The sequence below is a fragment of the Eulemur rufifrons genome, chromosome 6, assembly GCF_041146395.1.
Source record: "Eulemur rufifrons isolate Redbay chromosome 6, OSU_ERuf_1, whole genome shotgun sequence".
Classification (NCBI taxonomy): Eukaryota; Metazoa; Chordata; class Mammalia; order Primates; family Lemuridae; genus Eulemur; species Eulemur rufifrons.
Window position 1 is genome coordinate 9,397,862 of NC_090988.1, and position 128,591 is coordinate 9,526,452.

The following is a 128,591-nucleotide window of genomic DNA, read 5'->3' on the forward strand; positions in this document are numbered from 1 at the left end:
CTGCAGCGGCAGTGGAGGAGCAACCCCTGGATGGTGCGGTACCAGAGGAGTCGCATCTCGCGGAGGAGGGGCGACACCGCACATGTGGGGACAGTGAGCTGGAGGAGGCTGCCAGCGGGGCTGCAGGAGGGTGGGAAGGAAGAGAGGTGTCAGGGTCTCAGAACCACTCTCTTTCATGAGGGCCAGAAAGTGAGAGGGTGGCACTGGGTGGGACCCAGATATTTCATAGTGAGAGCAGAGTCAAGGGATGTAACCTTCGATCTTACACAGTCACTGAGGATGTGGGAGATGGGGCTGGACTGTCCTTCCCCAGAGCATGATTCAGTCTGTTCTGAGGAAGCCCCCCCTTTCCTGATCCCTCGCTGTCCCCCGCATTCCCACCCCCCACATTTAGAAAATCACTCCACTTGGCGTTCCAGTGTTCTGTTTTACATTTGGCTTTGTTCAGCAGTAGCCTCTGCTTAGCCAATTTCTGCTTAGGAGCCAGAGCGCCAAGAAACTACACAAGAAGAGCAGGGCCTGGGCAGGATCAGAAAATGCCAGAGATTTTGCCACCAAGCCTGCTCCACTGAGACTGCCAGGAGAGCTTTGCAAATGGAATCAATCTGCACGTAGCTTGATGAGAAACATCTGAACGAGGGAGGCCAGGACAAACAGAAACCGTTGTTTCCCACTGCAGGAGGCTGGAGCGGCTTCCCCCAAGTTTCTGCTTGTGTGCGCTGGCCTTCCTATCTATCACAAGGAGGACACGAGCTCCTTCTCCGAAACTTGTGCTGATGGACTCTGACCTCACGAACTCCACTCTCCCTCCAGGCTCCTCCGCGCTCCTGTGCCCCCTCTGCCCAGTGCTTATGTTTGGTAGGTTTCCATATGAGACAGGTGGGAGGTGGGTTTTGCTCACAGGATGGTCCCTCCTTCTCCCTGGAATTTAAAAAGGTCAGAAAGCTTCACTCACTGACCAGGCGTGTCCTTACGACCCCTGTAAAAGACCAAGATGCATCTCAAGTGTAGTCAAGGAATTCGGGGTGTTCTCCTGTACTGTTCTCAGAGATGCACACCTGATGTCAAGGAAGCAGTGGCATCGTTCACTGTAACACGTCTCAGATGATGTTGTAATAAAGGAACAAGATTATCTTTCTAGAGCTGAGAAAAAAAGAGTTAGATCCTAAAACCTGGACACTGGCTATCTAGCAAATTTGAAAGGAAAAAGCCCGATTCTGACTGATATCTGGCAACGGATCCTGGATTGCTGTGTCTTCAGCGTGGAGAATCAGAATGCCCTCAAGAGGTATTCGCTGTAGATAGGTATTGTTTGGGCAATGTCCAGTTTCCTATTCCTGACTGTATTTTCACCACCCGGTCTTCTCAATTTTAATTTAGAGCAGTTGGCCAGCTGCAATGGCCCGAGCAGACAGTGGGCATTAGACACACTGACGTGGTGCTTTGTCAGTCAGGCACTATGCGTTTAGCCAGCATGAATCTGGGCCAGTGCCAAAGAGAAATCTGTCATCGCAAAGCTCTGGTTGAGACCTGAGACCAGTGGTGACCGATGGTTCTGTGACTCGATAGTTAGGAACTAACAAGAAACAATTCAAGGGTTGGTCAGGGAGTTGCCCTGCTTCTGGGGATCTTTGAGGAATAACTTAGCTATGTGTTACTCTGAGCATAAACATTGTGCTGACCTTGATCCAGGAATTTAAACAGTGTCATTTAATGTAAACGCTCACAAATACCTTCTTGCTGAAGCGGTCTGTTTTCAGGACGGGTCAGGGTTTCTTCGCTACATAAGTACTTAGGGCATCGGATTTTAAATTCGGAGTCAGAGCTGCATTTCTCCCTCCGTGCGCATTGCTCGGCTTTCCAAGCATTCCCTCCAGCTTCCGCGGTTGAGGGCGCCCTCTGCTGGTGGCGTGGTTGTAACTTCACAGCTCCCGGCAAGGACAACCGGAGGAAGTAGTAGAACTCCCCAATCAGAAGAACTTGCCTGCAGACCTAGCGCAGACTTTTGCTAGGAAGAGCAGGCTCTAGGAATGTCCTTGACTTCCTCAAACTATTCACATTATTTCAGGTTTTATTCTTTCAGGCAGTAGAAGAAAAAACGGTCTGGAAGGAGATTCATGTCCTAGGCATTGAAAGGCTACACACTTCTGTATGCACATACACATGAATTCTCCTGTATTCTCACACACACACACAGATGCACACACTTCTGTTTTTACAAATACACACACACACACACACACACACTCTGCAATTGCGGCGTCATGGCCCACTGTAGGAAGACTCTGCGCTGTGTGTATGTGTCCTAGAGTCAAGGAGTGGGAGGTATGGAAGTATATATATAGAATGCCAGCATCATGGGCCTGGACAAAAGTCCCAGAGGCCTCCAGATGAAGGACTCCGACCAGGCCACAGAATGACAGAGGAATTCTCCCGCAGCGGCTGTGGCCTTGATGCTGGAGGTTAACAGCTTAACACCAGGGTGTGGTGCCTGATTCTGAACTCTGGAAATTAATGGTGATAAGGGTGGGCTGCCTGCCAAGGCCTGTGGTGTGAATCCCAAGAGAAGCACCTTCTATTTTGAGGTCTCTCTCAATCCGTAGTGTACTGTCCTGTGCTTTGTATGCCTCTTTCTCCAACTCTCTTACTCCTAAACTTTCTTGGGTTTTCAACCCATGGACTCTGATAACAAATTACTCCCGGACCCATCTGATTCACTGAAAATAATCATCACAGGCCAGGCACAGTGGCTCACGACTGTAGTCCCAACTACTTGGGAGGCCGAGACAGGAGGATTACTTCAGCCCAGGAGTTTGAGACCAGCCTAAGCAATATAGCAAGACCTTGTCTCTACAAAAAAATTAAAAATTAGCCAGGTGTGGTGGTGCACCTGTAGTCCCAGCTACTCTGGAGGCTGAGGCAGGAGGATCGCCTGAGCCCAGGAGTTTGGGGCTGAAGTGAGCTATGATTGCACCACTGCACTCCAGCCTGGGCAATAGAATGAGATGAGGAAAGAAGAAAGGGAAAGGAATGGAAGGGGAGGGGAGAGGAGGGGAAGGGGAGGGGAGGGAAAAGGAAAGGAAGGGAAGAGAAGGCAAATGGAAAGGAAGGGAAGAGAAGGAAAAAGGAAAGGAAAGGAAAGGAAGAAAGAAAAGAAAGAAAGGAAGGAAAGAAAGGAGAAAGAGAAAGAAAGAGAGGGAGGAAGGAAGGAAGGAAGAAAAAAAGAAAAGAAAGAAGAGAGGGAGAGAGGGGAGAGGGAGGAAAGAAAGAAAGGAAAGGGGAGGGGAGGGGAGGGGAGGAGGAGGGGAGGGGAGGGGAGGGGGAGGGGAGGGGGAAGGGAAGGGAGGAGATGGCAGGGGAGGGAAGGGAATCATGTGGTAATATGATCAAATCCCTGACCCAGATGTCAGTAGGAAGATGCCAGTGGTATAACTCTTCCCTTGGCAAAAGCATCAAAGGAGAGAGAGGGCAAATGGCAAACAGTATCAAACTAAGCCTGAACAAAAGAGGATAAAAGCACAATAAGGTCCTTTTCCTTGAGAGGGCTCCTCTGACAAGGAAAAATAAAAATGCAATCTCATACCATATAATACAACCAATACTCCCAAATAATCGTATATGCAAAAGGAGCAATCTCTGGAAAATTGAAAGATCACAAGATGCTATTCCCCTGCTGAAAAACCTTCAGTGATTCCCCATTGCCCATATAAAATCTCAGATCTTTCCGAGGACAGCCAAGGTTCTTTACCTCTCCTGCCACAATCCCCCCTGCGTCCCTACCCGCCACGACCTGTGCCGCTCACTCTCACTTCAGCCACTACACCACTTTCACCTCATGCTCTCCCTTCTCCATCTGTCAGGGGCCTGCCCATCCTTCAAGAGTTAGTTCAAATGTCACCTCCTCCATGAAGCCTTCTCCAGCTCTGCCAGACAGAACTCATCTTCTCTGTGTACCCAAAGGAGCTTGTTTATACCCCCACCCCCACCATTATAGCACTTATGTAGCTAGGTCTCCTACCCCCGTTTATAAACTGAGGGTGAGGTCACGACTTACTCATTTCTGCCTCCTCACTTGAAGGCCCACGTCACCCCCTGCCCCCCCATCCATCACCCGTCATTCCCCGTCCTCATGCCTCCTCCCATGAGGGGCCCATCATAGCATCTCCCATGTAATAGATTTTTAATGCATTTTTGTCCCATCAAACTGAATTAATACCTAAGAAGATCAGGAGAGAATACAGTTCACGCCAGAGATGGACGACAGGCAGTGCCGTAACAAGCAAGTGAGATGTCATTGTCGGATCCTAAGCATTAGGAACTCTTATTTGTCAGCTCCAACACAGCTCATCTAGAACCTTCTCAGATTTTGAATTCTTCCAGTTTAGGGACCCTGCCTTATACATGTGACCATAGAGCAATGAGACCAACTTTTGAGCAACTGTGAATTAAGAAAAGACCTCCTTCTTTGAGATACTTTACTGCCATCTACTAGAAATTTGTCATTAAAACTACCCAAATATGCTACAAGCGGGAGGTGAGTGACAACTTCTGGGGTTGTGCAATGAATGGCCATAAGTGGCCTTAACTTAGTAGCTCATCAATTGAGCTATATCCAATCAGTGTTTGTCCTTCGAGGTGGCCATCAGAATGGTGCACAGACCTCGCCGTCTGACAGACCTGAGTTCAAATCCTGGTTAGCCACTCTAGCCTTTAGGCCTCCATGTCTCTGAAACAGAGCTCATAAAAATACATCTCCACAGGGTTGCTTTTAGGATTAAATGAGATTTTAAACACCAAGTACTGGCCAGGCGTGGTGTCTCACGCCTGTAATCCTAGCACTCTGGGAGGCCAAGGCGGGAGGATCGTTTGAGCTCAGGAGTTGAAGACCAGCCTGAGCAAGAGCGAGTCCCTGTCTCTACTAAAAATAGAAAGAAATTATATGGACAACTAAAAATATATATAGAAAAAATTAGCCGGGCATGGTGGCGTATCCCTGTAGTCCCAGCTACTGGGGAGGCTGAGGCAGAAGGATTGCTTGAGCCCAGGAATTTGAGGTTGCTGTGAGCTAGGCTGATGCCACGGCACTCTAGCCAGGGCAACAAAGTGAGACTCTGTCTCTAAATAAATAAATAATATAATATAAACATCATGTACTTAACAACTCACAACAAATGTTCAGTAAGTAAAAGCTATTGCTATTACAGTAATGCTTCTAAAATTTAATACATTCTGAAAGTTCTCTTTTGGAATTATCTTCAAAGCCCTTTTACAAGCCATGTGCAAAAATCATGGATTTTTCTATTTCTTTGTGTTCCTTGTTTGGTAAAATGATATTACCACATTTGAATCTCTATGTTATTAATCAGATACAGCTAAAAATGATATTTAGACTTTTACAAAAGTCAAACCATTGTTAAAAAAAGATTTGCAACCACTGACTGTGTGTTTCAGGTACTTAGGGAATTCCAAAGGCATTGTTCAAAAACTAAATTTTGTATAAAAAGCATTTACATCTTTTACAAATATCCCAGACATTCTCCACAATATATAGCAAAAAGTTAGACACGTAATTCCTTGCTTAATTCAAACCATTAAGTACTTATTGAATATGAAGGCGACTGAGGGATGGCAGTTGTAAAAATCAGGTCTCAGGAGCCCACAGCACAGAACCCGAAGAAACCCAAGACTTTGGAAGCAACCCAAGCTGGAAGCTCAGTTAGGCTGACATTCTGGATAGCTCCAGGGGACTTCAGGGCAGTAATAGTCTCTGGGCTCCCTTCAGGACCTGAGGATAACTTTAATTACTACTTCATATTCCAATTTTCCAGTACTTAGCCAGAGAACGTCCTTCAGAGGTCACTGGATTCACTAATAAATACTGCCAACTCCGCTTTCTCAAGAGATTATTATTCATTCAATCAACAAGCACTTTCATGCCCTTCTCACGTGTAGAACACTTGACGCTGTAGGAGTTACAAAGAATCGAACACAATGACCCCTGACCTCATAGGGTTTCCATTCTAGGGGAGACTAGAATCTAGAATTCCAATCTAAAGTGTATCGATTGTAATCAGTACATAAGACAATAAAGACTAGACCATAATATGATGACTCATTGAGTAAACAGAAGAAACAAGGCACACTAGGGAGGGAGATGCCTGTGGATGGGAGCAGTCACGGGAGGAGCCGTGGGGCCCTGGAACCTAACTCAGCCTTCAGGGATAGAAAGGCTTTCACCAGGCAGAGAGAAGGGGGACTGTCCCAGGGGAGGAGACCACCACAATATTGACATATGACACAAGTGGCTTGGAAAACAGAAAGTACGCCAATCCGTCACACAGAAGCTAAAGTGAGGGTGCAGTGGTTGTAAGATCAGAAAGGTAGTTTGGGACCAGATTGTGAAGACTGCAAGTGGCAGAAGCAGGAACTCGTACTTATCCTATGTAGACTAGCAAGTGACGCTCTCGCATGTACACATAAGAAGTTGGGCAAGAGATAAACTCCAAACGCTCTGTAGCCAAAGGGAGTCACAGGGCAGTGAGTCTAAATCTGCTTTTAAAAAGAAAGAAAGAACAAAACACAATAAAATAAATTTAAAAAATAAAATAAAAAGAAGAAGATGACGGCGACGACGACTACGACTTGGGGACTAGCTGTCCGTTTCAGGTTTCCACATTCCCCCGGCCTCCCTGACCCGGGGCGGTAAGTAATGGGCAGCTGAAGCAGAAGCAGAAGAAACTCAGAGCTGCTGCTGGTGGCTGGAAAGAAATTGTTCCTGGCAGTGAAATCTGCCCCATCTATGCCTGGGATAAAGCAGTGGGATTAGGTGGTTTGCTGGGCCCCACGGCGTGGTCTGTGGTGCTGTCAGCAGTCTTTAATCAAAACATGACGGTGTAGTGGGCAGTGGTGGCTGGTTTATGTTCTGGATATTAAATGCAGGCTTACGTGTCCCTCTATTTATACATGCACCCAGCCCTGCTGGATGACTGCCATTCCATTCAAGGGAGGGAAAATAAAACCCTCTGTGTAGCACGCTGAGACGCACACCACACATTCCTGGAAGCAGCAGGCGAGGAAGGGTTTGACCTCCAACCACAAAGAGGAATCCCATAGCATAGGGGAAACCACACGGTGGACTGACAGACCACAAGGAGAAATCCTTTCTCAGAGTGTGGAAAGCTGGTCTTGATACAGCAGTAGGTGGGATTTTGAAGAAGCCACACCAATTTTAAAGCACAGAAAGGCAGCATGAAGCGCACTGGGGCCCCACCTGTCTGCATTCGCATCAGCTTCACTGTCAAATTCAGTCTCATCAAAATCCTGCCCTTGGGAGACCACTTAGTTTATACTAGCTTCACTCTCTAACTCACTGGGCACATCCAGCAAAAGTCCTTCCCCAGAGACGAAGACAGTTTCAACCCAAGGGAAAGCACAGTGCTTCTCCAACACGGTTGGTTGTGTGGGAACTTCCTACACTTAGTTAGAAGGCCCCTGGAAGACAGCTGATTGCAACGTACACTGACAAAATTCGCTGCTACACAGAACTTTAGTTCCAAACCACCTGCTTCCCATTGCCCTGAGTCCCCACCCTTGAGCATTTATAGACAGACCCATATTTTATTTTCTTGGCCACCTCCTTCCTAATGGTTTCCCAGGTTACTGGAACTGAATGCTTCCTCTTCTGAACACGTCCACATCCCAATCTCACGGCACTTTTCACATATCCCGTTTATCTAGTTATTCACAGACACGGCTTTCCCCCCACTCGTTAGACCCCCTCCCCTGACATTGCTTCAAACATCAGAGATTCAATAACTTCTTGTTGAAAATACATACCAATTTTAAAACCTCAGTGGGTTTTTTTAATAAATGTTGCTGACTCATTCAATGACTTTTAGAGCAAGGTGGCACCCTTCAGGAAAACACAAATATTCCGCAGGCACAGGAAGGGCCTGAGCAGAGACCCAAAAGTGGGAATGTGTGGAATACGTTTGGAAAACTAAATCATATGGACAAAAGTGGAATATTTTCCCACATATCTGCCTATCCAAATTTTATTTAGTTCTCTAAAACTCAGTTCAACCACTTCATCCTCCATGGGGTCTTCTCTGAATCTCCCTCCTGGAAGCAATTTCTCTCTTTTCTGCACTCTTGTAGCACTAGGTACCTTTCCTACTGTAGTTAGCACACTCTGTATTACAGCTTTCAGTGTGAATGCCTTCTCTCCCCAATTAAAATGGAAACTCCTGGGGCAGCAGCTTTTATCTTGACCCTCAGTGTCATGCATTGTTAATTTCACGTAATATATCCTCAGTGAATCAGAAGAATCAACATTGTTAAAATGTCTATACTACCCAAAGTGATCTACAGATTCAATGCAATCCCTATAAAATTATCAACATCATTTTTCACAGATATAGAAAAAATAATTTTACACTTTGTATGGAACCAGAAAAGACCCCGTTTAGTAAAAGCAATTTTAGGCAATAAGAACAAAATGGTAGGTCTTAATTTGCCAGACTTCAAACTATACTACAAGGCTGTGGTTATTAAAACAGCTTGGTATTGGCACAAGAACAGGGACACGGACCAGTGGGACAGAACTGAGAATCCAGATATAAAAGCATCCTCATATAGCCATCTAGTCTTTGACAAAGCAGACAAAAACATACTCTGAGGAAAAGAATCCCTAATCAATAAATGGTGCTGGGGAAACTGGATAGCCACACGTAGAAGACTGAAACAGGACCCACACCTTTCACCTCTCACAAAAATCAAACCACGGTGCATAACAGACGTAACCCTAAGGTGTGAAACTATTAGAAATCTAGAAGAAAATGTGGGAAAAACTCTTATAGACATTGGCCTAGGCAAAGAATTTATGAAGAAGACACCAAAGGCAATCACAGCAACCACAAAAATAAATAATTGGGACCTGATGAAATTAAAAAGCTTCTGCAGAGCCAAAGAAACTGTCACAAGACCAGACAACCTACAGAATGGGAAAAAATGGTCGCATGCTACACATCTGATAAAGGACTGATAACTAGAATCTACTTAGAACTCAGGAAAATCAGCAAGAAAAAAATCAAACCACCCTATCAAAAAGTGGGCAAAGGACATGAATAGAAATTTTTCAAAAGAAGACAGAAGAATGGCCAACAAACATATGCTCAGCATCTCTAATCATCAGGGAAATGCAAATCATAACCACAATGAGATATCACTTAACTCCAGTAAGAATGGCCTTTATCAAAAAGTCCCATAACAATAAATGTTGGCGAGGATGCGGAGAGACAGGAACCCTCATACACTGCTGGTGGGACTGCCAACTAGTGCAACCTCTGTGGAAAGCAATATGGAGATACCTTAAACAGATACAAGTAGACCCACCATTTGATCCAGCAATCCCATTATTGGTAATCTACTCAAAACAACAAAAGACATTCTATAACAAAGACACCTGCATCCAAATGTTTATAGCAGCACAATTCACAATTGCAAAGATGTGGAAACAACCCAAGTGCCCATCAATACATGAGTGGATTAATAAAATGTGGTATATGTATCCCATGGAGTACTATTCACCTATAAGAAATAATGGTGATATATACCTCTTGTATTTTCCTGGATAGAACTGGAACCCATTCTACTAAGTGAAGTATCCCAAGAATGGAAAAATAAGCACCACATGTACTCACCATCAAATTGGTTTCACTGATCATCACCTAACAGCACATTTAGGAATAACACTAATCGGGTGTTGGGCAGATGTGGGATGGGGAGGGGATGGGTGTATACATACATAATGAGTGCGATGCGCACCATCTAGGGGATGGACACGCTTGAAGCTCTGACTGGGGGGGAGGGGAAGGGCAATATATGTAACCTAAACTTTTGTACCTCCATAATATGCTGAAATAAAAAATATATACATATCCTCAGTATCTGTTGAGTGAAAGAATGCACAAATGAATGAGTACGTAGAACAATAGCAAATGACTGAATGGGTGGTTGGATTGTCAGTATTGCCCAGACTTAAAGAAAAGGAAAGTCACTGCAGATATTTATCAGGTTGAAGCTCTTGCCTTTACTTGGGTTAGCCATTAGCCTCACTTTACAGATGAGCCAACTGAGGCCAAAGTAGACCTTGTAAAAGTCACACTGCCTGTCTCCAAATGTAGAGCTCTTTATTTTATACCATTCTGCTCAATACTAGTATCTGGTTTTGCTTCCCTACCCACCCCCCGCCCCCAGTATCTGTTACACATATCAGGGGATTACCTTTAAGAAGACCAGAAAAAATACTCTACTTCTTTTCATCCTCTTCTCATTAACCCTTTCTTAGTTTCAAGCCTTCACAGAGGGCACAGATGAAAATTTGCTTATAATAGGAAGATGTCCTACTCATTATAAACAAGGCAGACATAGTCTAAATACATCCAAAAAGCAAGTCTTTCAAGATCAAAAGCAATTCCTAGATTAGAGTCTATGGACATATGGACATGGCAAGGAGAGACTTTTATCAAAAGAAACAGCCAAATTGTGGGGAATGTGAGAAATCAGTCCATCATAGGTGCCGCCGTCAGCAGACAGGGCCAGGAAAATAGCTGCCTCAAGTGTACCCGTCTCCTCCAGCCACAACACCAGGATCTCTTTGGTAGATGGCTCACTGGACTCGGTTCAGGGCCCACCAACAGAAATTCTCAGGGCAAGCTTAGGCTTCTTGCTGCTGGCAAACTGCCAGAGAAACATCGCAAACCCCAGGGCTCCACTGCAGAAGCAGGTATGTAATCAAAAGAACAGAGCAGTTCAGTCAGTTGCAGATCGAACTTGTTCTACTCTTTCTCCCATTCTTACTACTGCACTTCACTAGTCTCGGGGGAAAAAAAAAGAGCAGAGCACCAGCATTTAGGGACAGAAGGGACCCAGGCTTGGTAATGGCCATAGTACTCAAGCAGTTCAATGACTGCTGGCTAAACATGCTTGTTCTGATACTGCAGGAAGAGTTAAGCCTGCGCCAGGGACATCCTCTGACAAATGTTCTGATAGTTGGATTTGTGAGAATAGCAGTTCCTGATAAAAGCTCAGAAAGAAGATAGTACCTTTTAACGCCTCTTGAGCTGAGCCCTGCAACTCTTTTGACCACCTTTCTGCGTGTTAGACAAAGGTGTGCAGAAAATCAGAAAGATTTACAGGATGGAGGTGGTTGGAGAGCAGCCTGGAATCAGGAAGTCATTCTTGCCCAGCTTTTTTAAGAGGTAAAAAGCTAAATGGTTTTCTGTCTTTTCCCTAACTGCAAAATGTGGGTGCACCAGGGTTAGCACTGTTGTGCTTATACACAAAATACCCAATCTACACTCTGAACATAGGCCGGAAGTCCTCAAGCCACGTCAGCCCGGAGTGGGGACCCTGACAGGCCAGTCCTTCCTCAGACCCTATCTTTCTGGTTCCGGAAGCCCCTGGGCACTCCATAGGTGCTCTGGAAGGCAGCTGCAAGCCCTCCCTAAATGCCCCCAGGACACTGTGCCCTTCTCCTGGCTGTACCCGATGGTGCCCCTCCTCTCCAGTGGAGCACAAAGTGCATATTTCCTTGATTTTCTCAAATATGTCATTTTATTGCTGATTTGTTCAAATTAGTGTCCAAACAAGGGTCTCACATCGCATTCTCTCTTTTCAGTCTATTATATCCTATAATAATTCACCCTCCCTTTTTCCCTAGTACCATCTTGGTTGGAGAATAATGCATGTTTTTTGGAGAAACTGGATCATTTTTCCAATGGAATGTCCCATCTTTTGGATTTAGCTGATTGTATCCCTGTAATTTAAGTCATTCTTCCATCCCTCATTTCCTATAAACGAGTAGCAAGTTCCAAAGACTTGACACAATCAGGTTCAATGTTTTAGACAAGAAAACATAAGTGATGCTTCCTGTTGCATCACACCATGAGGCACACAGTGTTTGGGCTGTCCTACTTGCAGACAGGCCAAGATTTATCATGGGATGCAGGTGCGGTCAGCCTGACCCTTCCATCATAATGTTCCCAATGACATCCCAACTAATAGTTTCAGCCTCATTAATTGGTGTTGCCTAGATCAATTACTTCATTGGAGGTGAATTTTTTAAAATTCTATCATTTCTTCTGCATTGATTAGTTGGAATTCTATATAGGCAGGACCCACTTTTATCAACTATTTAGTTTTTCTAAATTATAGTTGGCATGGGAAAGGGAAAATAAATGCTTTCTCGTTATTTATTCATTTTCAGAATAAAGTATTAACCTAGCAACCTCCAATGACAAATCATTAGGTTGGTTGGATTTGGGGTTTTTTTTAGGTATCATTATGAACTCATGATTTTTACACAATTGATAGGTTTTAATCCATTGTATTACTACTATTCTTTTTTATACACAGATTGTCCCACTTTGGCCAGTGGGAGCCCCTTCAAAGTGGTTCCTGTATTGTTTTGACATGACCCCAAGTAGTCTCAGAGAGCTTCTTTGCTTCTTTGCTTCCTGGCAAAATAAGTTGTCCAAAGCTCATCATGTGCACTTCTTGCCCCAAACCCACTATCAGCCATTTCACCAAGGGAAATGGCTTTAGAGATCTGCTTCAGAATTTTTTTTTTTCAAATTAAGCATTACAGCTAAGTATGGTGGCTCATGCCTGTAATCCTAGCACTCTGAAAGGCTGAGGAGGGAGGATCACTTGAGTTCAGGAGTTCAAGACCAGCCTGGGCAACATAATGAGACCCCCATCTTTACAAAAAATAAATTTTTTTAACTTAGCCTGGCCTGGTGGTGCCCACCTGTAGTCCTAGCTACTTTGGAGGCTAAGGTTGGAGGATTACTTGAGTCCAGGAGTTTGAGGTTACAGTGAGCTATGATCATGCCACTGCACTCCAGCCTGGGCCACAAAGTGAGATCCTGTCTCGAAAAAAAGCACTGTAAACATAATTGAGACCTCTTGTGTAGACATCTCCCAGATCTCACTGCCCCTCATTTTTCTGATGAAGGTAAACACTAAAATGAATATATATATTTCAAATCTTGTTCTTGTTCAGGTCTTCATTCTTTTACTACATATTTTGTATATATACACATGAAATTGTATTGTTTTGCACATATTTAAGTGTTATAAAATTGGCATTATACTATATGTATTTTATTACCACCAATTTTTTCCACACTACATATTTAATATTTACTTATATTGATAGATATATTGCTGCCTCATTTTGACTGCCACATATTATTCCATGGTATGATGTACAAGAATCATTTTTTTCTGGTTGATAAATCCCTAAATTTTCCAATTTTGTTATTACATACAATACTGGAATAGATATTCTTTGTTTTGTTGTGGTTTTTGGTTTGTTTTTTGAGACACAGTCTCACTCTGTTACCCAGGCTAGAGTGCAGTAGCCCTTTCAGAGCTCACTGCAGCCTCGAACTCCTGGACTCAAGTGAGCTTCCTACCTCAGCCTCCCAAGTAGCTGGGACTATAGGTGCCTGCCATTACACCCAGCTAATTTTTTAATTCTTTTTTTGTAGAGATGAGGTTTCACCATATTGCCCAGGCTGGTCCCAAAATCCTGGCCTCAAGCAATCCTCCCTCAGCCTCCCAAAGTACTGGAAATACGGGCATGAATCACTGTGCCCAGCCCCAGGAATAGATATTCTTGAATACATCTCTCTGTGCACAGTATAGGGTTCTCTAGGATATACGAAGTCTGTCCAGAAAGTATCCAGCCATTGTTAATATAACAAGAACAGTTTGCACAATATCCATGTAAACTGGCAGCCAAAGAGAGTGGACCAGAATGCGCATGCATGAACAATGGCACCTTCACTGTACTAGTGCCTTCACTGGAGCACTAGACGCCATTAAGTGAACATGTGTACTGTGTGGCTGTCACATTCAAAATGACTGGGCAAGTAAAGCAATGCATCTGCATCAAATTTTGCATTAAGCTTGAACATTCTTCTGAGGAAACTATTCAGATGATTCAGAAGGCTTTTGGGGACCACACAATGAGTGCAGTGCAAATAAAAGTGTGGCACAAATGCTTCAAAAATGGTCAAGAATCTGTCGAAAGTGATCCACGTTCTGGAAGGCCTGCAACTAGCAGAACACCTGAGAATGTTGAACATGTACAGGTTAGGTTAAGAGACACTGGGAGAACTGTGTGAGGTCCCGAGGTGCCTACTTTGAAGGGGACTGAGGTGTCATTGTCCTATGTACAATGTTTCCTGTATCTTGTATCTTCTTCAATAAATGTCTCTATTTTTCATACTACATGGCTGGATAATTTTCTGGACAGATCTCATATTCCTAGATATGAAATTATTGGTTCATAAGGTATGAGCACCTTAAATGTTCTGGATATTGCCAAATTGCTCTCCAAAATGATTGTGCAAATGTGTGCTTCCACCAGGAATGTATAAGTTCCCATATTCCTATATCCTCACTCAAATTTAGTATTATCAGACTTTTAAATTCTTTGTCCAATTCATGGGTGTAGGTGATTTCTCTCTGAGATTTTAAGTTGCACTTCCCTGATTGCTACTGAGGTTGCAACTCTTCTACACGTGTTGGATTCTTGGGTTAATTTTTTTATTGAATTTTAGAACAACCATAGTGATTAAGACCACAGGAGCTGGAGCCATACTCCTAGGTTCAAACTCAGCTCCACCACTTACTAGCTGTGTGACCTTAAACAAGTATCTAACCCTTTCTATGCCTGTTCCTTCACCTGTAAAATGGGGATAATAAACACCTATTTCATAGGACCATAGCAAAAATTAAATGATTTAATATACATCTCTAGTGCCCACGACAATGCCTGGCTATCATCATCATCATCATTATTGGTCTGTACGAGTTCTTTATATGTTCTGGATACTATTTCTTTGTTAGATTTTGCATTTTAGCCAGGTGTGTTGGCACGTACCTATAGTCCCAGCTACTCAGGAGGCTGAGGAGAGAAGATAACTTGAGATCAGGAGTTTGATACCAGCATGGGCAATATAGCAACACCATCTCTCTCAAAAAATATATATATAAAGAAAAGATTTTGTATTTTAAACACCTTTTCCCAAATGTCTGTAATTTGTCTTTTTATTTGTTTATGGCATCTTTTCTTAGTGAAGAAAATTTAATATTAATGTAATAAAAATGTATACTTATTTTTTCCTTTATAGTTGAGTTTTTTGGTGTATGGTCTAAGAATTCTTTCTATGTCCCAAGATCATAAAGACATTCATTATCATATATTTTCTTCTAAAATTTCAAAGTTTTACTTTCTTCACTTGTAGGAGTTTAACTCACCTGTGATATAAGATAGAGATCCAATCTTGTGTTTTTCCATATGGATAACCAATTTTCCAAGCACCAATTATTAAACAGTTTTTTATTTTTCCCCTGATCTGTAATTTTATCTTTATCATATAGCAAGTTTCCAGATATGTCTGAGTGTGTTCTGGCCTTCTTATCATGTTCTGTTGATTTATTTTCCAATCGTTACACCATCCCACTATGTCCTTATTTCTATAGCTTTAAAATAAGTCTTAATATTTCATAGAACAAGGCCCATCATCTTCTTTTTAAAAATGGAATCTGATATTCTTGGCCCCTTGCTCTTCCATAGAGTGTTCTGGAACTTGAAGGACAGAGGAGACAGTACCTAACATCTAAGAAATCTAAAGGCTGAGAGATTGGTGGTTGCTACCAGGGCAGGGCAAAGGGAGGCATTGGGAATATCCTACATTCCCAGAATTTATCTGAGCAAAATATGGAGATATTTCCCATGGGCCAGTTGTGGGCCATAAGAGATATGTGCCATTATGGGTTGTCTTAGATTCAGCTTCTAGAAAGAACTGGAGATATGCAGGCAAATACTGAGTTGCTAAGGGAAGACTAAATAACTGGGCAAAAGAGATGCATTCTTCTGCAAGAATGAAATTACAGGGGAGAGATTCCTAGAAATTGGGGGAGAGGGGGATGTGGGGGAGGGAGGTCCTATCTCAAACAACAAAAAAGAAAAAGAAAAACAAAACAAAACAAAAAGAGTTGACTTTAAACTTCTGCCCAGCTCAGGGAGTTCTGATACCAGGTCACGTCAGTGCTGGACAAGTAGCATCTTCCCTATTTTCCCTCTCCCTTCCCTGCTTCAACCCTAGAGGAGTCAGAGGCCATCTCATGAGCACATGGGGAGGAGAAGAAAAACCTAGCAGAGGAAACAGATGAGACACATACCATTCCTCCATTCCCCTGCAGGCTCTCTACCTGCTGCAGGCTCTCTACCTGCTACAGGCTCAGGCCAGGGCCAGGAAAAACTTTCACTTTGTGATGGTGGAAGTTTTGACTATTGCGTAGGACTAGAACTTTTTTTCTTTTTCTTTCTTTTTTTTTTTTTTTTTTTGAGACAGAGTCTTGCTCTGTCGTCTGGGCTAGAGTGCCATGGTGTCAGCCTAGTTCACAGCAACCTCAAACCTTATTTATCCAGTCTCTTGCCCCTGAAGTCACCAGTCTCAGAAAGTTTTAGAGATAAGTTTTACAAAATCATCAACATATAGTCCTTAGATTATACAAACTGTTTCAGGTGACAGAAAAGGGGAAAAGCTACCCAGATCTTTTTATGAAGTCAGTATAACTTTGATTCTAAAGCTGAGAAGAACAAAACAAAAAAGAAAATTATCTGTCAATCACACTTAAGAATGTAGATGCAAAAATCCTAATAAAATATTAGCAAATTTAATTAAGCAGTGTATTAAAAATAATAGGTAGCCAGTACTTCAAATAAATAGGATTCATGGGATGTAATCATGGAGTAGCACGATTTTTCTCCTGTCCTTGTAAGCTGAATGTGGGAGAGTTCTTTCTTGCCCCTGAATGAAATCTCTGGCAGATATTAGTGACTTTTCTGGCCACTCCAGAGAAAAAGTCCTTTGACCATGAAAAACAGTCTCAGTTTTTGAATTAAGTTGTCTAGTCCCTCGGGCCCGGCACAGTGGTTCACTCCTGTAATCCTCACACTCTGGGAGGCTGAGGTGGGAGGATTGCTTGAGGTCAGGAGTTTGAGACCAGCCTGAGCAAGAGCGAGACCCCGTCTCTACTAAAAATAAAAAAAATTAGCCAGGCAACTAAAAATAGAAACAAAAAATTAGCTGGGCATTGTGGCTCATGCCTGTAGTCCCAGCTACTCAGGAGGCTGAGGCAGGAGGATCACTTGAGCCCAGGAGTTTGAGGCTGCAATGAGTTATGATTAGGCCATTACACTCCAGCCTGGGCCACAGAGTGAGGACCTTATCTCTAAAAAAATGAAAAATAAAATAAAATGAAATATATTTAATGTAAGGCTGGTGGCAGGCACCCCTCCTTTCCCTAATGAAAAAGAAGCAGCCCCTCCTATTCCTCAATACCAGCCCTAAAACTGTAACAAAGAAATTCCTCACTCTTTCCGTGGAAACCTTCCCTCCGGAGAAACTCCCATCCCCCAGCCCTAAAAACGTATATAAGCCCACCCAGACTTCTGGGCTGGGCGACTTCTCTGGTACCACTCCGTGGGTCCGGTAAAGCTTGCCTGGGTCCCTCTCTTGGGACTCATTACCCCCACCCGGGAGCGCCCCAATAAAGCCTCTTTACTTATCCCTTTCAACTCTGCTCGTCTTTCTTTCTCTGGCGCCGGCCACTCCAAAAAGCTTACATTTAAAAAATTTAGTAAAGCTGAATTTCTTTTTTTTTTTTTAGGATAAAAATTAAATAGAAGGAAAAAAGAAATCTTGCCTGCCTTGCACCAGTTGAGCCTCTTATGCTTCCCATCTTTAAAGACCACTGCCCTAGAGAGTGGACTGAGCAGGAGCAGCAGCTAAAGCCATTCCCTCAGACCCTCTGCGGGGAAAGGAAGTGGAAAGAAAGAGGGACTAGGTTTGGGCAGTGGCCATTTTCAGGTATTTTTTAACCTGTGGGAGGCAGCATGCTATTGTGCGTTTTCAACCTTGCCTAATCATAAGGTTTACAGAGCCCACTTGTTAATGAAAGAGATTCCCAGACTTACTGAATCAGAATCTCCCAGGAGGGCCTGAGAACCTGTATTTTTAATAAACACCCCCAGAGAGTCTTCTCAATGGGCAAGTTTGGTAGATACACAAAAGGAGAATAAGCATGGGCTTTGGAGTCAGGCCCAGTCACGTAACAACTCACCCTTTAGCAATTATGTGGCTTCGAGCAAGTCATTTAATCTCCCTGTATCTCCTTCCCTTATTTAGAAAAGAGGGCGAGGACTCCAGTGGCGCAATCGGTTAGCGTGCAATACTTACACAGGAAAGGGGGCGAATCACACCTCCCTGAAGGGTAGCGTACGGATTAAATGAGAGGGTGTGCAAGCCTGGGCACAAAGCCGAGCACGCAATGAGTGGTCATCTTTATTATAGGCAGGGTTCCAGGAGAAGACATGAAGCTTAAATTACCAACCCACAAAGACATTCCTTCCTGAAGTTGAGATGAAGGTACAGTACCTCAGTTCTCTTGTTTGTTCAGCATCTGTTCCTCATTTTTCTGGGAACGGCACCTGGATTTTCTTGGAGAATCACCATCACCTCCCATTCCTCATTGATGTGGTTTGGGTGGATGGGTTTAAGTCTGCCTTCCGTGTCCAGGGGCAGAGTGACCCAGGCTTAGCCAATCAACAGGCTCCATTCTTGGAGGCCATCATGATTGGTTCAGAATGAGGACCGGGACCTAAATTGATCCAATGAGATTCAATCTTGGGACTGTCCCTAGAGCTGGGCGCCGGCAGCCGAGCCGTTGGCTGCCATCTTGCCACAAGGCGGGCTGGGAGAATAAGCTCCCATGACGAGAGGTTTATGCTGCAACAGGGGAAAGAAAAGCAAAAATGTGAAAAGGGTGGGACCAAGTCTTAAAGATATTTTTGAGCCCTGGAATCTAGACGTGCTGCAGCAGTACTATCTCCGAACTTCTCAGTTATACGAGCTAATAAAAATTTTTGCCTAAGACAGTTTTGAGTTAGATTTTTCTGTTACTTGCGTTGAAATGAGCCTTGACAATGATTCTTAAGTCATTTCTTCTATTTTCGTCTCCAGCTTACTGTGAGGTCATGCAAACCCCTTTTCTTGTCTGATACATTTCCTAACTTTATTAGGAAGAAGCAATCCCATGGCCTAGCATTTAGACTTGCTGGATACTGGGCATTGCTGAGGCATCATCCCTCTCTGGGAATGAGAAAACGCAAACCCTCTCCATATAAATGGATTCTTTTTCTCTCAGAGTGGGAAGGAGCTGATATTTAGGTAGGTCTCTGTTTTTGTTCTCTGAACTCTGAGAAAGGTTGTCATTAAAGGGCAACACAACAATTAAAAGCTGTTGGATATGAAAATGACAAGTTTGGCTGGTATGCAATACTGTGCAGCTGAGATGAGTATTCTCAATTAATGGGCAAACATTACACAATTGTGTCTTTCAAGTCCAGAGCGTTAATATATAATACACAATCAGAGGGCATTGTACGTTGAAATATAACTCATTAGCCAGTGCCAGTTCTTTACCCCTACAAATAAAATAGTCTGTTGTCTATGAAAACTGTAATTTGAGTCTTTTAAATTTGCAGCTATAGAACAGGTGAGGGATTTCAATTTGGGAAGAATCCAAATGGAATCAGGAATGGGAATTCCTGTTGGAATTCATCATTAAGGTAAAACCAGTGGTTAGTGGAATGAGGAGTTTGGTGGGAGGGTGAGGTGGAAGGTGGAGTTTGACCTCCCCTGCCTCCCTCCAGGAATACCAGTCAAGGACCTTAGGCAAATCTGGCTGAGGCAGCATCTGGCCTAGTGAGGGACATCCCAGAATGGACATGTCCCTGTGTGACTGCCCAGTGAATACCAAATGGATTGGGTCATTTTATTCAAACCTGGAGGACTTGGCCGCCCAAGCACATGCTCTGTGGATGAACTCACTTTTGCTTTAGTCCCACACGGCTGCTGAAGTCTGAGCAGCTCAGACAGCAAGGGACAGAGGAGAGGAGAACACAGGGCGGATGATCAGAGAAATCTAAGGAAGGGGATTGAATTACTGTCAGATCAGAGAGTGTGGGAGACTCTGGGACAGATTGATGGGAGAGTCTAACCAGCTGGCAGGGAGCTGTGAACTGTCACAGTCTGCTGTGGTGAGCCAGCGGCCTTGTGTGTGCACGCGGAAAACAGGCTAACTAGGCAGGAGGAAATCTTAACATTTACCAAAATACTCAGCAGCACACCAGGCCACACAGCTGGAAAACAAAGCATGCTTTTTGGACTCCACTTGGCCTAAACCAAAGAAATATCTACAATGTTCCCCAGCTTCTTGTTTCACAGGGCATGTCTCAACCGGTCTTTCCACAAACACTTATTAAGAGCTTTCTAAATGTCAGGCGCTGTGTTAGGTGCTGGAGATAGGGAGGAAATGTATACAGTACTTCCCTCTAAGGAGCTCACCATCTAGTAAGCAATTACAAAAAAGGAAAAAACGCAGTAGGAGCTGGGATGAAAAAGAGCACAAGAGTGCACAAAATAGACAAAAGTCCCAGTGAGTTTACATTCTAGTGGTGATCAGGGAAAGGCTTTCTGAGATATTTCAGCACAGACATGAATGCTGTAAAGGAGTGTACCTGTTCAGTATCTGGGATTATGCTTGTAGGTTTAGCGTAATCATTGTTTCTGCTGCCCTCAAAGAGATTGCAAAACATTACACAAGCACATACATGTGCGCAAACACACACAGAGACCTATACTTGCCCTTATTTATAAATATAAAACCTCTGTCACACTACCTAAAGGTCATGTCCTACTGGTGACATTTCAGGTAATGATAATTTTGAACAGACCAAACCATCTATGGTCTCCTGCTCTGACCTCCCGTGACCAAGGACACAGCAGACATTTGCTAAGCCTCTGGCTCAGATTGGTGGATAAATCTCTGGTCATGGGAGCTTTATTCTTATTCCAAATGAAGCTAAATGGTCCATAAAATTAAAGTCCTGACTTTTTAATATCATATTCTCCAACCAGATTAATCAACACACTAAAAAAGAAAGACAACCATAATGTAAAAATATATACAGAGAACATACACAGAGAAGACAAACATTAAATTATTACTAGGTCTGAATGGCCATGGGGGACATTATTATCATGGCGAGGTCATGAATCTCTGAGTGGCTGGGATTAGAGGAAATCATCGGGTGGGCGTAATGGAAGATGCCGCATGTGAAGGGTGGTTTTTGTGATTGAAGACAAACTCTTGAGCTGTAGATCATGACTCACATGATCTGGTGCCTACCTTCTAGGCACAGTTCCTAGAACAGGGCCTGCTGCACACTAGATGCTCAATAGCTTTTTTTCTTTTCTTTTTTTTTTTTCTTTCAGACAGAATCTCACTCTGTTGCCCGGGCTAGAGTGCCGTGGCATCAGCCTAGCTCACAGCAACCTCAAACTCCTGGGCTCAAGAGATCTTCCTGCCTCAGCCTCTGGAGTAGCTGGGACTACAGGCATGCGCCACCATGCCTGGCTAATTTTTTCTGTATATTTTTAGTTATCCATCTAATTTCTATCTATTTTTTTTTAGTAGAGATGGGGTCTTGCTCTTACTCAGGCTGTTCTCGAACTCCTGAGCTCAAATGATCTGCCCTCCTCGGCCTCCCAGGGTGCTAGGATTACGGGCGCGAGCCACTGCACCCGGCCAATAACTATGTATTGAATACCTTGTGAATTGAACAACTGAGTGCTCTTTAATGAAGTTTTCTTTTATTTCTTTTCGTTTAATTTTATAAAAAGGTAATAGGTTGGCATAGTTTAGCACTTCAGTGTAAAATGATGTTGCAAAGCCTTGGTTTCACCCCAGTCCTCAGCAACCTCCCCCCATAACCATTTTTATTAGTTTCTTACTTATCCTTCCAGATTTTGCTTATGTAAATGAAATACAAACATATTTTTATTTTATTAGGAAAAAATAACATACTATACACTTTGATAGTAACTTTGCTTTTTCATTTAATAATGGAATTTGGAGAGTCTTCCATACTCAACTTGGAGAGTGTCTTCCATTCTTTTCACAGTTCCAGTTGATTCCATTGTATGGATGTCCCATAATTTTGTTTTCCTTTTTTTTTTTTTTTTAAGACAGAGTCTCGGCCGGGCGCAGTGGCTCACGCCTGTAATCCTAGCACTCTGGGAGGCCGAGGCGGGCAGATTGTTTGAGCTCAGGAGTTCGAGACCAGCCTGAGCAAGAGCAAGTCCCCGTCTCTACTAAAAATAGAAAGAAATTATATGGACAGCTAAAAATATATATAGAAAAAATTAGCCGGGCATGGTGGTGCATGCCTGTAGTCCCAGCTACTTGAGAGGCTGAGGCAGGAGGATTGCTTGAGCCCAGGAGTTTGAGGTTGCTGTGAGCCAGGCTGATGCCATGGCACTCTAGCCCGGGCAACAGAGTGAGACTCTGTCTCAAGAAAAAAAAAAAAAAAAGAGTCTCTGTCTGTCACCCAGGCTAGAATGCCGTGGCGTCAGCCTAGCTCACAGCAATCTCAAACTCCTGGGCTCAAACAATCCTCCTGAATCAGCCTCCCAAGTAGCTGGGACTACAGGTGTGCACCACCACACCCAGCTAATTTTTTCTATTTTTAATAGAGATGGGGTCTCACTCTTGCTCAGGCTGGTCTCGAACTCCTGACCTCAAGTGATCCTCCCGCCTCAGCCACCCAGAGTGCTAGGATTACAGGCATGAGCCACTTCGCCCACCTGGATGCCCCATAATTTATTAATCTAGTTTATATAGATGAACATTTGTGCTGTTTCCAATTCCTGCTATTAAAAAACAAAAGTGCTATGTACCATAAAGATAGGATAAATTTCCAAAAACAGAAATGGTGTGTCAAAGAGCCTATGGTTTGGTAGTAATATACATACATTATATATATATTATACATATATGTGTGTATATATAAAATATACATATATATCATATATATGTGTGTGTATCTGTGCAAATTGCCTTCCAAAGGGGTTACACAAATCCTCACCAGCAATGTATAAGAATGCCTGCCCAGGCCCAGTGGCTCAGACCTGTAATCCTAGCACTTTGGGAGGCTAAGGCAGGAGGATCACTTGAGGCCAGGAGTTCAAGACCAGCCTGAGCAACATAGCAAGACCTAGTCTCTACAGAAATACCAAAAGCAGCCAGGTATGGTGGCACACACCTGTAGACCCAGCTGCTTGAGAGACTGAGGCAAGAGGATCACTTGAGCCCAGGAGTTTGAGGTTGCAGTGAACTATCATGATGCCACTGTACTCTAGCCAAGGCAATAAAGCAAGACTCTGTCTCAGAAAAAAGAATTCCAGCTTCCCCACAACCTTTTCCAATAGTTTTATCAAACTTGAAGTTTTGCTAATCATAGATTTAAAAATATCTCAGTGTGGTTTTGTTTTGCATTTCTCTTGTTAGGCAGAGCAACTCTACTTCTATGAATGGAGTGTTCATACCTTTCTTATATTTCTATCAGGTTAGCAGTCTTTTGATACTTGGCTTGTAGGAGCACATTATATATAGAAAAATTAGCCTTTTCTTTGCAATGTGAGTTGCAAACACTTTTTTCCAGTGCTGTGTTGGTAAATGTTTTTCACCATACAATAGCTTTAATTTTTTATGTACTTTAATTTTTTATGTACTTTCATTTACCAATTATATTTGTTATGAGTTCAGAATTTTGAATAATGATTAGGAAGACCTTCCCCATTCCAATATTATGAAAGAGTCCTCCCGTGTTTACTTCTAATACTTTTATGGTTTCATTTTTACATTTAAATCTTTAATCCATGTAGATCATATCTTGTATGGTGGGAAATGGGGCTCCTACTTTCATTTCTTTTCCAGAGGCCTGTCCCGTTACCCCACACCAGGTGTTGAACAGTCCATCTTTTCCCACTGATTTATAAAGCCATCTTTAAATGATGTAGCTTTTTCAAAAAATGTAATGGTCATGGTATTTATCATTATTTGAAGGATAAATTTAAATTATTCTTGTAGTTTAGAAACAGCATCCCTGTGCCTGGCTCATTTGATTTTTTTTTTTTTTTTTTTTTAAAGAGATGGAGTCTTGCTATGTCTTGTCTAGGCTGGACTCAAACTCCTGGGCTCAAGCAATCCTCTTGCCGCAGCCTCCTGAGTAGCTGGGACTATAGGCACACACCCCCATTCCCAGCTTCATTTGATTCTTTCACCTATTGTAGCACGTTTAATAGATTGTATTAAATAATAGCCATGATACTTTTATGCCCAGCAAACTTGCCCATCCTCTGCCTCTTGAATCCCTGGGAATTCTCCCTCCAAGTGATGCGACCCTAGAGAGGAAGTCAGTTGCGGTACACTGGCCCGACTACATGGCCTAAGCTGGCCAACTGAAAAATTCCTCCACACAGTGATTGGTTAGGGTTGAATATCAGACTTGAGAAATGCAATATTCTCTTCCTTGGGAGAAAGAAAAAAAATTCTGTTAGAATTGTTAAACTGGGAGATAAGTTTTTTTATCTGACATTTTTATTGACTTGACTTCTCAATATGATCAAGATCTTTTTTTTTTTTTTTTTTTTTTTTTTTTTTGAGACAGAGTCTCACTCTGTTCCCCAGGCTAGAGTGCCACGGCATCAGCCTAGCTCACAGCAACCTCAAACTCCTGGGCTCCAGCGATCCTCCTGCCTCAGCCTCCCAAGTAGCTGGGAGTACAGGCATGCGCCACTATGCCTGGCTAATGTTTTCTATTTTTAGTAGATATGGGGTCTCGTTCTTGCTCAGGCTGGTCACAAGTGATCCTCCTATCTTGGCCTCCCAGAGTGCTAGGATTACAGTGGTCAAGATCTTCTTAGCTGACACACAAATTAAAGCTGCCTGAGAATAAAGCTAAAGAAAAACAAGCAGAGCCAAAAAATAGAGAGCCAGAAAGTGCTGATGGGATTCTTTCAGTCTGTGGATCCATCCTGGCCTTAAAGCTAATGCCTCTTGGACATCCAGGAATGAAAGTCTATAAATTCCTTTTTTGTTTTGTTTTGTTTTTTACTTAATCTAGTTCAATATGGCTTCTCGTAAATTGCAATCACCGTTTTAACTCTCTTCAATATCGAAACAAAAGAAAAGAAGATTAAATGGAAAAACTGAAGGGAAAAAACTCTCTTCAATAGATAGTATTTTTCTCACATTACAGAAGAAGAAACAGAGGCTGGGAGAGGTTAAATCCAATCACAGTGATATGTATTTCCTACTCTTAGTTCTGATTAGCTCTTACTTTCTGGTACCCATTCTTCCAGCACTGGCAGCTCCCCACTTTGTTCACTGCATCCTAAAGAAGATTCTCTGATGTTCACCAGGAAGAAAGGCTATATAAAGATATGGAAGCTGCTTATTATCTTCTAAAATAGCCAAGATCCTAAACTAGATCTATTCTATTCCTACTCAACAGCTTTTCTTTTCCTGTAACAAGGTGAAAATCCCCCTGACCTAACTTTGCAATATGATCAAGGTCATGGCTTTATCCTGGAGTCTTTGGTTTGGAAGGTGTAAAAGGTTATTATCCAATGAAGTCACAGCTCAAATCAGTCCCAGAGATTCCTTTTATACTGGGAGGAGAAATTTGGTTTTCTAGAGCCCTTTATGATTTGGAATTTCCTTATACTTGCCATTTGGATTCTATTGTACCTGAAAAACAGAAAAATATTCTGAGTTGGGACCAAACCTCTAAAAATTCTCTTTCCTGTGAAACAGCTAACATTTAGAGTTTCACATTTAGAACTTCTTGTTCTTTTAGCTTGAAGTATAAACTTCTGTTAAAATGCAAATAGCCCCTGCGAAGGTTTACACTCAAGTGTTACTGGTCATATCCATCTTAGTGTGAATTCATTTAGCAGATTTTTTCCTTGGACCATATTTTCACAGAGAGGTAGGAGGCAAAGGAGGATAAGTAGAAGAAAACTGAGTGAAGAAGCAGGAGTTCTACTGATGAGAAAAAGAGTACAGAGGACTTCCCCAAGTACCTTCTGAGACATAGTTGCAAACCACAGTCAGGGTTGAAACAAGCTCATATGAAAGATGCCATTAGGAATAAAGTGAATTAGACAGATTTTCTGAACCATGAAAGGAGGCTCTAGTTTAGCATCAGAACCAGCTATCTCATTCTTTTTACATATTCTTCTACTTGGTCATTTTTGGCATTGCTTAAGACCCTTCACAAGCTGGAATTAATTTGCAACCAGAAATCAGACACAACCATTCCCAGCATGTAATCGCAGCTGTCCCATACTGTCAGCAAGCACCAGCTCCCCGAGCAATTTACTACCTGGACAGAACTTCATTGCATAAGCTTATCCATTCTCAACTGTTATTCAATATCCTAGATCCCTCATCTATAAAATTTTAATTCTCCAACCAAGTTCCTATCCCAAGTTTTTTGACAGTGGCTGAAAGTGTCTTTGTTCCTACCATTATATTGTGATTGCGTACACCTTCGTTTAGGTTACATGCCAAAGCCTCTGGAGCCCTTTGTTGAAAGTCCAAGTGAAAGAAAAACTATGTTGAAGAGGAAGACGTCAGCAAAATGGCAGGCTAGGAAGCTCCAAGCTTTCATTCTCCAACAGAAACATATGAAGAAAAAAAAGCAGAAACTATTTGAACCAAACTTATCTTCAAAATGCTAGGAAACTTTTGTGGCATTATTTATTTACTCACCCTTACTCCATCCTTCCTCAACATGGCAGTGGTTTTGGTCTTGAAGTAGCAGCAGCTTGGCTCCTAGTACCCTCCCTTCAACCAGAAGGAGCAGGACAGACCTTGTTTGCAAATCATTGTGTATGTATGTTCTAAACTGTCTGGCAGATACCTGGAAAACTAAAACAAGGAGTTCGGTTCTGTTTTGCCTAACTCAGAACTCAGGTGGTGCCGGGCGCGGTGGTTCATGCCTGTAATCCTAGCACTCTGGGAGGCCGAGGTGGGACGATCGCTTCAGGTCAGGAGTTCGAGACCAGCCTGAGCAAGAGCGAGGCCCCGTCTCTACTAAAAATAGAAAAATCAGCCGGGCATGGTGGCACATGCCTGTAGTCCCAGCTACACGGGAGGCTGACATAGGAGGATTGCTTGAGCCAATGAGCTTGAAGTTGCTATGAGCTAGGCTGACACCATGGCACTCTACTCTGGGCAACAGAGTGGAGACTCTGTCTCAAAAAAAAAAAAAAAAAAACAGGAGGACAGCTTGAGCACTGGAATTCAATGTTACCTAGTAACTCAAACCACCCATTAAGTGCCATTTAACTTTTTTTCTTTACTCAACCAAAATTTATTGATTAGTAACCAAATACCGGCTCTCTGGTATGGCCTCCACCTTGATAGATATGTAACTCTTGTCATACAATACCATGTGATAAGTACCATGATATTGGTAAGTAGTGGGACTTTATGAAGAACATAAATAAGAGCATGTAGCTCAGGTGATAAATGTCTGGAAACACTTTTGAAAGGATGTTAGTGACTGAGCTGAGTCTCAAAAAACATGTATTAGCTGGGCATGATAGCTCACACTTGTAATCCCAGCACTTTGAGAGGACGAGGTGGGAGGATCACTTGAAGCCAGGAATTCAAAAGCAGCCTGGGCAACATTTCTAGACCCCATCTCTACAAAAAATTTTAAAATTAGCTGAGTGTGGTGGTATCCATCTGTAGTCCTAGGTACTTGGGAAGCTGAGGCAGGAGGATCACTTGAGCCCAGGAGTTGGAGGCTGTAGTGAGCTATGATTGTGCCACTGCACCTCAACTGGGGGGAAATAGTGAGAGCTTGTATCAGAAAAAAAAAAAAAAAACACGTATTAGTTTAGCAGGTGAAATGGGAAAAGGGCTTCTCAGAAAAGAGGAGCAACATGTAAAAAAGACAGACAGTAAAGAGAACATGAGGAGACTGAAAAAATGATAATATAGTATTGGTGGGAATGGGGTGGGGAGACAAAGAGGAATATTGGAGAGCTGGGCAAGGTTCAGAAAATGAATACCTTGTATGATATGGGAGCTTGTACTTTATCCTAAGGGCAGTGAGTAGCCATTGTGTAAGATTTCAGAAAGAGGAGTCAGCTGTACCTTTAGAAGGGACCTCCCTGGCTACACTGTGGAGAATGGACAGAAGAGGGGCTGGACTCCCCATTCAAACAAGCGAGAACTGGCGGAGCTGCCTGAACTAAGACAGCAGCGATGGCCATCGAGCCCAGTGCACACAGTCAAGAAATTTTAAGGATAAAGACTCAGGAGACTGGTGACTGGCTGGACATGGTGGTGCGAAGACTGTCACTCAGATTTCTAGCATGGGAAATTTGGCAAATGATGGTACAATTCACTGAAATGAGAAACCCAGAAGGAGCAATCCATCTGGGACAAAAGCGATATACGATCTGTTTAGGAATGTTGGGTTGGAGGCGAGTGTGCGGCAGGAACAGATGGCTATCTAGGTGTGGAGTTTAGGGAACAGGCCTGATGTACAGATACAGATCGGAGAGGGCTCTCAACAGAAAGGAAGATGTGTCCTAAGTTAAAGGAATTAATGTCTAAAAGTAGAATCCCATTGTTAGAAGTAAGTATTCCCTTTCCACCATATGGGAACTTAAGGAATGGAGCAGCCCCTCTATCTGACAACAAATCAAACACACACTCAACTTCGCATGTAATAGAGCTTAGGAGAATGAAGTGTTTATGGAGAAACTGGAACCTTTCCAACCTGGCCTTCATTTTGAAGCAGAGAGGGACTTGTAATATATATCTTGCCTGAGGCAAATCAAAACTCTAAATCTTTCTTTATATTTGAGAACAATCTTCTGGGAATCTTGTCAACAACCGGAAAAGAGTAGTCAACAAGCAAAAACAAAACAAGTGTTGGTGTGTTCTGTTCTTTTATTAAGTGGCCATCCATCATCGATTTTCTCATATCTGTTATTTCCCTCTACTGCAGACAGAAATTATTTTTCTTCTTCCTAACAGGTGGATTCCACCTGCAGAATTCCTAAGGAACTGGATCATATCATATATGGAAGAAGACCGAGCTTTGGGGTAAGCAAGTCCTAGGTTGAATCCTTCCTGCCATGTACATGGTCATTGTGAAATTCATTTACTTATGTAAAAAACATGTACAGAGCACATTCTATGTGATACGTCCTGTCCTGTGTACGTATCATACTGAGCTAAAAAGGCATAGTTCTTGCTCACAGACCAGTGAGGAGGCACACATACAAACAGAATTATAGAACAGTGTGTTAGAGGAGTGAGAAAGAAGGTGCACCTAACTGCTTTTCAGGAGAGCTTTACTGAGACTTGAAGGAGGAAAAGGAGTTCACCAGGTAGCAAAGGTGGTGAGGAGTATGAGCGATTAAAGGGCCCTGGGGACATGGGAGGTGGGGGAGAGGGCATTGCTAGCACAAGGAACCACAAGACAAAAGTCAAGGAGGCATAAGACAGTGTGCCTCCTTGGAGTTCCAGGAGCTCCATGTCATTTTTCATAGTTGGACCAGTAGGGTAGGTACAAGAGTGACAGAAATGGGTGATAAGGCTTGATACACAGTTAGGGGCCAGATCATATGAATTCTGCCTACTTTGTTGCCTGAAGACTTCACTGAAGCATTCTCCTCACTCTCCACTTAGACTCTGGAAATACTACTCTCTTTGGGGTAAATACCTCTTTTTCATCCTATTACTGTCTCCTGCTCTCTGCCTGGGAAACTCTCACTCGTTATTTGGGGACTTTGACATTGTGTTCAAAGTTCCCCCTCTAAATTTTGTGGCATCCTATATTAGTCAGGTTCTCCAGGGAAACAGAGAACAGGAAACCAAGAGAGTACAGAGACAGAGATTTTTGTTAAGGATTCAGCTCACCCAATTCTGAAGGCTGTCAAGTCAGACATCTGTAGGGAAGGCCAGCAGGCAGGAAACTCAGGCAGGGGTTTTATATTTCAGTCAATATTTTTTTTTAAGAGACAAGGTCTCACTCTGTTGCCCAGGCTGTAGTACAGTGACACAATCATAGCTCACTGTAACTTGTAACTCTTGGGCTCAAGTGATCCTCCTGCCTCAGCCTCCTGAGGAGCTGGGACTACAGGTGCATGCCACCATGTTTGCCTAATTTATTTATTTTTTATTTATTTATTTATTTTTTAGAGACGGGGTCCATGCTGATCTCAAACTCCTGAGCTCAAGCAATCCTTCCACTTTTCCACTTCAGCCTCCCAAAGTGCTGGGATTACGGGCGTGAGCCACTGAGCCTGGCCTATATAATAGTCTTGAGGGAGAATTTCTTCTTCTTTGGGAAACCTCAATCTTTGCTCTTAAAGCCTTCAACTAATTGGATAAAGTTCACTCACATCATGGAGGGTAAGCTTGTTTAGTCAAAGTCTGTAAAAAAAAAATCATAAATATTTATAAATATTAATTACATCCAAAAAATATCTTCACAGCAACATCTAAACTGGTGACTGACCAAACAAATGGGCACCATAGCCTAGCCAAATGGACACAAAAAAATAACCATTAGAGATCCCTTGAGATTTCAAACTAACTGAATATATCAGGCAGGGGCCCAGCAGGAAACAGAATTCACTGAGATGAATTTTATAAAGGACTATTTTTAGAGGTGTCATCAGGTTTAAGAGAACAAACAAAAGATGCCAAGAGCTGTGAAGGATCTGAGATGTTACCCTGTTTGAAAGCTAATGAAAGACAGCCTGTTGCAGTTTCATGGGTGCTGGTAAATGACACAACATTCCTGGGTCAAAGATGAAGGACGGTTTGTTACCCATAATAATAGCAGTACCCAAGCATCAGCACTTTTATTTTGGTTCTGCAAGCCTCAATTCCCACAGTGACAATGAAGAGAGACAGATGACATCCACACATGCAGTGGGTTGAGTTAAAGGAGAGGAAACCTTGAGCTTAAGGAACCCAGGCTTTTATAATGGGCACTAAGCATGTCTGCTCTTTGCTCCAGAGGGAGACATTATCTTTATTATACTGAACAATAGGTATGACTACCGTTTGCTCCAGAGAGAGACACTAATCTTTACTTTCCAAAGCTACTCAGTATACAAACATTCTTGAAGAAATGTTAGTACTCTGCTCATAGATATGCAGCAACATGAGAGATCCATAGAGAATTCTCTCTCCATAGTACCTAGAAACCAATGGTGGTAAACATGTTATTAATATAATTCATAAGGCCAAAATGCAAGAAGAAAAAGTGGAGAAAAGTGGAGTTATCTGAGCCCAGTGAGAGTTTAACCATGGAAAAGAGACTTTTGTGTAATCCTTTGGACAGTTACCTTATAGTTGTGCCCAGTTCACTAATCATTTATTAAACTCTATTAGTCTGTAGTTTAACCCACATATTCAGTTTTTATTTCAATAAAAATGTCTTTCATTTCTAGAAGTCTATTTCGTTCTTTTCTCTATCTACCTGGTCAATTTTCACCAAGCATTATTCTTTCCTTATGATATCAGTGGCTTCTTTCATCTCTTTAATCATTTTTCAAACTATTTCTGTTGAAGACTATTCTATAAAAATCAAGGTTTTAGAATTCTAATTATACACCATCTAATAAATCTTTGCATAGTAGATCATTTCCCTATGTGGTTTGGAATTTAGACTTTCAGCTCATCTTAAACAGGGATTGGTTTTCCTTTCTGAGTTTGCTGAGTTATGCTACACAGTGCTACATGGTGGCTTTATATTTGCATCTGCCAGGCACAAAAAGATTTCATTGTCCAGGATCAGCTTTTATACTAATACAGGTGGGGAATCCACGGCCTTAAGACCACATATGGCCTTCTAGGTCCTTAAATGCAGCCTTTTGACTGAATCCAAATTTTACAGAACAAATCCTTTTATTTTTATTAATACATTTTGTTCATCTTTTATATTTTTATTTTATTTTTAAAATGAACATATTTAAAATACCAAAGAATAAAGTAAGTTTCCACGAAATAATCCTTCGAGACTGACTGGCACAATTAGAACATTAGTAACTTATAAGGTCTAAGCTCACAGCTGCTATATTCATGATTTAGTTCTAACTTTCCCCACCTGACTGGTTGTCGAGAGTTTATGGGGTCGAGTACACCAGTCTGTTACCAGCTTTTGACAACGGTGTACTGTGTTTCTGTTTGAAGTGGAATTTGTGAATAGTTGTACAACTCGACAGTATTTTTTAATTCTGTCTGCTTAACAGCCCATCATGTCAAAGAAGACCAAGAGAACACTGAATGAAGAAAACAGGTTTTTCAATGAGGACTGAGAATTGCACTATTATCTTGTTTCTGCTAAAGATAAGACGATTTGCTTGCTTTGTGATACTGCAATACCAACATTAAAGAAATTCAATGCCCATCAGCATTATAACACTCATAAGGACCACAAATATTTTAAATTAGAGGGAGAGGCACAAAAGGTTGTATTGAAATTAAAAGATGAAAAGCAAAAGCAAAGACAATTCTGTCAAGCAGCAGTAAGACCTAGAAGTAACACCACTGAAGCAACTTGTAAAGTAGCTTATATACTCAGGAAAACAGGGAAGCCATTCAGTGATGTATTATATAAATTGTGAAAGCATGCATTGTTGAAGCTGTAGGATGCTTAGACCCCAATAATATTTCAAAGTACAAACAACTGCCTCTTTTAAGGAGAACCATAACTGATCAGCAGCATGAAGTAGGCTTCAACTTAACAGAACAACTTCATGCAATACTTCAAAAGGATAATATATATTATTGCTTTGGATAATCAACTAATACTACTGACAGTACATGTTTTAGACTTCATTTGGGTCATAACGAAGATTTTCTTTGCTATGAAGAGTTACTTGCTTTGGGCACTCTTGTGAACAGAACACAGGGAATAGATATCTTCAAGAACTTTCAAGATAAATGTCATGAAGTTGGACTGAATTTTGTAAATTTAGCAAGTGTATATACAGACTGGGCACCTTCCATGACAGGAAAACAGGAAGGGTTTATTGCACAGAAAAAAAGTATTAACAGATCCAGATGCTCTCATTTCTTTTCATTGTATCTTGCATCAGCAAAATCTCTGTGCTAAAACTACTATTTTAAGTGACACTTTGCAACAAATTACAGGTATTGTTAACCATATTCATGCAAATGAAACACGGCATCCTCAGTTTTGTAACATAATAAAGTTGAATGATGAGGTATTCAGTGCGCATTTGCCATACCATTCTAAAGTACCTTGGCTATTGCAGGGACAGGTGTTAGCCAAAATCTCTGCAAGAACAGATAGTTAAATTTTATGAGGAAGAGAATCAGCAATGTGAATTATTTTTTTTTTTTTTTTGAGACAAGAGTTTCACTCTGTTGCCCCGGCTAGAGTGCCATGGCCTCAGCCTAGCTCACAGCAACCTCAAACTCCTGGGCTCAAGCAATCTTCCTGCCTCAGCCTCCCGAGTAGCTGGGACTACAGGCATGTACCACCATGCCCGGCTAATTTTTTATATATATATTTTTAGTTGTCCATATAATTTCTTTCTATTTTTAGTAGAGACGGGGTCTTGCTCTTGCTCAGGCTGGTCTCCAACTCCTGAGCTCAAACAATCCGCCCACCTCAGCCTCCCAGAGTGCTAGGATTACAGGCGTGAGCCACTGTGCCCAGCCCCCCCCCCCTTTTTTTTATTTTATTTATTTACTTATTTTTGAGACAGAGTCTCGCTTTGTTGCCTGGGCTACAGTGCCATGGCATCAGCCTAGCTCACTGCAACCTCATACTCCTTCCTGGGCTCAAGCGATCCTCTTGCCTTAGCCTCACGAGAGCTGTGACTACAGGCATGTGCCACCACACCTGGCTAATTTTTTCTATTTTTAGTTGTCTGGCTAATTTCTTTCTAGTTTTAGTAGAGACAGGGGTCTTGCTCTTGCGGAGGCTGGTCTTGAACTCTTGGCCTCAAGTGATCCTCCTGCCTCGGACTCCCAGAGTGCTGGGATTATAGGCCATAATGTGAATTATGGAAAGATTTCTGTAGGAATGCAGCATTTCTATGTGATATCATGTAGAATCAAAACGACTTGAATATTTCTTTGCAAGGTAAAACTAAGTGTATATAAGATGTGTGGCCAAAAATCCAATCATTTCAAAAAGGCTTTTTTCAAAACCCTTCGTCTTCAAAAGGAAATTTCAGATGAACATTTTCCCCAATTAGCAAATGTCCCTGATGAGCAGGATGATATATGCGAATCATTTAAAGACCTATTAATTGGAGAATACAATGAAAGTTTCACTGACTTTGGGAATCATGACATCACACTCAAATTAGCATTTCAGCCTCACCTAGTTGATATCACCAAGGTATCTAAAGAACTACAGATGGAATTGATTGAGTTCTCACTACATGACATTTTAAAGTCATAGGCCAGGCGCAGTGGCTCACGCCTGTAATCCCAGCACTCTGGGAGGCAGAGGTGGGGAGATCGCTCGAGGTCAGGAGTTCGAGACCAGCCTGAGCAAGAGTGAGACCCCGTCTCTACTAAAAATAGAAAGAAATTATCTGGACAACTAAATATATATAGAAAAAATTAGCCGGACATGGTGGCACATGCCTGTAGTCCCTGCTACTCGGGAGGCTGAGGCAGGAAGATTGCTTGAGCCCAGGAGTTTGAGGTTCCTGTGAGCGAGGCTGACTCCATGGCACTCTAGCCCGGGCAACAGTGAGACTCTGTCTCAAAAAATAAATAAATAAATAAAGTCATTGTTTGATACTAAGAAAGATCCAATTGAAATACGGAAAGATGTAGTAGAATATCCACACCTTCAGCAATTTGCCCGAAAAATGCTTTCTTGCTTTTCAACCACTTATTGCTTCAAATTTACATTTTCCTACCTAACCCAAGTCAAAATGCCCTTAAGGTCACAAAAGACTGATACCCAACTAGAGGACCAACTGAAACTGCAGACCTCCGTGCTGCAACCAAATATTCAAATGCTTTCCAACAAAAAGCAGACACAAAAAAGTCATTAAAAGGTGACTTTTAAATTGTAATCTAATTTAATTTAAAATTAACAAATAGTTTTCAGTTTTTGAAATTATTAAGGATATAGCAGTTATGAAGTTTCTTGAATGCAGTCTTATTTGATTACAGCTAAATTAATGCAGCCTTCCAACATGCAAAGGTTCCCCACCCCTGTACTAATATCTCCTCTTTACCTTAGTAAGTATAGGGTAAATTCAGATTAAAAATATGAACACAGGGCAGAAATACATTTCCTTATAACTTCCCCGAGGATGTTTCTGGTTTCCTTATTCACTGAGGGGTAGTGCTACCAGTCCTCACTTGGCTTATGGATCTCAGTCCAGTTTCCTGCCTTATTCTGCCTTAAAGCCACATTTTCTAGCCTTATGATGCAATAGAATCCTGGCACCCAGCCTCTAGAGTATATATCCTGCTTTGCTATTTCCCTGCCTGATGCAGCAGGTTTACAGATCCAGACTTTAGTTCCCCTTTCACTTTTGGCACCCAAGAACACCATTATTATGTCTTTGCAATGGAGAAGGAGTGGCAGAGATCCTCACCGGCTCATCCTGCCATAATGCTAAAACTGTCAGGCCCCCTGCATTGCTATTTTATTCATATATCTAATTCCTTCATTTCTCCATGTACTTGTAGGAACATTATGCCATTCATGGCTATGGTATCATCTCTATGCAGCTTAGATTCCACCGTACACCATTCAACCACTCCACTTCTTACAGTCTAACACTATAGACCTCTTTTCTTCTGCCCTGTGCACCTTGCAAACACTCATGACTGGATCTATCCAAACAACATCTCTATTATACCACACCCATGACAAGCATAGTACATGGTGCAAGCATGGACTTTGGAGTAAAACGGAGCTGATTTTGAACCATAAGCCTGCCATCTGCCAGCTAGGTAACCATGGGCAAATTATTTAACTTTTTTAAGCCTCCATTTTCCATCCAGTAAAATGTAAATAATATTTATGTCAGAGTTATTGTGAAGATAAAATAAAATAGTGAAGGTAAAGTACTTAATACAGCTTCTGATCTACTCAATACATGGTAGCTATGATCAGATTCTGGAGAAAATCTTCAGACTGATACTTCACAAATATGTTTGCTTCAACCTCAACAAGATCCTCTGTGAGAGTTAGGAACCCTTTACGTGCTGACTTTCCCATTCCCCAAAACTGCTCTTGCAAATGTGCAACCTTTTCTTCAAGCCATGCCCCACAGCTCTGACCCTGCCCCCACAGCTAACTTTGCTCTCTATTTCAACAAAAACGTTGAGAGTAGCAGGTGCCTCCACCATCAAATTAATGCCCCATGTGTGACTTGTATTGAACTTAGTCTTTCATCTCACAAGAAATATTTGAGTACATGCTATGTGCCAGGCAGTGTTCTAGGTCCTGGGGATACATCAATGAACAAAAGAAACAAAAGTCCCTGTCGTAGATAGTTTACATTCTACTGGGAAGAGAAAAACAATAAACAGCCTAACTCAGTAAAGCATATTGTATCTTACACAGTCATAAGTGCAATGAGGAAAAGGAAAGTGCTGGCAGGGCTGCAATTTTAAATAGAATCATCAGGAAAGTTCTCGCTGCAAAGATGGCATCTGAATAAACACGGTGAGGGAGCGAAGCAGCAGTAAGTGCAGGGCCTGGCAGATCATTGCCAGGATGTTGACTTTCACTGTGAGCGAGGTGGAAAGCCTTTGGAGGGTTTTGAGTAGAGGAATGTGAAATGCGGTATACAAACGGCGTCACTGAGGTGCAGAGCTCTAAAATTGAGTCAATGCCATTCTAAGAAGGACTACGCGCATGATCTGCAACCTTTGCAAAAAACAAAACGGAACAGGAACTTGCCTTGAACTGAGCCAAACTGCTCTGACCAAGATCCTGAATTTTGCCGGCACTGTAACTACCGAACAGCAACAATCAATAAACTATGGACTCGAACTAAACCGGCCACCTCCACCAACGACAATCCTTTCAAAACGACTGTGTAGACTCCGACGCGCGGCGGGGGGAAGATGGCGGAGTCCGGCGGTGGCGGCGGCGGCGCCTTGGGCAGGAGCCCAGGCTGGGAACACACGAACAGCTGAGACCTGGCTCACAGAGTGGGCCCGCACCCCTTCCGGTGCCCAGGGACCTATGGGGTGTCTTGGGGGTCCTGAGGGGCTTAGGGAGAAGCCGGGCCAGCTCAAAGGTCTTTTGCGGGGACTGCGGACTTGCCGGCCCACAGGGTCCTAGGGGAACGGAGAGCTGCTGAGGGGCGGCTGAAGCGGGGCTGGCCGCCCCTGGACCTCCCGCCGTCTGCCGTCGGCCCCAGGGGCCTGAGGATCTTGGAGATCGGCAGGGAAACCGAGGGGCTCCGCCTGTGTTGGAACCATGGGGGAAGTGGGGGTGCCAAAGGATCTGGGAGGCAGAGAGGGCCTGAGCAGGGGCCATGGGCAGTCTGAGGGTGTTGAGGGTGTCTTGGGGGCTCTGCAGAGGAGGCTAAGGCCCAAGGCTTCCTGTGGGGGCGAGGGGAGAGGCGGGCGGGCGGGCGCTGAAGGTCCCTGAGGTGGCTCAATGTGGCCTTCGGTGTGTGCTGAGGGGACCTGGGAGGGGTGAAGACTGGGGGAGGCTGTGGGTGGAGAGCCTGAATGTGGGAGGCTGAGGGAGTCTGGGGGTCCCAGAGGCCCCTGGAGCCTGAAGATGGTGAGAGACACTGGAGGGTGTATAGAAAACACAGAGAGGGTCCTTCTTGGGGCTCCATCCTTGCATTCCCATGAAGTTCAAATACATCTCCCCACCCCCACCCTGGCACCCCCAAGGCTAAAGAACTTGAAGCAAGGTCTTGCCCTCAGACAGTGGGCAGAATTCACCCCTTAGGTCAGAGGGAGGCCTGCTTTCCCCATGGCCAAGTCCTGAGATGGGTTGCTTGAACCCCAGAATTTGCATAAAAATTGTAGCTGCTTTTATGTGATGTTCTGGATTCTCAGAGGGGAAGAGCACTTGCCTTAGCATGACCTCCTGCTCTTTTGCCATTGGGCAAGGCTAGACTCTCCCATCCCAGCCACCCCCGCAGGAAGCCTGCCAGCCTCTGCTGGCCAAAGAGGAAATTCAGACTCCTTCTCACTGGTGAGCTTCCAGGAGCCAATAATTTCAGTCAGTGTGATAAATGATGAAGTTGGTCGATACTTGTGTGCTGTGTTGTTGGTCCTCCTTTCTGGGCTCTGGGCTGGTTTTGGCAGGAATGGCCTAATGGCCTAGGTGTGTGAGTTGGGCTTTGGAGGCCTGATGGGATGGAACAGGGTTGGGGTAGGTAGGGGAGGGATGGCTGGGCCAGGACACAGAGGAGGCTTGTTCCCGGGGATGCTGAGTGGCACCCTGAGGCTTAGGTGTGTGGGCAGAGAGAAGCGCCTGCTGGTGGCTGTGGGAAGCCCGGGAGGTGTGTGCACAGAGGGGTGACCAGCCTTCCAGGGCAGGTGTGGGGTAAGACTGGAGGCCTATAGTAAGGAGCCAGGAAAAATCTGAGGATTTGGAGAGACATTCAGGGAGCAGAACGGCCAGAGCTTGATGACTGTGCATGAGGTGGCAAGTAGGGGACAGACAAGAGGGACAGGGAACCCCTGATAACTTGGGACAAGGGCTCTTTTTTTTTTTAAACAGCTTTATTGTGGTATAATTACATACCATACAATTCCCTCATTTTAACTGAACAGTTCATTGAGTTTTAATACATTTATTGAGTTGTGCATCTATCACCACAATCCAGGTTTTTAGAATGCTTCCATCATCCCAAAGAGTTGCCCCAAGCACATTTGCAGTCAACCCCAATCTCTCCTCCAGCCCCAGGGACATTTGGTCTGCTTTTACTCTCTATAGTTTTGTCTTTTCTAGAAATTTTATATGAATAGAATCATGCAACATGTGGCCTTTTGTGTCTGGCTTCTTTCCTTAACATAATGTTTTTGAAGTTTATGTAGTTGTATCTAAAGTTTGTTCTTCTTCACTGCCAAATGAAAATAAACAAACTGTGTCCACCCATACATTGGTGTATGGGTGGACACAGTTTGTTTATCCACTTACTGGTTGATGGACTGTTGGGTTGTTTCCATTTTGACCATTGCAAATAAAGTTGCTGTGAACATCTGGGGAAAAAAAAAAAAGGAAAAAAACAGAGCAACTGTGTAATCCCCCTCAGTATACTTTCAAAACTCCCTACTATCCTTCCTCTCTTCAAAACACAATTTGGTGAAACTGGAGGCCATTATCTTAAGTGAAACAACTCATACACAGAAAGACAAATACCACATGTTCTCACTTATAAGTGGGACCTAAATAATGTGTACACATGGAAGGAGAGTGTGGAATGATAGACCATAGAGACTGAGAGTGGTTGCGGGTGGGAGTGAGGTGGATGATGGGAGGTTGCTTGGTAGCTACAATGTGCATTGCTTCAGAGAAGTATGCACTGAAAGCCCTGACTTCACCACAATGTAATATATCAATGTAGCAAAATTGCACTTGTACCCCATGAATATATACAAATAAAAAATAAATGGGAAAACCACAATTTGGCCTTTAGTTGAATCTATGTCTCCCAAATTGCACTTCCTAAGACCTCAATAAATGCCTTATCTTACTGCTTTGCAATTAGGTCTTTTGCTTCTTCTTGGTTGACATGAAATGGTGTCAGAAGTGGGGTATAAAGTGACTCTCTTCCTTTGCATTTTGGCATCTCTGCAAATTTAACCATGGTACCTACTGAAACCCCTCGTGTTCCATCAGCCCTCCAACAGCCCTGGACGGTGATGGAGAGTCCTCTTGTCTTCCCAAACCTCCCACCTTGGTTAAGGTTCAGGCCTTTATCAGGTGTCCTTTATCAGGTGTTGCCAGCTGTTGACAAAGGTATTTTTTCCCTTTTTGTGAGTACTTATGGGGACTTTTATAGATGTTGAGTAACCCCCTTTTGGAAATCCTGCTGATTTTTTGGTATAAAAATTACAGGCCGGGCGAGGTGGCTCACGCCTGTAATCCTAGCACTCTAGGAGGCCGAGGTGGCAGGATCATTTGAGCTCAGGAGTTCGAGACCAGCCTGAGCAAGAGTGAGACCCCGTCTCTACTAAAAACAGAAAGAAATGATTTGGACAGCTAAAAATATATATAGAAAAAAAAATTAGCCGGGCTTGGTGGCACATGCCTGTAGTCCCAGCTACTCGGGAGGCTGAGGCAGTTGGATTGCTTGAGCCCAGGAGTTTGAGGTTTCTGTGAACTAGGCTGATGCCACGGCACTCTAGCCTGGGCAACAGAGCGAGACACTGTCTCAAAAAAAAAAAAAAAGAAAAGAAAAGAAAATCTGGTATATGTACACAACGGAATACTATTTAGCCATAAAAAAGAATGAAATCCTATCATTGGCAGCAACATGGATGGAACTGGAGGTCATGATGTTAAGTGAAATAACAGAAAGACAAATATCACATGTTCCCACTCATGAGTAAAAACTAAAAAGTTGATCTCTCAGAGGTAGCAACTAGGATAGTTAGCAGAGGCTGGGAAGAGGTGTGGGGGAGTGAATAGAGGTTGGCTAATTGATACAAATATACAGTTAGAAGAAATAAGTTCTAATGTTCTACAGCAGAGGAGGATGTCTATAGTTAACGATAATGTATTATATATTTCAAAATAGAAGAGAGGACTTGAAATGTTCCCAACACATAGAAATGGTACTCGAGGAGATGGATACCCAAAATACCCTGATCTGATCATTACACAGATTCTGTGCATGTAATCAAATGTCAAATGTACCCCATAAATATGTACACTTTTTTTGTTTTTATGTTTTTAGAGATGAGGTCTCACTATGTTGCCCAGGCTGCTCTTGAACTCCTGGCTCCAAGTGATTCTCCCCTCTCAGCCTCTCAAAGTGCTAGGATTACAGGGGTGAGCCACTGAGACCAGCCTATACAAATATTATGTATCAAAAAAAAATTTTGTTAAAAAATTTGTTGGATATTTGTGTGATCTTAACTTTTTAGGATACTCATTTGTTATTGATTTTTTTCCCTTCCACGGACAGCTTTTGATTTCCTGTCTTACCAATTGTCCCTTTTAATCTGTCACATGAAGTACTCACAGGATGATTGGACTTTGTGTGTAACCGGTCAGCTGAAAATCTGAGACCTAGCGACTGTGGCCAGACAGAAACGTGGGTCGTACCCCATTTGCAGCCAGCAAATCTTTCCCTTCTTTAACCTGTCTCTGCTATGGTTCTGGAACTCGTGAGGACTGCTTTGCGCCTGTTTGGAAACTCCTCACGCATCCTTGGTTAAATCATAGCCTTGATTAAGTTAGTTTTTGTTTATGGTGAGTCATCTGAAAGGTACCTTTGCAAAAAAAAAAAAAAAAGTTCAAAAGAGAAATATTGGCTGTTTGTTGTGGATAATAGCCAATAATAAGAGATTTGAAGAGATTTTTAAAAGAGCTCTATAGTCAGAAGTCAGCTTAATTAAAGGCTGATATTCCGGCTATAGTTTTGGTTTTTTTCCCCAAATTCTTTCTGCTTTTCCCTTTGGGATTCTGTTTCTGGGAATTATTTTCAGTTGACTTTTTGATTATGTTTAGTTCCTTTGTTTGCTTCCTTTCTTGTTAACATGATTTTATGCTTCAAAGAAAAAAGTAAAATTTCATTGACTTTTCTGGAAAGCTTAAAATCTCCACATTGGCTCCTATAAGGCTTGTTCTTTCATTTCCTCCCACTTCTACTCCTTCTACCTTTTTTCCACATTTGATTCCACATGAAGAAATCTAGAGGGGACTTCCAGTGGCCCTGAAACCCCTTGAGGAACACAAGAAGGCACCACACACACCCTTTTTGGGGTCTTCTGTTTTCCTCCTGGAGCCCCAAGAGTCATGAGCAGGTTCCTCTCACGTCTAAAGCTCTGCTCTCTTTTGCATTGAATTCCCTGGTCTCTCTGGCTTTTGGGGGTACCGAGGATTACTTTGTACTGTGAGAGAAAACTTGACCTTTGTGTGTGCGATGGCTGGTGGGTCAGTAGTGAGGCCTGCAGTTTTGGAGGTGGCTCAAAGCAGTTGTTTGTAGTGAATGGTTATTACTGCAGGGGGCTACTCGTTTCTTTCCATGTTTAAATAAGAAAAATGAGGTTTGGACATTTGCAGGTGATGGGGACATTTGCCCCAAAGAGGTAAGACTCCTGTGGGGGATGGGCTGATCACAGAGTGGGCTGACTGGGTCCCACAGAACGTCCACCCTTGCAGCAAGGTGTACTGTGGAAGTGCTCTGCAGCCAGGTCCCATGGTGTTTCCCTCTTTTGGGGGACCCAGAATTCATTGTAAAAATGAAATCCTTGATTTCTGAGAATCTAGATGCTCTGTCTCCCTACTGTGCCTGCTTTTCACGAATATAAGTATTAGGCCCTGGAAACTGCAAATGCTTTGTTAGCCCTGTTTGTTAGTGGTTGTTAATGAGTTTTGCCGTGAGCTCAGTTTTCCAGATGGAAACAAAGGCTAAATTAGAAGCTACGTGTCTAAATAGATTGGTCTCCAACATGCAACTTTCTGGCATTTAACTGGTTAATTTTAAAAGGTTTTTAAATTTCCTCTAAGCTCATCTGTATGTTTCTTTAGAAAACGCTATAGCAAATTCCTATAATTTTGTAATAACATGGCATCCACTTGTAATCTTCCTGTAACACACCCAAACTCATTGAAAATGTTTAAATTCTCTCTTGTGCTTTAAGATGTAAATTTCTTACCTTGTTTTCTCTAAAAGTCAGTAAGGTCTTCAGCTATGTGGGCCAGATAAACTTTAACTTGTTCCATTTACAGAGGCACAACTTAATCCAACTGTCTCCTTTAAACTTGTGAGTTTTACCTGGCTCCAAGTGATTCTCCCCCCTGACCCTCCCAATGTGCTAGGATTACGAGGGTGAGCCACTGAGACCAGCCTATATAAATATTATGTATCAAAAAAAAAATTTTGTTAAAAAATGTGTTGGATTATTTCTGTGATCCCCTTTAAACTAGTTAGTTTTACTTGTCTCATGCTAAAATTTTAAAATCAAACTTACAAAATCTTTGTGTTTGTCTGTATTTGTATGTATGTATGTATACATGCCTATATGGTACTAAATTGACCTATAAATAAATGAATACTCATAAATTAAATAACTAGCCCAAATGCCTTTTAAATTCATGTGACTGATAAGTGATTAGAAAAGTTACTAAAAAAAAAGAAACCAAAAAAAAATTCATTTGACTTTAGTAATCTTTGGTAAATAAAGCTAGTTTTAAGTTGGTTTTGAGCCTTTAGATTCTGGCGTCTAGACAAGTGGCCATGGGGAGGTCTGGAGACATACGTATATCCATAGCACCTGGGCCACCAGCTTCAGGGCAGAGCCCAGCTCAAAACATCCTTCGTGGCCTGACTCTGCCTCCTTGCCATGCTGGGAGGGGTTGGATTCTCCTGCCATCGTCTTCACAGCTCTGTCCTGGGCTCTGTATATAGGACATAACAATTAAAATTGCTCATTTCCTAGGTTTTTCACTGGAAATTAGAGGTGCTAAGAATTAAAATTGTAGTTAATGTATGTTATTAAAACCACTAAATATAGGAGAAATCTGTATACAGCGTGTACAAGGAAATCAAGATGTGTTTTGGTAAAAAAAAGGTTACAAAAAATATGAGGATGTGGTTTTTGTTAAAGGAAAAGTAATTTTGTCTAGTTTAGAGGTTATTTAAAAGTTGTTTTAAATTGAAGAAATGGTTCGAGACCAGCCTGAGCGAGACCCCGTCTCTACTAAAAATAGAAAGACATTATATGGACACCTAAAAATCTATATAGAAAAAATTAGCCGGGCATAGTGGCGCATGCCTATAGTCCCAGCTACTCGGGAGGCTGAGGCAGTAGGATCGCTTAAGCCCAGGAGTTTGAGGTTGCTGTGAGCTAAGCTGACGCCACGGCACTCACTCTAGCCTGGGCAACAAAGTGAGACTCTGTCTCAACAAAAAAAAAATAAATTGAAGAAATGAAAAAAGAATGATATATAAAACTGAATATAGCCGAGGCGGGAGGATTGCTTGAGGTCAGGAATTCGAGATCAGCCTGAGCAAGTGTGAGACCCCGTCTCTACCAAAAATAGAAAAAATTAGCCAGGCGTAGTGGTGTGCACCTGTAGTCCCAGCTACTCAAGAGGTTGAGGTCGGAAGATCGCTTGACCCCAGGAGTTTGAGACTGAAGTGAGCTATGATGACATCACTGCACTCTAGCGTGGGCAGCAGACGAGACCCCGTCTCAAACAAACAAACAAAAAACCTGAATGGATATAGAAAGCTGGAGAAAGAAAAGGAATGGGAAAAATTGTAGGAAGTTATAAAAGAGTTACTGAAATCTTATCTAGTGTGGTCAAAGCTGACTGAGATTAGATGGCTTTGTTTATAAGGTTTTATTAAAATTATCTTTAGAATCAAGTGTTTCAAAACTTCGATATTTGACAAACTACAGAAAATCAAATTTCAAACTCTAAACTGTCTTTTTGACCTTGAACTAACTTTCAGACATTCCAAAAAGAGTCCCTGGAACTCTGAGAGACAAATTAGGCTTTGGTATGTCAAAATCATACAGGAAGCATTGTCAAATGAGAAATGGTTTTTCATTTCCTTTTAGTTATGTTTGTATAAATATGTTAATATATGTTCTAAAACTGTATGAGAGTCCTAAAAATCTGATATGTCTTAGTAAAGCACTTTATTCTGATGCTTTCCCCCCAAAAAAACTCTTTCCAAATCCTAAAATATTGTATCTTCAAGGAGGTTCATGGAAAATACTCTGACTGGTACTCTGAAATACAGACCTCTGCTTATGGCTTTGAGATTAACCACCGGACTGGGTAAAAAAAAAAAAAAATTTAAATCCAGTGGGAAAAAACTATTGTAGACAAACTAAGACTTAGAGAAAAAAAATTGGACTTACAAAATTGCTAACCTAACATCAGGCAGAACAAGAATTAATTACATGGTACTAAACTGATAAGGACTGAAATGATTTTTATGACTTATTTGCTTGAAACATGGCTGATTCTGTTTATATTTTGTTTTTCAGATCTAAGAAAAGTTTTTTTTTCTCTTAAGCTATTTATAGCTTACATCAATTGGGTAAAGTATACTGTTGTGAGCAAAATTGAAACATTTACCTTTCTCTCTGATTTCTTAAGAATTCAGAAGCTATTCATGAGTGTTCTTATTTTATGGCCATATAGTTATTTGTATAAGTTCAATAAGAATCTGTAGCAGGACACAATTAGAGATGCTGGTTATTTCACCAAGGCTTTGACTGGAATGTCATATTTTCATATATGACCAGGCTGCTTTGAGGAATTGAGGTTGACTTTAAAGCCAGTAGACTTGGAAAAAGATTGCCCTGATAGCTTGTCTACATGGTTCTCTCCCTTACAGCTGTGGTCCCCAACCCTTGGGCCAAGGCCAGTACTGGTCCGTGGCCTGTTAGGAACCCGGCCACACAGCAGGAGGTGAGTGGTGGGGGAGCGAGTGAAAGTTTCATCTGTATTTACAGTCACTGTCTCCCATCACCCCCAGATGGGGTCATCTAGTTGCAGAAAAACAAGCTCAGGGCTTCCACTGATTCTGCATTACGGTGAGCTGTATAATTATTTCATTACATATTACAATGTAATAATAATAGAAATAAAATGCACAATAAATGTAATGCACTTGAATCATCCCGAAACCATCCCCCCCCACCCTGGTCCGTGGAAAAATTGTCTTCCGTGAAACTGGTTCCTGGTGCCAAAAAGGTTGGGGACTGCTGCCTTACAGGATTCCTGACCTTGTGGTAAGTAAAGAATCACACTTTCTGACAGGCTCAGGAACCTCAAGATAGTTGAGGGACCTTAAGAAGAAATGAATTCGCCCTGTTTGTACAGGTATTACAGGTACAGTCTGATGGTGAATTCTTGGCTTAACTTCTTATCCTTCAGAGACTTTTTAAGGTATACTCTGAGATTCCTTATTTAAAAAGTTCCAGCAAAGCCATTTTTAAAAAACCCTATATGGCCAATCACTATTCTTGATGTACTTTATGCAAATAATCAGGCCAAGTATAATAGACTAAAATTATTCTACAAATTATAATTTATCTTTCATAGAAATGAGAGACTAGAGAGAGAAAAATTGTGTTTCACAAGAAAACTATAGTACACCTGTTATTAGATTCTAGCACTGACTATTGTTTTTGAGTTTTTATTATTTGCCTAGAATTTGTACCGAATCTTGAACTTGTTCCAAGCTACAAGTCTCCAAACTAACATTTCCAAATTTTTCTTCCATTCTTCTAACTTCGACTCACTGAAATTGCTCTACCTTTTCCCTGAAACCCTGCAAGCTGAAGCTCATGTATAAACAGCCCTGTAACATACAAACTGCAGATGAGAAAAATCTGTCGGATTGACACTGCTTACTTCCACTTTAACTGAGGGTGCTTTGAGTCTAACATCTACACACCTCAACTGACTGCCCTCCAGATGATATAGAAACTAGTTTATGACTATTCCAAACATTAACCTTTGTTTTCCTTCTGTTTAAGAGCCTGTCTGCAACGCCACCTCCTAAAATGAGTGAGACACAACTATTTAATTGGACTGGCCTATTCCCAGAAATAACAGATTAGTTTAATGGGATCTTTTGCCACTAAGCTATTAACTTGATTTTTCTGTCCACAGCCACCAACTCAGCTTTTTGTATGTAAAACTTCTAGGGAAATTTCCGTTGGGAATGTTGAGGTGCAGAATGTGATTCCCCAAAAATATGGCATGTTAGCATGTTGAATGCTTTTGAAAATTGATAAGCCTCAGAAATAAGTCTCAGAATCAGGGTCCCTCTAACCTTGTTTAGTTCCTGCTCATCCACGGGCAGGGAGGGGCTCTCTCTAGAATTTTCTTGTCTGACCAAGAAGGCTTCTTGCCAAAAGAAACACAATTGCCTTCTATCCCCTTCCTGAAATCTTATTTTTTTAGGTTTTTTTTTTTTTTTTTTGACAGGGTGTCCCCCAGTCACTCAGGCTGGAGTAAGTAGTGCAATTGCAGCAGACTGCAACCTTGAACTCCCAGGAGCTAAGTAATCTCCCCAACCTCAGCCTCCTGAGTAGCTAGGACTACAGGCATGGGCCACCACACCTGGCTAGTTTTATTTATTTGATTTGATTATTTTTAGTGACAGGGTCTCGCTGTGTTGCCCAGGCTAGTTTCCAACTCCTGGCCTCAAGCAAGCCTCTGCCTCAGCCTCCCTAAATGCTGGGATTACAGGCGTGAGCCACTGTGCCCAGCTAATCTCATTATCTATTTCAGAAAAGAAGACTGAAGATGACCTTTAGACATAGTTAATTGAAAGTGTGCCTCTTCTGATACACAGCTAATTGCTGTAGACTAATGTGGGTCTCCTTCTTTTTTTTTTTTTTTTTTTTTTTTTTTTTTTTTTTTTTTTGAGACAGAGTCTCACTCTGTTGCCCAGGCTAGAGTGAGTGCCGTGGCGTCAGCCTAGCTCACAGCAACCTCAAACTCCTGAACTCAAACGATCCTCCTGTCTCAGCCTCCCGAGTAGCTGGGATTACAGGCATGCGCCACCATGCCTGGCTAATTTTTTCTATATATATTTTTAGCTGTCCATATAATTTCTTTCTATTTTTAGTAGAGATGGGGTCTCGCTCTTGCTCAGGCTGGTCTCGAACTCCTGAGCTCAAACGATCCGCCCACCTCGGCCTCCCAGAGTGCTAGGATTACAGGCGTGAGCCACCGCGCCCGGCCTGGGTCTCCTTCTTAAAATGGATCCCTTGTTACCCAAATTTGCCCAATCTCTGAAGCCTTGGATGCACACTGACTTTTGACAACCCCTCTCCATGGGATGGGACACTCTAGAAACACGTGTTTCTATCTCCCAGGGAAACAGATAACAAATCTTTGGCCAACAAACTGATAATTGATCAGCAATGCTGCTTCATGTCAGCTCTTCATCAAAAACAGGGAATATGAAATATGATATACAAATGCTGTCACTGTAGTTCTGAGCTCAAAAAAGAGTTGGAAAGCCCTTCTAAGAAGTACTACCCACACAACCTGCCACGTTGCATAAATAGAAACCAGAGACTTGCCTTGAACCTTAGAACTAGGCCAGACCCCCACAAGATACTGGAAAATAGCTGAATGGCGGCAGTGCAGCAACTCCTCAACAGTGACAACCAATTAACTATGGACTCGTGTACTAAGCCAGCCACCTCCACCAATGATAATTCTTTAAAAACAACTTGTATAATTACCCTCAGCATCCTGGTAAAAATTCCTACTCTCCTTCCTCTCTTCCAGTCACAATTCGGGCTTTAGCCAAATCTGTGTCTACCGAATTACAATTCCTAATAACCCCAGTGAATGCCTTCTTTTACTGCTTTACAGTCTGGTGTTTTGCTGCTTCTTGGCTGACAGAAGTGACATGAGAAGCTTACATTTTAATGGCATCATTCTGTTGATGTGTGGAGTATTGACTGCAGAGAGGCAAGAGCAGACTCAGAGAGACTAGTTAGAAGGCTATGGAGATGGTCCAAGAAACAGATGTTGATGACTTGCCTCAAGACAGTAGCAGTTAAGGTGGAGAGAAATGGTCAGATTCTATATTTATTCTGAAGGAAGTGCCAACAGTATTTGTTAATAGACTGGACATAGGGTGGGAGAAAAATTGAGGAATCAAAGATGATTCTAGGACTTTTACCTAAGCAACTAGAAGGATCTTGTCAAATTAGTTCAGAAAAACTAAGATGAGTAGATTTTGATGGGGAGGATAGGGTTGATAAGGAATTTCATTTTGGACATGTTAAATGTAAGATGCCCACCTAATATCCAAGGGAACAGATCAAGTAGATAGTTGGAGTTGCCGTAATATTGGAGGATATCACTAAGGGAGTAAGCGTAGGTAGAGAAGAGAATAGGTCCAAAAACTGGGTTGGTGAGGGTGGGGCCATGGAGTGAGGATGATTAGCAAAGGAGACTAGGGAAGAGTGGCTAGTGAGGTAGGAGGAAAATTGGGAATATGTAGTAGTGTCCTGGATGTTAATTGAAGAAGAGATTTCAAGGAGGAGGTAATGATCAACTCAGTCAAATGGCACTAAATTATATAAAATGAGAACTGACCATTGGCTATAGCAACTCAAAGCTCATCAGTAACCTTGACAAGGCAGTTCGTGTTGAGCAATTAGAGTGAATGCCTAACTTGAGTGGATTTAAGAGAACTGACTCAATAGATACTTGTGTGCAAATGTTAATGACAGCATTATTTACAATAGCCCAAGGCCGGAAACATCCTAAGGGTCTATCAACAGAAGAATGGATAAACACAACATGCTATGTACATACCATGGCATATTGCTCAGCCATTGAAGGGAAGGAAATTCTGACTTATGCTACAACAAAGACGAACCATGAAAACATTATGTTATGTGAAATGAGACACAAAGGACAAAATTATTCCCCTTCTATGAGGTACTTAGGGTAGGCAAATTCACACAGACAAGAAGTAGGCCGTGCTTACCAGGGGCTGGGGAGGGGGACAGAGTGGAAGCTATTAAATGAGTATTGAGTTTCTTTTCAGGATGATGAAAAAATTCTAGAAATGGATAGTGGTGATGGTTGCCCAACACTGTGAATGTACTTAGTGCCACTGAATTGTACACTTGAAAATGGTTAAAACTGTAACAAAATGTATTTTTTCTTGAAAGGTGGTTCAAGTAAAAAAGAAAAAGAAAAGAAAAAAAGGGTTAAAACAGTGAATTGTATGATATGTATATTTAACCACAATAAAAACAGAATTGAAAGAGAAGAATGGTTAGAACATGTGGACAAAGGCAAAAAAAAAAAAAAAAAAAAGAAAGAAAGAAAAGGAAGAATGGGCCTGGCAGGTCGCCCACACCTGTAATCCTAGCCCTTTGGGAGGCAAGAGGTTTGCTTGAGACCAGCCTGAAAACATAAAAAAAAAAAAAACCTGTCTCTATGAAAAATAAAAAAAATTATCTGGGCATGGTGGCACGTGCCTGTAGTCCCAGCTATTCGGGAGGCTGAGGTAGGAGGATCACTTGAGCCCAGGTTGCAGTGAGCTATGATGACACCACTGCACTCCACCCTGGGCCTTAAAGCGACTGTCTCAAAAAAAGAAAGAAAAGAAAAAAAAAAGACAAGAGGAAGGAAGAAAGGGAGGGAGGAAGAAAGAAGAATTGAAAACAATATAGATGAATGTTTCAATAAGTTTTGTTGTAAGGGGGGGGCCCAAGAAATGAGGCAGTAGCAAGAAAGAAAAGAGGGGTAAAGAGTAGATTTTGTTTTAAGAAGGGTGAAATGACAAGTTATTTTATGCCAATTGGAGTGATCCCAAAGGGAAGAAGAGAGGGGCAAAATAGCTCCAGCAGTGCCACTGAGTAAACGAGAGGCGAAGGGGCCCAGGGCTGAGTGGCAGTGTGGCCCTTTGCAGCAGGAGAAAAAGGAGCCTCTTTCCAGGCAGTGCTGGGAACATGAGAGTCTCAACCATCCTGACAGGATGGAGGCAGAGGGTGTGGACTCACACGCTGACGATTGGAGAGGTGGCTATAGAGAGTTTGTCAAAATTCCCTCTTTTAAATATATATTTTCCCCCAATCTGAAACTTAACTTTATTTTTTAACAATGCCTTTTAATAAACCAGTACTTTAAAAAAATTTTTTTAAATTGTGTTTCTTGGCCGGGCGCGGTAGCTCACGCCTGTTATGGACAACTAAAAATATATATAGGAAAAAAAATCAGCTGGGCATGGTGACGCATGCCTGTAGTCCCAGCTACTCAGGAGGCTGAGGCAGGAGGATCGCTTAAGCCCAGGAGTTTGAGGTTGCTGTGAGCTAGGCTGACACCACAGCACTCTAGCCTGGGGAACAGAGTGAGACTCTGTCTCAAAAAAAAAAAAAAAAGGAAAAAAAATACATTAAATTGTGTTTCTTTGGAAACAGGGTCTTGCTATGTTGCCCAGGCTGGCCTCAAATTCCTGGGCTCAAGAGATCCTCCCACATCAGTTTCCCAAGTAGCTAGGACTACAGATAAACTCCACCATGTCTGGCCAAAATTCTCTTCTCACTGCTTTATTTTCTCTCTGAAATAGGAGAGATATTCATTGTGGTAAACAGAGTAATGACCCCCCAACATGTCCATGTCCTAAACCCTGGAACCTGTGAATATGTTACCTTATGTGGCCAAAGGGACTTTGCAGATGTGAGTAAGGGTAAGGATCTTATGATGGGGCGGTTTTGCTGGGTTATCTGGCTGGGCCCAATGTAATCACGTGAGGCCTTAAAAGTGGAAGAGGGGAATGAAGAGCAGAGACATGCTGCAATGTGGAGGAACCTTGAACACATGCCAAGTAACAAAAGCCAGGGACAAAGGGCATGTAGTATATGATTCCATGTATATGAAATGTCCAAAATAGGAAAATCCATGGAGAATCCATAGAGACAGAAAGCAGATTGGTGGGTACTAGGGGTTGGGTATGAACAAGGGGAGAGAATGAAGGTTAACTGCTAAAGGGCGCAGGGTTTCCTGGGGATGATGAAAATATTCTAGACTTGGTTCTGGTGACGGATGCACAACTTTGTGAACATATAATGCTAATGACACTGAATCGTACACTTGAAATGCATGAATTGTATGGTATAGGGGCCAAGGGGAAGCTTCCCCTTCACCTTCTGAAGGTTCACTGAACAATCAACTCACAAAAGGCAGAGTAACTGGAGAAAAGTCACACAGGCTTATCTAAAGTGCACACGAGGAGAATCACAGAGTGCTCGTCCACCCCAGTGCACTCCAGAAGCTTATGCGCCATCCTAGCAAAACGGGTTATGGGAGGGGGAGAAGAGGAATTCTGTTGAAGGGCAACCATGGGTTACTAGGGAGAATGAATGGGTCCAGAACAGAGATTAACATGTAAATAGTTCTCTTTGACAGTGAAGGGTCAATTGAGGTGTGGTCACATTCTTGGTCTTAAAGGGAGCAGAAGAAAAAAAAAAATTGTTCTCATAAGTGGGTCTACATTTTAGGCAGATAAAGGCCTGCACTGTGGTGGGAAGAAGGTCAAAGAGACCCAGTAAAGTTGTTCCCAAAAACAGTAGAAAAGGGAGGCAGAAGACTGGCTCAGAGAAACATGTGACAATGGGGAAAGGGTCAATGTTGCTGGCTTTGAAGATGGAAAGAGAGGACCATGAGCCAAGGAGTGCAGGTGGCCTCTAAAAGGGAGAAAGGGATTCTCCCCAGGGCCTCCAGAAAGGGCACAGCCCTGCCTACACCTCAAATTTAGCCCACGAAGACCTGTGTCCAACTTCTGACTTATAGACTATAAGATAATAAATTTGAATTGTTTTAAGCCACTATGTTTGTAGTAATATTTTACATCAGCCATCAATTGAGAGTGAGAGTAGGGAAGGAGGTATTACAGGTATGAGAGAAGAAGAGATGGCAGAAAACAGTCATGAAGGAGAGCAAAAGAATGAATTAACCAGGAAAATGTAGTATAACTGCCAAGCAGCATTGAAAACACACTTGAGGGAATTGGGAGGATCGCTTGAGCCCAGGAGTTGGCAGTTGCATTGAGCTGTGATCACACCACTGCACCCCAGCCTGGGCAACAGATGAGACGCTGCCTACATAAATAAAGAAAAGAAAATCTAGAAATGATTAAACTTAGTGAGGAAGGCATGTCAAAAGCCAAGATAGGCTGAAAACTAGGCCTCTTACACCAGTTAGCCAAGCTGTGAATGCAAAGGGAAAGTTTTGTGTTATTTTTTTAATTAGAGACAGGGTCTCGCTCTTGCTCAGCTGGTCTCGAACTCCTGGCCTCAATCAATCCTCCTGCCTTGGCCTCCCAGAGTGCTGGGATTACAGGTGTGAGCCACCGTGCCTGTCCCCAAAGGAAAAGTTCTTGAAGGAAATTGAAAATGCTACTCCAATGAACACACCAAATGATGAGAAAGTAAAACAGACTAATTGCTGGTATGGAGAAAGATTTAGTGGTGTACATAGAAGATCAAACCAGCCACAATTTTCCCTTAAGCCAAAACCTAATCCAGAGAAAGGCCCTACCTCTCTTCAACTGTATGGGGTGAGAGAAGTGAGGAAGCTTTGGAAGAAGAGTTGGAAGCCAGCAGAGGTTGTAGGTTCATGAGGTTTAAGCCATCTCTAGAACATAAAAATGCAAGATGAACTGGCAAGTGCTGATGTAGAAGCTGCAGCAAATTATTGAGAAGATCTAGTGAAGATCCTTGAAAGGTGGTTACACTAAGCAACAAATGAAGAATGATAGAATTACATCACCATTTTAAAACTCCTAATGAAAGAATTGATCTAGGCATTACTCATCAATGGCTGCTAACATTACAAAAAAGAGAGACAAGCATATATTGTGTGTCTCCTAATGCAAAAGAACACTGCCACCTATGAAGTAATCTTGCCAATAATTAAACTTGAATCTGATAAAACATCTAGATCCTACTACCAATTTACAGAAAATGCAGAGGATAAGGGAATGTGTTAAGTACACTATAGGGAAGTAACTGACAAAATCCAGATGTAGCAAACACTATAGAACAAACAACCTAGTCCTTTAAAAAATATTGCTGGGAAAAGAAGAGAGAGAAAAAAATGCAGAGGACTTAAAAGATATACCAACCAAACACAGTATAGCTCCTCATTGAAGAAATGCATAAAAAAATATTACATGGTAAATCTGTACAGACAGATCAGTTAGTGGTTGCCTAGAACTGAGGAGTTGGGGGGAAATGGAGAGTGACTGCTAATGGGTACAGGTTTCTTTCTGGGTGATGAGAATGTTAAAAAACTGACTGTGGTAAGCGTTTCATAACTCTGTGAATATACTAAAAACCATTGAATTATACATTTGAAGTGGGTAAATTGTATGGAATGTGAATTATATCTCAATAAAGGGGACATATGTATATATGTATAGAAATACATACGTAAAAGAGGAGATCTGAGGATGGAGAAGAAACTAGCCAAGGAATGGAATACAATATTTCTCCATAGAGGGAATAATGTGTGCAGTGGAGGAAAGAGCATGGCATCTTAGAAGGTGTGAAAAGAAAAAACTTCTGTGACTGGAACACTCCTTGAAGGAGTACAGTGAGAGATGAAGCTAAAGACATTGGAAGGGCCCAGATTGTGTAGTGTGAAAACCATGCTAAGGGTTTGGAACTTTATCCTGAGCACAATAGGAAGGCATGGTTTGGTGGCATGATTACTATGCATTGCAACTCTGGCTAACATGTAGCAAATGAAGATAAGGGAGGGTATATTTGGGAAACGAGGTAAGTGGTATTACAATTCTCCTGGCACAAGATATTGTCATCTTATTTTATGGTGGCGGCAGTGGGAATGGACAAATTCAACAGGACTTGTTGATGGATTGGAATAGAGAAGTGATCAAGTAGTAAAGGAACAAAGCTGACTTGTTCAACTGGGTGAATGAAGAGATGGGAACACTAGAAGAGGTGCAGGTTTCAGGGTAAGAGAGTGAGATTAATTTTTATATATATTGTCAATGGAAAAGAACTCAAACTCTGTAAAATGGTTTGAAGAGGTTTATTCTGAGCTGAATATGTGCAGCCGTGGCCTAGAGAGCCACATCCAAGAAGGCTTGAGCAAGTGAACTTGCTGTGGTTGGGTAACAGTTTGGTTTTATACATTTCAGGGAGACAGGAATTATGTGTAAAGTCATAAATCAATACATGGAAGGCATAGATTGCCATTGGTTTGGCCAGAAAAGGTGGGACATCTTAGAGTGGGGCATTACAGATTATAGGTGGATTTAAAGATTCTTTGATTTGCAATTTGTTAAAGAAATGAAGATTTGTCTAATTGCTTAGAATGTTTTAAGTTAAGATGAAGAAGTCTGTTAATCAGAGACAAGCCACCAGACATATACTCAGACTCAAGTGATCTGTTAAGTAAATTGATGTCCTGCAGGTGTGGTTTGAGCTTTGTCTTGTGTAGCCTTTGGCCTGTTAATGAGTTACAAAGGATATGCCCAAGAAGGGATGAGGGCATGATAAGGCATGTCTGACCTGCCTTCTCATGGCCAGCAACTCAGCTTTAGGGTATTTCTGGGGTCCCCTTGGCCAACAGGGGGCCCATTCATTCAGCTGGGGGGCTTAAGATTTCATTTTGGTTCACAATATAGTTGGAATGATCTAGTAAGGAAGTTAGGTTGACTTGTGCAATAATGGGCTCTCCTTATTGGAATTATTCAAGCCAGACTGTTGTTGAAACCGCAAGGGGGTTTCCGTCTAGGTCCAGTTGTTCATGGCACAAAATCCAATTACGGAGACAAAGGAGGATTGCCATGGAAGAAAGGAATTTTTAACATGACAGATGTCTTGTTGGGAGAAGCTGCCTCAAACCTGTCTTTCCACTAAGGGATACCATGGGCTCTTAAAGGAGGGGCCATGTGCCTTGGGGCAAGTCCTGATGTAGATCTCTCCAGGGGGCTATATGCATTGGGGGCAGCTGGCGAGGGATGGTGAATTTTGGTCAGAAGTGTGTCCTAGGGCCTTAAGAATCTCAACTCCTTTGTCTGGTATTATAGAAAAATCCATCATTTTGAGGACAATTGGTACTTTAAGATGGGAGCCTGCCAACTTCCTCATTTGGGGGCAAATTAATAAACTTTTCTTTCCTTTTCTCCAAACCACTTGTTATCGTTCTTCTGATGTGGCCTCGGACAAGTGCCAAACTTTCAGTAACAGAATTTGGCATTCCTGGGTGGGCCCACAGGCACCCCAGCGGAACGGCACCCCATGACTGCCAGAAGAAGCAGGGAGCAGCCCCGCGTCAAAGCCATGGGTCTTCATGGGCAGGAGCAACTTCTTTTTGAGGTGAGAGAGCAAGGGACGGCCCAGCAGCTGCTGGAGACTGTTTTAGCCCCAAAGAACTCCCGCCTCTGACTCCCCGAAGTAGATGCAGCTCCCCACAACCTGAAATGAGTTGAGAAGAAGCAATTGGATTTGGGAAGTGTTCAAACTTCAGGCCTTTTGTTGGGTATATTCCCCGGCATGCACACTGACACCCTGATTCCACCCATAGGGGAGGGTTTCAGACCTTTCTGTTGGTTTTGTTTGTTTTGAGGAGCCTTTTGGGGGTGGAAGTCACAAAGTTGAGTGGAACTAGGGAAACTGGCTTGAATTCAGAGCTCATTTGCAGTTCCCAGGGAATGGGAATGACTAGGCCACCATTTGGGGAGAGTTTCCTAGGGAATGGGGGGGATTAGGCCACCCATTTGGGCAGGGTTTTGAACCTTCCAGCTGTGGCATTTATCCCCTTTGGATTCCCATTTGTGAACCTTCCAGGCCTGTGGCAGGGCATTTGAGGCACCATTTGGGGTGGCGTTTGTCCCCTTTGGATTCCCATTTGTTTGACAGGCCTGGCATTTTTGTGTTGAGGATCTTCTGTATTGTCTGTCTGTTATTTGTGAGTTTTGCTGCAACATAAGGAAGCTCCATCTCCCACTTGATTGATAGGCCGTGGCATTTTAGATTGTTTATGTTGGGAATTCCCTATATTGTTTGTCTTTGCTAAAGATTATTGTCTGAAGTGTGAGAAAAAGTGGTGATTGATGGTCCTTGGTTTATTCCTAGGAATTTGTTGTTTGGATCCTAATTTTGATTTGCGGGTGCATTCTAAAGGGTCTTTTCCATTGCCTCTTCCTCCCAAAATTAATCTCAATTTGGCCTTTCTGTGCTTTTGCAAAAGACAAAACCAAACTGTGTCGTTTATAGATAAATGAGAGCCTGAGTTACACATAAGAGGGAGGCAACAACTCAGTGGTGAAAGACTGTAGAGTCCCACCCACAATCAGCTTGCTCTGATCCACTGCGCTAAACCCTAGAGCACATAAGAATGGGAAACAAATCCTTTAAAACAAGGAAAGACTAGGAGAACAACCCACTTTGGGCACCCCAGTTGGTTTATGGTGCCTCTAATTGCAAGTATTCGTATGAACGGGAAGGTTCAAAGGCATGCCAGGTTTTCTACATGGCCAATTCTTGTGCACAAGTTTTTACTGAAGGGCAAATTATAGTAAGGAAAATTCAGAGCTCAAATGCTCAACCTGCCGATATAGAGTTAATATGTTGACTCTCAAGATCTCTGCTTGAGATAAACTCATTGTTTATGGTATACAAAATGATCTGTGTTTGTATGATTTGTGACAAATGAGGTCCCCCTGCCCCCACTGGAACCCCCACAACCGGCCAGGGTGAGGTGCCGGGTGGGGCCACAGCCCTGGGGCAAACCTGGCAGGAGGAAGGACCAGCGCACGGCAAGGGGAAAGGTGCATCTGCTGCCACCACCATCTTGGCACCATGGGAGGGGTCGAGGAGGGGACCGCCTGAACTAACTCTTCAGTCCCACTCTCAGTAAATTATAACTCAGGGTTTGGAATGGTCTCTCCCCGCAGCAAACTCAATTTGGACCAGAAGGAACCCATAGCCAGGGTGGGCGATTTGCAGCAATATCACATAGGGGGGCTTGAATATGCAAGAACGGCTGAAGGGTACTTTGAGACAGTCAAAAGGAATGGGTGAAAAAGCCACCGCAGACTGACTTTTTGTAAAGAAGAAGAACCTTGAAGGGAACATTGCCAAAAATTGTAAAGGACTCCAGGTGGCAGGAAGCCTCTAGGAAAGCAATTTTTTTTTTTAAGTCCAGGACTCAGACAGCAAGGAGGGGGCCTGGAGCTCCCTGCCTCCAAAATCCCCACAGGAGCCCTGGGCAAAATGGACAGTGAGGATTTGATTGGCACTAGCCTCATGGGCAGAAGTGGTCGGTGGGGGGGGGGGGGGCCTTCTCCCAGCCATCACCCTGATCCCTGACACCAGCCTTGCCTGGTGCTCTGTGAGCCAGGTAGGGGGCTGCAGGGGAGGGGCCAGGTGGCAGTGAGGCAGCCATAGACTAGTGGTGGCTGAGAAACTCGTCACAGTGGACCCAGGAGGCGGACCTGGGTGAGGAGCAGGAGCACCTGGGATTGTTTCAGAAGCAGCAGAAGCTCACCTCCGGGGGGCGCCACCACCAAGCTCCTGCTGGATTAATACCAGGGCCTGGTGAAGTATTGCACTTTGAAGTTCGGGCCTCAGCAAGCCTGCACGTTGTTCAGTCCAGGGAAAGAGCCCGAGCAGATGGAGAATGGCGTGCTGCTGATGGACACGTGGACAGAGAGCTACAGACATGGCTCAGCAGCTCCTCCTCCTACAGCATGGAAGTCGGCAGGCACCCATTGTCAACGGGACCCAGAAGCACACACCTAAGAACTCTGGACATTTCACAGGAGTGATAACAGACTCTCCTTTGTAGCAGAAATAACCTAACCCAACAAGTAAGCAAAGCCCTACACCTGGAATAGAAATTACATACATCCTGGAATTGATTGAAGAAACCCATCTAAAGTGACATAGGATGTTGCCGCTTGACCTCCTGGATAGGGGTAGCCCTTTAGGAACAGGCTTAAGTTAAGCCTCTAAAACGAGTTTAGAGGCTTACGAGACCCTTCCTAGCACCCCAAGGAAGTAAGGTAATATAACCATAAGTAAAAGAGAAGAGAGTAAAACAATATGTCAGATGAGTGGGTCAGGTGCTGACCACTGTTACATGAGTTTGCCTCTTTCAGGTCCCTGCCCCAGTTGGAAGCAGAGAAGTGGAAGTGACCCTATGAAGTGCCTCTAATAACCCACCCATTGTTAAAATTGTCAGAAGTGAAACCTTGGTCCATCATATCAAAGTAAAGAGGTGCAGCCCCCAGTGGAGGGGCCAGCCTTAGGCAATCTAAAGTATCTGTTTGAGAAAAAAGAAAAAAAAAAGAAAATGTTGATATTTTCATTAATATTTTTTGGTTCTATGTATCGGTTTTTTGTCTCTTCAAAACCCCCTTACCCTTTTGACAACTAAAACCTGCATCCCTGCCTCAGCCCAATGGTCAGGAGGGGCAGGGGAGTGTCCTTTGTTCTTTGTGCCACAGGTGATGGCTCAAAGGAATTGTCCAGGTGGTGGGAGGTCACGAGATTGTCTTAGCTGAAGATGAGACAAATCAGAAACCATCAACTGTAATTGAACAGCAGTAGCCTGAAGTTGAAAACCTCCCCTTTAAAGGTCTGTATTTCTGCTCAGAGACAGGACATTGGTACTTTAAGATGGGAGTCTGCCAGCCTTCTCATTTGCCAGCAAATTAATAAGCTTCTTAGGCCGGGCGCGGTGGCTCACGCCTGTAATCCTAGCACTCTGGGAGGCCGAGGCGGGTGGATTGCTCAAGGTCAGGAGTTCGAGACCAGCCTGAGCGAGACCCCGTCTCTACTAAAAATAGAAAGACATTATATGGACACCTAAAAATCTATATAGAAAAAATTAGCCGGGCATAGTGGCGCATGCCTGTAGTCCCAGCTACTCGGGAGGCTGAGGCAGTAGGATCGCTTGAGCCCAGGAGTTTGAGGTTGCTGTGAGCTAAGCTGACGCCACGGCACTCACTCTAGCCTGGGCAACAAAGTGAGACTCTGTCTCAACAAAAAAAAAAAAAAAAAAAAAAAAAAAATAAGCTTCTTTTTCCTTCACTTCAAAAAAAAAAAAAAAGCCATTATTTCAGGCCTGATGCAGTGGCTCATGCACTTTAGGAGTCCGAGGTAGGAGAATCACTTGAGGCCAGGAGTTTGAGTCCATCATTTCTGATAAACAACTCAAAGGGTTAAGTAGTTACTTAAGGGAGAGGATTATAAAAAACATATAGGGGTTCATGGAGCCGGTTACAAGACTAGAGATCTTTCCGTTGAGTAGAAAACATTTTTGCTCTGGAATATGTTTTGGACTAAATAACTGAGTTCCCATTCTCCTCTAATGGTTTACCACATGAAAGTATCTTTTTTTTTTTTTTTTTGCCAGAAGTGCAACTATAAACTGTCCCCAAAAGAGCTCATGGCTGAAATAAAACCCCTGGAATTTGTCTGGAATTTGAATTCCTCAAAATCATTCACGCTGGATTAATATTAATAATTAAAGCTTCCTCATACTGTCTACATTTATTTCACCTGTGTACAAGATTCTGATTTCACAAAATCCTCCCAGCAGTGTTATTTAACCTAGTGTCAAAGAAAGATGTGTGTGTTCCTGCAACGCAAAGGCAAGTCTCTACCAGCTCAGGAAGAGAAAAGGTAGGAGGCTGCAGAAGCCACAGAAACTGACCCTGCCCAAAGCCAAAACAGACAAGAGGGCTCTGGCAAAGACAACCTTCTTTGCATTTTTTTCTCACACCCTCTTCAAACATCTGGTACTGTGCCCTTAAGGGCCCAAAGGCCATTTGTTGGTTAATAGATTCTTCAGACCTGGGGCATGGGTTGGGTGAGAGGATGATAAAATGTTTAAATGTAAAAATGAGAAATAGAAAAGAGAAGGAGAAGGGAAAGAGAGAGGAGGCAAGAAAATAATAGGGAAAAAAATAATTTTTTAAAAATGATATATGACAAACCTACAGCTAATATCATACTGAATGGGGAAAAATTGAAGGCCTTTCCACCAAGATCTGGAACAATACAAGATACCCACTTTTATTCAACATAGTTCTGGAAGTCATAGCAAGAGCAGTTAGGCAAAATAAATAAATAAAGGGCATCCAAACTGGAAAAGAAGAAGTGAAATTATCCTTGTTTGCAGATGAAATGATCTTATATTTAGAAAAACTTATAAGACTCCACCAAAAATAACTCTTAGTATTGATAAACAAATTCAATAAAGTTGCAGGATACAAAATCAATATACAAAAATCAGTAGCTTTACTGTACACCAATAGCAATCAATCTGAAAAAGATAGGAAGAAAGCAATCTCATTTATAATAGCTACAAAAATAAAATACCTAGGGATGAATTTAACCAAAGAAATGGAAGATACCTTTTTTTTTTTTTTTTTAAGACAGGGGCTCGCTGTGTTGCTTAGGCTGGGATGCAGTGGCACAATCGTAGTTCACTGCTGCCTGAAACTCCAGGGCTCAAGGGATCCTTCTGCCTCAGCCTCCCGAATAGCTGGGACTACAGGCATGTGCGACTGCATCTGACTTTTTTTTTTTTCTTTTTTGTAGAAAGTGGGGTGATCCCACTATGTTGCCAGGCTGGTCTTGAAATCCAGACCTCAAGTGATCCTCCTTCTTCGGCTTCCCAAAATGGAGTGATTACGGGCGTGAGCCACCGCACCTGGCCGGAAATGAAAAATCTCTACAAAGAAAACTGTAAAACTCTGATGAAAGAAACTGAAGACGACACACTGGAAATGGAAAGATATCCCATGCTCATGGATTGAAAGAATTAATATTGTTAAAATGTCCATACTACCCAAAGCTATCTACAGGTTCAATGCAATCCCTATCAAAATATCAATGACGTTCTTCACAGAAATAGAAAAAACAATCCAAAAATTTGCATGAAACAAACAAACAAACAAAAAAACCCCATATAACTAAAGCAATCCTGAGAAAAAAAGAACAAAGCTGGAGGCATTACACTACCTGACTTCAAATTTTACTACAAAGGAAAGCAATTTTTGGTGTCAGTGCTGCCAGTTGGGCAGCGAAGGAGCTGCCACCTTAGTCCCCTGAGACACACTTAGTAAAGATTTGCGTATGGTCTTTTATTGACTGTCCTATTTAATGCCCTAGGAGAGGTAGGCTGAATTTATTTGACTACTTTATTCCCACCCTGATTCTTCTCCAGTTGTTCACCTTGTGCATGCATTCTCATACACACCCACCAGGGCCCCGTCCAGAGCCACTGTCTGTGGCTGCCGGTCCTATCCCAGGTAAGCACTCTGCCTTCCTTCTCTTCCCCTGCTGCAAATCTCAAAGCAAAACTTTCTGGGCCTAATTAGCATCTTTCTGATTTTCCTCATCCCTGAAATGTGGACAATAAAAATGGTAGTGAGAATAATAACAACAACCTGTGAATTACAGTTGCTGAGAAGATTAAATAACATGTCTACTTGAAACTTGTTGGAGACTGCAAAGGACTATACAAACAAGTTTTTATTGCCTTTATTATTTCTAAAGTGGATTTCAATTGTTAGAATTAGGGTGCTCGGGTGCTCAGTTGCTTGTCTCTCAGGGAGAGGATTAATGTGAGATGTTGCCAAGTGTTTTAGAACAAAAACCCACTCTACTTCAGCAAGATGTCCTCCCACCTTGCACAACGCCCTTTGGAAAGTAGTCTTTCAGTTTGAAAGCTGGAGGCGTGGGAAAACGAGGTATGTAACGCAGAGCGCTGGAGGCCCATCAGCCTCACCCTCGCCCTCGCCCTATGCCCCATCCGCCTCCACGCACCTGGGGCGCTGCTGCCTGCTGCCCAGGGCACCCCTGTAACCGTGGGTGTTGGTGAGGAGCCCAGGCAGCCCACCAGGCCCAGGAAAGCCAAGACTTGGGGCCCTGGGAGTTTTCACACCTTAGAGGACTGGTTTTGCAGTTGACCAAGAACTCTAAAACCCCCAGGCAGTACGGGGTGACCCTCACACTCTGTCCTAGGAAGGCCAGGGAAGTGAGTGATGGTGTAATAGAAATGACAGATTCACGGTTGTGGAAGGAGTAGGTTTATTTTTTGGAACAAGTCTAGGTGTCCTGTGGTGAGGGAAGAAGTCCATTTCTCCAGCCATCTCAGAACTGCACGTCCTGCCAGTTCACCAAGGAAAATGCCAGAACCACTTTACAGCACTATGAGGATGCCAGAGGAGGCAAGGCTGTGGATAGGGGATCGGACATACGCGCCGCAGGTCCGGCTCCAATTCTCTGCATCCCTCACTGCCTGCCGGCCACCCCTTGGCAGGCCTCAGTTTCCACATGTGAAAAATGGGCACATTACCAACTGCCCTCCCTTGCCAAGAGAGAAGGGTTGGGGTGTTTCGGTTTCAGCCCCGCTACAGAAACCACTCGAGCAAATAGGAGCTTCTTTTATTGTTTATTCAAAGAAAAAAAAATGCGAGAAGCATGAATCCTGAGGAGAAAGGCTTCTCTCAGTGTAAGCGGGGAGCTGGCTGAGAGGATGGCTGGAGGAAGGACGAACTGGAGGGCTCATGGAGCATACGAATGTAAATTACACTTGTGCACATATGCAGCAATGCATAGAGAGTGTCAAGACCCAGAGTCCCGGTCATGTGGGTTTCAACACCTTAGGAGACTGAAGCGCCCACTGTACGAGTCCCGACGACCAGGAGGGCCCCTTTTCTGCGCTTGCGCGCTAATCAGGTTTCCCCACCCTCAAGCCCCGCCCCCGAGCTCGCTCCGCTCCGCCCCCTTCCCCCTCCCCTTCCTCTGCGAGGGCGCCCGCGCAGAGCATTGTGGGACACAAACAAAGTGCCCCCAAACAGGCTGGAGTGAGCGGAGCGGCAACGGCGGCGCCGGCCCGCACGCGCGCGGCGGCGGCTCCCTCCCAACCTCCCCCTCCCCTCCCCTCACTCCCCATCCCCTTCCCCACCCCGCCCCGCCGGGAAAACACGAGCCGTCGCCGCGCTCCCCAAATCGCCGCCTGCCCTCGGCCAACCGTCCCCAACGGCCGCCAGCGCACGGCTCCCGGGCCCCCGGCTCTTCCCCTCAGGCCCCTCCGAGCGCCGGGGGGGTGCTTTCCTCCCCGCCGCTTTGCACTTTCCCACCTCCTAGGCACGCCGGTGGGCAGTGTCGCCATGCCCCAGCCACAGGCTGCTCACGGGCCTAGGCGCGGCGGCCCGAGATAGGGTCCCCTGAGCCTCCCGGGGGAGGAGAGGGAGCGAGCCGCGCGCTCCGCCCCCTCCCCCCGGGCTGTCGCCGCCGCCGCCACCTCGCTGCTTCAGCCTGGCGGGGAGGAGGAGGAGGAGCAGCAGGCCTCCGGGCCCTGGCACCGCCGCCCGCAGGTAATGGGGAGGGGAGGGCAAGCGGGCTGCCTTGCCCGAGCTGGGGGGATGACCAGGCGCTGCACGCCGCCCGGGGACTGACACCACGCGTCTCGCACCTGGGCGTTGGAGGGAAAGGAAAGCATGGTCTGTCACCCCCCTCTGCGTTGGGAGACACCCCACAGGGTCCCCCCCAGTGGCATTTAATCCCTTCGGGTGGAGACTGGCCTTGGGCCCCTCAGTCCAGAGGCAATTACCCCGATCTTTCAGGGTGCTGCCGGGCATTTGCACGCCCATTTGCCCAAAACCCTAACCCAAAGCAGTCGGAAGTGTTACCTTCTCTTACCTGGTCGGAACCGGGGAGCTGAGACCTGTTTTTTTCCTCTTCTCTCTTGATGCTTTTTCTCTGGTACAGGAAATAAAAAGATGGCACTTCTTAAAAAAAAAAAAATGCAATTACCTCTTTTTCTTTCCTACCTGAGGATCATTCTGCATCTAGTCATTTTACTGCTGGCCTAATCAGAAAAAGGGGTTACCTGCAAGTGAAATGATAAGTACATTAGAACTGATGAAAGGAAATTGCATCCGTGTGAGTTCTATGAACCTTAGCAGGATTTAGAATAAAGCCCAATAATTGTGTGCTTTATTTGAACCTACTTATAGAAATGAAGACAGAAACTTAATTTCTTTTTCAACATGTAGGTAGATTATCTGTTGAGGTCAGGGAAAAATTCTGTGTAACTTCCACTTATATTCTTAGTGTTTTATTTGGAAATAGGCTAATAGCAGCAAACTGCACGATTTGATAGATACCAGAGAGTTTGGGTAGATGAGAATTTTGATTCCCATTTGCCTTGGGTTTCAGTTGGAATTCTTGGATTTTAAAAAAAATTATATAAATCTTCATTTCCCCTATTCACTTTGACTTCCAGTGGATTAGTAATATTAAGTTTTATCTAACTAGTTTCCCCTTATCATAGAATATATGTTTTCCTCTAGTCTTGTATTTTAGGATGATTATATTCATTAATTATGAAAAACAGATTTACTCATTTTGTGCCACACTGGTTGGCATTTTACATATGTAATCTTACTTAATTCTGAGAACAACCTAATGAATTATTACTTAAATTTTATAGATGAGACAGAAATTTACTGCTATTAAATAATTTGCCTTAGGCCACACAACTATTAAGAGAGTTTAGATTTGAACCCAGATATAATTCCAATGTAGGTGTACTTTCTACTGTACCTCTTCACAGACATACAATTTTCTTTAACTTCGTTATGAAAAATTTCATTCTGACAGTTGTGGGGAAAATAGAGTGAATAGTTGATTCAGTGATTAGCATTTTTGCTGTATTGTTCCCCCCCCTTTTTTTTAATGTGGAAGTCTTCGTGAAATTGTCATCTTTGTGCCTCCCCCTTCTCTGTATGTGTGTAACCATTTGAAAGTAAATTGCAAACAGTAACCCTCAAATATTTCAGCATACACTTCCCAAAAATAAGGACATTCTCCTCTTAACCCCAATATCATTATCAGTACCTATCAAACAATTCCAATTCGTGTTCAGAAGTCTCTTTGAGCCCTCTCCCCAGCTGTAGTCAGTTAAGATTCCTGCATTGCATTTGGTGATTAAGTCATTAGTCCCTTTTATTAAAAAACAGAATGATACCCATTCCTTCTTTTTGTGACACCTAATTGACCAAACCTGGTTAGTGGTTTTGTAGAATACACCCACATTCTTGACTTGTTTTATCCTCCTAATGTCATTTCATTTATTCCTCTATCTCCCTCAGTTTTCTTTTAACTGGAAGTTAGGTCTGAAGAACGGCTTGGTTAGCATAAAGTAAAACTTTTTTTGGTGAGAATATTTAATAGTTGATGCTGTGTATCTCATATTGATTGCATCATGCAGGAGGTACATAACGTCAGAATGCCACACTTGATGCTAAGTGTGACCACTTGATCAAAGCAGTGACTTACCTGACCTTTTATAAAGATGTAAAGTTTGTGATTAATATGTAATCTTTGGGTAAAACTCGGACACCAAGCAAATATCCCATTCTGTCTTTTGGTTAGTGATTTTTAGCACCCATGATGACTCTTGCTTAAATCAGTTATTTTATTGGAGGTTCTCTGTAAGGAAGAGATTTTCCTCATTGAATAGGGGTGAACAAATGTTCTAAAAATGCAGATTAACTGCTTAATTTCATTCCTTTAATTTTCAATATTGAGTAAAGAGCTGAAGCAATAGTGACTTGAAAGGTGGCAAATAAGGACTTTTGTTGTTATATTTTTGGGGTGATACCACTATCAACTAGTGGGTTTAAATTTACTCATTGTTCTATTACCAATTTATAGTTCTTTTTAATGACTAATTTGTCCCATATTTGGTCAGTAGGAACCATTTCAAGCTGGCTCTTTTGTCTTTTCTTTCTTTTTAAATTTCTTTTTTAATTTTTATCCTTTTCTTTTTTGTGGGGAAGGGGCTTCCTCAGTTCTTCTTGACAATCATATGCCTTTTGACACCCCTGCTCACAATTTATCTTGGAGTGCTTTCTGGCACAATATATCGCTGGCTTACCTTGTTATTTTCTTTGCTTTGCATCTCAAAAGGGCTGTTTATCCTGGAAATCTTGGTTCTTTTTAGTGAGAAATGGTATATAGAAACCAAGATTTGGATGTTTGGCACATTCATGGCTGCTGGGGTATCATTGCTTCTAGGTCCTTTGAGAGGAGAGAACTGAGAAATGGTTTTTTGCTTGTTTGTTTAACATGAGTTCAAAAGGACATTCTCAATTCAACTTTAGCATATCAGGTTTTTTTCTTTGATTCTGTAAATCTTGGTACCCAATAAAATTAATATACTTATTTGCTTTCTCCTACACACATAAAATTATTTTTAAATTACAATATCAATGTTACTACTATCAATAAACTTCTGAGTAAAGTTTAACATTTCTTTGCAGTTATTTATAATCAGAGTACTATGTTCAGAAGTCACTCAATACTTTTTCTGGTTATGCTACCAATTTGATACAGTTCATTGGTTTCATATTTTAAGATTTTATTTTTGAATATGCAAAATATATACATGGTTCAAAAGTCAAAATAATGTTTTAAAACTATGCTTAAACCTCACTCAAATTAGTTTTTTAAGACGAAGTATTCTTTACCTTTGCCATACGCCTTTTAATATTTGTTATAGTCTCATATATCTTAAGTGCAGAAAGCTTACACTGGAAGTCACTACATAGGAGTACTGCTACATTTTATAATTAGATTCTGATTCCTCTGGCAAAGAGAAAAGCTGAGACTAATTTTTTATTTATTTATTTTTTTGGAGACAGGGTCTTGCTCTTTTGCCCAGGCTAGAGTGCAGTGGCGTGATACTGCAACCTCAAACTCCTGGGCTCAAGTGATCCTCCTGCCTCAGCCTCTGAAGTAGCTGCGACTACTGCCCTGTGCCACCAAGCCCTGCTGTTTCTTTGTTTGTTTGTTTGTTTGTTTTTTACCCTTTATAGAAAAGAGTCTCGCTGTGTTGCCTAGGCTGGTCTCGAACTCTTGGCCTCAAGTGATCCTCCCACCTTGGCCTCCTAAAGTGCTAGGATTACAGGTGTGAGCTACCACACCTAGCCTAGAAGTTAGCAGAGAATTAGATTTCAGGCTTACTTTTGCAGATGTCATATATTTTTTAATTTCGTAAAGGTAGAACTGCAGCTTTTACTTGAAAATTATGTCATTGAAGAAGGCTGGATGCGGTAGCCATGCCTGTAATCCTAGAACTCTGGGAGGCTGAGGCAGGAGGATTGATTGAGGTCAGGAGTTGGAGACCAGCCCGAGCAAGGGTGAGACTGCCTTCTCTACTAAAAACAGAAAAATTAGCTGGGTGCAGTGGTGCACGCCCGTAGTTTCATCTGCTGGGGAGTCTGAGGCAGAAAGATCACTTGAACCCAGGACTTTGAGGTTTCAGTGAGCTATGGTGATGCCACTGCACTCCACCCAGGGTGACAGCAAGACTCTGTCTCAAAAAAAAAAAAAAAAAAGCAGCATGTAGTTGGTAGACATTTTATGAATCCATCTACTTTTATGCCATACAGCAAAACTGGCATACATATGCTATCTGCAGATGTGAAGACATTTGGACATGTGATCAGTGGAGATAGTACATTTTATTTGGATTGGAACAAATTTGATAGAATTTCATAATTTTGTGGTCTCAAATATTGTGTTCAAATAAAGTTTTAAGAGAGCAGTGGTTGTGCAAAGTAAGCAGAGCACAATTATCAACCTCCTATCAACCAGATGCTGAAAAACAAAAGCTGTGCCCGTGGTGTGTTTTCCTGTGTTCATTACCACTGCTTTTGGTAATACAGCAAACATCTATTTCCTTCAGAGAGTAGAGTGGGAAAATGAGGAGCACATGTACTTTGGACCCACCCACCCTCATTCAGTCTGTAGTCTCAGTAAAATAGACTGCCCAAGAGTATTAGAACATACAAAGTGAAGAATTCTACAAACAGTTGCATAGGTATGTGTAGTCATGTAGCAGCTAGAGCCTGTTGTCATGGATGAAGGAATTAATACGATGATGGTAACTACTAACATTTGTTGTGCCCTTTCTATATGTCAGCTCTGCTAAACATTTTATACAGTATCTCATTTAAGTCTCACATTAACCCTTTGATATTGCTACTAGTATCTTATTTTGCAAGTAAAGAAACTGATATCTAGAAGGATTAAATGAGTTGCCTAAGATGTCCCAGCTAATAAGTGACAGACCCAGGTTTTAAACCCAAGGCTGTCTTCAGGGTTAGCACTTAGCTGCTTGCTACACCTCACAATTAAATAAAACAAGTCATCAAATTGAATATATTTTCAGTCACCATGAATAAGGAGCTACAGAACTGATGTCTATCCTGTAGCAACACTGAAGATTGCCTGCCAAGAGCCACATGTGCATGTTATGTCTATTGCACATCCTTGGTACAGTCATGCATCATTTGACAACAGGGAAGTGTTCAGAGAAATACAATGTTTGGTGATTTTATCATCATTGTGCCAACAGAGTGTACTTAAACAAACCTGGATGGCTTAGCCTACTTCACACTTAGGATATATGGTATTACTCCTATGCCACAAACCTGTACAGCATGTTACTTTACCAAATACTGTGGGCATTTGTAACACAACGGTATTTGTGTATCTAAACATAGTTAATCATAGAAAAGGTACAGTAAAAACATGGTATTATCTTATGGGGCATGGCCCATCATTGAGGGAAACATTATGCAGCACATGACTGTATATTATTTCCCCTTCTAAGAGGTGTGGGACTTTCTGACCCCTGCTTTAGGAATTGTACTTAGGTACCACTTTAATACACACTTAAGTATAAAAAGTAAAGTATCAAAAATCGAGATAGACTGATGGATAATGTGATAAAACAATTATAATAGGATGTTTTCTTTTTTTGTTTGTTTGTTTGTTTTTTTGAGACAGAGTCTTGCTCTTTTGTCCTGGCTAGAGTGCTATGGCGTCAGCCTAGCTCACAGCAACCTCAAACTCCTGGGCTTAAGCGATCCTTCTGCCTCAGCCTCCCAAGTAGCTGGGACTACAGGCATGTGCCACCATGCCCGGCTAATTTTTTTTTCTATATGTATTTTTAGCTGTCCAGATCATTTCTTTCTATTTTTAGTAGAGACAGGGGGGTCTCACTCTTGCTGAGGCTGGTCTCGAACTCCTGACCTCGAGCGATCCTCCCGCCTTGGCCTCCCAGAGTGCTAGGATTACAGGCGTGAGCCACTGCACCCGGCCTATAATAGGATGTTAATGACAGAAATCTAGGTATGGCTGTTGAGGCACTCTGCCATAAAATTCTTTAAATTTTGCTCTATCTGAAAATTTTCGTAATAAAATGTTAGAGGAAGCGACTAAAAATATATTCTTATATAACAGTATTGACAGCTGTATAAAAACCAATAGCATGCTATATCCTTCATGTGCTTGTCTGCGATGATCCTTTGAAACTTTTAGTAACTCTTCCTAGCCTTATAAAGGATAAAACTCTTTTTTCTGAAAATGGTCAAGCATCAAAAGCTGTTTGTTATAAAGAAGTTTCCCTCATTAAATTAGGCTCCTTCCAACTGTAATTTTTAATATCCTTATAAATATTTCATATATAGAATATAAATTTCCTTCCTATGGTTTTCCAACATTTTGTAGACTGATACTGAGTCTGACTTTATATAAGCTTTATGGGGTATTTTTGCTTTAAGTGCCACCACATTTGCTGCTGAAAACACTCCTCAGTACTTCAGAATGATTGAAATTTATCTCTTGTTAAGCTGAAAATCACATTGGCTTTTCTTTGTTCTTTATATTAATATTAGAAACACTTCACCCAATTTTAGGGAATGATCTGGAAATGTTTAGATTCTTAGCCATGAGATCTCAGAGAGTGGTTGTATATGTGCCTTTAAAAAGCATAAAGACACATAAGATTTGTATTATACTCCTGTTTGAAGGCCATATTAAGTATTGTATTCATTTCTTCATTGTTATTAGTGCCAAGGGTGATCTTGGCTGGCACATTTTCACATAACTCATCCTGTAGTAAATCACTGACTTGTATCACCATGATATTTCACATTGATAACATTGTCTTACAAGACCGAAAATGGGTGGGTAAAGCTTAATATCTCTTGGAGAATAACATCTTCCTGTCTCCACATTGAATATTAATCCCTTTTAATACTTACATAGCTTTTTAAAAAATTACAAGTGTTTGACACAACCAATCTTTTTACAATTTCAGTATTGTGTTATGTCAGGATATTGCTATCCTTCTGCAGGTATTAAATATATGTATTTCTTTATGCTGAAGTGATTTGCTGTTAATTTGGTTTTGATAGTTTTTGATGTGTTCAGCATAGCTACAAACATGTTGGTACCATATAACCAAGACTGAGTCTCTGGAACCCAACTTTAGTGGAATTACTACCCTCTGGCTTCTAAAACAACTTCAGATGATACCTTTTAAAAATTGTTTCCTCTTGTAATTAGACCAAGCTTGAGAAGGGGAGATGTTTAGACTTTAAATAAGCCTGGAATTTCAATCTTAACTCTTAATAGGACTTTAAAATTTTCTGCTATAAGTCTATTTATATAATAGAAACTAAAAATTTGAGCTATGGGACAGATCCATATTTTTTCCCAGGAGAAAAACAGAACAGGTTTACAGTGAAGATTTATACTTAACCTACCAAGTGCAGTAGGCTTACTTTTTCAGTAAGCTACTTAAAATACTTCTGAAAGCTCAGACATAGCTTAGAGAGCAAGGGTGGTAAATGGCCTGGATGAGACAGTTGAACTAGGCGGGGCCAGGTGATGAAGGGCACCGAGGGCCTCCTTATGGATTTTGGTCTTTATCCTTGTAAAATAGAACTGTGAATAAGACCCCAAGCTCTCCAGACAGGATAGACTCTGTGCAGCTAATAGAAATGCCCAAATTACAATAATAAAAACCAAGCAGCCATGGTGAGGTAAAAAAAAGAAAATGATTTCCTCTTAATTCAGATCTTAATCTGCTATGTATTATATCTATCTGATCATTGCTTACTCTTGGCAAGCAAGCATATTCAGTACTATACTGTCAAAGGAAAGAAACCCAAACTCTGTAAAATAATTTAAAGAAATTTATTCTGAACTGAGTATGTGCAACCTTGGCCCAGAGAGCCACACCCGAGAAGCCTTGAGCAAGTGGTCCTGCTGTGGCTGGGTTACCACTTGGTTTTATACATTTTAGGGAGACAGGAATTACATGTAAAATCATAAATCAATACATAGAAGGCATACATTGGTTTGGCCCAAAAAGGCAGGATATCTTGAAGCAGCCTTACAGGTCTTAGGTAGGTTTAAAGATTCTTTGCTTTGCAATTGGTTAAAGAAATGAAGCTTGGTCTAAAGGGTTGGACTGTTCTAAATTAATGTAAGGAAGTCTGTTAATCAGAGAAAAGCCATGCATGGTATCTGAGACTCAAGTGATCTATTAAGTAAATGGATGACCTGCAGGTGTAGTTTAACCTTTGCCTTACATGGCTTTAGGCCTGTTAATGATTTTGTATCTCATTACAAAGAGTAACTCCAAAAGGGATGGGGAATAAATAACTAGTGTGACCTCTCTTAGCATGGCCCACAACTCAGCTTTAAGGTTTTTCTGTGGTCCCCTTGGCCAAGAGGGGGTCCATTTAGCCAGCTGGGGGGCTTAAGATTTTATTTTAGTTCACAATACTATATTAAACGTTTGTGCTCTTTGATTAACAAAATTGGGGTATTCTTTAGCCCAAATAAAATAAAGAATGAGAGTTTCCAGAGACTTAGATGTTCTTGTTTTGCTTTCATTTCATTTTCCTCTTTTACTGGTGGTATTTATGGGAGTGTGTGTTTTCTTTCTTCCACTTTTAGCTTTTTCTCCTTTTTATGTTTTTACTTTTTCTTTGGCTCTTTCCTTTTTTTTCTTTGGCTCTTTCCTTTTTTTTCTTTTGCTTTGAATCTTCTCACTGCTAATCTCCTTGTGGCTTTCCATTGCTGTATGAGGACGGTTTGTTTTATCTTTGGTGCCTTACTTACAAACCATACTTCTCAGATAATTATTGTTATTTATAGGAATCACTACCTCTCATTTTTTTGGCCCACCTGATACTGTTTTTTCCTTATTTCTTCCTACTTTCTTTTTTGTTTTGTTGTTTGTTTGTTTGTTTGGCAATGTCTGGAGATATCTTTCTATTTTTTTCAACTAAGTTTACTTAGCTTTACTTTGAGAGGCAGTATGGCATAGTGTAAGGAGCACAAATTGGCATGATCCCTGGGTTCAGATCTTGACTCTGTTACTTACTAGGTTGTGTGGCCTTGGGCTGATTCCTTAATTTCTCCGTGCTTCATTTCCTCACTGGTAAAATGAAAATACCAAGTGATATCTATCTCAAGAGGTTGTGTGGAAATTAAATTATTTGATATGTAAAAAGTACTTAGAACAATGCCTGGCACATATTAAATACTGTGTAAATATTAACTAATTGTTATTTTAATAAAAAGTGGTTCAAAGCAATTGGGTCTCCAGTAACTCGAGGTCACAAAGATTTTCTTCTTTCTTAGAAACAGTTACATTTAGGTCTATGACCCATTTTGAGTTAATTTTTGAATAAAGTATGAAGGTTCACTCAGGGTATTTTGTGGGTGTTTTTTGATATATGGATGTCCAGTTCTTGCAACATTTATTGAAACAACTGTTTAATATCTTTTCTCCGTTCAATGATTTATATACCTTTTTCAGAAATCAATCAGCCTTGTTTGTGTGGGTGTATTCCATTGATCTCTGTGTCTGTCCTTTTGCCAGTACCATTTTGTTTGGATTACTGTAGCTTTTTAGTTAAGTCTTTAATGTGATTCCTCTAACTTTATTCTTCTTTTTTCAAAATTATTTTGTCCATTCTAGTTACTTTGCCTTTCTATATAAATTTTAGAATCAGCTTGTATATATCGACCCAAAAAGTCTTTCCAGAATTAATTGTGTTAAATCTGTAGGTCAATTTCAGGAGAATTGACGTCTTTTACTGTCTTGAGCCTTCCAATCCATGAACATAACATGTCTCTCCATTTACTTAGGTCTTCCTTGATTCCTTTTATCCATATTTATAATTTCAGCATATTGGTTCTATATATGTTTTTTTAGATTTCTATTAAAGTTTTTTTATTTGGAGCTGTTATAGTGATAATGGGTTTTTGGGTTTTTTTAAGTTTAGGTTTCCTGTTGTTCATTGCTACTATATAAAAATGCAGTTGACTTCTTTATGTTGACTTTGTGTCCTGTCATTTTTTAGTTCTAGGAGGCTTTTTTTCTGTTTAAAGATTTTTTGGGTCTAAATAATTTTGTTTCTGTGACTAGAAACAGTTTTATTTTTCCTTTATATATGCCCATTATTTCTTTCTCTTGCCTTTTTGTACCAGTCAGTTCATCCATATAATGTTGAATAGGACTGGCAGGAAGGACAGTCTTAACCTTTTTCCTGATATTAGTGGGAACAAATCCAGTCTTATTACCTATAGATTTTTTTATAATTGCCCTTTATCAAGTTGAGGAAGTTCCCTTCTCATCCTAGTTTGCTGAGAGTGTATCATGAAGGAATGTTTAATTTTTTACCAATTAAAGTTATCATGGTTTTTCTTCCTTAGACTGTTAATATGATGGTTACATTGACCGATTTTTTTTAACATTGAACCAGCCTTGTAATACCAGGTAAACATCATTTGGTTGTAATATTATTCTTTTTTATATATTTATTGATAGATTTGATTTGCTAATATTTTCTTGAAGATCTTTATTCCTACATTCACAAAGGAAGGAGTATTGATCTGTAGCTTTTTTTTTTGATAGTACTGTCTTCGTCTTGTTTCTTGGTATTAAGGTAGTGGTGGCCTCATAACATGAGTTGGGGAGTGTTCCTTCTGTTTTTTGGAAGAGATTGTATACAATTGGTCCATTTTATCTATGTTACACAATTTATATGTATAGTTGTTCATAGTATTCTCTTTTTATCCTTTTTATGTCTATAGTGTTATCCCCTGTTTTGTTCCTAATATCAGTAATTTGTATTTTCTTGTTTTGTCAGTACCGCTAGAGTTTTCTATCAATTTCACTAATGTTTTTAAAGAATAAACATTTGGGCTTTTTAAATTTTTTCTATTTTTGTTTTCAGTATCATTGATTTTTTTTTTTTTTTTTTGTCAGCTATGCTCTGTAATGAGACAGAGTCTTGCTGTGTTGCTCAGGCTGGAGTGCAGTGCAATCATAGTTCACTGTAGCCTTGAACTCCTGAGCCCAAGGGATTTTCCTGCCTCAGCCACCTGAGTTGCCCCAGTAGCTGGGACTATAGGCATGCACCACCGCAGCCAGCTAATTTTTGTTTTTTAAACTGAGGTCTTTAAACTCAGGCTGGTTTCAAATTCCTGGGCTCAAGCAATCTTCCCACCTTGGCCTCCCAAACTGCTGGCTTGGCTTACAGGCGTGAGCCACCATGTCCTGCCACCCATCTCCTGGCCACCCATCTCCTAAGGCTTGGCACCCTTAGATTACTGGGGCCCAAACTCTGCTTGCCCTGGTTCATGAAGCAGTGGTTCGATGCAAGGAGAGTCAAGCCTAGGGGACCTCACGCTTCTGTCTTTCCACCAAGTACTCAGATCCTAGAGCAGGGGTGTTATTTAGAGAGAAGTTTACCATCATATCCACCCCCAGCTTCAGAGCCCTCAGTGATTTTTGCATGGAGGGAGAAGTAGACCATAAAACAGAACTCCTAATCTCTTCCCAAAGCAACTGATTTAATTGACATCATAGTATGTAGAACTTTAAAGCTAAGGGTACTCTCAAAAGCAGTGGGAGTTATGGGAGAGGACTACAGGAGACACCAGGGAATAAGACAGTTGGGAGGAGCCCTCCTATGGCCAGAATAAGTATCAAACAGATCTCAAACTGTCCCTCCAAATGAGCCACAATTTTATTGGATTAATTTGTGTAGAATCTATGCCCCAGGGCACTGTTGAAAAGCAGTAGATGGTGGTTCATGCCTGTAATCCTAGCACTTTGATAGACTAAGGTGGGGAGGATTGCTTGAGGCCAGGAGTTTGAGACCAGCCTGGGCAGCATAGCGAGACCCTGTCTCTACAAAAAATACAAAAATTAGCTGGGCATGGTGGCACACACCTGTAGTCCCAAGTATTCAGGAAGCTTAGGCAGGAGGATCACTTGAGCCCGGGAGTTTGAGGTTGTATTGAGCTTTGATGATGCCACTGCTCTCTAGCCTGGGCAACAGAATGAGACTCTGTCTCAAAAAAAAAAAGTACAGCAATTGGTGGAGTTTAACATCTAGGTTTGATAAGGGAAAGAGAAAGAGAGCCCTAGAATATCACTGTAAATCCAGGGTGACTGTGGGCATACTCAAAGATACATCTGAGGAGCACCATCCAAGGCTTAGCACTGTGGGGGTTGGCAAAGTGGGGAAATAGACTTCTCTACGATAATCTAGCTAGTCACTAAAAATAAGTAACAATAAACACCAGGAAAGGAGCAGAGGGGAAAAGGACAGAAACCCAAGCTGCTCCAATATGTTATCACAAATGTCCAGTTTCCAATGAAAAATTATGAACATAGATCAATAGATTATGCAAACCAAACAGAGATAAAAAAGAATAAAGATAAATAAACAGTCTCATAAAAATGTAAGACACCATTCCATGTACCATTATGCACTTATAAGTAGTGGAAATACCAGAAGGAGAGGAGAAAAAGAAGAGACAGCAATAAGAAAAAACACTCAAAGAAGTAATGGCTGAAAAACTTCCCCTACAGATAGAAGTGCCTGTATGATCTGCCTTACAATTTTTTTCACTTTACGGTAGCACAAAAATGATACACATTCAGTAGAAATCGTACTTCAAGTCCCCATACAACCATTCTGTTTTTCACTTTTAGTATAGTATTTAATAAATTACATGAAATAGTCATTATAAAATAAGCTTTGTGGAGGATATAACTCCTTCACAAGTTGGAGCATCTGTATTACTTGAAAAACTAACGTACACATTCAGGAAGCTCAATGAACTCCTAAGTGACAAAACCCCAGAAATCTACAAACAAGCATATCATGGTAAAAATTCTGAAAGTCAATGACAAGGAGAAAATCTTCAAAACAGCAAGAGAAAAATAACTCACTCAAAATGGAACCACAATAAGATTAACAGGTGATTTCTTATGAAAAATAGTATATGCCAGACAGTAGTAGGATAACAGAATCCTCAAAGGAAAAAAACAACTGTCAACCAAGAATCCTACATCTAACAAAATTGTCTTTTTAAAATGAAGGCAAAATACTTCCCCAGATAGACAAAAACTGAGTTTGTTGCTAGCATATTTACCTTACAAAAAATACTAAAGGAATTTCTTTAGGTTGAAAGCAAATGACTCTAGATGGTAATTTGAGTGCACACACACAAAAACCATAGAGCATCCTCAGAGGTGATTATGTAATTGTAAAAAACAGATTAAATGAGTATTTTTCTCCTTGTCATAACTGAGTTAAAAAGCAAGTTTTATATATATTATATACACACCTAGATAATGTAATGCTGATCCTATAACATATAAAAATGTAATAAGATCAGAAACAAGGCAAGGGTGTCTGCTTTTGCGACATTTATTTAGCATTGTACTGGAAATTCTAGTCAGGGAAGTTAGGCAAGATGAAGAAATAAAAGGCAGTCAGATTGGAAAGGAAAAGGTAAAACTATTTGCAGATGACATGATGTTATACAGATTGGCCAACCCCGATCTAAAAATACAAAATTTGAAATGCTCCAAAATGTGAAAAGTTTTGAGCACTGACATGACATTCAAAGGAAATGTTCATTAGAGCATTTTGGTTTTCAGATTTTTGAATTAGGGATGCTAATTTGGTATAGTATAATGCAAATATTTCAAAATTTAAAGTATTTCTGGGCCCAAGCATTTTGGATAACTTGTGTATGTAAAATGCTAAGGAAGCCATTAAAAAACTATTAGAGGTAATAAACAATTTCAGCAATGTTGCAGAACGTAAGATCAGTACACAAAGATCACTTGTCTTTTTATATGCTTGCGATGAACCATCAAAAATGAAATTAAGAAAATGATTTATTTTATTTATTTATTTTATTTATTTTTTTTTTTTTGAGACAGAGTCTCACTCTGTTGCCCAGGCTAGAGTGCCATGGCGTCAGCCTAGCTCACAGCAACCTCAAACTCCTGGGCTCAAGCAATCCTGCCTCAGCCTCCCAAGTAGCTGGGCCTACAGGCATGCGCCACCATGCCCAGCTAATATTTATCCAAAATGCTTGGGCCCAGAAATACTTTAAGTTTTGAAATATTTGCATTATACTTACTGGTATAGTATAATTTGCATTATACTGTACCAAATTAGCATCCCTAATTCAAAAATCTGAAAACCAAAATGCTCTAATGAACATTTCCTTTGAATGTCATGTCAGTGCTCAAAACTTTTCACATTTTGGAGCATTTCAAATTTTGTATTTTTAGATCGGGGCTGGCCAATCTGTATAACATCATGTCATCTGCAAATAGTTTTACCTTTTCCTTTCCATTCCTTTTGGTGGGGAATGGAATTCAGAAGCCTGTCTGGGTACTAGGATCTTTACTGCTAAAGATTAAGTACGTTATCATTTCATACTGATGCTTTTAATTCCAATTCAAGACTAAATTCAAATTACAACTTTTTCTTAACCTTTAACCATTGATAATAAATAGATACATGCAGTTTGTGTAGCAAAAGCAGATAGAAATTTCATAACATAATTCATTCACATATTTCACTTCCCATTTTATATATATTATGTGAAATACTGGACAGGGTCAAAACATAAACTTAAATACCATGAAAGGTTCTCCCTGAACCCTTATACTCTGTCTGCTCTCAGTTGCTTTCTCACAGATTGCCTTTCTGGCCTTCTTCACCATACTTTCTTTACTTCAGCTCTCACAAATTCAAAAGAATGAAATTTGTCAATGACTCATGTAAAATGCAGAATTTAGGTCCTGCTCTAATGTCTTCTCTGATCTCCAGACCAGAATGTGCAACTTCATGTATAAATTTACACGTAGATATTCCTCTCAGGTATTTAAAAATTGTTAGACCCAAAACTGAAATATTTCTTACTCTTCATCGTTAACTACTACCAAAACTGGATCTTCTCTTTCATCTTTTATGGTGAAAACAGTGAAGTTCAAAGACTCTTTTCTCTTAATTACTCTCCCACCCACCCTTAATACAAAATCATGCCCAAGAGGTTTTCCCTCCTAAATATTTATCAGATGTATTTTCTCTAGTTTCTTTCTTTCTTTTTTGCTTTGTTTTGTTTCGGTTTGGTTTTTTGGTTTTTGGTTTGGATAGCTTATCTTTCCGAACGTGTATTTTCTCCATCTTCACTACCACTGACTTTAATTTGGCTTTATTATGTACTTGTACTGTTGTAACAACCACTCTCAAATCTACCCTTTATAATGCCATGAGGGTAATATTGTTAAAATGCAGATATGACCATAGTACTCCCCTGTGGCTACCCACACTTAGTGAAGAAGATCCTAGGTCTTGAACATATGTAAGCAGCATTGAATAATGTAATTGTCTCGGCCTCTGTCTCCTTATCTGTAAAATCAAGACATTATCACCTAACATCACGTGAGGCATTATATTAATAGCATATCTAACGCCCATAGTGTTACATCTGATACACAGTAGACTGCTAGTACAGACAGCTTTATCTATTATATAAATTTCTACCTAGAAATTTCTCTTAGAGACATCTTAAGTTTCTGTGTCCCTTTCCTTAACCTTCTTTGCTGTCCTTGATTGATTTTAATTAGAATACGGATTTCGAGTTATCTTTGTTTAGTTTTAGTATAATTAAAACCTTGTTAGTATCTTTTGAAAGTTAGCATGCAGTTCTGACATGTGGCTGGATATTTAAACAGGCACATTCTTACTAAATCTTAACTTTTCTCATCTACCCAAATTACTTTCAGGTTAACAGTCTCATTACTTTAATCATTTTAGGCAGCTACCTCATTTTACCTGCCAAGGGATATTCCATTTTAATCTCAAGTCCTCTGATAGTTTTCATCAACTAATTTGTGTATCAGTATACATATTCAAAGTGTGCTCTGTGCCATATTAGAAATAGAGTAGACATTTTGAAATTTGGTCTCCATTTAATTTTTATTCATACCTTTTTTTTAGGTTTTTAATTTTGATTTTGTTTTTTAGGATAGAGAATGGAGGATAAGATACTCATGCCTTTTCTTGTGTGAATAAATAGCCAACATTTATTGAATGCTTACTTTATGCCAGGAATTGTGACAATTTTAATACTTTTGACTATCTTGGAAATATAATTTCCACAATTCCTGTTTTTCAGATGAGCAAACTGAAGCATTAGAGAGATGAATAACTTGACTTAAGATTTAATGCCTGACTGGTAAATGGAGGAATGAGAATTTAAAACCTAGGATCTGACCAGGCGCGGTGCCTCACGCCTGTAATCCTAGCACTCTGGGAGGCCGAGGCGGGAGGATCACTCAAGGTCAGGAGTTCGAGACCAGCCTGAGCAAGAGCAAGACCCCCGTCTCTACTAAAAAATAGAAAGAAATGATCTGGACAGGTAAAAATATATAGAAAAAATTAGCCAGGCATGGTGGCACATGCCTGTAGGCCCAGCTACTTGGAAGGCTGAGGCAAAAGGATTGCTTGAGCCCAGGAGTTTGAGGTTGCTGTGAGCTAGGCTGACACCAGGGCACTCTAGCCTGGGAAACAGAGTGAGATTCTGTTTCTAAATAAATAAATAAATAAATAAAACCTAGGATCTGTCTAACTTAAACCATTCTATTTTATCATCTAGACTGTATACCTAGGCAACCATTTTTAAACCCCATTGTGAAACAAAATCATAGGATTTTTTTTATTACCTTAAAGTATATATTATAACAACACTTTCTTGAGCATGTATATATAGTATTTCATCAGTAATTTGGAATAAAAAGAGTGGTAAACTATTTCTGAATTACTGAATAGTTAAAATTGCAAACTGTTACACAAATACATTTTATTACTTATAAAATCTGTATAAATTCTAAATTAGTAATTATAATTAAATATTGATCTAAAGAATTTTAAATGAGGCTGGGCGCAGAGGCTCACTGCTATAATCTTAGCACTGTAGGAGGCTGGGGCAGGAGGATCACTTGAGCTCAAGAGTTCAAGACCGGCCTGAACAAGAGCGAGACCCCTTCTCTACTAAAAATAGAAAAATTAGCCAGGCGTTGTGGCATGCCCCTGTAGTCCCAGCTACTAGGGAGACTGAGGCAGGAGGGTCGCTTGAGCCCAGGAGTTTGAGGTTGCTGTGAGCTAGGCTGACACCACAGCACTCTAGCCCAGGCAACAGAAGACTCTGTCTCAAAAAAAAAAAAAAATTTTTTTAAATGAGCTCCAAATTAAATATATTACTATACACATACATGTCTGCACACATGGAGAGAAATGAATGAGATTTTTTTTAAAAAACAGAATTATCTATTTATAAAAATTTCAGGTTATACTTTCTGGCTTCTGAACTGTCCATATTATGTATGACTTTCTCAAATAATGTAATTTTATCCCATTTCAAAGTTTTATCTCAATGAATGATACTGCAGTACAGGCATACCTCAGAGGTACTATAGGTTGGGTTCTAGGCCACCACAGTAAAGTAAATATTGCAATAAAGTGAGTCACAAATTTTTTGGTTTCCCAGTGCATATAAAAGTTATGTTTATACTGTATATCTACAGTTATATGTACTGTAGTGTCTTATGTGTACAGTTGCATTATTTCTAAACAATGTACTTACCTTAATTTAAAAATACTTCATTGCTAAAAATTGCTAACAGTCCTCTGAGCTTTTAGTGAATAATAATCTTTTTTCTGGTTGAGGGTCTTGCTTTAATGTTGATGGCTGCTAACTGATGAGGATGGTGGGTGCTGAAAGCTGGGGTGGCTATGGCAATCTCTTAAAACAACAAGGAAGTTTGTTGCATTTATCAGTTAAGTTTGCTATCTTATATGGTCGTGGTTTGTGGTGCCCCAAAACAATTACAATAGTAACATCAAAGATCACTGATCACAGATCACCATTATAGATATGATAATGAAAAAGTTTGAAATATTGCAAGAATTACCAAAATGTGACACAGAGACATAAAGTTAGCACATGCTGTTGGGAAAATGGTGCAATAGACTTGCTTAAGGCAGGGTGGCCAAAAGCCTTTAATTTGTAAAAAACACAGTGTATGCAAAGCTCGATGGAGTGAAGTGCAAAAAAATGAGGCATGCTTGTATTTTTAAATTATATTTGTCCATGTAAGTTTTTATTATAGAGCATATTATGGGACTGAGTTTCCATAGACATGTGTTGGGAAATGCGTGTAATGAATATATGGCACAAAAGGCATTTCCCAGTCTGATTTTCATCTTCCTCTCATCCTACCCCTCCAGCTATATTAGAATTTATAACATTTATGTGAATAAGCATGACTTGTGGGAGATACTCATAATCCATTTTATTTTTGTCTTCTGCCCATTTAAGTTTATTCTGAGGTGTTCCTTCTCTCTCCAGCTTCGTGGAGGGGAAGCCTTAATAATTTTTCATATCATTTTCAGGAAATACAAACAATCTTTTTAAGAACTAATAAACTTATTTGGAATTAAAGGTTTCCCTCCTTTACCACCTCAGCCTACTACAGGCCTGAGGTAGAAGAGTAGGGTTTGGTTTGCTTCCTTTTTCTTTCTCTCCTCCCACTTTGTCCTTTTACTCCTCCCTATTTGCTGACTATGGTTTCTGGCCCTTCCAGGATTAGGGGAGGCAGATGTTGAAGGAGAAAAAGTCTTTAATAGTAATGTTAGTAGTAGTAGCAGCAACTAATGTTTCTAATAGCATTGATTATGTAACTAGTTACTGTTCTAAACAGCATCTACTAGGTCATTTAATCCTCAGAACTCTATGGTGTATTAGATTCTATTATTCTTAATTTACTGCAGAAGAAATTAAGGTAAAGAGAGTTCAGTGACTTGTCTAAAGTCACAAAGGTATAAATGACAGAACCAGGATGCAGGCCCAGCCAGCATTCTGGCTCCAGAGTCTATGCCTTCAACCACTCCACTGTATTGTTTTTATATGACATTGGCCTAGTCTTGGCCAATGTTTAAATCAGATTTGTATCCTTTAGAGTTTTTCCAAGTATATCACATTTTCCATAGACTTGAGACAAAGGGCAAAACATGCCTCAAAGCCCCTTCCATTGCAGGGGAGTAGGAGGGACTAGGATGGGGTTTGGAACTTACAACATACTGATTATTCTCAGCAGAAATCCTTTTCTAATCTTTATCTTTGAACACTGAAGGTGGACGTAACTCAAGGTTAAGAAACAGTTGTCCACTACTCCCTTGAATAGGTAGGTGGCCTTGCCCCTTACTTGGGAATGTAGTATAGCATCTGTAGCTGGGGCCTTCACCCATTCCAAGATTGAGGTGGTTTCATTTTAACTTTCTCATGCACATGTTCTCTAAATTGCTGTTTAATTTCTTGCCTTCACACCTTTGTTCATGCAGATGATCTCTGGATTATGACTATCTCACTTGCTCTGAAGGCACATTTCCTCCCTCAGTCAAAGTAAGCACTCTTGAAGGCCAGGCTTTAAAAGCAGAAGCCGGTTTCTTGGGATGGAACAAATGAACAACACACTTTGTATATAGCACTCACCTTTCTTTTTCTCTCACTCCTATGAGAGAGAGATCAGCAGATATGTTAAATGATGGTTTGCATAGTAGACCAATTCTAGCAGTCTAGTGTCTCATTGTGATTAGTTCTGTTCAGGAAGGATATATGGAGCAGGTTTACATTTGAACTGTTACCACTCATTGTGGTCAAGATAATTATTTCAGTGGCCTTACCTGGCTGTCTTAGCACAAGAATTTATGCCTTTTATCCTTTCTGTTGTGATGTCAGACGGGGAACAGTCCCAGCTTGAGCATTTCATCTTCTCAAATTAGAATAGTCAGTGACCTTTTTTATTCATCTTAAAATCTCTTTTTTTTTCTTTTCTACTTCCCCCACTCTTTTTTCCTTTCCCTGCCTGTCTTTTCCCCTGTACATTTACCTGCATAGAACATTCAAAGGGACAATTATGTAATGGATTGTTTAGTGTTTAAACGGGCATTACCCACTGCATGCTTACATTTAGAAACGGGAATAATAATGTACCTACTGACAAAGATATCATGACAATCAATGAATTATCAAATGTGAAGCATTTAGAATACCATCTGGCACATATAAAGCACTCTACAATTGTTGTTATTTACAAACTGTTGCAGCTCTGCAGCTCATAAACCATTCACTGACTGAACAATTTGGAAGGCAGGTAGGGAGAATGTATTTTAATACATTCTCTACCTTGAAGTTTCTCACTGCCATCTTTCAGTTTTTTATTCAGCACACTGGCCACATGAAAATGATCTAAATCTCCTTCTAGTTAAACTACTAAATCATCAATTAATGCTTTATTTTATGTATTTTTTAGGACATTTCTGATTCCTTTGCATCCTTGAAGAGCATCTGTAGAAGAGGAAGGAAAAAATGGGTGTGAAAACATTTACTCATAGTTCCTCTTCCCACAGCCAGGAAATGCTTGGAAAGCTAAATATGCTGCGAAATGATGGACATTTTTGTGATATCACTATTCGTGTCCAGGACAAAATCTTCCGGGCACATAAAGTAGTACTAGCAGCTTGCAGTGATTTCTTTCGCACAAAACTTGTAGGCCAAGCAGAGGATGAGAGCAAGAATGTGTTGGATCTGCATCATGTTACCGTGACTGGCTTTATACCCCTCCTAGAATATGCCTACACGGCCACTTTGTCAATTAACACAGAAAATATTATTGATGTTCTAGCTGCAGCCAGCTATATGCAAATGTTTAGTGTTGCTAGCACCTGCTCAGAATTCATGAAATCAAGCATTTTATGGAATACACCCAACAGCCAACCAGAAAAGGGTCTAGATGCTGGACAAGAAAATAATTCTAACTGCAATTTTACTTCTCGAGATGGAAGCATTTCTCCAGTGTCTTCAGAGTGCAGTGTGGTAGAAAGAACCATTCCTGTCTGCCGAGAATCCCGGAGAAAGCGCAAAAGCTACATTGTTATGTCTCCTGAAAGTCCTGTAAAGTGTAGCACACAAACAAGTTCACCCCAGGTATTGAATTCTTCAGCTTCCTACTCAGAAAATAGAAATCAGCCAGTTGACTCTTCTTTAGCTTTTCCCTGGACTTTTCCTTTTGGAATTGATCGAAGGATTCAACCTGAGAAGGTTAAGCAGGCAGAAAATACCCGGACTTTAGAATTACCTGGCCCGTCTGAGACAGGTAGAAGAATTGCTGATTACGTGACTTGTGAAAGCACAAAAACTACCTTGCCTCTGGGTACAGAAGAAGATGTCCGGGTCAAAGTAGAAAGGTTAAGTGATGAGGAGGTCCATGAGGAAGTGTCCCAGCCTGTCAGTGCGTCTCAGAGTTCCCTGAGTGATCAGCAGACAGTGCCAGGAAGTGAACAAGTCCAAGAGGACCTTCTGATTAGTCCACAGTCTTCCTCTATAGGTATAATGTCTTCTTTGTTTTTCATGATGGTATAAAGTTAATTCAAACATTTTGAAGTTCCTATTAGATAAGAGTTTTTGTGCTCGGTCCTGTAGAAAATAGAAGGAAGAGTAAAACATGATAACTGGATTTTTGAAGATGCTATTAGCACTACAGTTTCCTTTTTTTACAAGTTACTATTGGGGAAGGAAAAAATATTTGGACAATATCTGACGAGACAAAGTCTGAGATAAGAACTATGAATTAACTTTCAATGCAAAAAAAATCCAGTTAGTGTTTTATTCCTTATTCTAATACTTATTTGAAACTTACCATGTGCCAAATATTGGTGATACATAAAGAAAAACACATAGTCCCTGCAAAGAAGGAATTAATAGTCTAATAGGGGAAATAGATATGTAAATAAGTTATTACAATGAGCTATTAAAAGTGCTAGGCTAGAGGTATGAAGAAAGCATTATGGGTACAACAAAGGAATGAGCAAGTTAATGCTACATAGTTGAGCTGGATCTCAATGCAGTAAGTAGGAGTTTGCCTAAGCAAAGGAATGACATTTCTATGAAAATGTATAAAAGCACAGAGCATGTATGCAAGCACAAAGGTGTGGAAGAAGGCCGTGTGTTTGGTAAGCAGTGAATTCAGTGCAAAGTGAGGTGAATAAACACAGATGCCTGAAAATGTGGGGAATAATGGGAGGTAAGACAAAAGGTGGTTGAGAGCAGGCTGTGACAAGACTTGCATGCTAGTTTCCTTTAGGGTTGCATTTAACTGCATATCCCTCCTGCAGTGGCTTGACCAAAAAGGATTTTATTTTTATCATGTAAAGTTGTTCAGAAATAGGAAGTCCAGAGCTAGTATAGTGGATCTGCACTATAATCGGTGACCTAGGCACCTTGTGTATTTTTAATTTGCCATCTTTTGTTTTGTCAGTTTACATATTTTACTCATTTACACTTAATGGCTTCATGGTTACAAGATGCTCACTTCATCTTTAGCTTTGTATTGTAGAAAGGGACAGTGCTTATATCAAGAAAGCACAAATGTTCTCAGAAATCCCTAAAAAGTTTATGCCAGACGATGTCACATTATCGTTCTTAGCTGCAAGGGAATCTGGGAAGATACTGTGTATTAGTTTGGTGCAAACTGCCTCAAACAAAATTAGAGCAGAATGGTGATTGAATATGCAACTAGCAATGTGTGCCACAGCTAGGCCATGTAAGCTTGGATTTTGTCTCAGTGGTATTAAGGGGTCTACCTTAAAGGGAATGAAAAATAAAACATATGTAGATATTTTAGGAAAATTAGTGTGGTATTGGTATGCAGGGAATTTGTTGAGCAGAGACAGTCTAAAAAAACCAGTTATAGTAGTTATCTTGGTATGAATGAAGACTAAAGCTGTATATAAAGAAGATAGCTACCGTGAGACTTTATAAAAAAAAATCAATACCTGATGATATTAAGTATGTAGATTGAAGGAATAGGTGAGGTCACAGTACTCTGATGACTAGGAAATAGTGGTAATACTTTTTATTATATTCTATTAACTCTAAGTCACAATTTTTCATATTTTGTTATCTCTGAATCCAGATGTGTCTTACATCTGCAGTCCCCAACCACTGGGCCTCAGACCAATAGTGGTCCATGGCCTGTTAGGGACAGAGCTGCAGGGTTCCACCTCCCCACCTCTGTGGAAAAATTGTCTTCCATGAAACTGGTCCCTGGTGCCAAAAAGGTTGGGGACTGCTATGTTACATTACATTTTATAATCTTTTAGTTATTAGTTATATTTTTTTTTCTTAGTGGTACAAAAAATAATGGTAACCATATAACGGGATAGCTCTTTTAGCGTATATTAATATTAAATGCAGTAACTGCAATATGAAAATTAGTAGAAGGTAGGAAGCCAGATTTTGAGGAATGTGAAGTAAATTTATTTTATTTTATTTTATTTTTTTTATTTTTTTTTTTGAGACAGAGTCTTGCTCTGTTGCCTGGGCTAGAGTGCCATGGCGTCAGCCTAGCTCACAGCAACTTCAAACTCCCAGGCTCCAGCAATCCTTCTGCCTCAGCCTCCCGAGTAGTTGGGACTACAGGCATGCGCCACCATGCCCGGCTAATTTTTTCTATATATATTTTTAGTTGTCCATATAATTTCTTTCTGTTTTTAGTAGAGTTGGGATCTTGCTCTTTCTCAGGCTGGTCTCAAACTCCTGACCTTGAGTGATCCTCTTGCCTCGGCCTCCCAGAGTGCTAGGATTACAGGCGTGAGCTACCACGGCCTATTGTAGTATTGAATGGTAAGAAATCATAGCTATTTGTTGATCTGACCAAGTTTTTATTAAGCTAGAGTCTTTAATCTTCAGAACACTTTGGAGCCTTCTGAATGATGAACTGCTTAACAGATAATTATTATTTTAATTATTTATCTGAGAACGTAGAAACCCAAATACTAGCCTAATTAATTATCTTTTTGCTAGGTAGGCATGTGAAATAGTCATCTTTACTACTCTCAAGTGTATATAATCAGTTCAGATTCTGCCTTTGTGATCTTTTTAACATGATTACAGAAGTTATGAACATAAGTAGAATAAATCTTTCAGTTACATAAGTAGAATTTATTGTGTATATGTTATTTTGAATGCGGATTCTGTTATAAATTAGACATGGGAATAACTCTGACGTGCATATCATGTCATCAGGTAATCCAAATGCAGTTTGTTTCCTTGCCTTTATAGCAAATGTACTAATCACTCTCAACAAACCTATTTTAACTCCAAATTTATACACTAAAAATCACACAGAAAAGAGTAAATTCCTGGAGTAGCCTAGGAATCAGTAAATGTGGGAAGGAGAAAAGGAAGATGTGCATGGTACATTTCCCCATTTTCCATAAGAATACTTCCATAAGAGTACTTAATTTTACTTACTAATTTATTAAAGAAGATATTTAATAGGTAATTTGTCATTCTAGGGACTGAGAATATAATGTTTAATACACTGTTTAGAAATTCTAAAATAATAATTTGAGTACCCATGAAATTAATTCAAGTGGGATTTTACCTGTTATTTTAAGTTTCCTTCGTTGCCAGTTGCCCAGGGATAGGTTGTAAAATCCAACACCCTCAACTTGGGGCAAATAGAAATGATAAATACAGCAAATTTAAAGGAGAAAAAAAGATTGCTGAGTTTATGTTGGGCCTTGTTACATAAAAAGATGACTTCCTATTCCCTCCTAGCTCCACTTCTATCCCTATGCAAACCACTCTATAGATTTGACTATTCTGGATATTTTATATTAAATGGGATCATGCAATATGTGGTCTTTTCTGACTGGCTTCTGTTTTTACCATAATATTTTCACATTTTATGCATGTTGTACCTTGTAAAGTTTTGAAATGGTTTTGCCAGCTAAGGATCTGAACTTGGCCTCTAGGGCCAGCTCAGATGGATCAATCAGGCCTATATCCATCCTCATATCATAGTTTATTCCTCATGAGTCAACACACTAGGTAGGCAGACAGAATCATGGGAACAGGTGTTAGGAGGCAAGAATGCAATTTCACCAAGGAGCAACGCAATCTGAATAACCAAAATATTCCCAAAAGACTATTTCTAGGAAAACAAAATGAACTCAATAGTGAAGGACTTCATTGGAATATTTGAGCTCCATTCAGCATGATTTTGCCTCCCAGTCAAGGGCAGGTTGCTCCTCAAAAGGGATTTCAGATCTGTACTCTTACCGAGGTTCCCGGGCAAAGCAACAAGGACTTCTGCCGAGTCTCAATGGGATCTCCCATTTCTGCCAATGCCCTGTAGCCAAAGGCCTCCTAGAATTGAACAAATTGAGCTTATTGGTTATCTGCAGCAAGGGAGATTACACGCTGTGGGGTTTTTAGGGCTTCTCGGTAAGAAGGTGTGAGAAAGGACTTAGCGGAGGATTTAGGTTTGTGTTAGGTGATTTTAGGGAGCATTCGAGGGAGTGGGGTTTGCTCAGGACTGGTGATATCAGAATGTAGGGATAATTACAGGCTTGAGCGTCTTAATAAATATCTGGGAATGCTAACTAAAGTGAAACTATAGCAGTGGTGACTCATTAGCTAGAGAGAGGAAGGATGGTTGGTATTTTTGTGATTGCACATTGACCTTATTTTTGTCTGTGCTTAATAGTATTTTTTTGGTCTCACTTTAATAAAGGTCACAGTGTGACCTGGTCTGATGTTGGTGTTATGTGAGACTGTTTATGTCCACCAGGAGAATACCATGGTCTAGATACGAACACCAGACCCACTCCTGAGTGTCAGGCCAGGTCCTGAATATTAGGGGCTGCTTTTCTCTTTTTCAAGTGTGAAAATAGAACATTTTCAAAAATGTGTTGAAAATATTTAGAACAATGTCTCACACATGGTAAATGTTTAGCAGAAGATGACCACTATAATTATTTTCAATTCCAAAAGAGTTTTTGGTAAGTGTTTTGAGTACCTGAACAGTGGTAGCAGCAACTTGAGTTTGATGCAACAGTACTATTATATCATACAGCTTATTGGGGGAAGAGAGTGAACTCTCTTGGTAAGCTAGCCCTTACTGTATAAAACTAATTGTCTCCTTAAATCAGCTTTTATTTCACAAGGTGAAAAGGTTCTGTCCAGAATTCTTAGCTTCTCATTTCCACTGAGAAGAGGATACCTATAGTGTAGAAAGGAATCTTCATTTTAATAATGTGAGGAATATCACTGTCACCTCAGGAAAGTAATATTGCTTGTATATCCTGCTGTTAAATCAGTTTAATTTATATGCTTACTTGTGTTATCATTGACAAAAACTGTCATCTCAGCAAAAAGAGTTCACAAAATTTATTTTTCCTGATAGTTGCATAAGTGATGTAACACTATTTGTTATAACCTCCACAGTATGGATAAAATTCTAAAAGTCTGTTTTAACTCTTAATTTACTTGGAGTGGTTTTTATAGCTTGTGGTGCATTTAATAGCCATGGGCGAAGGAAAAGTACCTTTACTGCGCATGCTCTCAATCTCCATTGAATTAGGGATCCAGAGGCCAAGGTTTACATGACATTCTAGAATGTTGATATAGATTTGTTTTAAGAGGGACCATCTGCTAGTTGTATCTGGTACTCCATTTTACTTTTTTTTTTTTTCTTTCTTTCTTTCTTTTTTGCTGCTAACTCTTCATTCTGGTCTGATCATTCTTTTTAACTACCTTTTTTTTCCCCCCAGACAGGGTCTTGCTCTGTTGCCTGGACTAGAGTGCAGTGGCTTCATCATAGCTCACTGCAACCTCAAACTCCTGGGCTGAAATGATCCTCCTTCCTCAGCTTCCCTAGTAGCTGGGACTAAAGGCACACACCACACACCCGGCTAACTTGTATTTTTTTGTAGAGACAGGGTCTCACTATGTTGCCCAGGCTAGTCTAGAATTCCTGGCCTCAAACAATTCTCCTTCCTCAGCCTGCCAAAGTGCTGAGATTATAGGCATGAGTCACTGCACCCGGACTTGACCAGCTTTTTAAGTAAACCTTTGACAATACTAAAGTCAGTCCAAGGCAGCATAGTTTTTTATGTCTACCTCATCAAGACTCCACTCACTCCTAGAAGTAGCTTGGCCTGCCTGATGGTGAGAAGCAAGTGTGAATTAGATCAATCTTCCTGGCCTGTCCTTACCACACCTCCAGGTGTTTTTTTTGTTTTTTTTTTTTACAAGTCTTTGCCTATATGCTTTAATACTGGCTGCACTCTGAATAAGTTCAAAATACTGTAAAGCAGATTTTATGTCCATGGTAACCAAGTCCAAATATTGGGATTTTTCCAGTTTGTTTTTTATCGTAGGACAGATTTAACTGTTGGTGTTTAGTTCCCTTTTCTTTGAGAAAAAAGGTGAGAATGGGAAGACATTGGCATGTGAACAGTTCTTTCTTAAACAAAATGCAGCATTATCTGCTTTTCCATCCTACATCTCAATTAAAAACAAGTCAGAGGCTGGGCTCTGTGTGGCTCACGCCTGTAATCCTAGCACTCTGGGAGGCCGAAGTGGGAGGATCGCTCGAGGTCAGGAGTTCGAGACCAACCTGAGCAAGAGTGAGACCCCATCTCTACTAAAAATATAAAGAAATTATATGAACAACTAAAAATATATATAGAAAAAATTAGGTGGGAATGGTGGTGCATGCCTGTAGTCCCAGCTACTCGGGAGGCTGAGGCAGGAGGATGGCTTGAGCCCAGGAGTTTGAGGTTGCTGTGAGCTAGGCTGACGCCATGGCACTCACTCTAGCCAGGGCAACAGAGTAAGACTCTGTCTCAAAAAAAAAAAAAAAAAGTCAGAAGGATCAGGGAGAGGTTGGATAAATAGACATGGGGAAAAGCATAAATGTCATTTACTAATAAGGAAAAGAGATAAAGGAAAGGCACACACAGAAACACTAAACGCACCAGTGGGGACAGGGTGGGAGGACCAGGAAGGATGGGGGTGCAGTTGGGGGTGAATGTAAGCATACATAGTGTTGCCTAATTAAAATGCCTCTGAGTATATCAGTGTATTAGAACACAGCGTAATAATTGCTGTTCTTGATGGTTGCTATGAGTCATCAAGAAACAAAAAATAAATTATATTTAGTATTCTTTATCTAAGAAGTCAAGGCAAAATGCAACCCTGTCACAAATTTTCTAGCATAAATCATTAAATAAAGTACATTTGGATGCCTTAAAAGGGATTAGGTTAGTTTTTCTGAAAAACTTAAGTGGAAAATTTACTTGTTTCCTAATGTCAGCTAATTCAAGTGCTCCAAAGGGGAAAACCTGAAGTATTGGATTCTAAATTTTCATCAGGAGGAAATTCCATCCTATGTGTCCATTAACAGATGATATTTGTTAAATGTTCACATGGATATGGTGTTGTACTACTGCTAAAATTAGTGTATTTTAACTTCCATTAAAATATTGTAACCAGCCGGGAGTGGTGGCTCATGCCTATAATCCCAGCAATTTAGGAGGTTGAGTTGGGAGGTTGAGCTTGAGCCCAAGGGTTCAAGAGCAGCCTGGGCAATATAGCAAAACCCTGTCTCTAAAAAGATGAAAAAAGTTAGCTGGGCATGTGATTGTAGTCCCAGCTACTCAGGAAGCTGAGGCAGGAGGATTGCTTGAGCCCAGGATTTCAAGACTATAGTGAGGTATGATCACACTTCTGCATTGCAGCCTGAGTGACAGAGCGAGACCCCATCTGTGAAAAAACTTTGGAAAAAAAAGTATTGCAACCAAAAGCTTGTTTGCTATCAAGGGACTAAAAATTTCAGAGGCTCAGATTAGTTCACTTGGTGCAATACAGGTTATTTGCATACGGTAAAGAAATTGGCAAAGTTCATTACCTAATGAGAACAGGCTAGGTTGTTTGGGTCCATGGTCCCACTACAAATAACAAATTCTAGATTTTTAAAAATTCACCTTAAAAGTATTTGACAACCTGAAAAGATGGTCAAGGAACTTCCAGGTTAAATTTGGGAGGAAAGCCTGGCCCCCAGAGGTAAGTAGATTATCAGAGCACTAAAACCAATTTTGCCTTTAAGACATTTGCTGAGCCACAAATGGACTTTGATTCATCAACTCAAAGAGCAAGGGGAATGGAAGTCAAGGCCCAAAGTGTGTAAAAGTTTGAAGTCTTAGAGAAGTTGCTCCATGCATTCAGTAGTGACTACAAAGGACTATGCCACTAGAACCTGCTCCCTGTCCTCCAAACCCCAGGGGACTGTAGAAAAAGTTGTCTTGGCAGTGAACAGACTAGAAAATGAAAAGGAAAAAAGAAGTAAAACACATCCCTGAGAAGAAGTGGTTACCCAGTAGCCCACTTGGATGTTGGCATCCTGGTATACCTAGCGTGGGTATGCCAAGAAATCTCAAACAGTGAATTTGGTTTAGGTAATGCTGCCCTGGAACATAGCAGAAGCAAATATAAAGTTTCTCTGGAAGAGGGCCATATTTACCCTAACCTCAGAAAATCAGTCTCCTATAAATAATTTTCACAGGCAATAACCACTGCCAGAAGTTACCAGGACACACAAGGAAACAAGCAGAGAGGATGGGGAAAATTTTAAAAACAGGTAGCAGAAATAAACTGGCATAGCCAATTGACATAATTTTCAGACTCAGATAATAAAACAAATATACTTACTGTGTTTAATGAAATAATCAAACTTGAATAATAATTGCAGAGAACAGTAAACTGTAAAAAGTCACATAGCAGATTTGAGAAAAAAAAAAAATCCAAATAGGACTTCTAGGGGGAAAAATGATCAAAATAAAATCTCAATGAACATTTTGGCATCAGATTGGACTTAGCTGAAAAAAGGATTGGGAAATTAGAAGATAAAGTAGAAGAAATTACTTCAGTACTACAGAGAGACACACAATGGTGGAAAGTACACAGTGGAGAAGAGGAGACAGGTGTGGAAGACATGAGTGTAGGTTTGGTAGGAGTCCTAAAAAGAGAGAATGGCTGAGAATTTTCAGAATTGTTGAAAGACACCAATCCTCTAGAGTCAAGCAAATCCCAAACAGAAATAATAAAAAGAAATACAGACCTAGACACATTGTAGAGAAAATTCAGAAAAATTTTAAAATGACAGATTACCTTCAAAAGAGTATCTGGATTTTAAACTTCAGAAACCAGTGGGATGATACCCTCAGTATGCTGAAAGAAAATAACTGCCAATCTAGATTTCTGCACAGTGAAAAATATCTTTCATGAATGAAGGTAAAATAGATATTTTGAAACAAAAAGAGGGGAAAAAAAGGAAAAAGAATTCATCATCGGCAAATCTCACTTAAGAAAATCCTTAAGGATGGACTTAAGGCAGAAGTATAGTGAGCACAGATGGGAGATTTCATATACAAGAAAAAATGAAGAGCAAAGGAAGAAGTAAATATACAAACATGTATAATATGTCTGTGGGAATTAATCAGAACAAAGGTAAAAAATCAGACAATTATAATTTATAAATTCAAGATAGGACTGGGTAGGAAATGGAGTTAAAGCTTCTGAGATCCTTTGATAAGTCTATTTCTAATTTCTAAGGTAACCAATAAAAACAAATAGGAAAATATTGTATAATTTCTAAACTGATAGGGGAAAATGGAATGACTATTACCACTGTGTTCAACAAGCTGATTCTAAGATGTATATAGAAGTGTAAAAGGCCAAGAATAGCCAGAATGTTCAGGAAGCAAATGAATAAGGTAAGAGAACTTTCTCTGCTTGGTATCAAGGTTTATTATAAACTTGTGGCAAATAGAGATTGGCATTAACACAAGGACAGACAAGCAAATGGAACTAATAGAGAACCTGGGAACAGACCCATGCATTTGTGGACACTTAATACGTGACAGAGGTGGCACCGCAGAACAGAGAAGAGAAGAGAGACTTTTCAGTGCGTGTGTTTGGTCACAAAATTAACTGCAGATAAATTAAAAAGAAGTCCTAAACTTCAAAGGCAAAACATAGGTTCTTTATAAGATAACTGGAGAAAAAGATTTTTAAAAATAAGACCAAAAAGCATAGCAATAGAGAAAAAGGTTAATAAATTAAATTAAATTTAAATTTAAAACTTTAGGTCATCAAAAGAAATTATAAAAACGGTAAAAACACAGGCCATGGAAGGGGGAAGGTATTTATAATGTCTATCAGTAACAAAAAGGGCTTGTATTGGAAAATGAAAAGAATTAAAAAAAAAAAAAAGACAGTTTTGCTCTGTTGCCCAGGCTGGAGTGCAGTGGGACAATCATAAATCACTGCAGCCTCCAACTTCGGGGCTCAAGCCATCCTCCCTCCACAGCCTCCCGAGTAGCTGGGACAACAGGCGCATGCCACCATGCCCACATCTGAAAAGAACTCTTGCAATGAATAGGCAGACAATAACAAGATTTGAATAGGCATTTCACAGAAGAGGAGGTTCAGTAAATATATGAAATGATACTCACTAATCACCTCGTTAGGGAAATGAAACACAAACCACAATGAAACATTGCTACACCCACCAGATTGGTAGTCCAAGTATACCATTGTTAAAATCCAGCAATACCAAGTGTTCATGAGGATGTGGAGTGACACACCTCTCCTACCCTGCTTATTAATAGCAATGTAAATTTAGTACAATCACTTTGGAAGTTTGGCATTTTCTAATAAAGTTGAAGATAGATACAGTCAATGATCTAGCAACTTGAATTCCTAAGTGTATACCATAGAGAAAAGCGTGATCATGTGCATTAAGTTACCTGTACAGCATATTCACAGCAGTGTTGTTCTTAATAGCCTGCACTGTCCACCAAGAGTGACATGGATAGATTATGGATATTTTACAACAATGAAAATTAACTTCAATTACATGTAAGAACAAAGATGAGTCCACAGTATTGAAGAAAAGAAGCAGAACACAAGAATACATACAGTATGACTCAGTTTATATAAACTTTACAACTACATAACACTAAACAGTGTTTATGGTGAGCGTTGGCAAACCTTACCTTAAAGGCCAGATAGTAAATATTTTAGACTTAATTGCCACATAGTTTCTGTTATAACCACAGCTCCTTAACTCTGCCACTGTAGTGCAAAATCAGCCCTCGGATAGCCAAGGCTGTGTTCCAGCAAGAACCAACCCCAAGTTTATGGGTACATGTATTTTGAGATAAAATGACTTTTTAAAGGAAGGGGATGGGAGGAAGGAAATGTTAACCAAAGAAGACCAGCTTTTGTTTATTTTTTGGAAACAGGGTCTAACTTTATTGCCCGGGCATGGGGGCAGTAGTGTGATCAAAACTCACTGCAACCTCAAATTCCTGGGCTCAAGTGATCCTCCTGCCTCGGCCTCGCAAGTAGCTGAGAATATAGGCATGTGCCACCACACCCATCTAATTTTTTAAACTTTTCTAAAGACAGGGTCTTGCTGTCTTGCTCAGGCTGGTCTTGAAGTTCTGACCTCAAGCCATCTTCCTGCCCTGGGCTGCCAAAGTGCCAGCATTATAGACATGAGCCACCATGCCAGGCATAAGACAGGCTTTTAGATGGGGAAGACGCTTACGATCAGGGCAAATGGGGACTTCTAGGGTGCTGGCAGTACGTCTGTGTGGTTGGTGGATGTTGCTTCATGTTCACTTTACCTTTAAAATTCTGTGTAAAAATTGTACAATAAGTAAGTTGTATGTCACAATAAAATAAGTTTTAAAAAATAAAAATTGTCAGTGCTTCCTTAAATGGTTGTTAATTATTAATGTGTATTTTTTTAGTTTGCATTTGAATTGCTTTGCTTGTTTTCTGAAATTTTTGTCAAAGAAATATTTCTAAAAGAATTTAAACAGTAATGTAAGGCTATTGTCTTACATGTGACTTATTTTTAAATCACATAAACATTTAATTTAAATAAAAACAAAATATAGAACACTACTTTTGATTACAATTCAGGATATGAACACTACGTAATATATGTTAAAGGCTTGGATAGTTTGCAGTTACTGTCGTGGCTTATTCACACCAAAGTATTGACGCTGTCCTCTTTCTTTTATTCACAGGCTCAGTAGACGAAGGCGTTACCGAGGGATTACCTACACTTCAAAGCACTTCTAGCACTAATGCTCATGCAGATGATGATGATCGGTTAGTACTAACAGTACTAGCAAGTAGTTCTCTTATAAGGATTAGGCTTACAACTCTAAATTCAAGCATTTGATCTCAGAATTGCATAAGCAGTTAGCATCATCACGTTGTAAGTTAGAGCCCCTATCCGGGACTTTATTGGCTTTTCCAAAACCACCTAGTCATTGCTTTAAATAGTATATATGTCAGAGGTTGGAAAACTATGGGCCAGAGGCCAATTCCAGCCCACTACCTTTGTAAATCAAGTGTGATTGGAACACAGCCACACTCAACTTGTTTACATACCATTTGTGGGTACAGGCTTGAGTGGTTGAAACAGAGACTGTGTGGTGTGCAAAGCCAAAACATTTACTCTCTGGCCTGCTACAAAAAAAATTTGCCTAATTCTCATCTATATACCCATAATTCGCAAGTCATCTTCACATCGATCCTTTCTGCTTGATATTTCCGTACATATATATGAGGGGCATTTCACATTTAACAAGGCCAAGACAGAACTCTTGGTTTCTGACTCTTGATTTCTGACTCCCTGTCTCAATCCTGTTCTAATCTTTCTCCCATTTCAGTAAACATCATCATCCCCTAATTTCTCAAGAAAAATCTCTTGAGAATTAATCTTTTTTTCCTTTATCACTCCCCATTCTTCCTCCTTATATGTAATCCTTAAGCGAATCTTGTCAACTCTACCTATGGATTATATCCCTAATCTGCCTGTTTTTCTTGTCTGTACCTGTACTGCAGCCACCTTAGTTTAAGTCACCAGCAGCTTTTGCCTTGACCACTGCAGTAGCCTTCAGATTGGTCCCTCATTTCATTCTTCCCCTACTCCAGTCCATTTTCCACATAGCAACTAGAATCATCTTTTTTCTCTTTTAATTAAGTCAGATTATGTCACTTTTAAGCTATATTCTTTACATTGTCCATTCATACCTAAAATCTATACCCCTTGCTATATCTTTTAAAACCCTACATGATACGACTTCTGCCTAACTCCCTTTAGACCATTCTCCCTCTCGTATACTACATTCTAGCCACACTGACCTTTCAGTTCCTGCAGCAGCATGACCCCCAGTCTGAAGCAGCACCCAATCACTGTTGCATCCTCCTGTTTTCATCCTCTGCTCTGATAATTGATTATTTATTTGTCTCTCATCACTGAATATAGGTTCCACCAAATAACTGAATTCCTTCTCATAGAGAGTCCAAGACAATCTTAAAAACCTTACTTGGGCCAGGCGCGGTGGCTCACGCCTGTAATCCTAGCACTCTGGGAGGCCGAGGTGGGCGGATCGTTTGAGCTCAGGAGTTCGAGACCAGCCTGAGCAAGAGCGAGACCCCATCTCTACTAAAAATAGAAAGAAATTATACGGACAGCTAAAAATATATATAGAAAAAATTAGCCGGGCATGGTGGTGCATGCCTGTAGTCCCGACTACTCGGGAGGCTGAGACAGGAGGATCCCTTGAGCCCAGGAGTTTGAGGTTGCTGTGAGCTAGGCTGACGCCACGGCACTCACTCTAGCCTGGGCAACAAAGTGAGACTCTGTCTCAAAAAAAAAAAAAAAAAAACCTTACTTGTTCAAAACTTGAAGGATTAAAGGCATTCAAACAAGTTTTCTTTTCTTTTTTCTTTTTTTTCTTTTTTTTGCTGGAGAGACATGTTCTCTCCTGTCACCCAGGTGATCCTCCTGCTTCAGCTTCCTGAGTACCTGGGACTACAGGTGTGCATCACCATGCCTGGCTCATTTTTCTGGTTTTTGTGGAGATGAGGGTCTCTTACACTCGTCTCGAACTCCTGGCCTCAAGCAATCCTCCCACCTTGGCCTCCCAAAGTGCTAGGATTAAAGGCATAAGCCACCATGCCCAGCCCATTTTTCTTTAATGGTTAAACCTGGTAGAGGAGGTTATGAACCAGAATTATTTGAATAAGTTACTGAAAGCATAAACAAGCAGAAATGTGTCTAGTTTCCTTAATTTCAAGTATTAATTGGGTCATGTGTTCTATATTAGATACTGTGCTGAGTGGTGGGGATAAAGAGATGAAATGTGTGGCCCTTTTCCCCCCGGGGACCAAATCAATTTTGAGGGAAGGAGAGGGGTTGAAGATAGACAAGTAAACAGGTAATCATAGTGATTTGCAGAGAGTTCTGTTGCTCTGCTTAGGAGGGTACCTACCTATGTCACTGATAAAGAAGGCTTCTGGGAGGAGCACGTGACTGTTTAGCTACATTTTGTAAAATGAGTGGCATTTGATATAGGGCAGTAATCCCCAACCGTTTTGGCACCAGGGACTGGTTTCATGGAAGACAGTTTTTCCACGGACTGGGCTGGGGTGGGCGGAGAGCAGAGCTCAGGCAGTGCTCGGCCCATTTCCTAACAGGCCATGGACCGGGACCTGGGCCTTGGCCCGAGGGTTGGGGACTGCATGTATGGGTATGTTTGGGGAGTCTGACAAGAAATGAGGCTGGAAAGGTACACAGAGCTCAGATCATGAGGAGTCTTGTATCCCTTACAAAGGGGTTAGACTTTATTCCAAAGATAATGGCCACACAGGGTTTTAGACCTGGGACTGATGTAATCGGAGAGATCACTATAATACAGTGTGAGAAGGGTAGATTAGAGGGGTGTGGAGCTAAAAGGAGAGCACTATTGATTCAGGGTTGTATTAATGAGGGCCTAAATTAAAGCAGTAGTTGGAAGTAAAGAATTAGTGAGATTGAGGATATCTAAGGTAAGACAGTTTATGAAATGTTCTGTGGTTGTATGTCCATGCTAAATTTAAGATGCTAGACATTTTGTACACATTATTCTTCATATAGTTATAAATAAAACTTGTAATCTAACAGTTAAACTGTTTCAAAAAGTCTTTAAGTTTTTTTATCTTCTGTTCCTTTAAAGTTTATCTACTGAAATGTCTATTTAACTTAAAAATCAGAGCCTGGTTGCCTTCTGTGATCTGTTTTTTCTAGACTGGAAAATGTTCAGTATCCCTACCAACTCTACATTGCTCCTTCTACCAGCAGTACAGAACGACCAAGTCCAAATGGTCCAGACAGACCTTTTCAGTGTCCGACCTGTGGGGTGCGATTCACCCGTATTCAGAACCTAAAACAGCACATGCTCATCCACTCAGGTAATGTCATCTTCCCTGTCGTTGCATAAGTGAGCACTCTAAAACATTTTATTTTGGAATCTCAGTTGAAATAAAAAACAGTTGCTTCCGAGTTAAAAACAAAACAAAACTGTGGGACGTCAAATGAGAACAGATTAACTTAGGTCTCTTAGTGAAATGGTGCAGTGTCAGAAAACTATTTGCTTAATTCATTTGTCACGGGCATTGAGTATTCTGGTTAAAATGTAGAGGTAATATGTAATGTGTAAGTTTATATAAAAAGGTATCGGATATATTAGTTGTGTGTATGTACGTGAGATAGAGAAGCACAAACCCAGATGGTATGAAAATGGGGTCGAAAGGGTATAAGTAACTGTTCTTTGTACCGTTCTTGTAATGTCTCTGTAAGTTTGAAATTATTTCCCAATACTTGTTTTTGAAATTTTAATGTTTTCTTATTAATTTAATTCTATAATCCTAAATCTCTCTGTGTCTTGATGAGTCAGCTTTGTTTTTTTTTTTTTTAATATAAGAGATTTAGAATAGATGTGAGGAAGGGATTTGAAACTTAAGTTCAGTGATTACATGAGATGACAGGATTCTTGTGGGTAAAGCACTGACCCCTGGGGTAAGAGGTCTTTGCTGCTGTTTTTAGCTATGTTAGTATCTCATTTTCCCCTTGATAAGATGGGTCCTAACCGTCCCTGTCCTAGCACCAATTCATGTGACTTCGATAAATCTACAGATTGTGTTTTGAAGAGTTTTTAAATTTTTCCCCAAAACTGTAATAATGAATTTGAGGAGATGATAAATATACTTTATAATTCACTTATTGATTTGTCAGTATTACATTAAATGCTCAAAAAGCCAATCTATGAAATGATGGTTCTATAATGATAATTACATTCAGAGATGTTTAGGATTTTCCTTCTTTCTTGTCATTTCTCTCTGAGATACAGAAGGTACTGATCCTGTACACATCTTTTCAACATAAATGTCTCTAATGCTATGAAACAGTAAATGCTGTCACGTGGGGATTTTAGTTCTGTCTACATACTGTGGTTAAACTGTATTTTGAAGTTAGCAAAATAAATGATTTAGAAGAGTATTCAAAAATCAACTACAGTATACATTACCTTGTTTGCCTCCCTCCCCCTGCCTTTTTTATATCTTTTCTGTTTTAAGCACTTGAGACTTTTCACATATTCTGTACCTGTTCTGAGATATTTAATTAGAATACATTTTGGCTGGTAGTTTTTATCTTTTCAAATTATCTATTACTACAACATGATAGTTCAGAAATTTGTGAGGTTTATGGCCTTTCAGTTTATTTTGTTTTTAGATGATATTTTGTTTTGCTTCGTTTTATAGGAATTAAACCGTTTCAGTGTGACCGCTGTGGGAAAAAGTTCACCAGGGCTTACTCGCTAAAGATGCATCGCCTAAAGCATGAAGGTAAACGCTGTTTCCGGTGCCAGATATGTAGTGCCACTTTCACTTCCTTCGGGGAATATAAACACCACATGAGGGTTTCCCGGCACATTATCCGCAAGCCTCGGATTTACGAGTGCAAAACATGTGGCGCCATGTTCACCAACTCTGGAAATTTAATCGTGCACCTGAGGAGTCTGAACCATGAAGCATCAGAGCTAGCAAACTACTTCCAGAGCAGGTGAGGTGCACAACGAAAACCCAACCAGGAAAACTGCTTTCTCAACTCTCTTTTCCTGCTTTCAGGGCAGCCTGCTGTGTTTTTTCATCAGGTAGCCATCTAGTCAGTCAAATTTGTACTAAATTCCCACTATCCATACTCTGATCTCCTGATCCAATAAAATTTTGCTGAATCATAAAATTATAAATACTTCATAGTTGGTATTAAAAATATTTTTCTACAGAAGTAAACTATCCTCTTGATTGTTTTTTAATAATATAAGGTTAAAGTAATTCTACAGTGGATCGTAAAATTGGAAAATTTATCATGTCAGATGATACTTAGTGATGTTACATTACTTCAGACTCTGAATGTTAATAAAATTCTTGACCACTTCTCTTTTTTTTTTAAATTCTATGTAAAGGAATATCCACTTACCAATAAGAAAAATTTTAACAGTGCCTATAATGGATATGATTGTTTAGATCAAATGAAGTCTTTCCTATTTTCTTTCTGTTGAGAGCTCCATGCTTTTAATGTTAATAATTACAATAGAGTTACCTTTCTGATTTATAGGGTATCCAAGAAAATCAGGTTCTAGTTCTAGCTCTGCCACTAACTGCTGCTGTTTGAGCTTGTCACTTTACAGATGAAGAAGCTTGAAACTTAGAGAAAAATAAAATGTAAGCTTTATACAAGATGGCTTCTAAGGCTCCCTCTAGATATAAAACTCTATTGTCTATTTTTTTAATACTTTATAATAATTATACTTCTGTAGGTATCTTTAGTTTCATATAAAATGAAATTTTTCTAAATTCTTACATTTTAAATCACCTTTATTTTTTAAATTTTTTTTTTTAATTTAAGAGATGGGATCTCACTATATTGCCCAGGCTGAAGTGCAATGACTATTCATAGGGCACAATCATAGCACACTACGGCCTTGAACTCCTGGGCTAAAATGATCCTCCTGCCTCAGCCTCCTAAGTAGCTGGGACTACAGGTACACGATGGTGCCTGGCTTAAAACCTTGCTTTTAAATAAATTTCAAATTATTCTTGCATAGATTTTGTTTTTCCCTTCAAACCATACATTCATTTGATTTAATGCAATCATTTCTCATTCTGAATGTGTGGTTGTCATATCACTAAACCTAGATCATATATACCATAGTCAGCACAGTTTGTTCAGGACTGAAATGGTGTTCCAGTTTAGCACTCCAGTTGTCTGTATCTTCCCATTACAGAGCCCTATAGCCTCCATTCTTCTTGTCTAACACTTGAAGACATTTTAGAAAATATAACAGGACATTCTAAATTGTATTGCAGATGAGCAGATTTTAATTTTTTTATTAATACCGAACAATTTATAAAATAACCTTATAAACGCTTATTAAGTGTATTAATTATTGGCAATTCTAGTATAATGAACTTTTTAGTTCAGTAATAAAAATTTAAATAAAGCATCTAAGACTTATTTCATACGTTCATTGTTTTAACTGCCAAAAAATGTTTATAGTAGAAAATTGGAAAATACAGAAAAGTATAAAGAAGAAATTTAAAATGCACTTTTCTGATGTCACCACTTGGAAAGTATCTGCTGTTGATAAATTTGTATATTTTACTGTCCATGTTCCCTGTGGGGATCAATAAGTATTTTTTGAGGATTAACATGTAACCAATCTCAGGGCATACGTTTCCAAATTCTAATTCAAAGGCAACTTATCACTATTTTCATATACCAAATCTAATAGGGTGCACATAAGTTATTTTCTACATTTCTCATCTTTATATGCTAGATTATGTATATGGTCATTTCCGCATAAGGACTTAGTTTCTTAACTAACTTATATCCGGTTAATAATACAAAACTAGGTTTATAAACCTCTTACTCAGTGTGTAACCAAGAAAAGTTAAGCATTTAAGTTAACTGAGATGATCTCTGCTTAAGTGAACATGCTGCATTTATTTTATATATATAAACTCCTCTGTATAGAACAAGAAGGGCTGTTTAGGTGTCCAAAGTTATAGTGAAAGTGATAATCTGATGTACTGGTGGTAGGGAGAACTGGATACACTTTGGTTTTAATGGATGGCTTTTGTTTGTATTTAGTAAAGTTTATAAATTGAAAGTTCCTCCGTTTTAACCTAAATTTTGAAGAATTGGTGAAATGAAAAGTGCCAATCCTGTTTTACAAATCAGAACTTTTTATTGTAGCTTGTCTATATCACTGGTGTGAACATTAATGTTATATTTCATGCTTTGCCTCTTACCTAGTGATTTCCTAGTACCGGACTACTTAAACCAGGAGCAAGAAGAGACCCTTGTTCAGTATGATCTTGGAGAACACGGTTTTGAAAGCAACTCCTCTGTTCAAATGCCTGTAATTTCGCAGGTCTCCTCGACCCAGAATTGCGAAAGCACTTTCCCCCTGGGGTCTCTTGGTGGGCTGGCAGAGAAGGAGGAAGAAGTGCCAGAGCAGCCAAAGACCAGTGCTTGTGCTGAGGCCACCAGAGATGACCCCCCAAAATCAGAGCTGTCTTCTATAACTATTGAGTAATTTTGTGGTTTGGCTTCATTTTTGGTTTTTGGAAAGTGCCTGTGCTTGGTCTCGTACATTTTATTTAAATTTTTAAACAAAGAAAAAGGGTTTGGGAAAGAGTTTCCCTTTTTACTTTATAAGCCCTGCAACTGATGTTTTATTTTTCATAACTGAGAGATTGCTTCTGTAAGTACCAGTAACATAACATTGAAACATAATAGAAACTATGAGACTTAAGGAGAGCCAGTTGACTTTAAAACACATACCGGTTTCTTCTTCCATTGTTAAAAGTAGGCTATAACAACAGATCATTAGGTAGAAAAGAAATCAGATGATCATTGACCTTCCTGAGATGAAAGGGTACTCGAGAAACAGATTAAACAGAATTGACAAATGGCCTGAGTACATATTTACTACTATATACAGGACGTTGTACAATATTTTGTTGAGCCTGTTGTTTTTGAAAGTATTTATGGTAAGCTTTCTTAAAAATTATTAGGGCAAATACTTCTGAAATACAGCATATGCTAACTTTGTGATTTCTGTTATGATTTTTCATGGTGAAAATTTGGTATTGAGAGAGGTATCCCCTATACCTTTATAGTACCACTCCAAAGGCCAAGAAGCATGATTGAGAATAGTCAGGCTATGGATGAAATGACCAGGAATGGAGAATGAAGTATGTAAATCTCAGCTTCATAGGAACTTTTTAAATACTGCTTTTCTGACTAAAACTGATGTTTACCTGGTCTTTGAATGTTAATGCCTGATTATTACGTCATTGCCCAAGTCAGTTTTCCCCTTACCCCATCACCAGTATGTTTTCTTGCATATACTGGCGTACTACCATATAAAGGAAAAATATTGGAGATATTCTATATTTTATACATAGGTTTATGTATTGTTGGGGGTGTTTTTATTGTGCTGTTTTGGACAAAATAAAGAATTCTCTGTTGAGGCTACATTCTTAACCCAAGTAAGATTGTTTACAAAATCCCATATGACAGCGATACATTGTACGTTCCAAAATATTTTTAGACATTGCTAAGTTTATTAAAGGCAGTTACTACAGTTTTTACAGAATGTAAGCAATAATGTCAAAGATGAGAAGAGGCTATAAAATGATCATCTACAACTCATAAATCTGCTTTGGGAAAATTGCTAAGACTAATGAAAAACTAAAAACCTTAAATTAATGACTATCATCTTTTCTGCTGCTAAAAATATGAAACTTTGTAGTTTATAACTCCAGACTTGGGTATACTTTTTATCTGGTGCTATTAAAGCATCTCTGATCTTAATCTTAAATATTCATGAGTCCATGAATAATAAACTTATGAGAAACTTTTTATTATGGAGATACTCAAAGCTTAATAATTATGAAAGCACTTGATTGGATTAGAAAAGAGAAACAAAATACAATTCTTTGGTCAAAACACAAGATCTGAATTTTGTTCAGGTGCTAGACCTTAATACACTTTTTAAATCAAAGTGATTGTTTCCTTTTTAAAAATTGGCTAATGCTGTAATTTCTTTTTCCCCCCATAAATGTAAAGAAAGGGAAAGTAAACTCATTAGGACATTTTTAGGTTAAAGTTCTTCTTGTCTCTGTCCATATTCTGATTTCCTTAACTTATTTCCAAGTCTTTATTTTACTCATGAACCTGTTTTTTACCCATTTGCTCCCAAACATAGGTTTGTTACCTTCTGGAAAATTAGCATGTACAGGTTATGACAGGGCTTCCACCACTTACTGATAGGGTTGAATTATTTTCTGCAACAGACTGTGATACTTATTACAGTACTGCTAGGTCTCAACTGGAAAGGTCAGGAATTTCTATATTTAATATTATGTATAGTCTTAGGAAAGTATTATGCTTACAAATAAATTTCAAAATTAGTTTTAAAATCCTATATTGACAAAACAAAGAATAGGTAAAATTATGATGAGGACTCATCATTGCCCTTAGTTTCAAGGTTATTTTTTTTTCTTTTTAAAGAGCAAGATATAATAAAAGAAGGAAAGAAATAAAAATAAAGAAATGTGTAAGAATTGTTTACAGATATATTGGTTAAGTGTTTTTAGCACATCCCCTATCTTGAGAACTCTACATTGTAGGAGCGCTACACAATTTTGGCAGCTCTAAGGTATTCTGTGTTCTCAAAATGAAGAATTACCCATCACTGGGGATTCTTTCCCAAATGGATTGGTATTTACAAATTACACAGACTTCCAAGTTTTATGGAAAATTTGGATGTACTGTGAAAATACATATCTGGTTAATAGTCTGCTGTCCAAATCTTATCAATACAGGTAACTAACAAGTATTTAACATAAAATGATACAAACAAAGGCCTTTTTCTGCTTCAGTGAGGCTCTACATTTTTCTTGATACGTGGTTTAAGGATATTTAGTTTACGGGCCTGTTTTAGGAAATAAAGCTGCAAGGGATGATTGTATATATAGTAATATTTAGATTTATTTAAAATTCATCTAAGAGAAGGAAGCCTAGATGTATAATTTTTACCAGAACATATGGAAAAATTGCAAAAAGATGAAAGCCAGTTATATTATCCCATCCACTAGAAATTACCAGTATAAGTAAACATAAAAATATTCCAGTTTAGAATATTTAAGCATAGATAGCTATCTTTCTTAAGGCCCAAGAGGGTAACTTTGTCATATTTAAAGGGCTTAAATTTTAGAATGCAGGATAAATTGCCTTTTTAAAATCAAGCATTTTATATAAAAGATTTTATTTTCAATTTTTTAACTACCAAATAGGTGTGATATACTTTAGAAGTGATCAAAGATGTTCACTCATGACACTGGATATTATAGCTCCTGCAGTCATTCTTTTCATTTTTAAACAGTGTATTTTAACAATGGAAGCATCTAGCATGTCAGTGATTCTACTAATTCAGAAACAAAGGGATTAATATTGGTCTTTATATTTTTGCATTTTAAGTTTTCTATAAATGGATGTAAATGGAGGTTTTTACCCACAAATATATTTAAATGGATTTTTCTTAATTCAAGTTTCATTAAATCTTTTTATTTCAAGTAATTAGTTACACATTGAGTTCCATTGCCAGTTTTTTTAAGGTTCTCAATTTCAGTGAGACAAAATATACTAAAATGTTTAAATAGCCTTATTCAGTCTCACATCTCAATATTTCAGCAACCATTCTGGCTTACAGTAATTAGGTCCCATTACTGACACATGTCCTTTGGTTTAGTTTTGTTTTGTTTTTTTGTAACGAGTCCCAAGAGAGGGACCCGGGCGAGCTTCACGGGTCCCATGAGTGGACCAGAGAAGTCGCCACCCTTTGGTTTTAAAAACAAAAAAAATTTCCATTTTGTTAAAATATTTTACCATATGGAATGGACTAGTCAGCACAACTAATGTACTTAATTGCTGGTAACTCAGTTACCTTCCAACTACTGAGCCACACACTTCTTCCAGTTTATAAATGGTTCCCTGGGAACCCTCAGAACCTGTATTAAATCTTTCAGTCTTTTATGTCTTCGGGTTTTATTCTCTTAATCTGAGTAGAGGCTAATTACTTAGTTTATTGGCTTCTATTTTGAAGATTTTCAGATCATGTTTTAATCTCTTTTCATTTTGTAGTCCCTGAAAGACACAACACTATATAATGTAATGGTAATTCTATAATAGTATACCACATAGAGAGAATTACTGTTATTACTTGATGAATGAACAATCCTAAAATCTTTATATTTTAGCTGAAAGGAGTTTGAGATTTGTGAAACTGATGAACAAGTGAAAGAAACGGACTCAAAGGTGGCAAAAGATAAGTGTGGTTTTCACTGTAAGTTATTGACATAAGATGTTTTATAATATATTTAGAAAGTTATCGAGAGAAGAATGTTTAAGAACTAGATTTGGTTTTTGGAAACAGCAGAACAAAATTGGGGGAATGATGAAGCTCTATTGTGATAAATGTGTCTACAAGGAATATTTATAACTAAACATGCTCCCATAGGCTTTACACTGAAATCATAAAAATTTACATTAACTTGTTCCTTATTTTGCCTGTACCTCTTTCTTTCTGTTTCTCTCTCTCTCTCTCTCTTCTTTCTTTTCTTTCTTTCTCTCTCTCTTTCTTTCTTTCTTTTTTTTTTTTTTTTTAAAGACAGGGTCTTGCTATGTTGTACAGGCTGGTCTCAAACTCCTGGGCTCAAGCAGTCCTCCCACTTTAGCCTCCCAAGTAGCTGGGACTGTAGGCACATACCACCGCACCCAGCTCTTTACTCATTTTTATCTTTTAGTGTCATTTTTGCTTGACAGAATGTGATGACATAGGGTATGTTTATTTAGGAAGTCCTCAGAAAGATGTAGTAGCCAAAAGCAATAATGGTTCAGATTAAACAATGAAGTAAAATTGCACCATTCCTCAGATTCAACCAAGAACACCCAACTCCGTGGGTACTTCACTTCAGATTATAGATAATGTTGAGATTTATGGGGGATAAAGGCTTTGTCAGTTATGGAATGAGAATTGTAATTGGTACATCCATGGTCATACTTTTTTTTTTTTACTTTATACTAAACTAATATAGTTAGGTATTTCCACTATATCATGATGATTATATTTTTATGATAAAAAACAGTTCCATGTTTTCAAAAATAGTCACTGCAGAGATTACAAATTATTGGAATCTCAGTTTGGCAGTCTCTGAAAAACGAGACTGCCTTGAAAGTGTCCGTGCAACTTTGAGCTAAGTCACCTCCTGTACAGGACCCAGGCCAGTTCCAGCTGCTACCAGGGTTCCTGTGTACATAATAATTTACAAGAGTTTAAGAGTCCCAGCCATGGATTAAAAACAAAAACTTCTTAAAAAAATTTTTTTTAAAGTGCCTGGCTTATAAAATCAAATTCATTATTTATTTCCTTTCTTTTAAATTGACTAATTTTGCTGATTAAGCTGAAAAGTCCTAGGCTCAGTTGTGATGGATTTATTGATAAAATTGTTGCTTAATGGTTCGAGGAGCTACAGTGTCATGACTTGTAATCAATTGTCCTTGTTTTCCAAAATGCCAATCTCACTATATCCAGATTTTATTATTCAGTTAAGCAAGTTAAAAATCATCCTATAAATGAATGTTCGTGTTACCAAAGTACATCCCCTGCTGAGGAAGGATAAATCTTCCTGCTTTGAGAGAAGCCTGTCATCTCCTCTTAATACGTGTTGTTTCCCTTGGTATTAGTGGAAGCTGTGTTCACTTCAAGATAGGAAGCCTTTTGTGCAGTTTTTAGAAACACCTGCTTTCTAAAGAGAGCCTTTTCTATAATTAGGTTGTGTGTATTTTTTTCTCTAGATTTCTTTTTATTTCAGTTATCAATTTAATTTTCAAGTTGACAGATACTATGTAAAGTCTCTCATACTGAGAGCAGTCCATTAAATTCTTGAAAGTTGCACTGCTTTGCATCTCTTCAGGTGCCTGTAATGAGTGGCATCAGGTATTTGGAAGGAGTGAGATCACAAACTTTATTCATTTTCTTCCTTGTATAAACTGATGGCTTCTAATACTTATATTGCAAGGTATTTTTTAAAAAAGCAACAGTCCCTAATAGAGTAAAATTTGGTTTCGATCCAAGTTCCCAATAATATATTTAATTTTTCTGTTGTTCCTGGTGCCTCTTGTTGCATCAGATAGAGATTGCCTGCCTCTTTGTAGGGCACCTTATGGCACCTTATGTGTAATTTGGAGGATAGTAAATGGCTTCTTTATGCCTCTACTATCTTTTCAAAAGCCATTTTATAAAAATCCTAGGTAGCCTATTTTAATATTTAAATATATATATTTGTGAAAGATACTTTTAAAACAGACTTTTTTTTTTACTTTAAAAAATTCCTGTATTTCCATTTTTAAGAGTAAATTTAAACTTTTCCAGGACTAGGAAGTGTCTTTTTCCAGAGCAGCGTAATGAGAAAGTCAGATTGAGTAATAGATCAGAATTCAGTGATAGAGGAAATTGATGTCTGGTTAGGGAGACATTTGAAGGGAAAAAGTTTGGATGTAACAAATGAACTTTTAAAATTGCATTTTTGTTTCTGTAATTTCATATTTGCTGCTACAGTAGCTCAATATTTTATAGGGCTAACATAAATCTGGCTCCATTTAAAAACTGGAGTACTTTCTAGCGCGACCAGCCTAGGAGGAAACTGCACCAAGGTCTTCCAGATGGGTGACTGATTGCTTTGTTTAGCTGATGCATGCTTTAATATTTGCCCAGAGCCCGGCAGAAAGGAATTCTGGGGGGAACTTTTTTACCTTGCCGGTTATGGCATTATGATTCTTTTTGGGCACTGGCATTTTGTGAAACCCTCGAGGGAGGGTAATGCTGGAGAGAAAATGTGCATTAAATTGTGTAGATGGGTGTTTTTATGTCTTCTGCCCCTCTCCTAGAACAGTACAACTCTTAATTGTGCCAGTCCCCGATTCACCAGCTTTGTATCCAGTCATCATCTCATTCAAGTATGGCTTTACTTGGTGACAGTGGCCATAGCTAAGTTACTTGGCATGTTTGACTTTCGACAATAACAAAAATGGTTTTGGATTTTGTTTTGTTTTATTTCCTAAAAATGTATACACTGTCAGAACTTCACATTTTATATAATAGTATCTGGCTATTAGTATTTTACAGGAACCATAGTTCTTGGTGACTATAATATATATATATTTTTGTGACTTTTTTGTAAACTAAGTGCCGTTTCAAAGTTACAATCATTTTTAGAGTTATTGTAATCAATGTGAATATCATGTTTTTTCAAATCTGTTCTGAGCCTATAGTGTTTGCTTTGTGAACATATGTGTATTGTATATATTCTGTATAGTTACATTGTACTGAAATATTAGCTTGTTTGATATAAGGAAAGTATGTATTGAGTACCTTTTTGCTAGCCTGATTGTTTAATCTTTTTAAAAAAGGTTTAAACTTTTTTTAAAAAAAAAAAATCTTTAAACTGGCCTTTATTACATGGTCACAAATAAAGTTGCAGTTAGAAGGGATGGGCAGGGAAAAACTAGTTTTGAGTGTCTTTGGATAGAAACATGAGACTAAGATTTGTTTTTGTTTTCTCATTAAAATATCTTAATGCTTTATGGAATAAAACTTCCTGCTGTTGTTATTTATTATTGGCTGGAAGGAAGAATTGGTGGTGTTGGCCAAGGTCAAGTGTATGAGAAAAGTCATCAGAATAATTCGTTACTTAAGCAAATATCCATTGAGTACACACAGACTAGAGAGCATTACATTAGACGGGACATGTCAGTTTCTTGGTCAAGTAAGAAAAGAGCTGTAAGTGTAAAGATTCCACAAATACCATACCCCAGATTGGAAGAAGAATATAAAGGAGGCTAGTTGGAAGTCAGTCATCAAATCCTAGAGCTGTTGAACCAGGCCTGTGTAAAGCTATGTACTGATTGGTGGGTTGCACCAATAAATTATGTACCAGATAGATTCCTTTCAGAGAATGATACTAAAAGTAATAGCCAAAGATGTGTATCCCCTCAACTGATAGAGTTGAAATTAATAGTTTGGGCTTTTCCTCTTTTGAACAAGAATGTTTATTCTAAGAGAAAGTTAAAATAAAATCTACGAACATACCAGGAATTTAAAGGGGGAAAACTTGGCTTATAAACATCAAACCCAAAGTTTAATATAATTTTTTATGAGTAAATTTTTATACAGATGAAAAACTGCCTAAGATAGGGGACATTCAATCTAGAAAGAGGGTCCTCTTCGGCAAACATTTATAAATAGGGTTTTATTTTTGTTTGTTTGTTTGTTTGTTTGTTTGTTTTTTAGAGACAGGGTCTCATTGTGTCATCCAGGCTGGAGGGCAGCGGCGTGATTATAGCTCACTGCAGCCTTAAACTCCTGGGCTCAAGTGATCTTGCCTCAGCCTCCCGAGTAGCTAGGACTACAAACATGCACCACCATGCCGAGCTAATTTTTAAACTTTTTGTAGAGACAGGTTCCTACTATGTTGTCCAGGCTTACCACTAGGGTTTGAATACCCTTGTGGACAAAGGGAAAGCTGTTTTGTTGTTGTTTCCTTAAATACCAATTGGTTTACTTGAATTTTCCTGCAAAAAATATTAAAACTTTTATACCTACCCTGTTTTTTTTTTTCTTTTCTTTTTTTTTTTCCCAGTTGCTCTTGTGGTGATAACCTACCCTGTTTTAGATAAGGGAACAAATCATTGCAGAGGTTGTAAGCAAGCAGAGTTGGCATTAGAATCATTTTGCAGACTTGTACACATATCCCACACCCTTCTTTTGACCCCTGCCTAATATTTCTGGCTGCCTTTTGCTGGAAGTCATGTAGAAAATGAGTGTCCCATTTACTAGAGGACCTGTAAAGTTAGACTGGCTCAGTACCCCCACATGCCCCTAAAGGACTGGCCTCGAATGAACTGCTTCTGATGATTCTTGCTGTCTAGAGACCCTCTGTTAGGAAAGCTGCCTTAGAACATAACAAGAAAAGATCACATCAAATAAAAATCCTGTAGTCCATTTTAAATTAGGGGCTGAGGCAGAAATGCACTCTCTGCCTCTCAAGCAACAACAATACATATAGTAGGACCTGTGTGTATGATAACTTTTGTCCAGGAACAGAATTCCTTATTGAATGCAAAGGAGACTACTTATAAAATTAGTAAAAATTCCTTTTTGCTGTTTTACTTTTTTTTTTTTTTTTTTTTGAGACAGCGTCTCACTCTGTTACCCGGGCTAGAGTGCCATGGCATCAAGCTAGCTCACAGCAACCTCAGACTCCTGGGCAATCCTACTGCCTCAGCCTCCCGAATAGCTGGGACTACAGGTGTGCACCACCATGCCTGGCTGATTTTTTTTCTATTTGTAGTAGACATGGGGTCTCGCTCTTGCTGAGGCTGGTCTCGAACTCCTGACCTCAAGTAATCCTCCCACCTCCGTAATCCCAGGATTATAGACATGAGCCACCGCGCCCAGCCAGTGTTTTACATTTTATATAAAGCCAGCACTTTGAGCTGTTCAATCTTCAGAAACCCAGTAAGACTGGCTGGAAAAATAAGAACATGTATGATCCACACAAATAGTTGAGCGCCCTTCCTCCCCATTATGGAGAGACAAATCCACTGTGAAATCTCCAGGCCACTAACAGGACTGGGTCCATATCCATGTGGACTCTGTGCTCTCTCCCAAACAGCCATCGGAAGAGAGGCCAGGAACTTTCTTGCCCTGCCAGTTCTAGCATTGCAATTCCCTTTGGGCCTGGGCATTTTGCGAAACACTTGAGGGAGGGCAATACTGTGTGGAAATTAAGGTATGCAGGGGGCATTTTTATGTCTTTTATGCCAGGATCTAGTTCTCTAAATTGAGAGTCACTGTAACTTTTTCTTACAATGTGAAAAGACTTGCTCATGACCTTTTTCTAAAGGTGTGGACTGGTCGATGTTTTCTTCTCTGTGCTCTTATGTAGTTAATAGTAATACCTCCACAGCGCTATCTTTCCCACCCCTTTTGATGACATTTTCCATTATGTTCTTCATCCCCACTGCTACTGGCTTAATTCTAGCCTTTGTTATTTCTGGCCTAATAACATAAGCAGCTCCCAAGTGCTGTTCCCTCTCTTTAGTCAGGCCCTTCCCATCCATCCCTCATTTTGCTACTGGAGTCCCCTTTCTAATCCAGCCACTGCCTGCTTAAGGTCCCGCGCCTTCCTCCTGCGGGATCCCCCTTCCCAGTCTGTTTCATATGGGTTCGAGACAGCTCAGGCTTCACCTGTCTCAGAACCTGCCCCGCTCCCCGCTTCTACCTACCTCCAGTTTGAGGTTAAAGGTCCCTGTACTTGATCCCATAGCAGATTTTGTTTAGCTCTGTCAAACCACTTCTCGGTCACAGTGTCTTGTAAATCTACCTCATAGATTAGTTTTGAGAATTAAATAAAATATGTAAAATGCTTAGAACAGTGCCTGGTGTATATAGTAAACTTTTTTTTTTTTTCCCCTGCAGAGTTTTTTTAATTTGAGAGTGATAATGAGTTTAAAGTTGGGGGGACTCACGGTGAGAAGAAAGCCCATCATTCAGAATAAAGGGACATCCCTGCCCAGGTGCCATGACCTGAATGCACTAGGGGACAGGCACCAAGGAAGGCTCTGGTAGGGGCTGACCCAGAGGGGTTTTGGGACCCACCATCATGGAGATGCCCCTTCCTTCACGTGAGGTGAGGTTTCTGCTCTCACTCTGTCTTCATGGGTTCTACAAGAGAACTACTTGGTGGCAGAAGAATAAAGGAGGACTAGGTAGGGACAGGACGAGTTTAACAGTGCATGCCTATGTTAGAGCAGAGAGGAGGCCATAAAGGGACCTAGAGAGTCTTACTGCCAGTTCCTGCTTTTTGTAACCCTTCAGGATGGGGAACGGCTATCAAAACTTCTGGTGTTTGGCTGGGCGCGGTGGCTCATGCCTGTAATCCTAGCACTCTGGGAGGCCGAGGCGGGTGGATCGCTTGAGGTCAGGAGTTCAAGACCAGCCTGAGCAAGAGCGAGACCCCGTCTCTACTAAAAATAGAAAGAAATTATATGGCCAACTAAAAATCTATATAGAAAAAATTAGCCGGGCATGGTGGCGCATGCCTGTAGTCCCAGCTACTCGGGAGGCTGAGGCAGTAGGATTGCTTAAGCCCAGGAGTTTGAGGTTGTTGTGAGCTAGGCTGACGCCACGGCACTCATTCTAGCCAGGGCAACAAAGCGACACTCTGTCTCAAAAAAAAAAAAAAAAAAAAAAAACTTCTAGGGCTTGCTTTATTAGGAGCATGGGTAGTCTGAACCATCTACCCTAAAGTATGATTTTCCTCTGGAATAGATTGGAAAAAATCTGATATTTCAGGATCAGAGAGTTGGGGATATAGGTTTTCTTTCCCTTCATCTTCAAACACACACACACACACAAGCATATACACACAAATAGACTCCCACATCCATTCTCTCTCTCACACACTCACACACACACACACACACACACACAGCTACAGCAGCTGCTTGGGAAGTACTGGATGGTTTGGTCTCATGGAGGCTGGGTAGGAAGACGTGTGGAGCACAGGCAGATCCTTTGTTAAACATGTCCTGCAGGTGTTAAGCAGAGTGGTGATTTCTGCCACGCACTAGGCCTTCCTACTGGGTATTGAGGTACTTTAGGTACTCTAGGATGTCTGATTTGACTGTGCTTATGGGAGCCTGATGGAACCAGCACATGACAGGGACCCCGCTGGGCCCCACCAGGAACCTCTCAAAGTTCCAACAGATGTCATGGACCTCACGCGCTCGCAGAAAAGTTGGCTTGATGAGCTCAAAGGATCAGAAGTCGGAGGGCAGGAGTGCTTAAGGAAAGTAAAGACCTTCTGTTCATTTTCGCCATTCACATCCCCTTTTTCAAAGAGCAGGAAATTGGGGACAGAGCCTCCACCTGGACGCATATATACTTGAGCCCAGAAAGGATCTCAGTTCTTTCCCGGTTCTTGTTTTCCAAACTGGTTGCAGGGAAAGCCCAACACAATGACACCAGAATTCCTCAGCTCCTCCTGGAGTGCATTCAATTCAGGATCCTGAGCTGCCCAGCCTCGATGGGTGGCCGCACTGACAAAGAGGACACGCTTGCCTGCATACTGCTTGGATTGGATGTACTCGCCATCAAGGCTGAGGGCTCCATACTCACAGATGGTACCTGTCACATTTTTGTTGCAACCCATCCTTCCCTCTCTAAGTGATTGGCAGCTCCCAGGTGCTGGCTCCATATCCAGGAAGTAAAGCCCTAATAACCATTTTGTAAGTCTTGTCTGTTACTACAAGACAGTGGCATTACACACACTAGTGTGTCTCCCCCACCTGACTAAATTCTTGAGGTCAGGGAGTATGTCTCGTATGTGTGCATCCCATGCAGTACCTGGCAGAGTAGAACTCAAAAACTGTTGAATGGGCATAAGCTCATTTTACCACATTGTTCGGAGGTACTAATCAGGGAACTTTATGCCAAAATACCTAGAATTCTTTTCATCGTATTGCCTGATGATTGGCCTCAACTCTCAGCAAACATATCAGAATCTTAAGTAATTTTTCAATGAAGGTCTGAAATAAAAGCCGGTAGGACTTACGAATGAAAACTAACTTTAATCCTCCGAACAAATTTCCCCAGGCTGTTCTCTGGAACATTGGTGTGTTCCATTTGCTCCCCTTCACCTGTTTTCTCAACCATCGAATCATCACTTCTCAAGAAGCTTTCCCAGAGCCTCCCTCACGAGGTTGGGACTTTTTACTGATGGTCACATGATATCTTGTACTTCTATTACAGTGGCAGTTGACTCTTCAAAAGCAGTTGGACTAAACTCTGTTACATTGAGTTCCTCTAGGGCAGTGTCCATACGTGTCGCTCATACCAAGGGGTCCCCAGCTCCAGAGCTGGTTGAATGAATGAAGTCTCTGATCTTAAGGAGCTTACGGTTTGGGAAGTAAAGAACTATAGAAGTAAAACTGATAAAGAAATAACTGATTGCCATGAAAGAAACACCAAAAAGTGTGCTTTGGAAATTGGGAGGCGGGAGAGACCTGGCTGGAAGGGTGAGGGTAGGCCGCGTGGAGGAGGCAACACTTGAGCTGGGTCTTCTTTGAAAAGAGAGGTAGTATTTGTACAGAGAGAAACGAGGGAGAAGACTGCTCCAGGAAGCAGCACTGAGCCTAAGAGATCAAGTGTTGAGAGAATGAAGGTGGTTTAATTTGCCAAGCATTACAGGATTCCTGAAGGAGAAGGATGGAAGAAAACGTTATAACTAGACTGGGACCAGATCAGAGAAGGCCTGAAATATTGGAATCATATTTGGTAGGAAATAGAGAACCATCACGAATTTTCAGGCAGAGGAACAACATGATCAGAGCGCTCTCTAGAAAGATTAAGAAAAGAGTAAAGAGAATGCAGACAAATCTAACGGAGATCACTTAAGGAATTACATCAGAACTTCAGGCAAGAGCCCAACAGAAAGGAATGGGAGTGAGCAAGAAGGAGGGGATGTGTGTTCAGGACAGCAGGGCTGAAATGAGGCACAGCAGGTTGGGGAGAGTGTTTGCTGAGAAGTGGGCCTGTGAGCTCACATCCAGGTCTCATCGGAGCAATGGAGGATAGATACCTGCTGTGTTCTAAGCCAGCAGTCCCCAACCTTCTGGCACTACGGACCAGTTTCATGGAAGACAATTTTTCCAAGGACCATGGGGAATGGTTTGGGATGATTCAAGTGCATTACAATTTATTGTGCAGCCAAAACTCTCTGCTAATGATAATCTGTATTTGCAGCTGTTCCCCAGCACTAACATCACAGCCTCAGCTCCACCTCAGACCATCAGGCATTAGATTCTCATAAGGAGCACAGCCTAGATCCCTCGCATGTGCAGTTTACAGTAGGGTTCGTGCTCCTATGAGACTCTAATGCGGTTGCTGATGTGACAAGAGGCGGATGCGAGGGATGGGGAGCGGCTGTAAATACAGATCTGAAGTCTGCTTCTCACCTCCTGCCTTGCAGCCTGGTTCCTAACAGGCTGTGGACTGGTACTTGTCCACGGCCCAGGTGTTGGGGGCCTGGGGGTTGGGGACCACAGTTCTAATCTATACCAACACTACATATATGACTTCCTCAAATGCTTAGGCAGCCTTCCCGTTTTAAGTGGGAACTCTGTGTCTGAGAGAAAAATAGGGCAAGAATTAGGCAAAGTTCTGAGCCAGGTTCAAGAGTTGAGTTTCAGAGTTAGGCTGAGGAGAGAGTTTCTCCCCCATCCTGCCCCCCAGGAACAGTCATGCAAATTAAGTTGTTTAGCTGGTTATTTAGTTGTTATTAGCTTTCTAACAATTTAGCTTCTACTAAACCAGGTAGGTTGGTGGGGTTGAAATCTCCAGAGATATTGCTCATGTCCTAATTCCCTGCGGCCTGCTCTTCCCCCTCTCCTTCAACAACACTGAGCCACCACTACACAGGCAGCGCAGGTGCAGCACTGAGCAGAACCAGAGATCTTGCCTCCTGCAGGTTACATTCTTGGTGGGGGAACCGGGAGGGGACGGGTGTATGACCAACAATAAACGAGATAAATATAGTATGTTAGCTGGTAGTAGGTGCTAAGAAGAAAAATCAAAGAAGGAGCAGGGAAAGGGGGTGTTGGTGGCCACGTGAGGAAGGGACAGTGGACAGTGGGATGAAGGCAGGAGTGAAGGAGTGTGCCTGCCTGGCCTGCGGACCCGCAGCGAGGCAGCCTCCTCACCCGGGGATTTTGTTTTGAGGTCTCTGTGGGAAGTAGCCAAAATAGAATGGGCGATGCCAGAGAGATTAAACGTGAAACAACAGAGAAACTGGGCATGGAGGAGGTTTGTTTCCAGGCATAATAGCTTTTCCTGGACTAACTCAGAGGAAGTCTGTTTCTCCAACACATGCCAAGTTGCTCTGAGGTAGAGCCAGGTGCTAGCAGCAGTTGTAGGTGTTAATTTTTTTTTTTTTTTAAAGAGCAGAGCTCATTATCATATCAAAAATTTTGGCTCTGTAGGATGTTTTGTGTTTTATTTTTGAGACAGAGTCTCACTCTGTTACCGAGGCTAGAGTGCCATGACGTCAGCCTAGCTCACAGCAACCTCAAACTCCTGGGCTCAAGCGATCCTCCTGCCTCAGCCTTCTGAGTAGCTGGGACTACAGGTATGTGCCACCATGCCCGGCTAATTTTTTCTAGTTTTAGTTGTTTGGCTAATTTCTTTCTATTTTTAGTAGAGACAGGGTCTCACTCTTGCTCAGGCTGGTCTTGAACTCCTGAGCTCAAGGGATCCTCTGGCCTCGGCCCCCCAGAGTGCTAGGATTAACAGGCATGAGCCACCGCACCTGCCCTTCTGTAGGAGTTTAAAATGGCATTTAAAAGACCCTACCCAGACACATCCTTTCCTACAGGGGAACTACACATGCTATGTATGCTAACCCAGACTGCACACACATGCAGATGTCCTTCACAAACATGCACTCCTCTTCCATCCAGTAAACACGAAGTGACTTTTCTAAGACCATTTCCCTTCCCCAAGAACTTCCCACAGGTGAGGAGATATTCACAGCTACCCTGGAGAGGCCTGAGAAGGGGGTGAGATTTAAACAGGAGTCAACGTGCATTTGCAAGGAAAACTAAGCACTGATCATCCACTAGAACCTAACTCATGTGCCAGCACATTTGTGCATAATTTTTCTCCCTAGCTGGGGTTCCACAGCACCCCAGGGACCCCAGCACATCTGTGTTACACCTATGAGAATTCCAAGCCACTCCATGGGTCCAGACTGTCCGTGGTCCTAAGAGAAAGTGGCTTTGGAGAAGAGTTCTACCTTGACTTTGCACATTTTAAGTGCCCCCAAACATGCAAATATATATACACGTACACCTGTATGGAACTTCTCTCACTGCAGAGCGGGGAACACTGAAGGAGAGGCCCTCCCAGTTCAGTAAGGGGGCACCTTGGGAGCCCCAGTCCTGGGTCACTGGAGTGCCCTATAACCATTAGTCACACCCACCCAAGTGCCCACTCCCAGGACTCCTCCCAGGCCCTGGCGGACTGTGGGGCCCTGAACCTCCACCCTTGAAGCACATGCGACCAAAAGCTCTGTCACATGGAGTGAAATTGGTGCCGGCCCCACCCTCCTCCCACGCCCCTCCTCGCTGTGGGAAACAGGCACCAGTGGTGGAAGGAATGTCTGCAGTTTCTGGTTCTCTCCGCCCCAGGACCTTTCGTGCACAGCCGTTGGTTCCTCCCGGCTCTCACGCGTGCAGCGGATCCTCTCCCACCGGTAAGTGTAGGTTGGGTTGGGGTGCAGGGGAGCGAAGCCTAGAGCAGAGGAAAGCGGGCAGCTCAGCTTTGCCCCGCGGTCCCGTCTCCCACGGACGCAGCTGACAGCCCCACAGCACTGGGCACCGAGTCCTCGAACCCTGAAGCTTGTCCCTGCGGTGAATAGGAAATGCATAACCTGTTCAGTGTCGACACCAAGCTTGGGTCCTTGCTTGCGAGAGGTTAGCTCTGGCTCAGTCCGAGAATAACCGACATGCAGATAGAAGAGGTTCAGTAATCCCAGGGAGAAGTGTTGGGGGCATCAGGCGGAAGGGCATGGACTCTACGGTCGGGTGAATCGAGGGTGACAGGAACGCGTGGTAACAAATACGCTTACCTTTACAGAGCGAAAACTCATCTTTCAGTAGCTGGGCGCTAAAAAAGTGTTCCTGAGGCAGTGGTGCTCCCTGCCTCTTAGGTTCTTTCCTGCCTCCTGTGACAGGCAGGGCAGGGCCCGAGAGCGCTCGCTGGCCTGGTCAGGGGAGTCGCCTCCTAGCTCCGCCTCTTCCTCCTCCTGCAGTTATTTTAAGGATAATGGCCGTGCCCCTAGTGCCCCCAGTGCCCAGAACCAGGCCTGGCGCAGTCAGAAGTCACGAAGTATCATTCAGACGAATACATGCGGGGATAGGAACCTGGTGAAGCTACAGGGCATGGGTCCACAGTAGTGGAAGTCTGGTGACCAGGTCACAGTTAGCTTTTTTAAAACACCAAGCATCATAGGAATCTTAACATAATTCCTAACCCCCTCTGGGACCGTCCCCTAAATAATGAGGAAGCACCACAGAGAGGTCAAGCTCCTCACAGCGTGGGGTCACCCTTTGGCGCAGGCGGGGCTTCCGCAGCCCTCAAATGACATCCTCCCCAGCTGCCCTGGTACCTCCCCAGCTGCCCTGGTACCTCCCCAGCTGCCCTGGTACTTAGTGTGGATATGGCTGAAAAGCTAGAAAAGAAAGCTTCAAGGGGCTTCAAGGGGTTGACGCTATTTATCCCTGGGGACGAAAAGCTTTAGAGCTGTGAAGATTTCCAGGCACGTTAGGTGGCATGAAAGCCAGGCTCTGGCAGAGGGGATGTGGGCAGCATCGTGGGGCTCTCTCTGCCGTAAGGAGAGCGCTCGGCTCCCCAGAGCATTGACCATGGTCCCAAATTCCTGTGGCCTCCCCGAACCTGCTCCAGCCCAGGAATCTGCCAAGGACTCCCTTGTGATTCCAGCCTGGACACTCCCAGGTCACACGGATGAGGCCTGTGCCTCTTGCGCAGAGACTGGCTGTCCAGGTCGAGAGCTCAGGGAACTCCCTGGGATTCGAAACTGTGTCTTCCAGCCTCTCCACGGCCCGGCGAGGCACGGCGTGATGAAACGCCCGCGCCAGCCTTGCAGCGGTGAGGGGAGCGGGGACACAGCACAGCCAGCCCTGCGGAGCCGCCTGCAGTGCCCAGCTGCGGGAGCGCGGGCTCTGCGCGTCGCCGTCGCCGAGACCCCAGCGGTGGCCGGGCTGTGCACGGGGTGCGCCGCCCCAGCGCCCTCCCGGCCCCGTCCCGCGCCCGCCGGCCCCGCTGCTCTCGCCAGCACCGACCCGGGGCCGGGCTGAAGCTGAAGCCATCTTGCTTTACCCTCAACCCAAACTCACAAAATACTCTTTTTAAAACCAAATCAAAAGGCTTTTGTTTAATATAAATACCCAATGAAACAAACTATTTTTTTCAAAAGCCTTTGAACTATAACAAAATGGAATTATATTTTCAGCTCTGGCTCCTGCTGCATTCCCCCAGGTCCCAGTGAAAATCCTCATCACTGGTAATGCAGAAATATTTCTGTCCCCTCACACTTTGGGACTGGACAGTCTGAGCACAGGGGATCGCCCTGGGCTCGGCAGGACCCAGGACGTGTTCCACCGCCCTGCGGGATCGCTATCAATCCTGCTTTTCCACTGCGCTCCAGGCCGGGGTATCCCCCTCACTTTGGGCCTCTGTTCCCTCTGCTTAAGCTCCGCCAGGCCAAGCAGCATTCAGCGGAAATATATGGCTCACCCGAGGAAGATGAGGGTCACAGAATGATCCTGAATCAGAGGACGGAACATGTGGTTCTCTTGCCCACGGCCAAGACCTCAAGGAAACATTTTCTCCCTCCAGTCCCCACTGCCCCAGGCAAGGGAATAAGAGGAAGCAGATGGTTTGGCCTCTGAGGAAGGGAAATGCCCCGGGGCTGCTGGGGGTAGCCAAGGAAATGGGAATGGGAAAGATTTGGAAACTGCTGAAGGAGCCATTTCAAAGCCCAACTAGTAAAAGTTCGTGTTGGCCTTTTCCACGTGTGCCTAAGCCAGTGAGTTTATTACCTGGCAAGGAAGTCTAGGGTCCAGCATCCCAAAGCTCCAGGTGCAGAGCACGAGGGCTCGAAGGCGGTGCCCAGGCTTTGGAGCCAGCAGCGGGGCCACGTCCCTCCTCTTCCTTACTGAGCAACCTTGAGCAAGATGCTCACAGGGCCCTCTCCCGGCCTCAGTTTCCTCCCATGTACAAAGAATGATAAAATCCAGTTCATAGGACTGTGATGACGATGACAAGAGATGACGTGTACAAGAAGGCACTCAGCACACACTACTGGTTGTTGCTTACATATGTTATATACTGTTGGGAGTCGACCACCTTCGTGATCCTACCCAGCGCCCGTCCCAGGGGGGAGAGACAGAGATGGCTTTGTATCCCACTGGGCAAGGGCAGAGATGGGTGGAGGCACAGCAAGGTCCCGGGCACTGGAGTCTGCCTGTGCTCCCACAGCGTTAGAAGCAGATGCAAATTCCTTGCTGTAGTTTGGCCTAGGTGACCTTGAATTTAAAGTTTTTCCCAACCATGAGGTTGACTGGACGGTGGCACTCTTCCAGTTTTACAAGGATGCCCCTCAGGCAGCAGCTGTCGCAGGAAGTATGTTCCATGGAGCAATTGAAGTTTCGCTGAAACGTCCTTGCAGACACTCAAAAAGGCTTCGGGCAGAGGCACATTGTCCTGTGCTCAGCCCAGGCCGGGCAGCCAGACCATGTGACCTCACCCTGCTCTGGACTCCTTAAGACCCTGCTTTCTGAGTGACTGCCCGGCCTGAGGAGCCTAAGCATCGAGTGCCCTTCTCCCTGGTCAGCTCCAGACGGCACAGATTTGCTGAATTAATGAGTGGCTTCTCCTCTCGTCCCTTCCCCTGGCTTATATAAATACGTTGCCCAATTTTCACAACAGTGTCAGATGTTTAAACATGGATTTTACTTTTTTCCTAGTCTGTACCTGTATGTTTCTTTTGTCCTGATTTTGTTCCTTGAGTTTCTGGGCAATACTTCAATTATGAATTTCAAAGAGGTGTCAGAAGCCCTGTATATTTGGGACTTGTTCTCTGAAGGCACTTCTGTGTGGAGAGGGAGATCTTCTCTCCCCTTCCCTGGTGGACCTGGTCCCTCTCCCCATCCTGCCCCCACACCGTGTCCTTGTAACTCTGTGGGAAAAGAGCAGAGGCCAGGATGGAAGAATTCCCCTATCGAGTCAAACAAGACCATATGAGCTTCCAGAGAGGTGTGGCACAGAGACTGAGCTATTCTCCATCACAGGGGTGTGGGAGGGAAACAGTGATAACCTCCAAGGTGAAGGCAGCGTGTGGGGAGGGGACGTACAGCCAGCCAAGGGGAAAGGAAAGTCAAGTTCACAGCCCAGGAAAGTACACACATCCTTCCTGCTGGAAGATTCTGAGACAATGGAACAAACAGACAATGGAGTTGACTCCACCTACGCCTGGACACAACTCTGGACAGTGGCTTTTTAGGAAACCATGGGAGGTGAGTGGAAAGAGTAGAATGAACATACGGTCTCCGGGCTGCAGGACGGTGGGACTGAGGAGCAGACAGTCCTCTTGAGAAGAAAAGGGGAGAAACAGGAAAAGGATAGGCAAGCTCGTTGGAATCCCAAGAATTAGGATTTCTTCATCTAAGCACAGTGTCCGCACTACAGGCCACAAAAACAATTAGTGTGATGAAGGCATCAACCCCCTGGACCAGGAACATCGTGATGGGACAGGAGCCTCCCTTTGTGGTCAGCCATTGCCCTAGAGTGGAGCCAGGCCAGTCCCCCTGCTGGCACCTGCTGGCTGTGGCTTGTGGGAGCCTGTGCCACCCCACAGATCTAAGGGAAATGGCCACCCTGACATCTTCCCCCGTCATCAATGCCCGGCTTGTCGTCTTGTAGTAAGCAGTTTGAACCATTGTCTAGGCAGTCCCAAGATTTAAAACCAGGTGAGAAATATTCCCATTCCTGCTTTGGGGTTTGGTGTCATAACTCTCAGGGGTAGTCAGAGCCTTCCTGAGCTCCCTCCCTGACCGTCCCCGAGGAACCCCAGCCTGACAGGTGGCCTAAGACAAGCATCGTCCCCACCTCCTCCAACCAACACTCTCCCCTCCTCCCTGCCCCGACCAGCCATCCTTACTGGGCAAATCGAGATGGCATCATGGCTAATGAAAATCACCCTCCCTCTGGCTAGGTGGACCCCAGGGACTCAACGAGCAACAACACCCTGTTCCACTCAGGCTGGCAAAGCAGAGGAAAGATGTGTGCATGACCAGCCTGGAGCCAACCCCAGCCTGGGGAGTGGGTCTTCTGGCAGCCAGAAGGTCTCTCTGGAAGGTCTGCCAGGATTCCCAAAAGAAAGGGGAGCTCATGCTCATAGGAATGTTCCCAAATGCTGGTCCACACGTATATGCTGCCCTGAGACAGTTTGAGTGTTTGCACAACAATTAAAGCATTTAGAAGACTGTCTTTTATACTCAGAGTATGACCTGCCTTCGGTCTGCATGTTAAAATTTCCTTTCTTTATGAAATGATGGTGACAGTCTGAACAGCAGTGTGTGGTGGGATGGACATGCATTACACAGACAGCACCGTGCTGCAACGGTGGAGCCACGGCACCAGCATGCAGACCCTTGACCCACTGCTGCACTTCCTAGGTGTGGGACTTTGCACACGTCATTCCAACGCTTGGTGCCTTGGTGCCTGTAAAATGGGAATGATCATAAGGTTCTTGTGGGGTTTAAATGAAACGGGAAACATAAAACACTTGGAACACTTGGGAGCCTTCTTCATTAAATGTTGGCCATGCTGGATCTGAGTTTCTCCTATGATTTCACTGCTCCATGAAACTCGTATGTCTGAGAATCTCTGGCTAAAAGATCCAATTTCCCTTACATGTGGCTGCAGGTGGGCAACACACGTGCACACGCATGCGCATGCATCTCACGCCGGCAAAAGTGAAAAGCAACACTTGGCCACCTGCAGCTGACTTAGAGTCTGTGGGCATCTTGGGGGCCCTGGAGGGGAGGGAGATGACCTGGTGTAGCAGCCAGGTCAAGTTCTTGTGGCATATTCTACTCAGTTTATTCCCAGACTGGGGAGGTCAATCCCCAGCACACACACACACACACACACACACTCTCACGACTCTACCTCTAAAATGCCTGTGTCTATGTGTATATGAACAGACATGCCTACGTGTTGTAGGTGACCTTGCACAGCTGTCTCCGGTGCCAGTTGTGTAATGTTTCACACCTGGCTGCTTCCTTACGGAGGTAACACCCACCTCTGCCCACAAGTCCCCTCTCTGTTCTCCTCAACCCCAAAGCCATCTTTCGAGGCTTCCCTGGGAACGTGTCATCCTCCAGGTCCCAGAGCTTGCATGCCAGCAGGTCCTGCCTGCAGACTGGGATAGGGGTGGGGGGCTCTAAAGGGCCGAAGGACTGACCAGAGGCTTTGTGCCGGGGGCCTCCTTGGATGCTCACTCCGAGACAGGCACCAACTGCACCGCAGTGCCCTGAAAGGAGACCGGGAAGCAGCAGCAGCCTGGTGAGAGCAGATGGTGCCCGGCCCCCACCCGGCCGGTGAGCGCACTCCCCTGAACAGCCCAACATCGCCACCGTGTGGCCAGCAGGAGGAACAATGGCCTCCCCGGCCCCGGGGTGCATGGCTCCACCCGTCTCTGGAGACCTCCAAACTGGGCTCAGGATTTGACACCTTAACTCTTCCACAAAGTTTGTCCTAACTAATCCAAATTTCACTGTGATTCCTGCAGAATTTAGGTCAGACTCCCTGTGGCTACAATGGGCAGGACCCAGAGTTAAACAGTCATGAAACTATACGCTTTTGATTAGTGGCTAAAACAACTGAGATACAGGGTGGCTTGGAGGAACCAGAGAGATGCATCATCTCAAGATCCGAGCAACAAAAATATCTAGTCAGGAGGAAAGACTCCAGAGGGGGAGCACTGAGACTGTGGGGGCCCAGCCACAGCGCTGCGCTCTCCCTAGGACACCCAGGCCTCGGTGCACGGGCCATGTCCCCAGCTCACCCAGCCACCCCTCCTCTCTCTCTCCAGACCCCAGCTGCAGCACCGCCCGGGTGGGGGAAGGCAGGTCAGTAGAGGCCCACACAGGCCTCTGGCCGATGAGCGCTGTCAACTCAGACTGTTTGTACCAGTCTTGTCTGTCTTCATTAGAGCTATCAGCAGTGTGTCTCTGATGTGTCTGACTTCCCACTGGTAAAGGATTCTAGCCTATTCTGATCCCCAAGTTGAAAGTAACTTGGCTCCATAATTTTCTTTTTTTTTTTTTTTAAGGCAAGAGTTTTGCTCTGTCACCCTGGCTAGAGTGCCATGGCATCAGCCTAGCTCACAGCAACCTCAAACTCCTGGGCTCAAGCAATCCTTCTGCCGCAGCCTCCCGAGTATCTGGGACTACAGGCCTGTGCCACTGCGCCTGGCTAAGTTTTCTATTTTTTGTAGAGATGGGGTCTTGCTCTTGCTCAGGCTGGTCTTGAACTCTTAGCTTCAAGCCATCCTCCTGCCTCGGCCTCCCAAAGTGCTAGGATTACAGGCGTGAGCCACTGCACCAGCCTCCATAATCTTTTTAAAGGCATTGATACTCCACTGATTTTCCACGAATCAAATGCCCCTCCAAATTCAGCCTGGATCCGGTTGTGGCCAAGGGCAAGTCTGCAAACCGCAGCTCTGGGTGCCCGGTGGAGTGCCTGGTGAGGCCATGAGTCCATGGCACTTGGCGTGGCAAGACCCACTGCTAGCACAGTGCTTCTCAAACTTCCCCGTGTGGTAGGATCACTTGGAAGGCCTCACGGAGCACAGACCACCAGCCCCTGACTGAGTTTCCGATCCAGGTCTGGGCACAACATGAGCTACCTGAGTCCCAGCGAACCCAATGCCCCTGCCCTGGGAGCACACTGAGAACTGCTGTCACAGCTGGCACGCCTGGTCCCCACCCGAGACCTCCCACTGAGAGTCCTGGAGAGGGTGGCGGTGATCCTGAAGGACACATCTGTGTTTTTAACCTGCTCCCCAGGTGGGAAACTGAGTCTGCTAAACCACATCAACCTAGAACAGGAGAACTGGAGAGAGACTGCTAGTCGGGAGCAGGCATTTCACAGGAGTCTTCTGACAGCCCGGCCCGCGTATCTGACCGGGGAGTGAGCTGGCAAGACAGATGTCAGGCCACAGTGGAAAGTGAGGGTGTTGTGGGTGGCACAGGCTGGGCTGGCCTCCCTGAACCCCATTGGGGAACCACGTCTACACGTGGGCTAAGCCCCAGCCACCAACGTTCACACACACTTAGGAACCAGATCACACATGTGTCACGCGAAACCTGTCCATTTAACGTAGTCTCTTGCTCAGCACCTGCACTGGGACACTTCTGTCCAACACAATCAGGAGGAAGTGACCATGTCAGGGGAGAAAAGGAATGACATTTACAACACGGTACAGTCTGCACAGTCTTTTGGTGTCGTCTTCATTCTTTCTACTTCCCACACCTTGGTAAGAACAGATATTCTCTCCCTTCCCTGGGAGGAAAGTCCAACATGAATGCCTGCGCAGGTTCCAGACAAAACCTTTCTTTCCCTCAAGAGAGTGAAACACTCAGGCTAAAAGGAAAGAGGCAGCTCAAATCCCACCTCCTCCAGGAAGTCTTGCTGATTGCTCCCCCAGACCATATCCTTTCCTCCATTTTGTTTCCATAGTCATGGAAAGCAAAGACCACTCCTTTATCAAATTTGTACTAACATCTTCTAGAAACAGGCCTGACCTGGGGACACAGCGGTGAGCAAAGGCCACCCCTCTGCCCTCATCACACTGGCCATGTGACTGCTCTCCCTACACCATTCCTCTTCCCCGGCTGGCATGGTGCCTCAACATACAAGCAGCCCTCAAATGTCCCTTCCAAAGCTCCCTAACTCCTCGCCAGATCTTTGGCACTGTCCCCCTGGGGCACCCCAAGCAAGGAGAGAGAAAATGTTTCACATTAATAGGTAAAAATCAAGGGGGATGGCACAGGTGTGGGTGCCCTCGAGCAAGGCAGCTTCATTCCTTCAAGGCTT

The 128,591-nt window shown here is 41.6% G+C and overlaps 1 protein-coding gene and 1 pseudogene across 5 annotated transcripts; one reads left to right on the forward strand and one right to left on the reverse strand.

The window, feature by feature from the left end:
- Window positions 1–63,673: 63,673 nt before the first annotated feature.
- Window positions 63,674–104,653, forward strand: ZBTB44 (zinc finger and BTB domain containing 44). Of its 5 annotated transcripts, none has more exons than XM_069468690.1 (6): window positions 63,674–64,070; window positions 84,269–85,342; window positions 96,909–96,993; window positions 99,962–100,125; window positions 101,476–101,776; window positions 104,033–104,653. In XM_069468690.1, the coding sequence occupies exons 2-6, from the start codon at window positions 84,325–84,327 to the stop codon at window positions 104,313–104,315; spliced, it is 1,851 nt and encodes a 616-aa protein (XP_069324791.1). In that variant the 5' UTR covers window positions 63,674–64,070; window positions 84,269–84,324; the 3' UTR covers window positions 104,316–104,653. The 5 variants fall into 5 exon arrangements, with proteins under 5 accessions (XP_069324791.1, XP_069324792.1, XP_069324793.1 ...); XM_069468691.1 differs by having other exon boundaries at window positions 100,013–100,125; XM_069468692.1 differs by having other exon boundaries at window positions 100,016–100,125.
- Window positions 104,654–115,486: 10,833 nt separating this feature from the next.
- On the reverse strand, window positions 115,487–116,061 carry LOC138383678 (glutathione peroxidase 6 pseudogene; annotated as a pseudogene).
- Between the last annotated feature and the right edge of the window lie 12,530 nt (window positions 116,062–128,591).

What these genes read in the sequence shown, in the direction of transcription:
- ZBTB44 (XM_069468690.1), top strand. Translation starts at nt 84,325, where the DNA reads ATGGGTGTGAAAACATTTACTCATAGTTCCTCTTCCCACAGCCAGGAA. An exon ending in CATGCAGATGATGATGATCG is followed by an intron (nt 96,994 to 99,961) that starts GTTAGTACTAAC and finishes TGTTTTTTCTAG; the next exon opens with ACTGGAAAATGTTCAGTATC. An exon ending in GCACATGCTCATCCACTCAG is followed by an intron (nt 100,126 to 101,475) that starts GTAATGTCATCT and finishes TTCGTTTTATAG; the next exon opens with GAATTAAACCGTTTCAGTGT.